This window comes from Rhamphochromis sp. 'chilingali' (genome assembly GCF_963969265.1).
Source record: "Rhamphochromis sp. 'chilingali' genome assembly, chromosome: 19".
NCBI classification, from domain to species: Eukaryota; Metazoa; Chordata; class Actinopteri; order Cichliformes; family Cichlidae; genus Rhamphochromis; species Rhamphochromis sp. 'chilingali'.
The window spans coordinates 14,112,791-14,239,930 of record NC_137946.1 but is presented as its reverse complement, the minus strand read 5'-3'; the positions used below and the strand labels follow the sequence as shown (position 1 = coordinate 14,239,930).

Sequence of the window (127,140 nt, the reverse complement as noted above, 5' to 3'; positions counted from 1 at the left end):
TCTCCATTTCTCATGGATCTTCTCACTCTGCAAAATTGCGTTAAACAAACTGATTAAAAAGTCCATTGCCCTCCTTAACAGCTCAGTTCCTCCACAGGTATGTCAGGAGCACTCTATATTTTCTTGATAGTTGCCTTCAGTTCCTTCTAACTAATCCTCTGCACTCACTGATTCACTAACTGTCCTCTATCCGACCTCCTCTCTCTCTCATTTTCTTCATTCGTGAGCTCCTCAAAGAATTCCTTCCACCTTCCCAGCACACTCTCTTCCCTTGTTAGTACATTTCCATCTCTATCCTTACCCTGACCTGCTTCAAATCTTTTGCAGTCCAATCTTTCTGCCTGTCCAGTTGATAAAGCCTTTTTTTCCCTTTACTTGAGTGTCCAGCCTCATGTACAACTCACCTTAAGCCTTTGGATTTGCCACCTCTCTATTAGACAGGAGGAACTTCCCAGTACTGTTTACTTTCTTCATCTCCCTGACTATCCCACTTTTTCTTTGCCAGCCTCTTTCCATGAATACTTTCCAGTATTTCCTCATCCCATCACCAAGTCTCCTTGTTCTCTGCCCAAGGACACACCAAACCCCTCCTTGACAACTATGTACACTTTTATATGTTACCCTATGTTCCTCACTCTTCCATAAATGTGTATTCACCACAATCATTTCATCAGTTTTTTCACAGTCCAAAACCATCTGTCCTTCCACATTTCTCTCCTGAACACCATAGTAACCCATCACATCCTCATCACCTCTGTTTACTTGACCTACATATGTCCTCTGAAGTCTATCAATCACCAGTGGTGACCGGACTTCATCCAGCTTACGCCATAGTTCTTTTTCCTACTTTAACTGACACCCAACATGTGAGTCATACACAATCACAACATTCAGCTTCACACCTTCAATTTCTAGCTTCAGATTCTGCCCGACACTCTCTTCACCTCAGCCTGCCACAAGCCACTATGTAGTCCCCGGCCCAGATAAAGGCGGAGGGTTACATCAAGAAAGGCATCCATGCCAAATCAAACATGCAGATCACCGTTTCACCTGTAACCTAACTGACTCTGAGACCAGGCCATTACTTCATATGGTGTAGGTAACTTGCTCAGCAAAGGCACCATTAATGCTAAATGACGCTTGAATGATGAAGTTTTGGAGCAACGTTTTCCAAAAACACCTTTCTTGCTTCACTAACGCAAAATTAAACCCCATTCTTCATGTATTCCTTTGTAAAGGACACCAAATACTGAAACTTTAAGCCCTGCCTTTCTGAAGCCCAGACTTGTCACCCACTGAAATCCTGCTGCACAGTGTGAAATGAAGGACCAAGACAGTTGAGCAGCTATCAGGCAAGAATGGGAAAACAGTTTGCCTTCAAATCTACAGCAATAGGTCTCCTCAGTTCCCAAACACATGCAGAGTGTTATTTTAAAAAGAAAAGGTGATGCAACACAGTGGTAAACATGCCCCTATCACAACGTTTTTGAAACATGCATTAAATTGAAACTGAGCACTTTTTTAAGCAATTCGTTTTCTCATTTTCAATTAATATTGGCAATTCGCAGTTAAGTACAAATTATATGAAAATACTTACATTTTGTTTATAATTGACTATTTTGGAGGAAACTCGGTTATGTTATGTAACTTTTCTTTGATGCATCTGACTTCACTGCTTTTCTTTGACTGTGGAACAGAGAACTACATAACCCGAAGGAATAATTACATTAATCACACTCACCATGTCACCCTCATGAAGTTTTAACATCTGATGTAATTATTATTTTTTCAACTTGGGAGGTTTGGCATTGCAAGTAATTATAGAAAGTGGCAAAAGAGAGGAGAAAGGAATACTGGGCTGGATCTCTGATGCCTCGCGGAAGCTGCATTTGATCTGCTCTAGCACCACGATACCAGATCCTTAGAAACCCACTGAGCTAGGCAGAGACTCGTGATACGGTCAATTAATGTTACAATACTCTAAATGTCAAAAGTGTAAAATCCAAAACATAGTGTCTCATTTTTTATTTCGCTTGTGTCAGAAAGCAGAGGTACTCTAAAGGACAATTCTTGAGTCAGCTCTTGATTAAATAGATCTATGGATCAATTTTTCATCCTAAAACCTCTTTTTCAAATGACTAGAGGCAATTACTTCAGAGTTTGTCAAAGGTCTCCTCTCTCTTCCCTCTCTCTGTCTCTCGCTCCTTTGCTTTCTCTTTGCTTGCATCACTCACATCTGCCTTTGTAGAGTGCATAAGTAAAAAGACGGCACTAATAAAAGAGCAGCCATCCAGAGCTGACTGATTGAATTAATAAGCAACATAATCATGGCTGATCTGTAAAGTTATCTACAAGCCAAAGCATTAGGGGAGTTCGGTGTAGCACACTGGAGTGCGTCTGGCTGCCTGTCACATCTCTGCATCTGCTTTCTGCTGCTGTCAATCGTACCCTCGCCTAATTGCTTGAGATAGAGGATTGCAAATGGTCTTAAAGAGCTCCCTCTCTATTTAATTTGCATCCAATAAAAAGTTTGAGATGCCTGGCTTGTTTATGCCTGTCTGCTTTGAATGTTTACTTCTGTGGAATCAAAATAAACAACAATTTCGAGTACCATAGATTTCTGAAGCCGAGTTGCTCTTGCAGTTATTGTTTGAGAAGGTTTACTTTTGGCTGTCATCAAACGGCAGAATTCCGTATTTGACGACTGGCTCGCGTCGCCATTAGAGAAGCTTTTTGTCCATGTGTCATTTGCGTGGCATCTGAAGCATCCAAGCCAGGAGAATAGTGTGCTTCATCAGTGATTTGAATTCAAATTCATGGCTTCGAGGCTCTGAGTTAACAGTGGCTTAAAAGACAGAACATCAGTCAGCTAGCCTTTATCGTAATGTCGTTGGAATGCTTCAGACAAAATCGCTCTCATTGTGAGCGGACTTCAGTGATCCCTTTAGTGATGCATGGCCATGAGGCTGGCATTTGTGGCTTGGAGTAAAATACAGCTGCTGAATGAAGTGCTATGGGAATTGATATTCCCCTAGCGATGGCTTTAGTGAGTGTCAATTACATCATATTATTAATTACATTCCCATGAGCCTCGGCTGTACTTTGTGTTTGGTGGGAGCTAGGAAAAGCTGCTAACACTCTCAAATAAGGTGACGAAGAAAGCAACATAAAACGATAAACAGCTCCATATTAGGGTTCCCATTTGAGCACATTAGTATCTTGACAGTAGTGTTAAAACATGACTGTGTTCAAGTGCAGCTTATCCACTGTTTAAAGGTAATTTTATACAGTCTATGGAGACGCAGGCTGTAGGATGCTACTGTAGAAAATGCTTTTTGAGAATTTGAAGGCAGAAACCTCATTATTTTAGCATAATTGAGAGTGAGTGAGGTTATAATGTTCAAGGACAGAGCCACATTCAGAACAACCAATATAGGCTAGTACTTGGTAGTTATTTTACACTGATAAATAAAACAAGCCTGTGCATGTGCCCCGTATAGGCACGTGTTTGATCCAATGACGTTATGATTATTGCGCAGCGTGGTCCCTCAAAAAGTTAAAAATGTGCTGTGTTTTTGCTTTATATGCAAAGACAGTGTTTATATAGAAGCATGCAGATGCATGCCTTTTATGAACAATGCCATAGTAAAGGTTTGGCTAACTTGACAGAAAGGATCCGAACATTTTTTTTTGTCTAAATGATAAGCTCCTCCTTGCTTAAGAGTTGCTATGGCAGTAGAAAGGCTGAAGATAAACCGAGATCCAGTGCTGACATCATGTCTCTCTCTTTGATTACGCCTACACAGAAATACCATTAAACTGCTTCACACCATTGACCACACATTTGACATGGTAAGAAATTCTGCACACTCATTAATGCTTACACCCCTGGCTGTACCTCAGGCTGTGACCATGTTAATAATTTCTGTGTAGATCTATATATTTACAAGATTCCTGCATCACAGTTAGGAATGTTTGAAAGTTTGAATTGGATTATGGATTAGCATGTTTCTCGTGTGGGTGCTCAACACCTTAGAAAACAGGATTCAAGACTGTCCTAAACAGTAATAAATTCAAATAATAAGATTTTGACGGTTTCCAAACCCATGTGCAAGGGCTAGCACCTCAAAATAACCATGCCCATAAATTCAGAGAGACTCATTATTACCACTCACAGTATAAAAGATTCTGAAAAGCTTCTGGGTCTGGAAACTGATGGTGCGTTCCTGAATAAGTTGGACGTTGGAATTTCTGAGCTCCCAGCCAGAATTTTAATCTAGACTACCACCTTTAATTCTAATTTCCTAGTCAGAAAGCCAGAGCTGCCTCAGCAACCGTAAGCTAACAATCAAAAGATGGTTGAAGTGAATATAAACAGCTGTAAAACTTTTAATTTCCCCTGCCACTGTTGTATATTTGTAAATATGCAAAAATGGAGCACTTTAAAACTGACCAAGTTATATCCATGATAAGTTCTACCTTGCTATGAACTAAAACCAACCCTGTTCTTCATGCTTTCTCTAGAAAATGCTAATGCTAACCTCAATCAGTTTAGATATCTGGAAATGCCTTTAACCAGGGGTGTCAAATGTGTGAGCTATGAGAACTTTTATGTGTACATTTATCAATTTTACATTTAAAATTGAACTTATTTATCTTATATTAGGATACCTCGGGGATTAAATGTGTAGTTACACTAACAGAAAGTGAAGTTTTAGTCATCTGGCCCACTTAAGATCAATCTGTGTTGCATGTAGCAAATGAGTTTCACATCCCTGCCCTAAACCTTTAAACCTGCATTCTTTTTAAAGTCCACCAGGGAGCGATAGCTTCGGTTGCAACAGGAGTTTCAGTTGTACATGTACAGACATTTATGGGAAGACAGCCCTCTGTGAACGATATCCTGCCAAGCTTATGGTCTCAGTCACTCATTTATAAAATGGACTCACACTGAGACCATTTTATGAATGCTGTGTTGTAATTTTGCTAACCGCTTGCGATCGACAAATCACTAGCCAATGATGGCAGGTTAGTCAGACCATTCCCTCATCTGGTTTGAAAATATCAAGATGCTGAGGGCAAAAACAGGACTTTACAAACCAGGGGGTGACGTCATGGTAACTACATCCCTCTTTTATGCTTTCTTTTACTGACAGCGAGAGAGCTAAATGCTCAAAAGTGCGGTTTAGAGCAGATGCACTCTAAAGAAGTTATGGTCTTGGGTATGTCTAATTGAATCTGCAAGAAACATTTACATAAATGTCCTGCTACCAAAAAAAAAATTAATAAAAAATTGAGAAAGCCAGAAATGTTACTTATGCAACATTTGAAGATCTTGGTTTAGGATTAAAATAAGTGCTTAATTCACTTTAAAGGTCATCATTGTTACATTAAAAAAACAACCCTGTATGAATAGAGCATGCACAGAACAACAGCTGTACGTGACGCCCTGGCTTGAGAAAGTGTTTGTGATTTTTTCTTCCTTTTAATTATTTATATTTTTTCTAAATTACACTGTGACTTTACTTTGATTTTCCATTAGAAGAAAGGCTGAAGATAAACCGAGATCCAGAGCTGACATCATGTCTCTCTCTTAGCATTACGCCTACACAGAAATACCATTAAACTGCTTCACACCATTGGCCACACATTCGACATGGCAAGAAATTCTACACACTCATTAATGCTTACACCCCTGGCTGTACCTCAGGCTGTGATCATATTATTAATTTCTACGAAGAGGGATCTATGTATATCTATCCACAAAATTCCTGTAAATAATTGGTGTTTGTGGTGGAGAGCAGCAGTGTGAAAGAGTCACTGATACCCAGTCTATTAACTTGTTGACACTTTGGGGTCGGTCTGACTCTGGGCTAATGTGGAGTGTGACCGAGCAGAACCATCTTCATTATCCTGGCGTAATGTTTCATTGCTTCAGGCTTGTGCACTGATGGCTAGCCACCCACTCCTGTGCCTGTACCTCTCTTCTACTACTGCCCCATGTAACTGTCTGTTCTGTGAACGGCTGCTTGACATTCAGCGCTTTTTTATGTATATGTAGAGATATATATATATATATATATATATATATATATATATATATATATATATATATATATATATATATATATATATATATATATATATATATATATATATATATAACATAAAAGAAAATCACTGATTTCAAGTTTCTTCTCACCCTTCCATCCATCCATTCATTCTTCCATCCATTCATCCATCTCCTTCTACTTCCATCCTTCTCAGTAGTGTCAGAGCTTTCTTGCATCATCTTTCTTTGGTGTATGTGCGCTCATCTTTCTTCCTCTCATTTTGCTTTGCCTTGAGATGCTGCCATATGTCTGCATCCTCTGGCCTGACTGCGCTTTGTATTATTTGTACATCTTCTTCACAATTTTGCAGGGCTAAATCACAGCTGCTCTCTGTAATTTTCTCTTTCCTCTGACTTATTTTGTCGCCTTTGCACTTTGGGGTTTTCAACTGATTTTAAGGTAACAGACTCGGCCAGCGGGGCGTCTCTTGATAGCTGAAAAGAATTTGTGATTGACAGCTGCTTGAAAATATTATATTTCCATGTCAAAAGAGACAGTTATGCATTCCTCTTATATCGGAAAAGCAGCGCTATAAAGCTCAAAATTGCATGCTATGCTTTTAGTACAATTTCACCATTCGTAGCTGTGTCGGGCTGTCAGAAGAGTACAGCCTTTGAAACATGTCCCAGTTTTACTTTATTTGCATTCTTGATACTTATTGTAAATCACTGCACATCTACACGAGCGGTGCCAATTAAAGTTCAGGGCGTAAACAGCTTTGGAATCATTATGCATTAGAGGAATATCAAGCAATATGATGCTGTCCAGAAGAATCTCTCACTGTCTTTCTACTGTTTCCCAAGACTGTCATTTTGTCACTTGGTCTGTCAGGAGCTCTTAAATCAAACTAACATGATGTATTAAGAAAAAACAGACTCAGAATAAATGATGCAGAAGCAAGGAGTAGAAAGAATACAAAGCAAAAATAAAACAGAACAGTCAGCCAGGTGCAGAAAGTTGATTTAAATACAAAACATGACCTTTACAGTGCATTCACTCTGGCTTTCCTGCTCTAATAAGGTATAAACACCACATCCTAATCTTTGAATGCCTTATTTTTCCTCTTTGTATCACTGAAGTAACTGCTGCAAAAAACAATAGATAAAAGTGTAAAACTCATTTGCTTTTTGTACCAAAAATACACAAAGCAGCAAATCTAAAGGGACCTGAAAATGAAAAGGTAATGCATCACAAACAAGACACAAGGGGGGAGGGAGAATGAATAAAATACTATCTGATTTGTTGCCATTCATTAAATTATGCTGTTTGTGTCTGGAAAGTCTAAATCTATAAAATAAGACAGGTAGTTTTAGTAGTGACAGCATAGCTTTGTAAGTTGAGTGTTTATATTAGAGGCTGTGGATGGACTCCAAACACTGTACTCAATGGACAGATGTATACTTGCATAAGCTGATGACATGAAGACTCCAGCGACACTTAAACAAACAGCTTTTGGCTTGTGGCCTTCATCAGGGTCATTGCTAAATACATAATTTAACTAAATGGGTCATTTAATCATCAGGGTCATTTAACTAAATACAAAAATTTAGTCAAAAACATAGATTTTTGTATTGTTTCTCCCTCTTTTAACGTCCCTGTACTTTAGTTTTATATAAACTTATTTGCATTTGTCAGTGTAATTTTGATTATGTATTTCTTTTAGACCTGCAGGGAAGTTTTCTTTTATTATTTTTCCCCCTTTTAATCTGTAGTGGTTCAGTCCAGAATCTATTTGGGCTGTAGCTTAACCAATTAACCAATTAGCCAGTACCACCTCGTTAAATGTTAATTGGTCAGTTTGTTTATTTGTGAAGGTGTGACTGGTCCTGTTTTTTATTTAAACAAAAACTGTGTTGCTGGAGTCTTCACGTCATCAGATCTTTGTCCTCTCCATGCATTTTGGAAGTAGGTGAAGTTGTGCCAGAAAAATGTGTTGCTATACATGTATAAGCTCCCAAAAGACTTTGTAAAAAATCTGTTTTAAATAGACATGCTAAATCAAAGCTGATTCTAAAAAACGATGCATCTTTAATAGTTTAAATTGCAAGAATTCAAGAAGCTTTTCGTGTGGTTGTGGTTGAGATTTGATTGACAAGCTGTTGATTTAAATTCAAAAGCACTCCCATTTTGGAAACTGAAAACCAACTATTTCAATGTGGACTGAATTGACGAAATGGAAACAGACTAATACTTACATTTAGTTGAAGACTCAAAATGCTTTTGCAAGTGTCATTCACTCAATCATATAACATTTTTATCTTTGTCTAAGTGCTTTCTAACATTTGGATACATCCTGAGCAACTTGGGGTCCAGTATCTTGCCCACGGGTACTTTGGCCTGCAGACTGACAGAGGCAGAAACTTACTTTACTAAAATGTTGTATTTCAATAGAACAGTTTTGCTCGTAAGATTCAGAAAAAAAAAGATATAGAGGAACTCTTACTCATTATTAAGGCATGCAGCTGGAGAAGCTGTGTCAACACATCCACTCACTCCCAGTGAGTGTGACCTGATAAAGACCATCCTCGTGCTTTCTGCTGTAATTGGAGGAGGCTAAAGTCCATTCTCTCCTAAGGTCAGCCTTGCTAAACCTGCAGGGGAAAAAGTTCAGCTGGATGACAATGGAGACAAAAATGCAGGCTGCCTACCAACTTAACTTATTAATCTTGCAACTCAACCACTGTTAATGTTGCTGATCTACAAAGGGAAGCTTGTCAATTCACGTTTGATAATGCAGGCCAGCAAAAAACAAACAGTTACTGTAGCTGCCATGTGGTTGATGCTAAACTAGCAACTATTACAGCTGCAATGTAGTAAAAGAACTCCGTTCCATCAAACATTATCACTGAAACTGTCATTATAAAAGTACTCTAATGAGAGAGAGTCTGACTGAAAAAAACAAAAGAAAAATTAACGCTCAAAAATTAAAATAAAAAAATATGCACCAGAGTGATAAATGACTGGTAAGACAGGAGACAGAATACTTGCAGACCAAAACAAAAATACATGTCAGGAGACATTTGGGGTAGTGGATAGCACAATCACTAACACACAGACTCCAGTAATTTCAGAGAATCCTTTGTTTTTCAAGTCACCTCTGTTTTTGTTTTTGTTTTTCCTTTTTCCATCGCTCTTTATTTAGGGTAAGGCACTAAAGTCAGAGTTCAAACACAGGCATTCACCCACCATAACACACGTTAAAGGGCAGTATTTCCCACAGATATTTCTTTATTACTTTGGCTGAATGCACAGCAACAGTCATGTCCCTGAACTCTGTCAGACTGTCTTTAAAATGTGAAGGCTATAATGTATTGACCAAGCATCAGTCTGTGATGATTTGAGAGTGTGAACGGGGTGTATAAACATTAAAAAGAGTAAACTGTGTGTTCCATGGGTGTCAACAACTCTATTCAATCTGCCAGCTGCAAATAAAGGGAGAATAAAAGCAACAGGGTATGTAATACAAAAGGACCTGACACACAGCGTTGCAGCATAGATGAATGTTTTTTTTACAGTGTTTCTTTGCCACTTTGTGTTTGCACAGCTTTCCAGCTGCCTCCTCCAGCTCAGCACACCACACAGCTCAATCGTCAGGTCCTGGCATTCTATTCAAATAAGGGAGGCATGATTACATGCTGGAAATATGGAAATCTGCAGAGTCGGTGTCAGCCTCAACTGACACCACACCTTGAACCCCGACCCCAACCCAGAAGCGGGAGAATGTTTGGATGCGATGGAGCCACTGGAGTGGGGCATGGTCCGAACAGAGGGTGAATGGACGTTCCAGGAAGTACAGCAAGTATTATCAAAGAGAGTCAAGTGCTCTCACCAGATGGCCAGGAACTCCTTCTCTACTGTACTGTACCTGGCCTCTCTCAGCTCTAACAAATCCCACTGATATATTTCAGAGGGCAATTGACCCCCGCTTACCTGCTGGGATAAAACAGCCACCTGCCTTCCGTTCAAGATCAGAATGCAGACTGAAGGGGAGGGAGAAGTTAGGAGTGTGGAGCAGCATTTCCCTACAGAGAGCCTTCTTTACCTGCACGAATGCTGCCTGGCACTGCTCTGTCGACTGGACCAGATCTGGGGTGACTTTTCAGGGGAGGTCAGTCAAAGGTCTAGTCAGCTCTGCAACAGTTCTTGAGACAAGAGAATCAGTTGGTAGCCCTTGGTTAAATCCATTGTCATGAAGAAATGACCAGTCCCTAACTGGCCCATGAACCATCGACCTGGGCATGGCATAAAATCGTGGCATCTCTTTCACTTTGTGGTTGTCAGCACAATGTTATAGACCCACCTTTCTTCACCACAAGAACTGTGGGGCTACACCACGCACTGTGGGACTGTTCTGTTACTCCCATCTTCAGCAGTTCCCCCATTTCCTCCTAACTATTTCTCTTTTTTCCCTTTTTTGTCTTCTGTCCAGGAAGCTGGTCGAGTCCTGAATGCACCATCACATCAGGGCGCATTTCAAAATGGTGCTCTATGAGCGAGGTATGACTAGGTAGGTGGGAGGTAACACATGTGCAAAACACTGCTGCAGTCCAGCACCATCCACTCTCTGAACCTGTGTGACATGGTCATCACAATGGAGGGAGATAGGAATGGTGGAATTCGGCACCTCCGGCCCCAACTCATCTCTTTCCTTCACCGAAGAAGTGGCCTAAGCCTCTCCATGCTTTGAGCAGGTTAAGGTGTTAAACTTTTGTGGCTACTCCCCTGTCTGACCGCACCACCTCGTAGAGGCAGCTTTTTAGCACCAACAACTGGATGTGTTCCTTTTCCATTCAAGTGTCACAGATCACTAGATGCAATCTGTCTGTCACCATCGCAAAATGCGAGTAGGTTAGCGCTACATCAGGGCACACCATTTGACCAATGATTTTCATCACCTGGTCAAAGGCTGAGCTTAGAGTATCGTCTTGAGACTGCTCTGGTGGGAAACCTCCCATTGTGTGAACCGCTGGAAACAGTGAGGCCTCCCAGGAAGGCCCACCTATCTAATCCTCCCCAGAGTCACCGTCAGACGACCTCTTTGCCCTTTCACAATGCCCCTGGGCAACGCAGGGTTGGGTGGATCAGGACTTCGTGTAGCCTGAGTCCAACAAAGCTGCGTATACACCCTTGATGCGTTACTGAGACAATGTATGTTGGAGGGTTGACAACACTGTCCCACCCCCATCCGTGGGCATTCCCGGTGGACATGTCCCAGTCGCTCTGCAGCAATGGCCCATGGTGGTGCTGATGGGTCCAGGAGGGGACAGTCCGGTATCGCCCAGCGGATGTCCCCCAAAAAAGTTGAGGGTGTTACGTCCAGGTGGCTGGAAGGCAGCGTGGACCCAAATGCAAGACTCAGTGCTGAGGCAAGAATACCTTTTCACTACTTTTACTTTTACTACTACAATTTACAGTGACATGGTTTGAATTTAGGAGCCCTGGTTTGGTTGTGTGAGTAGCAGAGAGTCTCTGGGGAAAGGGACACTGGTGGGACAGTGATGTTGGTGCGGAGCAACTAGGTCCTCAAACAGCTTCAACTAGCACACCTTAACCCTGCAGACGGTCAAGCTATTGCTGTTGTACCGTTGCTTGTTCCTGATGCACAGCTCCGACACTACTTTTACCACTTTTTTGGTCATGGATCCATCATCCCATGACTGGGTTGCAGCACCTCTTTTGATACAAAAGGACCAACACACAGTGTTGCAATATGGATGAATGTTTATTGACAGTGTTTTTTCTCCAGGGCAACACATCAGTCAGCTCTATTGTCAGGTCACGGCACCCTACTCAAATAGGACAGGCATGATAAGATGATGAAAATCTGCTGTGTTGGTCAGCCTCCCTTGACACCATACCCTGAACCCACTGCTCCACCCCTCCCCTATAGCTAAGCTGCAAACTACACCCTACCATGGAGTATATGTATACATACATACATACATGCAGTTGAATGCACTTGAATCCAAGAGGTAAAGGCTTGCTTGTTAATTTGCTATTATATCTAAACCAGTGATATTAAATTCAAGCATGCACATCAAATATAACATGAACTTTAAAAAAATTATTGCTGTATAATTCATAATCTTAAACTCACTGTTGGAATCGCAGTCTTGAGCTGCCTCATAACTTTTGCACTGTCCACTTCCTGCTGTGACAAAACAAATTTCCCACGTGTGGGACTAATAAAGGTTATCTTATCTTATCTTATCTTATTACTTTGTTTTTTGTTTTTTTATTTACTAGAATGGTCACAGTTTAAACCTTGCGGCTCTCAATCAAAACAACTCAGAAGACCTTAATGGTTTCCTCACAGTGTGAAAAAGACAGAAATAACACCCAGCAGGTTAAGAACGGCTCCCCCAGGGAGCCTCCCCATTTTTCTAATTATTGACTGCCAAATTTCACATGTCATTTAATGTGTTACGACAGTCTCCTCTGTACGTTGAAAGCTTGTTTACCAGCAGAAGAACAAGCTGATCCTCTGATACACTGACAGTAACAATCACTTGTTCATTGCTCTTCAGTTCGACACCCTAAATCAATTTCACGTGTTGTGATTGCCTGAAATGCCAAAAAGGTCTCTGTCATCATGTTTGACATGTCTGCACTGCTGATGACAACAATCAACTGATTTTTTATTTTATTTTAGGTTTTTTTTAATGTAGTTTGTTTAGTAAGACCTTGAGATATTTCCCTATTTGACCTTAAAATGTCAAATCATAGATTGTGTGGCGTGCATGCTTTTATTTTCTCAAACAGCCTTGAACTTCAGCAGTATTTGAACTTTTTTTTCTCTCTCAGCTCAGGTTTGTGGCTGGTCTCCCCGTGCAATGATTCCCTTTGCACGGGCCCCGTAGCTAATCAAAGCCTCTCTTTCTGCTTGGCTGTCATGCACACAAATTCCCAACAGCACATCCTTATTAGCCCTGAGTTTAAAGCGCACCAAAGTCAACTGACAGGCCCTCCAGGCCCCACAAGAGCAATTCTTAAGAAGTGTTTCATTCTGTGTCTGTCAGACACATGTGAATCTGAGTTGATGACTTTGCATCTTGTGTCTGAGCGTTCCTCCTCCCACCTTGGCATACGTATTCATGGTGTAATAATTTTACTGGAGGTGGATGTCAGCTACTTTTTATGGCAGCTATAATAGCTTTGACCCAAGCAAGGTCAAATTTGAGCTGAAGATCAAACAAAAATGTTCACAGACATTTTTGATAAGATCACCACCAAGTGTCCCACTTCTGCCCCGAAACTAGATCCATGTTTCTGTTTTTTGGTGGCAGGTGATAAGCCACTGAGGTGCATGTTTTTTTTTTCTTACCTCAGGGTTTAAGTGAACTGATGGTGCTGTAAATGGATAATCTTCTAAAGAATGAAATGGCTCTCTTGACAGCAGGAACTCCAAACTTTAAAATCCCTGTATGCTGTTGCCATCTCAAGCTGTGGGAGGAAAGCATAACCTGCTGCAAACATCTGCGGGGTGGGGGTGGGGGGGTGGGGGTACTGCTTTTATTTATAATTTTACATTTGAAGAGTAGTCCCTAATTTTTAAGCAGGTGCTCATTAGAATAAGCCACTGAAAGATCCCTGAAAGACTGAAAGCATGAGCTTAAAAACTGTACTTAGGCAGATATACAGTTAGCTTAGACAGAGACGATATTGCATAAAAATCTGAGGAACTAAAGCGTTGTTGTTGTTTTTTAATGCAAACCCTTCATTTCAAGGGCTCAAAAGTAATTGGACAATTTAAATAAAAAAAAAATTTAATGTTCATTTCATTTCAACTTGGTTGGAAACCTTTTACTGGCAATGACAGCCTGAGGTCTTGAACTCATAGATATCACCAGATGCTGGGTTTCTTCCTTTTTAATGCTCTGCCAGGCTTTTACTGCAGCAGCTTTCAGTTGCTGCTTGTTTGAGGGCCTTTGTGTCCGAAGTTTAGTCTTAAGTGAGATGCATGCTCAGTCGGGTTAAGATCAGGTGACTGACTTGGCCATTCAAAATTATTCCACTTCTTTGCTTTAACTTCTGGGTTGCTTTGCCTATATGGTTTGGGTCATTGTCCATCTGTATTATGAAATTCCGCCCTATCAATTTGACTGCATTTAGCTGGATTTGAGCAGAAATTATGTCTCTGAAAAACTCAGAATTCATTCAGCTGCTTCTGTCCTGTGTCACATCATCCATAAAAACTAGTGTCCCAGGGCTACTGGCACCCATGCATGCCCACACTGCCTCCACCGTGCTTTACAGATAATATGGTATGTTTGGATCAGGACTACCAAACTGTAGATTTTGTCACTCCTATGTTGTAGTCATTTCTCAGATGTTTTTTTCTGTTTTTGCTGCTTAAGGATGGCTTGTTTCACCTGAATGGAGAGCTCCTTTGACCGCATGTTGTCTGTTCAAAGCAAAATCTTCCAATTGCAAGCACCACACCTCAAATCAACTCCAGCCCTTTTATCTGCTTAATTGATAATGATATAACAAAGGAATTGTCCACACACGCCCATAAAATTGCCTTTGAGTCAGATGTCCAATTACTTCTGGTCCCTTTAAAAAGAGGGTGGTACATGTTAATGAGCAGAAACTCCTAAATCCTTCATCCAATTTGAATGTGGATGCCCTTAAATAAAAGCTGAGAGTCCACACATTATGTCCATGCTTATTATATAACTATAACTGGAATATGTTTCAGTAAAAAGGTAAAAAAAAAAAAAAAAAAAACTGGGACAGTCTCCAAATATATATGGACATAACTGTATGAAAATATGAAATTCTAAAATCTTGTTGTAATAATTTAAAAACTTATACAAAAAGATTTTGTAGATTTCATAAAAGTTACTTCCAGTTTAAACTTGTAACTTGGCTTGGCCTCAAGGTTTTTTTGGTTTTGCCCTCACAACTCGTCTCAGACTTGTGGATATGTAAGTACTCTCAAAGTTGTGTGAATCCTATCAAGTTCTGTCAGATCATCCTCCTGCTGTGAGCACCTATGTGCTTGCACCAGAGCTCATTCTGTTCTTCGGCGGTGACAAGCCGATGGATTATTCAATACTATAATGAATGAGGTGTCACAAACATTAAGCTCTGCTGTTGGGCAGAATGATTTCTCTCTGTCTGGGTCTGCCTAGCTATACATTGCTCTTATTGATTATGATGAGACTTTCTCCTCCAGTTATTACAATATTGATCTCAGACAAATGCAGAAGAACAGAGTGAATAGACCAGGGAAGTTTCAGAGGCTGAGAAACTAAGAGCAGAGGCAGCAAAAAGAATTGATGGATAGAGCACATACCAGCACACTAAGCTAATTTTGATATTTCATAGAGATCAATCCAAAGCTATTCAATTATTTGTTTGCTTGTTTTATTTTGTTCTGAGGTCTTTATTATGGGAGGCGACACACCAGGATTGGTTACTCTAAAGTTTGGCCTTATCAACAAAACTCTATTGTATTTTATTTTATTCATTTATATGTGTATTTATTTATCTTGTTAGGTATGGAAATCAATTAGTCATTTATTTTATTTTTGTACAAGCTTAATCTCAGATTTTCTCATAAGATCAGCTATTGCTTGTCTGTTTTTGTACTCACTGGCTAAAATAGTTTTTGGAACCATCAAGTACGCCAGCTAATGGTTAGCTAGTACTGTTTTTGTTGTAGCCAGCAACTGTTAGCTACAGCAAAAAAGAGCTTCAAAATTATGGTATGAATCAGCTGAGGAATTTTTATATTTGTAGCTTTTTTTGTTGTTGTTATTGTTGGTGTGATTTCTTTTGATTTCTAGGAAATCAAAAAGAACTAAATGTGTAACTTGAGGACATTTTGTTTTTGGTTACTGGCTAGATGTGTTTGGGTTGGGAGTGTTCTGCTGCATCCTACAGGAAGTGGTTTAGTCCAAACATCAGATCACGTTGTGCCGTATCATTGGTTTGGAATCTAAGCAAGGCTGTCTTCTTCAAAGCTTCTTGGTACAGATGCTCTGGTTCATACCTGAGTACAATGAATATGCTCACATCTGGACAAAGGGGTAGAATGAAACAGACTTCTTCAGTTGAATGGACTAAACAGGACAGGTGTGAAAACACCCTTAAGGTTTTAAGGCTTTTACTCATAAAATTGTGTCAAAAGTTACATGCCTAAAATTTGTGCAAATATTTTGTGCTTTAAAATATTTTTCAGACTAAATTATTCTTAATGCAACAACTCACAAATGTGAACAAACAGATCTGACCAATCAGACCACAGCATTTGGCAACAAGTGCACTCGTAGCTCAAACATGCACCAGTACTGAATATACAATGATATGAAAATAATAAATTAATGCTACTTTGCTCAGTCACAGAGCTAGATGCTGCTCAGCTCTCTGAAAATGTTTCTCTGCCTCCTCAGACGAGATCTCAACTCTGCCAACAATACTTCACAGTGACGTCCTGAAATATGTACGAAAGCAGAATCTCCATTTCTTCCTTTTACTTGTTCAGAACTATCAGAACCACCTCATCATCGCTTGTTGTTGACTTCATATATTTCACTGTGCATTTTTTGAGAATTTTCCTTCTTCTTTAAGTCTGTAAATACCAGGGGTCCCCGATCCCAGTCCGCAAGGGCCGGTGTCCCTGCAGGTTTTAGATCTTACCCTGGGTCAGCACACTTGAATCACATGATTAGTTCATGGCCTCTGGGGAACTTCAAGCCATGTTGAGAAGGTAAGTTATCCGTTTAAATCAGCTGTGATGGAGGACACGTCTAAAACCTGCAGGGACACCGGCCCTCGTGGACTGGGATTGGGGACCCCTGGTATATACATTACACGGCAGGTTCACATCTGAAAAATTTTGAATTAAGTGTCACTTTTTCACAACGCCCTAGGTGACTAACAGCTTTTAGACACAACTTTTTTCAAGGCATCTAAAAGTGTCAAAGACTACAGTTTCTCAAACAGCCGTTTTAGGCTGTTTACCAATGTGAGTCATTCAATCTATCTACACTTAGGTTTTAAAATGACTCATTTTAGAGCAGAAACACACATTTTTACCTCCTGGTAGAAAAAACTGATTGACAATTAATAGATAATTTCCTTCTCTGTGGTGACTGTAGATGGGTGTATTTTATTGTATTACCAACTTGTTTAAATTGTATTAAGGCAAAGTTTGACACAATTACAAGTGATAGACTTCTTCGAGTGAGGAGTGGGTTCTGTTTTATCTAGTTCAGCATTCGGTTATGGTGACATATGCTTGAATGAGTCAGTTGTTCAGTTTCTCTGGCAGCTACATTGTATTTGTCTGTCCAAACACACTCACAGGCAGCTTTAAGAAATCCAACAGAGCAATGGCCTCAACGCTCAACTTGAGTGTTTGTAGCAGCAGTCCACAGATCAGTGGGTGATGTCATGGTGGGTGACTCATGAAGTTCCTGATGCCGTCTGTACATCAGGGTCTACTCTTGTAGATATTTGCTTTTAACCATGGAGCCTTTTGTGCATTAACTTTATTTCTTTGACGTGTGTTTTGACTTTTTTGGTTGCATGTTGAGCTCTGAGCGACATCATATACGGCAAAACCATTTGGGACATTTTTGTTGAAAAGAATCTAAACTTCTGAGTTGGCATTTTACGTGAAATGAAACTGCACATGCTAATACACATTCTTTAACTTCTCATTCTACAAGCTGGGAACTGACACAAGATCGCGTCACCATTGGTTGTATATCACAGGATATAATGCCTGACCTTTTAAAACACTTGACAGTGAGGAGGACATACTCCTCTATTATGTGTCTATTCCATTAGTCTGGTGCAAGCTAGTAAATATAGCTAGTTAATGTTAGCACTGGTTTACAATATTCATGAAATTTCCGCCCCTGTTTAATCAGTGAAACATTCACTGGCTGTCTCTTGTGTATGCACAGTTGTGGAAGTGACAGTATAGCATTTCATACTGAAAATGCAACTAAGTATCATGATGATCACATCGTATTATCTGGCCTTCTGAATATCTTTGATCTCAAGATTATACTCAGACTCAACTCTGCAGGGCTCTCCTGTATTTTTTAATGAATTCCGTGGTTTCGAGTAGTTTTCAGGTCTTTGCTGTGACTGTCCTCAGTGTGTCCCTGACTGTCTCCCTTTACTTTGTCTCTAAACCCAAACTCTACTGTCTCAAGGTCTGGGGAGGATTGCATCACCCTAGTTCATTTCTGTGGCTGTGTGCTCCGTCCATAGAGCTCAGTAAAGCAGAGAGCCAGTCTCTCTCCTAACTCAGCCTCCCCTGGTGTGTGACCTCAATTACAGAGGCAGAGAGATTATGGGTCAGAATTAATACCACTCTTAATCTGTACACTCCTCTCCAACTCCGTCTATCTGCTCTTATCCGCTGTCTTTAGCGTCTTGATTCAATGCCAGTTTAATAAACACAATAGTTTGATCACTCGTTCTTCCATCAAATGTGCACAGACATCAACTTTCTTCCTCTTACTTGATCTGTATGTTGTTGTTTTTTTGTTTTGTTTTATACAATACAGCACTGATTTTGTTGATCCATAATGCTGCGGGGAGAGTACAGACAGGAGAGACCACATTTGTCCCATATTGGCTTCTTTTTGTTGGTTCCCTGTTAAATTTAAAATCAAATCCTCACATACAAAGTGTTGATTAATCAGGCCATATTTCAACTTAAAGACGTCATATTACTCGTATTACTGTATGGCTGCTAGGATATTTAAAACTGAAATGGGAGGCAGAGCCTTCAGCTTTCAGGCCCCTCTTCTCTGAAACCAGACCCCAGTTTGGACTCAGGATACAGACACCCTCTCCTCATATTGATAAAATCTACTTGCATAATAACTAAGCAAAATCTACTTAGTTATTATGCAAAACTATCAAATTTACACATAGTGGAAACATGTTGTAGGCCACAGGACAAAACCATTGCATTTTGGTGCAGATCTATTTCTTTTTTAAAACTGTAATACAGAACTTTGGCTTTGGGAAAGGATGTGCTCTCTGTGTGCCCTTCTAGTTTGTTCCTGCATCAAAGCAGACTCAAGGCAAAGGTATTTGTTTAGTGCTTTTTGTGTGTTTGGTTTTTAGTGAGAATGCTTACACAGAAGCTACTTGTTGGAGAGGTGTAGCATGCCCAAAGGAAGAAGTCTTCTGTTGCGTTTAAGATTATTTTTTTTAAGTCAAAAGAAGATTTACTATTGTTTTTCACAGGGAGCAAAAATCAAGGATTTCAACATTTGTCTCTCTAGACTTTCAGAAATTCTTCTGCACGTTACAAATGTTTATGAAATTTGCCATGAATGCTGAAATTTCATATTTCAAAGTGGAAATGGAATGAAGTAGAAGATGAAAGGTATTTGTTCACAGGTCATTTTAATGAACCTTCACTGATATTAAATAGTTCCCTTGTGATGAGCCTGTGAGCATGTTTTCTTCTGCTGTTTTACTGCAGGCTATTCCACATAATTTGCTGGATTGTATTGATAGTGCAGCAGAAAGGCTGTTAGGAGTGTGATTCAGCATTTATGTTAGTGTTCATGCTTATGTGCGTGTGTGTGTGATCAGGGAAAATCGGGGAGGTGCAATGGGAAGGTAGCTAGAACAAAAATGAAAAACCCACATCTCTGCAAGAAAGGTGGATTTACAGCTTTAAAGCCTGTGGCTGTAGCTTCACCTCTGAGATATCCCATCTCCCCCTTTTTCCTTCCTCTCGTTCACTCCAATTCTTACATCCCTTCATCCCACTTGTAATTCTCCACATTCAGAGACATTTTGCTGTGCTCCTTCCATTCCTTCTATCTCAGCAAACAGGACCAGAGATGAATCCATTAAGTTGCATAATTTACCCTCAAAGCAAAAGTCTCAAAAAGGGCCTCTGCCATTGTGTGTCTTTCAATAGAGAGGAAGCGCTTTTGTGTAAGCCTCACCCGACCAGACTGTAGGCTTTTAAAGTCTGACCACTGGCTCCTATGTACTCAGAAGGTCTAAATCTTCAATGAGGAGTCAGCTGACATCTGCCCTGACATGACTTTTATTAAATGCTGAAAACACAGACATAGAAATGCATTTAAGCTCCACAATGTTTGTGTATCTTTCTTGGCTTCTCGTGGGAAAGTGTCTTGGTTGTGCCTGCGGTTTCTTATTCTGGATCTATGGGCAAGTGTGCCTGTATCTCAGGGAACAAAGAGCTGTCATCAGTCAGCAAAAGTAAGTGCAATGACATCATCAGAGGCACTCTGTGGCTGACATTTACAATCTCGTAACGGTCACGTTTTGTGTGTACATGGAAGGGTAACTGCTTTAGTGTGTTTGCTTTTTCTTCTTTGTGCGTATGCGTGTGATGTTCTTGCACGACTTTAAAAATCACGTTAGGGTTTAAATCTCAAGGTGAAGAGTCGACTATCTCGAAAAACACTTTACAGCCATGCGAGTAGCTCTGTGAGACTCTAATAATGGATAGCTGTGCTTTCAGCTAAATATTAGCAGGCCCACATGCCCCCAGTGGCAATGTGAACATACTGACGCTGAGCAATTATCACTGCTACCATCTTTGCTTCGTGTTTCATGCTCGCTAATTAGAACCTGATACAAAGTAAAGCTGAGGGTGACTAGAAATGCTGTTTACAGATATTTAGTCATAAATCAGTAGAAAGATCTCACTGCTATATTAGGAGGTGATTACAGTTCTTAAGGAATATGAATGTGGAGTTAGGAAGTTGCACTAGAAAACAAAAACATAAGCCTCATGATGACGGAAGAGGAAAATAATGACAAGGTCTTAAGTTTTGTATGTCCCTGCAAAACATTTGTCAATGCAACCACTATGTTGAGGTAATAACTGGATAAATCAAAGCTTAGAATTTGAATTTAGGGGTTAGAAAATAACAAAATTTAGCCTCATGGACACTAATAGTTGATACATTTCAGTCTGGAACAAAGTGATGGACAAAGGATGAAATAGATTCACAGACTACTTTCATCATGCTCAGAGCCACTCGCATAATAATTATATGAGACACTGGTTCAAATGTCATCTCTTTCCCAAGCATATTTCAAAGCACTGTGAACACTCAGGCGCAGTAAATAAAAGTGTGGTGTACTAAAATGTAAAAGCAAAGGTACAACATGTACAAAAAGAAAAAAACAATAACAGTAAACCCACACAAACAAAACCATGAACTTCTTCAGTCTGTTCAGTTTTGAATCAAACTGAAGGCAACTGTTAGGCCTAATGAAAAACATGCTAACTCTTTTTAAAACACTGACTTTATCCTGCGTCAAAATCTTTTGCATCTCGTTAAAAATTGCTGTTTCCTGAAATGAGAATATGTTTTGATAAATTGCAGACTTTGTAAAAGCACTGCAGAATAAAAAATTATGAGAGTGAAATATTATGTTGGTCCACAGAATTAGTGGCTAAAGCACATTATTTCTTTTCAGTGCTTCATCTTTTGGTTTTAAGAGTAAAACACCAGAGTTCTCAGTAATTTAAATAATTTGATCTATGTGAACCAGACCAACAGTAGTTATCGTCTGAGATCTGAGTTATGCTGGCAGCAGCTAGTGGGTGGAGGAGGAATTGTTTTTCCATGATCTGAATCAAAAACAATATGCAGACATGAAAGAAAAGGCACATGATTGACATGATTTGATAGACTGTGATGGTGCAGCGACTCACGTGTACTCAATGACTTAGTTGACAATAATGGCTGATCGTAAGCAGAGTCATGTGCAAAACTATTTCAGCTTTACAAACAGCCAAGACGTGGTTTGTGACACACGTGGCAAGACCACAAACCTTGTCAAACACATAGAAAAGTAAATTGTGGCACAGAACCTGATGATGAGTATATGATGATGCGAACTGAAGAGGACGAGAGGGACAGGTGCTGCTAGGGCAAGACAGCTTGCGGAGTCATTTGGCGCTGTAGGCAGGCGCTATCCATGTACAGAGTGAGAAAAGGTGGTGCTGTTAGCGACGTGTAGCACTGTTTCTGAATTTTTGAAGTGACTTAGGTCTAAGTTAGGTTTTTGTGTTGATGTTTAAACAATGGGAATTCCTTAAAACTACGGAATCCCATTTTTTCAGATTTACAATAATAAATATAGTTATTAAATAAGTAATGAAATAAATGCAAGCTACAGTTTAGCTTGGAGTATTATGTGTGCACCAGGGATCACTCACATCAATGTGAGTTGGCCTAGTTTTAGCCAGGAAAGGTTGTAGAGTAGAGCGTTTAAAGTAGATTATATAGGCTAGGTGTCATTAAAATATACTGCATACTTGCAGTAAAACAGCCATTTTAGGCCTTTTAAAAATAATAATACAACTCAAATGATCATAAATTATATAAATATGCATCTTTAAAATATACCTATAAAGTGTTTCTCAGCTTTATTGTTATTTTCAATTAGTCATATTTGTTTTGATTGAAAAATGCAGTCACTGACTTGTCAGGTTTTTCATTTTTTATATGACAATTCTTCATAATTAAACAATAAGAAGAAGTAGGCTGATGTCTTGTATCCATTTAAAGGTATGGTTTGAAATACAATGTTTTTGATTTTCCAAACACTTTAGGTTTTTGTACAAAGTATTACCCAATCAGTATCATCAATACCAGATCAAAAAGGAAATCAGTGGTATCACAAGTGTCCAGGCTTTAAAACTTTAGGTAAAGAGTCTGATACGACTCAGTGAAGCTCACGTCTGTTCGATGACAGCAATACTGAGATGAGTTTTTGAGGATACCCTCAACAGTTTTGTCTTTAAGTGCTGCTGTTTTTGCTGCTGCTAGTCTCTGTTAGCTGTTAGCCGGTGTTAGCTGCTGTTAGTTAGCCTTAGTGAAACTGTCTTTGAAGTGGATGCAGCATAGTTAGACTCAGACATTTAGTGAAAAAAACTCTCATACTATATGAGAATGTAATCACTATTTATCAGAGGGAAAGTGTGATTTATAGGTCACTCTAGCCTAACATTAGCTGGCATGATTTCTACAGCTATTAACTAGCTATTGTTGCTGTTTAGCCGACTCGCTATCAATTGTCCAGAGACGGGAGGGTTACATGTCTAATCTCCTAATAATAATTAATTTTGACAACATTGGGAATAAATAGGCATATTTCTGAAAATGTTTGTGTTTTAGAGCTTTTACTTCAGTTCAGGAGGTAAGGCTTGAGGTGAGGATGAAGAGGATGGCATTTTATTCAGATGCTGGTTGCGTGAATGGGACCCTTCCTCCCGTGATAAAACATAGGTATGATCAGGGGCATTTTTAGCCCATTTTGGGGGTGCCAAAGCTCCCCCCAAAGATTTCTTACTTTTTTGACAATATTTGGTACATGATATTGTCATATTTTTTTTGTGTGTGATACACTACAAAAAAATATAGAAGGCACACAGTACTTGGTTGAGATGTAATATTTTAACAACAAAAGCATAGATACCCCTCCTCCCAAAATGGTTTGTTCCAGCTCGCCTCTCCCCCACTCTGGCTCTGGTGCCCTTTGTGCCAGACCGATGGTCGCTGAGACGCAGCGGAGTGGAGGTCTAAGTGCCTGGCTTAAAACAGGACATATTTGCTGCATTTAACCTTCAGTTATTGTTTATATAGTTAGGTAGGAGTCAGACCATGTTTCTTTTTAGCTGAAAAACATTACACCAGGTAATCTGCTGAAAACTTGTTTTCCGACGATGTTTGCTACCCTACAATCCGTCCTGCTCTGTAGTAAAATCAGCGACATTTGACCGTCCTGTTGCTCCCATTGAAATTTTTGGAGTGTATTTTTTATGTATCTGTATTATATTATACAGATTTGATGGTTTTGTTACAAACTTCTCAAAAAAGTGTTTTGCTTTTCTTTCACAAATGTGGGGATTAGAAATTTTTTTTAGAATTGAATATTGATTTATTGATTAGCATTCAAATATCTCAGTGAAAACAGAATAAAGATCTACCACAAAGTAAGAAACCGAGACAAGGCTAATCAAAAGGTATTGGGCTGAAGCATATGCTTATTAAATTGTGTTAAAATGTACAAAACAGTGATCTCATGTTTTGAGACGAGGACCCATGCACAGAGAGACTTGATGAATTTAAGAATCTTACGATCTAATAAAGAAATTTGCAGACTTGCACAGAGATGGTAAAATTATGATGACTGATAACGGAGACGAAGACAACAGTCGACAAGGACAGGGAGGAACAGGGGTTTAAATGCACCAAGGAGACAGTCAGAGAGAACTCAGGACAACTGGAGGCATTTAGGGATGCAGGGACTGACAGAGACAGGGAAGAAGTCTCATTGTGACAAGTAAAGTTTATCTTGCCTGGCTGGGCAGCTCTCCTGACCCCCAAAGCTCTGATCCTAGAATCGCCCCTGGGTATGATTCCTCATATGTTGAGTCTGAAGGTACAAACATGAATTAAAATTTGCCTTCACAGCACAAAAAACCTTTCAAGTTCTATTCTCTTCTGCTTCTGCTGTATGTTATATGTGGCCAACGTCTAGCCGCATACATAAAATGCAGCGATGTCCATCAAACTGGTGCCCACTCCTGTCACTTTTAAATGGAATTTTTATGAGAACGCATTTGTTGGAAGATATAATTACACAGTAATTAACAACATTAGCAACATTTTTTCTATTAATGACCTCACAAAATGACTGACTGTACCTTTAAAGTTCTTAAAGCCATTAAATGTCAAAAAAAACCTCTTCATATAGAAATGATGTGTAGACGTAAACAACTAGGCTCAAGCAGTGATCATGAGCAGGCTACAGGGTTTTAGTATGCGCTCTTCACTCTAAATCCTCATCAATAGATTTCTTTTTAATTTCCAGCTTGTTTCAAATTATCAGCTCCCTCTGGAGCAACAGAGCTTTGCATAAGTGTTTTTCAGTACATTACTCATCAGTAAACTCAAATCCTTATTTCATTTTCTCTTGCAGATATTCTAAGATAGCAGTTATTTTGCATCCACGGTAAAACAAAAAACAGATTAAATACCCTGTGTTTTATTGAGTGGGATTGTTAGTACAGCTTTGATTGGTTAAAGTAGAATATAGTTTGTTTAATCGTGCAATATTTTTCATGTGTTGCTAAACAGAGTGTGCACTGTCACTTTCATTCCTGCACTTAATTATGGCTGCGTTATATATTCATCGTCTTCCTCTTGTGCCTTCAGCACCGTGCATCTTGGAGCATGAAGGTTTAACAGTGCAAAGCTCTCACTCATCACCTTTTATGCTTACGCTGACAGGCCTGTGCTGTCCACTGGCCGACTTATTCATTGGCAGTGTTTTATCATTAATGCCACTCTTGTTCTCGAGCCATACATCAGACACTTCATCTTCATTTCCCTCCTCCTCCCCCACTTTTTCTATCTCTCCTGGCCTCCAGCAAGCACATTATGCTTTTACATTGTTATGGAATGGGATAGCCAGTTTGGTATAATGACATTCATTTTCTTGGTACTAAATACAAAAAAAATAAATAAATAAAAAATTAATGAATGCTAGTGGTTAGTACATTAAATAATCATTATAATTATTTTTTGCTGAAGCCCATATCCACAATCACCATTGTAAGTTTAATAGGCTGCTACCAATCAATACTTTGTCTCATTTTTAAGCACAACATTGCTTCTAAAAGTTCTCCTGGTTATCAAGCGGACGCAGGGCTTCACCCCCCACTGTCTTCTCTCTTTGGAGTACTTGTACTGCTGTCGGCCACACTGCGCCTCTTTCCTCCATCTGTTGCCTTGTGTCTCTCACTATGTGCTCTCTCTCTCACAGAAATATCTCCTGCACCACCCCATTAAGCAAAACTCCCTCCGATAGCAGACACTCTGTGTCCTTGCAAACATGATCTGCAATATTGCTATCCCATATTTGTCACAAAATAAACTAAGGCATTATAGTCTCTCTTGGTCCTTTTTACTTTCTCTTCAAACAGAGTCCATTATAAAAGGTCTGTGCTTCTCAATCTTGATATATATCTGTCTGTGATGGAGTACTGTGAGGAAAATAAGGGAAGGTTTTTGTTGCAGCTCTCGCACCTTTTCCATACACCTATTTTTTTTTTCATCTTTGTGTTTATGAAAGGGTCTGTGGGAATTGCTCCTCTGTCTTGCTTCCTCTCATCATTCTGTTCCTCCTAGGTGGTTTTACTTATTCAGCCAGCAGCTGTGTTTTGGCAGAGGCTCATCTACCCTTCGCTGCCTTTCTCTCTCTGCCTGTGTGTTGTTTCCTGGGCTTTTCTATACTCTTATCTATCTTCATACAAACATTTCCACATGGTCAAAGCAACAGGTCAACATGCAAAGCTTAGATTGCCTTTAATAATCCATGATTAACTTGTTTCAATCTTGTATCTGTGCTTTCTTATTGGAGGTCAAGTATCTTTATTCTACCTTATATATATTCTTTAACAACTCTAAAGTGCCAAATGTAGTTAGTCTTCATTCTTGTCTTGGTTTACACTATGTTCCCCCTGTGGAGTGCAGTGATACAGGCTGAATTTGTGAAAATGTTAAGTCTGAGAATATTTGTTTTGTGAAAGTCTGTGTTTTCAAGAAGTGTGATCATGCTCAGTAACTCCGTTTCCAGATAAGCATCCATGGGTCAGCATTCATACTGCCATACTTTAATTACAGCACTGTGTCAAACTATTGAGCCCACCCCTCATTTCTTTACTAACTTAGCACATAAAGTAAGGAGATTTGTGTTTGGTTCATTATTATTTCTTGGCAATAAATCCTACACTGTTATTGATTTCACCTTAAATGGAGCAACATGTGTTAAATTGCGTCACTGGCCACTAACACACCATGTGTGACATTTCGTCACTGGCCATTCATCTCTCTCCCCCTCTCCCCCCCCCCCCCCCCCCCCCCCAAAAAAGAAAGAATAAATAAATAAATAAAGTAAAAATAAAGCATTGTGACAGTTACTGTTACTGACCTGCAATGATGATAAAAAACATATTAGGTTTCACCATTTATATGCTAAAAGATGTGAACTTTATTACTATTTTTACTATAATAATACATAACCTGACTGGTATTCAAAGGGTATAATATCAGAATTTGAATTATATTTTGGTTTTTATGACTAGAAGCGGTGCTAATTTAAAAAATCAAGTCAATGAAAGTAGAAAAATGTTTTAATATATATGAATTTTATAGCATTTTGTAAATGTAAACAGGGGGTGGCCATTTTTGGCCACGAACAAGCTGAGAGGGATTTTTTTTTTGTTTTTCTCTCACTGCACAAAAAAACAAAGATGCATAAAACTCATTGATACTTTTAATTATTGCTATGCATCTAACCTCCATCATGGTTAGAAAATAAATCAGTTTGCATGTATTATTTAGAAAAAAAATGGGGATTCTATGCTTTTATCCCTATGTAAATCATTACAATTATGTGATTTAACTGGTATTTAAAGGGTTAAAATTATGAATTTGATTGAAATTTTGATTTTCATGAACAACCCTGATGCTAATCTAAAAAATCATGTAAAAAAAACTGGACATTTATAGCATTTTGTAAATGTAAACAAGGGGTGGCCACTTTTGGCCACGAACAGTCTGAAAGGGGTTTTTTATGTTTGTCTGCCACTGCAGAAAAAAACAATGTTGCATAAATGTCATTGATGGTGTTAATTATTGCTATGCATCTAACCTTCATTATGGTTAGCAAATAAATCAGATGGCATGTATTATTTAGAAAAAAAACTGGGATTTTATGATTTTCTCTATTTATGAGTTGTTATGATTATGTGCTCTAACTGGTATTTAAAGGGTTAAATTTCAGAATTTTAATGAAATTTTGATTTTGATGAACAGCCCTGATGCTAATCTAAAAAATCATGTAAAAAAAACTGGACATTTTTCTTAATATATAATAATTTTATAGCATTTTGTAAATGTAAACAAGGGGTGGCCACTTTTGGCCACGAACAGTCTGAAAGGGGTTTTTTATGTTTTTCTGCCACTGCACTAAAATAACAATGCATTATAATCAATGTTGATGTGAATCAATTACATGCCCCAGACTCTACTATTAATAATACAAGAAATTTCAGTAGCAATGCAATTATATAAAATTGCGAGATTTGAGGTTGTCGTCCAGCTGGTGCAGTGGACAAACAAACTGGTGTTTAAAGGGTTAAAAAATAAAAAAGTAATAATTATTTTATATTTATGGAAAGAACTGAAGTTACTTAAAAGCTTTATGCAAAAAAAATGGCAAAAAAACAAAAATAATAAAAAATTACAGACCTAATCTGTAGGTGGCCACTTGTGGCCACTAACAAGCTGAAAGGGTGGTGATTTTTAACAGACCCTGAGGGTTAAGCAGCAGAGTTGGATCTGTGGGTTACACCCATGAAAAACTTGCCAAATCGTCAGCTTCTGGTACCACAGGTGCTGACAATCATGCCCCTGATTAACATCACCTGTGAGCATGGACCCTGCTACAGCAGTCAGTTGGTGTTTGTTCCAAGAATGCTGCATTCCACAAAACCAAGTTGCAGCAATATTTGGAGTGAGCCCTAAAGCTAATGTCTAAATTAAAGGCTAAGTTCCACATAAGGAAACAAAGATTTTGTTATAACCAGTCAAATCTGGATTTGTTACTCTGTTTGACCACTGACTTTGAGTCCAGTTCTTATGTAACTTCACATACCTCGGCCTTTTCTCCCTGTTTCCCATCCTTAAGTTTGCTTTCTTGTCAGCCAGCCTTCCACTGAGACCATTCCTGATGTTTCTTCAGTGAAACATCAACCGAAGAGCCAGATGCATCTCTGAGGTCCTGTGTCAGGGCATTGCTGGTCTGTGTTATCTTTGACATTTTTCATCCATTCTACTAAATAAATCAGAACAAATTATGTGTTTATGCAACAGACAGCTAGTAAGCAAGCAAGTGCCCGACTAAAGATAAAAATAAGGGTTTTTTTTAAAAAAGGCCTTCAGCAACCCTGGAGAATTTGTACTCCAAAATGCTTTAAAAAATTACACAACTCTGGCTCCTTGGAAGTCAAATATAAAGAAACAAGGGGCAGTTCATATGTAATAACCATATAGTTTCCCTGTATCAAAATTTGTTAATTAAATACCAATTTCATTGTGATAGTTCTGTAATTTGCCAAATACAAATTACCAGTCATACCTAATATGTAAACTTTCAAATTGCTAAAAATCTCTGTCTGTGTGTGTCTGCAAACGTAACCTCCAGGCTAAAATAGCCCAACTGTGGCATATTTTTTCAACTTATAACACTTTATAACATCTGTATTTTTGAAAAATAACATTTCAATTATACACACAAAACTTGAATTATGCATCATGTTTAATGGTATCAGCACATCACCTAACAACAGGCAAATATAATATAACATTTATATTGTGAGTATTGCAGGCAGCTTAAATGTTGACTCAAATCTACTTTATGTTCACACAAAATAATCAATGGACAGAATGTGTGTAAATTTTACTACAAGGGTTTTAAGGTTTAAGGTCAGACTTAGACAAGTCAGGGGTTATGGTCGCAAGACAAAGTCTCCAAAAACATACTCTGTTATGTGCAGTAGTACATGAATGTGTTTGTGTGTCCTTAATTACAGCGGCCTGACAAGGACACAAAAGAATATAACGATGCATCATCCCTTATCAAATCAAGGTTGTTGTGTGTGAAATGTCACCTGAAATGTCAGATTTGATAGATGTGTTGAGCTCAGATTTTTTTTCCACACACGACCAGATTCACATTAAAGGACTCTGTCACAGTTTTTTCCAACCAAATCTTGTGTTTTAATAGCAGGATTTTTTTTTTGACCTGTATAGAGTTTGTTTAAGCAGCACAATAGACAATTAGCAGTGGCTGTTAGTATATCATTAAATGTAAGTCTTCTGCTTGTTTACCTAGTTTTTTTTAATTTAGGAGCCCAACATAGATTTAAATAATTAATGTCAGGCATTATAAGCCTTATAATCCCCCAGTTTAGGGAACCACAGCCACTAAAAAACAAATGTACAGCTAGTTAAAGCCTTCCTATTGTGGCTTTGTATTGGCAGGGGGGAATAAATCTATACAAAATAACAGAACCGAAAGGTTAATGTGAAAATGTAAAATGCAAAATGAAACTAAACTTGAGAGTGTAAAGATTTAACAGCCAGAGCTACAGAACTGTTTCAGCGTGAAGCAAATGAAACTGAGAAGACACAGCCAGCAGGCAGAGTCGGAGCTCAGACGTGATGGGATATTGTAGGGCAGGTGCAACATGGACAAGAGGGAAAAAGATGTGGTTATGAAACAAATACAGACGGAGGTAGCCAAGTGTCATCAATGCAAGGTTTTAACCAAAGCTCTATCGGAGACTAATCTGTGAGGAAATGAGGAAGAGATGAAAACAAAACAGGTTACTGGGAAGATAATGTCAACAACTGTTAAAATTAGTTGTATATATTTTAATATAGAGCTATCAAAACATCACAGATCATTTGCCAAACCTTCTGCATGCAGCAGCCATCTTCATGCTGACATCACCACAAATTCAATGACCTGTGTTATTGCAGATAGAGACTATATGGCCAATAAAATCATACCAGTCCTTCTCTTAGAAGTGTGCCATTATCACAAAGTCCAGTTCATAGGCATTATCACATAATCCTTCTATGGTAGGTGAAGATGATGTTCACAGAACAAAATCTGCATTTCCAAGTCATCAGGAAGATTCATTTCTCATGATATTTTTGTCTTCTGCAGCAGTATATGTCTGCCTGGCAGACCTGAAGCCGCAGCATTGTCATAGTGGATACTTGGCAGCAGATGTGTATCACTGCAGGGCAATGTTTATATGCCAAGTCACTAAAATGATGGTTACAACTGTCTGTGTGGAAGAAAATGTGTAATCTGTCACATTTTTTAGCATCTACCCATACAGCAGCGCCAATGAGAGATTCTTTGTCAGCATTTGAATATTGTTTGCTGGATTTCATTTTCCAAACAGCAGCAAATAGTGTTTGTCACATAAAAATCAGTGCAAGGGTCTCGGCCATAAATGACAGCTCTACAGGCAGCACTTTCAATTAGGATGTTAAGAAATGATCTGATAGAAAATGTGCGGAACATTTTCTGATGCACTCTTGCATGAAAGGTTGTTTTCCCAGCGTTACTTTTGGAAAACATCACTGAAAATCCGTGTAAAAACAAACCCTTTCTTGCTTCAGTGGAGGGTTTATTAGAGAGTGTTTCTTTTTCTTCTGTTTTTATTTTTTTTGGCTAAACAAGAAAAATATCATGCACACAAAGCCGTGCAAAACCACAAATTGCTGATTTTACACTGTGATTTATGGGAGATTAAAAAATAAGGCAAAACATATCAATAAGTGAGGTGACAGTATCCAGTTGCTGTTGAGTTTGCACCGAGCTATCCAGTTTCTAGCCTTTGTCATAAGTGCAGTTAAGCTTATGGCTCTAGCACACGATCGCAGCATTGATCTTCTCTCCCAAATTGTAGCTGGCTTTTATGTAAAGTTATTTTTTTTGTAAAAAAAAAAAAAAAAAAAAAAAGTATCTTCATAGCAGGTTGACTGTGAAATGCACCCCTTCTGTTACTGTCTTGAGAGACTTTCATATATTTCCGCAGATCTCAAAGATTGATGAATATTAACTGATGATAATTAATAATTAATGATGAACATTCATTCTCAAAATATCATTTTATTTCTGACCTTAAGCCTTTAATCTTTAATCATAACTGTAACCTAATACAAGTCTGAACCCTTAAATAGGTCATCGTGTCTCTCAGTGGGAGGACGTCACCAGCTATGAGACCAAGTTAACATTCAGTATTTGTGTCCCAGTGACATAATGAATAGCACATAAACCCATTGTTGTAAAAGACAACTGTGTAGCACTATACGTGCTAAAAACAGAGACGTGACACGTCAATCTTAAACAACACCCAGCTGAGCTCATCAGCCCCAAATAATCAAACAAGAAGGGCCATAATTAAATAATTTGGACACTATGTGACTGTCATAACAGGCTCAATCCACCACAGCTTTTTTCACTGCAGTAATAAGATAAAGGTCCCTGTAACAACATAGTCGGTCTTGGGAGCAGTGTGGAAAATGAAAAGAACAGAACAGATGAACACATTTTATTGGCAGAGAGGATAGCCTAATGGAAAGTACTGTGCTGAGCTAAAACATTAGATTGGTAGAACTGTAACCGCAGGCATTTTCTCTCTGTTCATCTGAGGTGAAACTATCTGGACCGTCCACAAGTACAAGAGCTTCTCTTCAAAACCCACAGTTTAAAAAAAACATAAAGTTGTGTTTTTCTCTCTTGATGATTTATTTATACATGTGTGTGTATATATTTTAAGCACATTTTCAAATGCATGTCAGAATTTTGAACAATAAAAAAAATCTCAGGAGAACCCGAGGAGCTACAAAGCCTTAATCCTATGACATTCTGCAAATCCCAAGTAGTTTTCTCATATGTAGGTAATGACTAACAACAGACCAGACACCAGCGACGAGCCAGTAAGCAAACCTCAAAGATCCACACCTCTGTATACACTAAACTCATCTGGTCTCGATCCACTAATGCCACTATAACTTGCTCCAATGTTAGTTCAATACCAAATAAGACTTATTTTTAATGGCATCATTATTCGTAATAAACTGGACTTTTTTGCTTCAAGCTGAAATCAAGCTTGATAACAGTGGTAGCACAGAGGTGACTGAAACACCGCCCACTAATTATAGGTTTGAATATTGCACCCATCCAAACAGGAGGGGTGGGGAGATCACCGTTGTTTAGTATATTGCCGAAAGTATTCACTCACCCATCGAAATGATTGAATTCAGGTGCTCCAATCACTTCCATGGCCACAGGTGTATAAAAATAAGCACCTAGGCATGCAGACTGCTTCTACAAACGTTTGTGAAAGAATGTGTGTCTCTCACGAGGTCAGTGAATTCCAGCTTGTTACCATGATAGGATGCCACCTGTGCAACAAGTCCAGGCGTGAAATTTCACGTATTATAACAAAGTGGAAGCGATTGGGAATGACAGCCACTCAGCCATAAAGTGGTAAGTCAGTGGATGCTGAGGTGCTCAGTGTGCAGAGGTCATCGACTTTCTGCAGAGTCAGTTGCTACGAATGTCCAAACTTCATGTGGCCTTCAGATTAGCTTAAGAACAGTGTGAAGAGAGCTTCATGGAGTGCGTTTTCATGGCCAAGCAGCTGCATCCAAGCCATACATCACCAAGTTCAATGCAAAGCATCTGTTGCAGTCATTGTATAGTAGGTCACCACTGGACTCTTGAGCAGTGGAGACGTGTTCTCTGGAGTGATGAATCATGCTTCTCTATCTGGCAGTCTGACTGATGAGAGCGGTACTTGTTTGACCGCACTGTGCCAAGTGCAAAGTTTGTTGGAGCGGGGATTATGGTGTGAGGTTGTTAGTCAAGAGATGGACTTGGCTCCTTAGTTCTAGTGAAAGGAACTCTGCTTCAACACATCAAGACATTTTGGACAATTTCATGCTACCAACTTTATGGGAGCAGCTTGAGGATGCCGCTTCCTGTACCAACATGACAGCACGGCAGTGCACAAAGCAAGATCCATAAAGACATGGATGAGCAAGTTTGGTGTGGAAGAACTTGACTGACCTGCACAGTCTCGATCTTAACCTGCCAGAACACCTTTGGGATGAGTTAGAGCAGAAACTGCGAGCCTCCAACATCAGTGTATGACATCACAAAGGAGCTTCTGGAGGAATGGTAAAAAAATTCCCATAAACACACTCCTAAAACTCGTGGAAAGCCTTCCCAGTAGAGGTGAAACCGTTATACCTGCAAACAATCCCTGTGGAGTAAGAAATCTATCATTCTTGCACAACTCCGTTGTATTTATCATTTTCCTCTCATGATCTAATCGCTGGTTATATAATAATAAACCACACTGATGAAATTAAATGCTGGATGTCTGGAAACCTTTTAGAACTAAATACAGAGAAAACAGAAATGAAGTTTATGCATAAGTTTGATAAGGAAGATCTGTAATCACTCATCTGCCTGTTTCCTGTTAGTCCTTTTTTACATGACTTCCAGTTTCCCACGCTGTCAAAGTTAATACTGACATCATTACTCTAGTCCAATGATTCTCTTGCCCGCCTTCAGTGAGCCAGTCAGCCTCCAACCTGTGTGCTTTAAATCTCAGTGCTGCTCTTTCAGTCTGTCTCCCACCTCCTCTCCGTCTCCACTTCACTCTGGTCACTCAGGACCCATCAAAGCCGTTGTCTCCATCTTCATCACCAACAGCGTCTAGGCTCTGTCCTAAATTCTATCATCGCTGGACTCTATTCTTTCACCAGACAGATTAAATAACGTCTGTATCACAAGAAATCATTTTAAATTCTTACAAACAATCTCTTTTTTTTTTTTTAAATATTTGTTGTTGATTTAAAAGTTCAAAGGCAGGAAAATTGTTCATATTTATCACAATGAGCAAGTTGCAAACCTTGCCTTGATAATCGTTTTAATAAGGCCACCAGAAATGCTTTCAGTCACTTTAAAAAAATATCAAAAGTCAGAAAAATCTTATCTCAAATTGACTCTGAGAAATTGGTCTATTACACACAGGTTAGACTATTTTAAGGATGTATTTGTCAGCAGTCATCAGCAGGATGACTTCAGTTAGTTCAGAATACAACAGCCTTAAATTTCCACAAGGAAATTTGATCATATTTCCCCAGTATTTCACTTCACTGGCTCCCAGTTCAATAGAGAATTAGCTTTAAAATGGTTCTATTAGCTTATAAAGTTCTCAGTATATGTGTGTCATGTCTATAACTCAATTAGACCTCTCAGGTCATCAGGTGGTGATCTTTTAAATGTTCTGACAATTACATCTATGTGTGCTGAAGGTGCTTTCAGCTATTGTGGTCCTGTTCTTTGGAAGAAGCTGCCTGCTCGCCTGAAGTCAATTAGAATTGTGTCTAGATTCAAAAACAAACTCCAAACCTTTTTATTCTCACAGGCTTACACTTAATAACTCTGTGTGTGTGTGTGTGCATGTGTGTGTGTGTTAACTTGTATTTTATTTCTTTGTAAAGTTTGTTTTGTTGTGTTTATTTCCTTAAGGTATACCAACTTAGGTTTTTTTGTTTTTATCTTTTATGTTAAACACATTGAGTTTACGTGTCATGAAATGTGCTATATAAATAAAACTGCCATTACCAAAAGAAAATGAAGAGAATATGCTGCAAAGGGTTGGAATCAGTCTATTCTTTCTTCCTTTTTTTCCAATATAGATTTTACTGCAGATAGTAAAGGTCAAGAGCACTTATTGTTGACTTGCAGATCAATTGAAACTGCTTTAATGTACAATAAATACATGAAATTACTCTGAACGTGTCATTTATTCACTCTCTATATTTCCCTGCTATTGACTGGAAACTCAAATTATTGTCTTCAATTGCGACTTTCGTTTGCTTCAGTACATTTATGTCAGTTTGATTCTCCATCCACCTGATTCTCTAATATCTTAATGACAGAGCATTAATGCTAAACTTTATTAATATAGCAGGTCTTTTCAAGTCTAACCGACAGAAGTACACACAATGATAAACCGCTTTTAATATTATACAACTGTACAGTGCTTTTGCTGTCACTCATGATGCTGATTTGTCTGCAGCAGCTGTATTGGTTTCACCATGTATTATGTGTGTAACGGCTGCATGTTTTTCTAATAGTATACTCTAAGCTTCTATTGCAGAATCAATGCACTGCTGCCAGTTGATTTATGCATGTTAAGGTTTGGTTAAATGCTGCTAATGGCCACTTTTCATGTGAACACACTTGTAGCTAGATTGATAAATCCTGGTTTAATTCATGGAGTTGATAATCACTTTCATGTGATCGTTTATCCTGACTGCCTGTGTTAAGGTAAATGAAACCAGACACTAAAAAATATCCTGAGGAGATTCACATTGCTTCACAGTATAGGGCCCACTTGTCATTTTAGCTAAATGCTCGATTTTTTTTTGGATGGTTAATTTAGACTGCATTTCCTTTTGACAGACTCATCAAATTTTTTGGAAAATCTATCCTGTTTTTCCCTCTTATTTCTTCTTCTTTTAATTGTTACAGTTATTACTGTTGTACTGTATTCAATGGGAGTGGTGGCATGCTTTCATGTTGTTTACATCAAATTCGTACCCTACCATGTTAGTGTTAAAGCAAGAAATAGAGACTCATCAGACTGGTAAACATTTTCCAGTCTTCTATTGTCTTGTGTGAATTGTCTCAGTTTCCTGTTGTTAGCTGACAGGAGTGACATTCTCATCCCGAGAAAAGCTGCTCACTCGATATTTTCACCTTTTCACACCATTCTCCAGAGATGGTTTTGTGGGAAAATCCCAGTCTATCTTCTCACATTGAACGTCACCTAAATTTCCTTTCTTTTCTTCCGCATTCTGACGCTCGGTTTGAACTTCAGCAGGTCGCCTTGACCATATGTTGATTTACTATTAACGTAATGTTGCTAGTTTGTGGCTGGAGGGCACACAAATTGCTCGCAATTGGAAACAGTTGACTGAATCTCAAGTGTTTGTCAGTAGGTGATGAGTAATCATCTCACATAAGCTTCTCTGACAAATCAGGGAGACCTTCCCTCTTTATCACATTCAATCACCATAAACTTTGAGTAGGCCTATTTTCTTTGCAAAATGCCAAAGCACATTACAATCAGGCCTTCATCACATGGAAGAAAATTATTGCCTATTATCATTCAATATTTGCATGAAAGAAAGCTGCTCCAGAAGTACTATTTGTTCAAGTGTGGTGTCTGTTGTTATTTTTGCATAAAGTAATAAGGCCACCGAAGGCGAGTGGAGTTTTTTTCCCGATCTAATTATCGGTAATATCCAACATCACGGGGCATTTGAAAAATTTTTTTAAAAATCCCGAAAACAACATCAGTCAGACTGTACATCATCTAGTCTTTGGCAAGAGAAAAGAACGCTGTGATTTCCTCACATTACTTTTTTTCCTAATTTGCACAAAAAAGAGTGCGACTGCGTGAAGAGCTCTGCACGAGTATCAGCATCTGTGTTGCTCTCTGCGTGCGGCACTCTGGAGTCAGCAGGTGAACCAGCTCTGTAAACTGGTAGGAGGCAGAATGTCAGGTGAGTTGCTCTGGTTTGGAAAATTACCATAATAACAACTCTGAACCTGTTTTGAAGGGAAAATCATGATGAGCAACAGCACAAAAACATGCAGGGAAGGCTTATTGTTTACTCCCCTGTAAACCGTTCAAATTCAGCGAAGCAAAAACCTTCCCAATCAGTGAAGTTTAAGCTAAGTGAAGAGAAAGGAATTTAGGAATAAGAAATCTTGTTGCAAACCAGCAGACTCCAGTCACCTGCAGTCTCTTTGTCGATAGCTCCATATTTAGCACACAGATGTACTGATGTCACGTTTTTCTTCTGAAAGCAAGTATTTCACGAACTGTGAAGCTATTCCTTTAAATAACCTAAAGTGGCAAGAGAGAAAAAGAAACTAAAAACAAAATGACATTCAGCTGCTGCCCTAAGAGCACTATCATTATATGCATCCCAGTGTATCCCCTTGGCAAACATCACTCCAGAAACTCCTTGTTTCTGAGGCCATTTGCACCACATCACAACAAAAAATGTCCATCTCCTACACCAAAGGAGAACCACAATTTTTAAAGCACAGTTCACCCGTAGCTAAAAACAAAAATCCAAAATGTGAGCATGGCTGCAGAAAAAACAGAGCTGAAATTATGGGGGTTGTTTTTGTTTGTTTTACCTTTTCCTTATCAGACATGTACTCATCAGTAAAGTTTTGTTTTATGGTGATTAAAATTTGCAGATATGTGATCCTTCTGGATATGGCTGCTTAATTGTGTAATGCACCAATAGCTATTCTTTTTTTTTTTTTTAATGACCATGTTCAAAATTAACATTCTGTTGGGTTACACAAGCTTTGGGTTAAAAAACCTGTTTCATAATGTGAATTTTTTAAATGGGCTTTCTCTCCTTTATATCAGTGAAAAATGAGAGGCTCCTTCCTAACCAGGACTTTTCCTGGTTAAATAAAGGTTAATAATAATAATAATAATAATCATTGCTTTAACAGCCAGTGATAATGAACTGCATCAGCATTTAGAGTCATTTTTTTTTCAGAACACGTACTACATATTTTGGATAAAATAGCATTTACATCCAGATGCTGGGAGCAAAGGACATGCAAAGGTGTCAGATTTATGCACAAAAATACGTAGAGTCAGTAGGAAAGGAGCAAGTATTTTTGTACTGGAAGCCAATGACTAATCACGTTTGAGCAGGCATTTTCTGCTTGCGAACAAAGAGTAATTGTGGAGAGCAAAACAGTGACTGCATGTGAAGAAATGAAATCTCAAAACCACATCATGGCTCTGAAATGACTTAACTTTTTTATTGCCTTTATCTGCATTTGTAAACAAAGACAGGCAGATGGCTACATCTGGAGGCCCCAAAGCAACAAGTCTGACAGATTAGTCTTCACTTTGACTTCTCAACCGTGGAATAACACAGTAATAACTTCAACCGCCGTGCTCTTATGTTCAAGTGTCTGATAAAGCCACGGCATTGAGCCATCCTGAACAATGGGATTCCAAGCTGCAGCAGCTAAAATGGATTTGGGTTAATGCTGAGTTTGTTTTAACACCTGTGATTTTATTTTATCTTCTCCAACAATAATAGAACACGGCAACTGGACTGTGGCAGCTGTAAACTGACAAAACAGATGAAACCAGGAGACTTCATACATGACAAAGAGAAAATAGCACCATAAACGATAAAAACATTAGGTTTTTTTATTTAAAATGTTCAGAAGAAGGCACGGGCTCTTTTTATGTATCAGGACACAATAATAAAATCATCTAACCCACAACCAAATGTATTTGTAGTACCAACCCCAAGGCTGGAAAATGGGAAGGGCATCCTTTGCAAAATCTTTACCAAATCAAACTTGGAGATAATTAAGAATAAGATTATGTACCAGACTGGTGAGGTTAAAACTGTGTTGCTGTTGATTTAAGACAAAGGAAGAAAAGGAGCATAGAGGTATCTGCACAAACACCTCCACTTTAGTCTGTTCTTATGGGGCTTTTTCAGATGTAATATTGCAAACTGCCATGCTTAGAGAGAATAGGCTTTCTGCTGGCAACCCTTCTAAGACACACTTGTTCAGTCTTCTTCTAATTGCACTGTCATGCACTTCAACATTTAGTTAGCTAACTGAGGCATGTAGAGTCTGAGATGTAGCTCTTGGGTTTTTTGCAGTTTCATGCTCTGACCTTGGGGTGAATTTGCTGGGACAGCTGCTCCTGGGGAGTGTCTTGAATGTTCCCGAATAATCTTGCTCACTGTAGAATGATGGAGTTCAAATTGTTTGGAAATGGCCTTGTAACCCTTCCCAGATTGATGGGCAGCAGCAATTGCTTCTCTAAGATGATGATGCTGCTGCTGCTGATATCTTCCCTCCTTGGCATTGCGTTAACACTTAGCCGAATACTCCAGACCAACAAAACGCCAAAATGTCTGCTCTTATAGAGGTGCTCGCACTTGCTGATGATGTATATAATTAAGTGCATTTGATTAGCAGGACCTGGCTGCTATTTAACTTTAATTCCTATGGCAGCAATAAAGGTATACTTAGTTTTTCACATACTGTTTCTGCATTTTGCCTTACTTCTTGTAAATAATGACATGGTGTAGTGTGACATGCTGTTCATCTTACATTGTACTCACCTGATTTCAAGACTTTTTGATTTTTTTTATTATGTAAAATTTTGGAACTTAAAAAATGGTGTACTGTATAAACAACGCCCCTGTTGTAAGCAGACTTCCAGTGCCTCAGTGACATCTGCAGTGTCCATGATGTGAGCAGAATGCCATCTACTATACACAAGTCGCTACTTTCAAAATTTCCATCTGTTTTCATTCATTAATGTCCCATCAAGTGGAAGAAAACAGACTCATGAGAAAATGCACCACCTTAGCATTTCTACAATAAAGAGCTGCCCTTTCAGTGTTTGTTCACAGCACTGTTTCATGGTTAATATTTGAAGTAAAAGGGAAGTTAGAAGAGTATGAAATCTTAATTGTATTAAAATCCTAACATGCCCAAAGGAAGTGAGCGCTGATATGATGAATCATATCAGCTTCGCACAGTTCCCGTCTGGGAAGTTACAATTTTACCTTGTAGTATTTTACCCTGTAGGCAAAAATCTACAAGGTCAAAATAGGTTTTTGCACCAAATCTCTGTAGTGCCCATATGATAACTGCATAATGTTTCTTCCACACAGGCACTGATAAAAAGTAACTAATTAGATCTGCTCAAGCATGGTATTTAACTACAGTTTGGGGTATCAAATAATTGTGAAGACTTGCTCTTCAGAGTGAGGTTTTACATTAAAAATCAAGTAGTAATTGAGAAAAGCAATATAAACATAATTTTAAAAAATTAAAGCAGTAAGAACCAGTCTTTGAATAAAATATTTAGTTCCACTTGAGAGATTTCCCCTGAAAACATCTAGCTTAATTTAAGTTATTTTTTTAGCTTTTACCCAAAATAAAAGACTAGATGTAAGTCTAATATTTTTAAAAGCTTTGCTTGTTATTCACCATTAAAAAGTCTCTTTCATTTATATTTTGCATGGTGGCCGTCCATAGTAGTGTGGCAACTACTGCAGAAAACTAAATATGTGTTGTTAGGACTAAACACATGTGGAGTAGTAAAACAGCAAAATGCAGAAACATGAAGCTGGTGGTTCTCAAAGTGTGACAGGGAGACACACTAGCCCGGATAGATCTGAAAACGGCGTTTTTGCCTGAAAACGCTCCACACTGAAACAGCCGAAAACGTTACGTTCCAGTACTGCGCATGCGTGAAACGCAAGAAGATGCCACTTATTTACTTTCCAGCTCTTTGAAACGTTGCAGCAAAGATGTTGAGGAAAAGCACAGATTTTTTAAAATGGACTAACAATGAGGCGGAGTTGTTGCTGTGAGTAACACAAAAGTACAAAGTTGCAAAAGCGAGTGAGAATTAAAGAATATGAAGAAAAGCTATCTGAAGCATGTATAGACTGATATTAATCTTTATTAGGGCTGTCAACATTGAGCGCAAACAAAACAACTGCTGTATAATGCCCTCCGCTATCTTTGTTTAATTGGTCACATGACTGCATCATGTGACCAATGACTAACATCATTTTAGAAAGTCTGCGTTTTTTGATGTCCACACTGCAATACGAAGGCATTGTTTTCAAACGTATGCGTTTTCTAGAGCGTTTTGAAAACGCTGTGTTTTCCATGAGCGAAAACACCGTCTCAGTGCGGTCGGGAGACCAAAACCGAGAGAAAACGAATTAGTGTGGACGTAGCCTACAAGGGGTAGTAGTGATTTTTTTTAAAGGGAAAATAAACAGCACTTTGGTGATGCTATTGCACTGACTTCAATTCAACTTGGATCCATTCGCACATGCTTGGAGTGTGAACTTTTTTTTTGTCTTGGCAGACAAAACTTGAGAAACAGTGATGTATCAGAGCATCAGTGCAATTATCTAATAATGTTACATTTAATAATTCACTGGATAATCAGATAGTTTAGAACATTTCGGTAAATCTCAGTGTCCCTTGCAGGTTGTTTTTGTTACTTTCTGGTACTGATGCTTTTCTGTTTGATTTCAGATGACATATAAAATGCTCTGTTTTGAATAAGTGTGTCTGATATTTTTTCCTATAGTTCTCTTAAAGTTATTGAATATCCTTTATCTGTAACTATGCAAACATATATTTCATTTCAAAGGGTTAATTGTTGGGTTGAAGATCTCACATCAGTGAAAAATCACTCACAATGTGCAATGCAACCTTCCACACTGCACTTTTTTGCCTTACACTCAGAATTAAGGACTCAGGGGAACTTTCCATTTCAGTGGAAGAATTCAAAATCAGTCTTCTAATGTCAAACTCTACACATGAATAATTCTGTGCAGTGAAGCTGAAACATTCGAGAGGAACAACATTAATCAAACCACATTTCTGACTGCAGGCCTTAAAGTAAAGAATCTAACGATTTTTTCTTTCTTCATTACTGTTCACAGGGTGATGTACAGTAGTGAACTTGCAGGCTGCGTCACTGGGGTGGTGGAATCACAGGCAATGTGTCACCTTTGCGCACCTCTGATCTGCCAGCTTTTCGGGTAATTCTTGTTTACAGTGCTGACAGGTATCTGACTGTGTGTTTGTGTGCAGAATGAGTCTTGGAAAAAAAAATGCAACAACATCACACAATAGTGGATATGAGAGAGAAGCTAATGGGATAATCTCAGTAGACTTTTTATATTTCTTTGCTGGACATATTATCATATTAATAAAAAAGGACAATTTTTGCTTACTGCTGTAAGGTTTTGGGTTCATGCCTGAGTTATAGATTATTATTAATACATGTTACTTAATATAGGAAGATAAGTGTTGTATATGGGCATAGGATTACCTTCAAATGCATGCACTGATTTACCTAATTAATAACCACATTAACATAACTGCTTATCTTTTATATATTATAAGCACAGCGCTGGGATATTAAGCAGTTCGACAGCCTCCCGGGGCAGAACAGTGGCTCAGCTGTGATTACTGTCACCACACAGTGAGAGGGTCCTGAGTTTGAATCCAAATGGAGCTGCACTGCATGCGGCGTTAAATTCCCATCGTTCCTGCTCTTTCCTCACAGATTGCTGCTCTTTCTACCCTTAAATGCCTCGTGTTTTTCGCAGACAGTCTGAAAACATATGTTTTCTCCATATCATGATATACTTTTGTTTTCCTTGTAGCCACTGGCTTCCATTTTCCATTTTTAAGAGACTATATGGAGGCAGGATTTACTAGAAAAGCTTTAGCAAAACGTTGTTAGCTTCACACTTTCAGTTGAGGGCTGCGATAGTTGGGGGAAAAGTCAGAAACAACTACGCTAGCGTCACACTGATGGCATAACTAAAAATCAAATGATTGACGTCTGTAATCTATAGTGAACACGAGGGCAGACATTGACAGGCCATTAACAGGCTCATTCCATGAAGCACAGTAGCAAACACTCAGTCATAAATAATGTTTAAACAGCTTAATTCCCTTTGGCTACTTCAGCATTGTGGTACTGGAATAAAAATTTGACCAAATAATCTTTTGGTGTTAACAGCAGCATGACCGGTAGCTGTAAAAGGTAAGAAGTGGTGTGGTTTAGAATGTTGACAGTCCTTGAAAACCTCAATGTAATATTTGTTATTACATTATAAAAGATTAATTTATTTCAGCAGTGAGTTTTGAACTCTCCGTGGCTTTTCTTCTGCAGACAGCAGTGTTCAAAAAGAACTTTTAAACTAGACAACAGAACATGTATCTGGTCTTCTAGACTGCTGTGTTTGACGTATGCATGCATACTAAAGGATATTGATTTATTGATAAACTATCCCCAAGTGTAGAGTAGTACAGCTTAAAAGAAAAAAAAACAATACAATAGCAGGATAAATATTATAATCGAGGACGCTCAGCTGCTTTTCTCAGATTTCTTTTTCTTTTTCTTTTTTCAAATCATAGATCGCCTAAAATGAATTAATAAAATAAAAAAAGAAACCTAATTGTATTTGTACTATGCTGCACTCCTGGCTGCAGCTGTCTCACAGCCACTTCCCTACAATAATGCCCGAGGCTCTAAAAATAACAACAGCAACGCTGTGTATGAAATGTTTACCCGTGATGGTTTCTAGTAAATGGGTTAAAATGTGAGAAACCACTCAGAACTTGAGAGCTCCCACTGGTCATAAATAACAAAACGTAGAAGATATTTTTACCTCAGGGGGATTAATAAAGTATAACTTATCTTTGGGGACACTTGGCTGAGTTTGGACATAAACAACAAAGGCCCAGAGCCCTTGTGCTGCACTTTTTTGTAATTAAAGTTTCCATTGCTGCCTAAAAATCATTTCACTGTAGCTTGTTCATGTCACAGCGGCTTCATTTTGTATGTAGACACCCCCAGACCCTGTAATCACCTCTGTCAGTCAGGAGTGAAATGTAAAAATGAGAGTCCTGGCTCAATTTGTCCAGAGTCAATATATAAGCTGGGGGGAAATTAAAGTGACTTATTAGCCTGAACATTTGACTTTCAATTAGAGCTAATTAAGCTACAAATAGTATTTATACAGTCATCAAATAAAAAGCTTTACATATCCTTAGCAGGTTTAAAAATAAAGTAAATATAGCCTGAGATGAAAAAAACATGGCATATTACATCCTGTCATTATTCATTTAACAATATTTTTTCATTTTTAGCCATTCTGTTGTAGATTTGCTGCTGTGCTTGGGATCATCGTCTTGTTTCCTCACAATGTTTTGGCAAATCCTTTAGCTGTAAGACAGACAACCTACTTTGATATACAAAGCACTTTGTGGTCAACTTAATGACTCCGATGTGTCCAGGTCCTGTGGTTGCAAAACAAACCCAAATCATTAACCCTCTACCACCATGCTTGACAGTTGGTATGAGGCGTTTGTGCTTATTTGTTGTGTTTGTGTTTTTATCAAATGTAGCACTGTATTATGGCCACACATCTCCACTTTGGTCGTGCATGTCCAAAGAGTCATTATTCTAGAGGTCTTGCGGTTAGTTGCAACTTTGCAAACCTAAGCTTTTTCTTCTTTCTAGGGTGAAGAGGCTTTCAACACTTCCAAACAAACTGCAGTTGTTCAGTCTTTCTCTAATTGTACTGTCATGAACTTTAGCATTTAACATGCTAACTGAGGCCCTGTTAGGATATGAGCTGCAACCCTTGGTTTCTTTCCAGTTTCTGTGAGGATTGCACAATCTGACCTTAGGGTGAATTTTCTCACTGTACAATAATGAACTTTAAATGATTGGGAAATATCCTCATAACCCATACAAGATTAATGGGCGGCAACAATTGCTTCTTTCCTTATTGGCGTTGTGTTACCACACACGTTAATGCTCCCGAAAACTGCCAAAACTTGCTTTTATAGAGGTGCTCACACTAGCTGATGATCAGTCAAGTGCATTTTATTAGCATCACCTGGCTGCTACTTAGCCTCTTAATTCCTGTGGAAGCAGCAAGGGAATACTTCATTTTCACACAATGCATTTTGGCTTAGGTTTTGTTAAATAAATAATAACATGATTTTGTAGTTCTTATGAGGTTGTAGTTCCCTAATTTGAAGACTTGTTAACGACCAGATTATTTTTTGATGGTTTCACAATAAGTAAAACCTTAGAGCTTTCTCATAATAACTGGATACTTTAACACTCTTTTTTATTTTTATTTTTTCCAACTAATTGATTTAATGTTCGCTTACATTATAAATGACCAAAAAGCCCTTCCACAGCGGTCGTTCCTCGGTCATTCAAAAGCACTTTTTTCAATTTCCAACATGACTTTTATTTTGATTTTTTTTAACAAACTGGAACACTTTATGCTATGTCACAAAATTACACAGTTAATACACACTAAGGTCAGCATTATTCAGCATGTCTGGTATGTTTTTACAAGCATTGAAACAGTACTGTACATAGCCTCACCACATCCATGATATAACATACAAACTGTCTGGGGAATAGTTACAGTTTCTTTAATATCTCAGTTTTATGCATGGAAAGTAAGCTGATGTAAACGTTTACTTTACATAGTTTACAAATATAAACAAACCTGCGGATACACATGTAAACTCACATTAAGTCGTTAAGGCCAGAGTGCACGGGATGCAATTACTGACACTTGTCATTGGATGCTTAAGAGCTCGCTGCGGCTGATTCTGCAGCGTAAACGCTGTGATGGGTGATGTTTCTCTGTCATTAGCGGCACGCCTCCTCCACGGTCTGCTTCATAAATGTGAATCCCTGCTGGTTGTCAAATCAGACTATTACTTCACTTCTTCTGTCCGGTTATGTTCTCTTGACACCAGCTAAGCATGAAGTCATACTTCAAAACTTTGCTCTCAACAAGTACGTGGTCAAGAAACTTGCATGATGTCATTTCGCCCTACAGTCAGTAATAGTCACTGCAGGTGCACTAGCCTTACAACATCCATTCAAAGTCCAACTTTAACTTCCCCAAACTTTGAAATAGGATAGACTGGCACTCAGGGAAACAGAGCTTATATGCTTCCAGCGTCTCCTTTACGCCTTCACACTGTCGAGACATATCCAAAGTTCAGTCTTCATATTAATAAACAACTCCAGCAGATGTTGGTGACGCAGTCTCGAGTCACCCATCAATGCAATTACTCCAATACATATTATTTTCTTAAAAACATGAATTCATAATTACAATGAATTGGTGCTATAGCGGTTTATGACTAGTGAGAAACCATGGAGTGATTTTCTTTGCAGAGCTACTTCTTGGAAACCCATCATCAAAGAGAAGTTCAGAGAAGTTTACCCCTCTTAAAAAGCTTCACTATCCTTCTCTTTACCTACACCCCTGCAGCTGCATAATTTCACAAGAAAATGAGCCATAAGAGGAAAAATCATTAACATCAGCAAAAGATATTTCAGGCAGAGAGAATGGCTCAATGTGCTGCTCAATGATCAGCGCAGCCAGCAGGCTTTACAGCCTCCTGTGTCCGTCTCTATCGCTGCATCTCGCTCTCGCAGCATCTACAGTGCATGATGGTGAAGGCGCACTAAAAACACATCTCCTAAGGATAAAAGAAGTGAGAGGGTATGACAGCAGTAAATTGGCTTTTTCCTCCCCTGAGCCCTACTCTAGACTTCCCCTGCATGCTGAGCAATTTGAATTGTGCTGTAATTGCTTATGTTGCTTTTCTCTCCTCGTCATTTCTACAAAAGAATTTGATCTCATTACTTTTGCCTGTGGTTGAATTCGCAGCCACTCACTGCGGTAGGAATAATACTAAGTGGCGTGTTAACAAAAGAAAGGGAGCAGAGTGACTCGGTGCGCCAAACGCAAAGAACTGTATGCGACGCGACAACGCGTTGGTTTTACATTTCATCACTTTTTTAAATGAAGCCATTGCCAAAAGTGTTTCGTTTTTAGTGGTACAAAGCAGATTAAGTGTGGTGCGGCTTCCTATTAGCTCGTTGCGAAGTGGATTATCTTACTCTACCACAGTACGAAGGAGGGAGAGGAAGAGCCGAAGGGGCAGCAGAGAAACGGATGCGACATGGGTCATGAAAAAGAAATCAAAAGCCATGCTCATGCCTGGTTGCAGTGGAGTAGACTGGTTATGGTTTTTGGGAGCAAGTAAAGTGAATGTGGCCTTGGGCAATGTGCTTCTTGGTAAAAGAGGGGTTTCAGTGTGAAGCAAGCTCTAGATGGAGCATTTGCCCAGAGAAAACCTCTCAATTCACCCATGCTCTCATGTATCTGCTCGTGCTGTTGCCTTCCTTTCATTTGAGACAACTTGAGCACAGACAACATGGATACAGCGGGGCTACAGATATCTTTTAACATCTGAGGAGGCTCAAGAGGAAAAAACAGATAGAAAAAAATGCTGGGATACAAAACTAGAAAAAAGGAAAGAAAAAGTGTTATGAGTATTTACATTTCTTCTTGATGACAGTCCTCTGAGGTCCATTCTGAGTGCTGAGATGGATTTGACAGCAGTAGCGAGTGTAAAATGTAAGTGGAGAATGAGATGGAGGCTTCAGTAGCTCCAACACTTCCAGTCTATGATGAGCGCAGGCAGCAGCAGTAATGGATACACGGGCACTGCTTGGTTAGCTGCTCCCCGCTGGCTCCCTCTAGCACCCGATTCTGTGTCAGAGTCCTTCTCGGAATACGGCGGAATGACGTTGAATTCTTCGCTCGCCTCTTCCTCCTGCTCCTCTTCTTCGCTGTCCTCCATCTGCGGGAAGCACAGGAAGAGCGATTCTTTCAATTAACATGTGTGCTGGAGCATGGAGGAGAGGTCAGGAAGAGAAAGTCTACATTAACCCAGAATCTAAAGCACATGTAAAAATATCCTAAAGGCAAAAAACCTGGAAGCTAAGACATGACTTTTAGGTTAACAAAAGACAGAAAGTACATTTTGTTTGTGCAACTTGAAACTATCTATCTATATGTGTATATATAGATGTGTGTTTTTGTTGTCAGTTCTCAATGGTATTTGTACACTATTTTAAATTTTAAAAAAAGGTCAACCCCCAGGACGGGACCTATAGGATGTCAGAGAAGTGAAACGGGCAGGGCAACAGATACACAGTTATAGGAGGAGCTGAGAAGAGAGAACCACAGACAGGAATGAAAATTAGCAACTAGGAAGCCACGGTGAGGGAACGGCCACTGGTGAGCCACTGTCGCCCTGAGCATAGTGAGTGCTTAAGAGGTAGAACGAGGTCAAAAATGGAAGAAGCAACAAAAAAATCTGCAGTAAGCGACTTGATCATTGTAGCAATCACCTCAGAGCAATCACCTCCCCCAGAGTGGAGACCCATGCCAAAGGACTAACAAGTGCTGCACTAGCTTCCAAAACAACTTCCTTTGCTGTAGCCGGGGAAACTTTTCTTCTTCTGTGGTTGCAAATACTGTTTTATGATTTGGAGTTTTTATATCTACTGAATTGCCTGACAGCTTTATTCTGCTCACCATTTGATTTGGTAAGATTTTATATTTTTATGTCCTGTATTTCCATATTTTTGCTATTACATCCATGAGCTTGAAGTAAATTTGAATGTTTTATCTTTTTTATCGTTAATGTTTTTGGGATGATCCATTTTTTATTGTGAATAAATGATTTTTATCTACTCTTTAAGCTACCACTCTCTTGTCTGCTCCACTCAGTATCAAAAGAAAAAAGGAGATGTGTGGTGCTGATCTGTGGATCCTTACTGAAACCTAATAATAGTTAGAGTACAACTGTTGACAGTTTTCAGTTTGCTGCAATAGAAAAATGGAACACACCAAGACCATCAGACCATAAAAGTAAACTTTAACTTCTACTTTTGCTAATAGGAAGTTGGGAGAATTGCAGTTGTAATATATTTGTCCTTCACATGACGTAAAATGTGCAAGTGTATGGTTCACTGTCTCTCTGTGTTCGCACTGTCCAAGGTAAGTCCTGCCTTTTCCACTATAGCAAGACAGGGCTGTCAGCATATATAAAGATTGGCAGGTGTAGGCTGAATATAATTACTGGTTGAACCGCTGTTTTTATACAAAAACCAAATTCTGTTTTCATCCATATTTTTCAAAGGTTTGTGCAAGTAAATCTTTCCATGTTTGTCATTGGCTGATTGGTCACATGCTGTTAACACTGCCTCTCATTGCTAAATTAGGAAACTGTAGATTGCCTCACTGAGTTAACAAACACCTTCGTGTGACTGCTTAGCCTGATTGTCGATGTTGGAGTTAAACCAGAGGAGGAAAAGATATTTGGGGTATGCAAAAGAACTGACCTTTGCCCTCTTTTGCCTTTCAGCCCCTCCCCACAGCGAGGGAGTCTACACACAGAGTCGAATCTGTAAAGATGATCATTGCTGATACATAGCATATAGCATGTATATAAGGTGCGCTACAACCTGTAAGGCTTTCTACTCAAATTCTATGACCTAAAGTACAAATAGGCAGTTAAACTACGATGAAGCACATAACCCAGCTGTCCTTGACAGATTAGTAACACTCCAAAAATTACAATTTAAATGTAAAAATGAGGATCATAAGAACCCAAGACTTCTAGTAAGCCTGGTCCATTATTAATATTAATGAAATTCTATAAAATCACATTTAGGAGTCCCACCAGTAATCTCCAATTTGTCGTGCAAAAGATTTAAAAAGTCAAAAGCAGCACTTCTCTGAGGTAAATGTGCACATTTTGCCCAACATTTTCTTCGTCCCACTCCTTTTTCAGGCAATTTTTGTTTTTTGTTTTGTGTATTTTATGTTCAATATAGGTATTTGTTGTGCCTGAAAATGAATAAATAAATGAAATGAAATGAACACTTGGGATGAGGGATCTTGCTATTTAGGCTTTTCCAATGTCTTCTGTTTCCTCATGTAATCTGTTTTTGACTGTATTTGTATTTCAGGTCCCCGGGGAGCTATATCAGCTCTGCCCAGGCTTTTGTTTCATCATTTCATTGAAGATAGTTCTTTAAAAGTCTGGCTGTATGTTTGGGGTCGTTGCCTTATGCCGCAGGAAAATTTGGGACAAATGAGATGTCACACCATGGAACTATGTGATGGATAAGAATATAAAACATGAAAATGAAAATTTACACAGTCAGGACAAGTCAGCAGGCAGAAAACTCCCACATTAGCTCAGTATTAGTACATAAATGTATGCTGGGCTTTCTCTGGTCTATGCTTTTGATGTGAAGCAGCGTACAGAAGCAGTGGTTTTCACTTTTTGACCATAGAGCAACATCTACTGATGACCTGGGTGTGATCTTTTTTCAGTAAAATATTAGGTTATTCACAAAATGTTGCTCTCTGTGGATTGTTTAAAGCTATTTGTACAAATAAGAAAGAAGCAGAGCTTAATATTAATAACCCAGATAACATTTTACACAACTTCTCCTTCAAGAGTTCACATTCAACAATCTCTCACTGCTGTATGACTTTCTGTGCTATATATTTTTCCTTTGAGAAAGCCCTGAGTTACAGCGAAGCCTCCATTCAAACACAGCCACAGAGGGTTGTGAGGGCACACTGAATGGAAAGAGACTGAGTCCTCACCTCGGATCCTTACTTTAGTTTGGGTTTTACTTTTGGTCTTGGCATTTCACTGCATTAAAAGTACGGAAGGAAACTTGTAGCACAGTCATCTATCCATTTTTTCATTCAGGTTTTCTCAAATCAGTGCATCGATAAAAGCATCAAAGGAGATGTGGAGTGATGCTGCAGAGTTTCACTTTGGTGTATCCACGAGAATTCATAATCTGACCTTTTTCAGTGAAACTCCAGAAATGAACTGTGCATCTCGATGTCTTCTAAATCTACTAGCGGCGGAGTTTCTGTGCTACGAGGGTGGGTGGCTTGGGATAGGAGGAAAAGAAAATGAGGAATTAGAAGGATTAAACTAGTGAGAGAATGGAGACTATGAAGCAGATGGGTGTGCATACATGAATATTAAAAGTAAGGGCTGAGTCTGCTGCTGCAAACACCTACGGCTAATCCTAGGCCACAATGAGAGGTGTGGATAGGAGAGAGAGGGAGGGAAGTAATCTGAGTTTATACAAGGAGCTCCGGAGCCCGGCACACTGCGATAGTCCCACTTAGGTGTTATCACCTGATACACAGGCGACTGCCTCTTTAGCTGAACTAGTACCACCAGCATATGGCGCAGAGAGCACAGACAACTTACACTGTCGAATTCAGGAAGAGTGTTAATACTGACGTGGACCTTCTCCTGGTAGACGTGTGGGGAGGGCTGAGAAGTTGGCATGGGAGAGTTTTCCACAGGAGGAGGTGCGGAGATTCCCATGGAGCTGATGGCACTGCCTAAAAACAAAAGCAGCAGGGGAAATCTTCTTTAGCTTCACATCATTATTCATCCCTGAAGCATCACCCAAAAAAATTTCTGTGACTTTTCTAAGCATAGTTAGAGCCATTAGCTCTGAAAACACTGTGCAAAACTGTGCATGAGATATGAGCCTCTCTTTTTTGCTTTTTGTTTTTGTGGCACGGTAGTGCACCGTTTAGCACATTCACCTCAAATCATGAAGGTTCTGTTTTCAAACCTGCTACTTTGAGACCTCTGCGTGTAAAGTTCTACCTGTGGCTACTTGAACTTTCTCTGCGTGCTTCAGCCTCTTCCATCAGCCATCGGATGGATTGCTGTGAAATTGGTACATATACCCACATATCCCTTGGCATGAGTTCTGATAACTGAAATTTCCTGACTTTTAATTTAATGCCACCTTTAAGTCAAAACCTTGTACAATATTTCTGTTGGCTCCCTACATATAAAATGGGATGAAAATAATCTAATTTCACATCTCTTCTACACATTCCAAATGTTATTTTAGCTAAATCCCACAGAGAACCTCCTGGCTGCCAAAGACAAGAAAATATCTGCTTTGGTGTGAACAATTATTCCAGAAATTAGCTGGGTCCATGCCACATGTTACCAAGCAGTTCTGATAAATGGTAAATGGCCTGTATTTGTATAGCGCTTTACATATCCAGTCATCCACCCATTCACACACTGATAGTTGAAGGACAGTAAATAAAATACTAAAATATTCAAATTAATATTGCAACTGTTTGTATTTGTGGTGAAGTCATTAGTGGTTGTACAAATACTTGTACGTATATGTAAGTATATTCATGTGAAAGAGAAGGTTTTCACAGGACTGCATGGTATCCTGTGATCCAGGTTGTAGGGATAACTGTAGCAGTAGTAACTTAAAGTAATTGTTTTCTGTATGACTTTGTCAGTCTCTCTTTTTAAAAAAGCGGCTTCCTGCTGGTAACCCCTCCAAACAAGCCACACTCGTTCAGGCTTTTTCTAATAGTGCTGTCATGAACTTTAACATTTAGTATGAGCCCCGTAGAGTAAAAGATGTAGCTCTTTGATTTTGTGCAGTTTCTGTGAGCGCTGCACAGTCTGACCTTCGGGTGAATTTATTGGATGTCCACTCCTGGGAAGATAAACACACACCTGAATGCTCCACACCAGCAAACCACCAAAACCTTTTTTAGAGGTGCTCACATGTGCTGATGAGGAATTAATCAAGATTAGCAACACCCAGGTGCTACTTATCCTGTTAATTCCTATGGAGAAAATGATAGTGTAGTTCGTTTTTCACAGTAATACATAGAGTGCTAAGAAAACTTTCTTTTTCACATGACTCCAGTTATTGCTTAAACACTTTTAAGTCATTTCTTATGCTGCTTTTTGCACTAAAAATATTACCGGTGTAATGTTTTAAATTTATATTTATATAAACATGAATATTTTTTGCTGTGGGATATTCTAGCTTCAACCTGTCAGACATTGGCTACAGGGTGGGATATATAAAATGCACATCCTTGAAACTAGTCATTGTAATATTTGGTATATGCTGCATTTGGTTTCTTTCTTTTGCGTGTTCACTCAGCTACTTTTATCTTAAGCCCAAATAATTGGATGCAGGTGACCAATGACTGCTGTGTATACTAGACATGTATTGACTGATTCTTGGCTGGACAGCACTTAATGTTTGATCATATTTTACTTAAGAGAACGTGTCTGGCCTCTAACAATTATTCTTGCTCTCTTATTAGAGTACAGTACATCAGTAAAAATTGTTTCTACTGTATTGTACTGCAATTTTTTATTTTTATTTTTTTTACTTTTTACAGTTTTCTTTATACTTACACAGCAGCAAAATGAGATACTACCCTTCCAGCCATTCTGATTTGGCAACAGTTCAACAAGAAGCCACATTATATTTATCAGATTTAGTGAAAGGATTTATTGACTCCACAAAGCTTGGAAATCAGATTCACATTTGGCAGCCAGCCACACACCAGGGATGATGTCTCTTGCCACTGATTTATTTATAAGAAAACATTATGGTTCAATGGTTTGCCATTTCAATCATCAATTATGACCCACCTAATTTGAATTCTGTGTTCATGCACATTTAAAATGCTCACTTAGATCAGCATGCCTACATTCGTTTAAATAATACTCTAAAAAGTAACATTTCCTCGGTCATTATGCTGACACAGGGTGATTTGTCAGATACAAGATACTTAGCGTAAAGATGAGCAGTGTGTTTAAATTTTGATTTGTAAGATGCATCAGCTACTTGTGCTTCCATTTAAATTTACAAGAACTCCTTCAAATAACACAAAATGTAGAAAAAAATACTATTAAAAATAAAATCAACATATATTACCAAATCCTCAAATGTGAATGTCAATAAGCGTACAGTAAATGATCAAAAAGGTACACTGTTTCTTCAAGTTGTGTTTTTACAGTCTCCTTAGTTAAGTTTAAACTTCCTGAAACTGAAACTTTGAAACACACCTGACTCTCTGAATGTTCATGCACACTTTTATTTTCTCAGAATGACCAGGACATACTCATGCCACAGCTTTGTTTAGCCTATTCCTGATGGCTGTGAAATGATAATGACACGATGCTTCCATAAGGAGTTGTAGTTGCATAAATACAAACAAAATATGGGTCATTGTAGCCCATTGCAAGGTGGTTGCTAGGCAACATCATGACACTATAATACATAAATGTATAATTCAGTTTTTACAGATATATACAAATGTTATTGTGAAATTAAAATGACAGGATGCTTGCATAAGGTGTTATAGGTGCATAAATGCTAAAAACAGGTCCTTTTAGACCTTTGCTAGCTGGTTACCAGGCAACCTCATGGTGTTACAATATATAATACATAACTGATGTTTTGTGGATATAAATGAAATGTCACTGCTGTGAAGTTAAAATGACATAATGCTTGCATAAGGTGTTATAGGTGTATAAATGCTAAAAACAATATTTTCTTAGCATAGACAGCAATACCCTGTTGCTAGGCGGTTGTCTTGCAACCTCATGGTGTCACAATATATATTACATAACTGAATTTTTGTGGATATAAATGAGATGTTAAAGTTAAAATGACATGAAGCTTACATAAGGTGTTATAGGTGCATAAATGTTAAATACAGGTCATTTTGGGCAGTTGCTAGGTGGTTTTTAGCATGGTGTCATAATATATAATAATTTAAGTTTTGTGGATTTGAATTAGTTATTGCTGTCATAAAGTAAAAATGATGTAATGCTTTTATAAATTTTTATAAATGCATAAATACTAAACACAAGTCATTTTAGCCCATTTCTAGCTGGTTGCTAGATAACATGATGACATCATAATTTCTGAGATAGATAAGAACCTTAAGGTGCCTAAGAGGTTCCTGTGCGCCACGTTTGGACGCTTAACTCCTGATCATGTAGGAGGAGTGGGCAGAGAAAGACAGAGACACAGAGACGGAGATTTTGTGTACTAGAGGAAAATCCCAGATCTTAAATTTTATTTGTCTTGAACTGTTTGGTTCTCACAAACTGTTGTGAGTACTGCTTTTGTTAGAACATTTCTGGTATCAATTTTTTTCCTTTGGATAAAAAGCTGTAAAACTGTGCTGTGCTGCCTTCCCTTCCCAGCCTTATTACATCGTACTCACGCAGACAAATATTGTTGGTGAACATCTGCAGGATGCGCTGACAGCCCTGCCATTCATTCCCACTGCCTTCGCATGTGCACCACTGGGACACCTCTGTACTGCTGTTGCTCACGTAGTTGGGAGTCATGATGGTTCCTGGTTATAGAAAGAAGACCAAAGTCATACTGCAGGCACAACTTTATAAACTTTTAAAATCATATTTCCTTCAGACCAAGAATTTTATTTTCAGCACACACCTCTATGAAAGGTAAGACACAGACTACTAACGGTATTAGATGCCCTGCAGGTATGGTGTCACCAGGTTCCCAGCTCTAGATATTGATAATTTCAGGTACACAAAATTACATTTTGAGTGTGAGGAATGAGTGAAAATAATATTTCCCACATTATTTTGGTGAACTGCTGGAAACACTGTTTTTGAATCTGCTGCCGCTGTTATAAGTGATGCTATAAAGAGTAGCAGCTAAGGACCATTTGTGAACCCCTGTAGATTTATTTTGCATAATGAAAATTACACATACCGAATATCGCTGCTAAACACCTATTGGAGGAAGTTCTGTTTGTCAGATTCTGTCTGGGTTTTTTTTCTGAGCTATACACTCTTTCAGCCTCTTCCACCTCTTTAATTTGTTTTCCTCCGTCTCACCTATGAGTCCAGCATAAGCCTTCAGGCACATGGTTCTGCGTTCTCGCATACAGCCAGAGGCAGAGAGAGGGGAGGGCTGGCAGTTATGCTGGAAATCAGCAAAGCGGGATCTGAAACACAAACGCGCACACATACACACACACAAGAAGAGAAAACAGTTTTTCATGTGTCAGCACAGAGAAACAGAGTGTGCATTTTAAAAGTGTTTTGACAATTTCATTTCGGGATTCAGGGTTGTGCTGAATGGAAACAACAAAAGCAACACAAACAACGACATAGTATAGGAGCTCAACCCACTAGAGAAAGGGATACATGAAAACTGCCTGGTACTTTAGTAAAGCTTCAAAAAAAAAGTAGCTTTCTAGCACTCTGACGCCACCTTCTTTTCTGCAAAAATGCACACACTGTTATTGTCAGTGCTGACAGATAATTTGAAAGGTGTGCAAACCATACATTTTGCAGGTAGATGATGTCTTTTAGGTTTGCAATCAACCCTTTCCACAATGGAGGTGCAGCCCATATGCCGTGTGCATTACTGAAACATAACCCGCTGCTTGTTTCTAGAATGCTGCATAGGTTAGCACGCTAGACAAAGAGACTGCTTGATGCTACCGCAATTAAAAGTAATGAAGCATTGTTGTGCTTCATTACTTTTGTATAAAAATCTGAGTGAGTCTATTGACTCACTGATTTAAAGCTGGAGTTCAAATTTAAAACTTTTGCTGATGACAACTTCTTGAGTTCAAAATTCCCACGACTCTCTCTTATGCACTTTGTGCTGTTTGGCCTTGCAGTTGTTCTTTTACTTAATCTTCTTTTTCAGCTTTCATTCATTCATATAAAAAGTATCGCCAGGCTAATGAAGTTAATGTATTAAATGTGCACAGATACAGTCATTTGCAGCTGCATCATTCAAAGCTTTTATCAATAATCAACAGCAGATCTATAACACTGTACATTAAATGATGTGAGGTGTGTTTTGGTGCCGTTTCCACACTCTGCAGTATAGTAACACATGTCAGCAGGAATGAAACAGGAGAACCTCCGTCGGCGTAACTTTGTGCTGAACATTGGGGGGGGGGGTCAAGATCTCGGTCTAAATAAATAAATAAATCTGGGTAAATTCCCATATGATTAAACATGCAGCTATTTTGCTGGTAATAACTGAAATGAGTAAAGGAAATCAACAGCCTATTTATGCAAGATAATTCATAATTTTATTGGGGGGTTATATTGGTTGGGTCTGATTATTGGGGGGGTCATTACCCCCCCTAACCCCCCTGAAAATTATGCCCCTGAGAACCTCATATCTCTTTGTTCCTCATAATGCTGTATATTGAAAGTGTGAGTGTTGCGTCACCGTCTACTAAGTCTCAAGTAGTTTACTCTATGGACACTTTGTTAGGTACACCTTGCTAGTATTCGGTAGTACCCCCCTTTTCGTCTTCACTGCTGCCTTAATCTTTCATGGCACAGATTCAACAAGGTGCTGTAAGCTTTCCTCAGAGATTTTGGTCCATATTGGCATGAAAGCGTCACACAGTTGCTGCAGATTTGTCAGCTGCGCATCCATGATTTGACTCTTCTGTTCCACCACGGATGGGTCATATAAATACAGTGATGTCATGTTCAAGAAACCAGTTTGAGAACTGAATCAGTTTGAACTGTTGATATAAGTCATGATAGAATCATGCTTTTATTCTGTTAATGTCATGTGAATTTTGCAGCACTGAGACTCATCAGAGCATGCAACATTTTTTCTCTGAGCTGCTTCCGTGTGAATGGCTGATTACATCCTCGTGTTTACAAGCAGGTGAACAAGTGGACCTAACAATGCGTCTGGTGAGTGTTGTTATATCCATTTAAGAACAATAAGTAGACAGCGCTTGAACAAAAACTGCCCTCACAAATCATCCTGATGAGCAGCGATGTAGCTTTGAATTCTGAGTCACTGGAAGTAAACTGGTCCAATCTTTTGCTCCCACTTCTGTATCTGTAAAAAGCTTCCTCAGTGGTTATGGCCCCACAGGACCTGTCACCTGCTTATATTTCCCTACGAGCAGACAAGAAAGGATACGGTACATTCAAGGCGTAAAATATTTATATTCCGAGACTTTAATCTTTGAGTTACAATGCAACAATGTGCTGAAAACCCACAGGTCCTGGCATTAACATTCATATCTACCACCTGCCTGAGCACCATTGCAGACCAAGCACCCCCATGTCAATACCACTCTCTGTTGGCAGCATGACAATATTCCCCAAAAACCACAAAAACTGCTCAGGAAAATCCCAGAATAATACAAAGAGCTGAAATCAACGGCACAGCCTCCAAACCTCCCACATTCAAATTCAAACAAGCATCGAAATTGGGATCTAAAGATGCACCGCATCAAGTCTTACCACAGGCCAGAACAGGACTCAAAGGCACCACGGGACACTTCAAAATATCTTGTGTCCATGCACCAACAGGTCAGAGCTTATTTAGTGGCACAAGTGGACATGGACAACATTAGCTTTTAATTCCACTTTAAGTCCAAAAGCAAGGGTCGTGCAGTGGGTCTGGTATGTTCAGGACATCTTGGATTGTATCATCTGAATGACATGCTAAATCACATCTGGGAAAAGCAGACCTGGTGGATGAATTTTGTCAATCAAAAAAGCATTTACAGCTTCCATTCACTTTACATTTAGTTACATTTATTCCCCTCACTAGTAATCCGGGGGGTGTATCTCATACATATCACCCTTGAAGGACTGCATGTTTGTGCTTTAGGGGAGAGATTATTTAATTAACTCATTCATCAGTGAAGGGGAAATTTTATTTGCAGCAGTTCTGTTGATACTAACAAAATGGGAGATGCTCATCAGAAATGCAGCTCACTGGTGCCACTAGTGTTTAAAAAGACAGCACCGTGTGTTTGATGCATCCATGTTTGAGGACTGTGTCGAATCATTACTTTGTGGTTAACTTTGCAAATATTTCTGACTCATTTTTCAATGCTTTTTCTGTTCTGTGTCCATACGACGAGCCCTTAATGTTCTGCATCAGTCTACTCAAACAGCCATCTTACCTACACAGCTCATCTTTGGAGCAGTAGTTCTGAAGGCTGAGGCAGTTGGGCTTGCCCGCCCTCTCCTCCCCTCTCACATTCTCCTCATAAGAGCATGACGGGACGATGGTTTTCCTCCGGCGCTCCCCACACAGTGTGTCAGAGCAAGGACAGAAGAGCAAAGCGAAGCTGTACTCCTCTGGCACGCGCTCCAGGAAGCGCCGCAGGGCTTTGTGGCATTTCTGGCGGTTACAGCTGTTGTCAGAGACTGTTGCTCGCTTGGTGCAGGCTACAACATATTCTGACCGCAGAGAGCCACATTTCTCGTACAGGCCACAGTCCTGTGCCGCCTTCAAGCACTGGTTTTGACCATCCATAGTATTAGAGGAAGCTGGGGGGAGGGATTTGGGAGGAAAACAGAGCAATGTATACCCAGGAAAATCAAAAATGGCATCTAAATCTAATTTTGGGAGCAAAATCACAAAAACGTTCATCTCTACCTGACATGATGGAGGCCATACGCGACATCTCGATGTTTCTCACCAGGTTTAACTTCAGTTCTTCATATGGAGACACTTCATACTCATCATATGCTAAAAAGGCAGAACAAAGACCACATCTATGACCCAGCTGAGAATTCAGCACATACAGACATTAAATGCAAGCATCAAACCCACCTGCGAATCTCACAGTCCAGTAAACCTTGAGGCAGTGCTCTTCCCTACGAGAGCCACGCTGACACTTGCAAACTTGGAGGGGGCGATAGCGCTGCAAGGAGTTCTGGGCCTCCAGGCACTCCAACCGCGCGTCTGCCCTGAGGGGCGCCACGGCTTCCTCGGCCGCGCAGTACTCCAGCAATCGATAGATGGCCATGCAGGACTGCTCCTGGATGCATCCCTGCTCGGCCACCAAACAGTCTACGGATGCAGATACTGTCACGCTACCTGCAAGAAAGGTTAATGTCGTAAGTGGTGAAAGCTGCATGTTGCCAACATTACTGGGTTTATTGTCCCACCATCCAGTACTAAATAGGCTTTAATTAAGGCAGCAGAGCCAGGTGAGTGCACTCCATAGGCACTCAGCAGGTTATGATAATATCCAAAAAGGAAGATAAAATTGAAACTACACAAGAGCAATAGAGCAAAACCTCAGATCTAATCAAAGAGACTAAGGAGAATAATTTACCAACACTACAGGAGTATGTTATGGCTATAATCATTTTCAAATTATTTCCTCGTCTTCCCAGTGGGCATCGTAGTTGAATTTTCTTCTTCTGGTTTCTTTTTTTCCCCACACAACTTAAAAGTAAATCTTTGACTTTTTTATCAGTTTATTGTTCAGCACAATATTTGCACCAGTGGGAGTTACAGCATGTCCTCTTAAGCTGTTTAGTATGCTTCACCTCAAATTGTAATACGATGGAGCTCATATACTATGAGTTAGCTTCATCTCTCTTAAGAGTTAACCATCTTTGCTTTAAGTGAGCAAAGATGAGAACTTAGCCAAATCTTTAGTAACCACTTCTGTTAGTCATATATTTCCTCAGCTTCTACATTCCCAACAACACCAAAAGGATTTTGCTCTCTAAATTAACATTGCCATACTGTTTGATTAAACTACTTAGTGGAGGATCCTACTGATGTTTTTGATGATTCATCCTATTAACTACCTCTTCATACACCCATGATGTATCCCATTAAACGCAACATTACTACTGCTGACAACTTTCCGAAGCGTAATTTCAAGATTGATTCCCCACCTTGGTTTCTGATTTCGCCGGATGTTCACACAGTTAAAGTTTTGTCTCTTTTATTTTGGGGGTCAAATCAATGTTATTGTCCGTTTAGAAATCTGTCCACACTTTTCTGTTCAAGTGCTTCTTTGAGGGTTTGGGAGTCAGCTTCCTAACTGCATTGCATTCAGACACTAGGAAGAAACTCTAAAAGACAACCGGGCATGTGGTGAGAAAAAAAAATCTGCTAGTTTCCTGGATCAGAAGGGATGCCATTCAACAGCCAGCCCTCAAGTCTTGGATGCGTTTTTGCTCTGCAAATACTTGAACCACCACCAAGAGAGTATTTCCGGAATTGGCCCCTCCTATGTGACAGTAATTGGCCAAAAAGTGAAAGTAGCTTTCTATAAACAAGCATGCATAGAAATATCATTAAAAAAAAGTTTATGAGAGGCAGTGAAAGCAGTGTAAAAATGTATAAGTTTAAATTACATAAAAGATTATACAAACCTGACTATCATCCTCTTACATGTGTCACACTGGTATTTATTAGGCTATGTTCAGATATGTGTACTTGTGAATGTCTTGCGCTGCTGTTGTTATTATTATAAGACACTTAAACAGCTTAGGGCAAATCCTTTTGCAGCAGAGTTCCTTCCATTTGGAACAAGCTTTTACTGATGCCAGACACCGTCTCCACATGTAATGCCAGAGACAAAACCAATTTATTCAGCACTATGCAGCACGTCACTTCCAGTTTTACCTTCACACTGAGACTCAATCTGGATATCACACTCAGACACTGAGTGAATTGAAACATCCACTATCAGGATATTCCCCCAGCTTATGTGCGCATTCATACAGCTGCTCCTGCAAAACATGCTACTTAAGGACGCTAAAGATTTGCATCAGCTGTATATGTATTTGTAGAAACATGCTGAATATCACCAACCACATTTCCTCTACATGTCAGAACAAAAAACACGTGGCTCCATTGTGATTAGGCATGAAGCATATTTTGATTGGCAATGTTCTGCCTCGAATGACTGCGAGTGATAATCATTTCATAATGCTGATTGCTGCTCAGTAAAAAAAAAAAAAACACAATGCAGGAAGGCCAAAGGCAGGCCGAGTGAGGCGAGAGAGAGTAAAAACATTTGTTTAAAAAAAAGAAAAGAAAAAGCAGTCTTCAAAAAAATGTATCTGAAGGAGCATTTCAGGAAATTAATTTTCTCAAATGTGACACATTATTGTCCCCACAAATTACACTTGATATACAGTCATTCGAGACATAAGGAAAATAGCTTGGATAGGCAATATGCACTCACTTTTCCCACTTTAGCTCATTAATTTTCTGTATCCTGTCACTTTGTAAGTGCATGTAATGAATAGGCTGGCAGATATATAAAACTGGGTTGCACATAGAGTAAATCATCATGTTTAAAACGTAATGCATGCCTGCTAACAAATATCTGTACCCATTTCATACACACGTATACTTGTGATTCAGTACATTAACATTTACATCACATAAGCTCGTATGCAAACACACGCGGCATTGTGTTAGATTGGTCACACACTTCGATTAAGCTCCTGCTGACTGGCGGCCCAAAGCGCGGCTGCAATCCAATTCTGCTGCTGCATGTTTTGCAATCTCAGGCGCCACATGAGGTCCACGTCTCACTTTGGCATGAGACATATCATAAACAGAAGCTATGCTTCATCGCCACAGCAGGAAAACTTCCAAAGCGACTGCTGGGACTCCATAGGGTGAGGTGGGGGTGGTGGATAGTAACACACAGGCCAATCAGTCATATTCACGGTTACAGCAAAGGTGATGATTACCTGTCTATCTGTGTATCGTGACGTCTCGATAATCCTACCAAAGTATTACATCCCAGCACTTTTAGCTGCAATTTTAGCAGGCTTTGTATAATCTCCAGTTTATTCATTATTCTTTCTCAGTGTTTGCTCCTTCAGGCTTACATTCGATAAAGACAGACTATCAGCAGTTTTACTTTGTGAGAACCTTTCATGGTGTAAGCTCACACATGCGCATACCAACACACATATACATCAGAGATAACAAAAACCTCTATGGAGTCCAGACCAGCTCTTTTATGCCTCGTCCAGCGTGCAGGTCAGAAGTTCATTTTTAGCATTATTTAACGCTATGCTGATAAAGAAGCACTAGGCTCACATTATGGGGGTTTTTTTTGGGACGACAAATTGCTACAGTAAACTTCTGCATTAAGGGAATTGTTGGTGTAAGCACGGGGTTTATGTTTTTCAGGAAAAAAGAAAAATAGAAAGAAAAGTAAGCGGGAGATTAATTACTGCGATATGGGAGCCATAATGCACTCTATTGATTTCTCACTGGGCTGATTAATAGAATTTGTGAGCTGATGAAGGTTGAAGCCATAAACGTCAAACCATACACCACATACCGACATTCACAGAGGGACCAACTGGGTTGGCAATTTTCTCTTCCGTCCTTTCAAACACATGGGATGGGCTGTAGAGCGTCCAGATTGTTGGGCAGTAATTTGACTTGAGAGGAGACCGTGGCGGGAGAGTGCGACTCTGATGTGAAATCTGCTCAGAGATTGTGACAGAAGGGACTTCTTGGAAGGAAGTCACAGACTCAAGGAGCAAATGGAAGCACAGCAACAAGATGGAGAAAAAGGAGAAACATGCTCACGGCTGCCACAAAGTGTTACTACGTGCACTCATTCACAAGCACACCAGTGGGATTCCTGTCTGACCTGTTCATGCATTTCTGCGTGCACGTAAAAGATTTTACTTGTTGTAACTGGAATTGTTGACAATCAGCAGCTACAGTTTTGTGTCAGGGAAAGTAGAGCTATAATTAAAATGCACTTATTCCACCATAAAAACACAAACACTTACTGCTCTTCTTGACCTTCTAGTGAGTACATTAAATAAATATAGATTAGGATTGGACTTTAAACAAACAAAAAAATAGCAGCTTGAAGATGTCAGCTTGTGTTTAGGTAATTATTAGTAGCAGTTAAACCACATATTCAACCGTGGTTTTATAGCTGCAATGACAACGATGAGGCTAATGTTCAATATCTCTATAGCCCTGTTTTGTTCATTAGCGGCACATTAAAAGGACGACAGTGTTGGCATGCTAGGGCTGACCCACAACCATGCTGGGATATTGTATTTCTATGAAATTAACTCATCAACTGACCACAAGACGTCATGCTAAAAACAAAACAAAACATGGGACTAATAAATGGGAGCGGATACCCCGCAGAACATTATGCTCAAATCATGATGTGTAATTTGAACACTGTTCCCTGCGCAGTGTGGTCAGAGCTGCTTCCTCAGGAAGGACACAGATGGTTGATCAGTGCTGATTAAGGCTTCAGTGGCTCCTTATTGACACAATCGTTTCCACTGAGAATTATGCAAATTCAAACAATCGGCTCAGCCTCCTCTAACATTAAGCCTTCTTTTAACATTAAACATATGCTTAACAGTTTGCACATATTCTCTTTGTTACGAGCAAAGTTTCGCTACTGCCCTGGGCAGCCTCGGTCGAGCAGTTCCTCTTAAAGAAATGGCAAAAGTTGGTTTTCTTTGTCTGTAATGGAAAGCTGACTTATTTAGTATGTGAACTCGTGCTGAGATGACTCTTATTTAACATGCTATTTCAAAGCATATGCATTTCCTTTAGATGTCGCTGGGTATTTGGGACTTATTAGTGCTCAAAGAAAAACATTTCAAAAGAAGCTGAAAACAAAGTTATTATTTATCAAGGAAACACAACAACAACCATACATTAGCCAAGCAACCACAGTACACTGCGTTATCTTTTTCTCCCTCGTCATTGTGCTTACATGCTTTTGTGGCCTCTCTGTTCTGCATTGTAGCTTCTTCCCCTTCAGTCACTTCATGCAGTTCTACCTGCTGCATTTATTTATTCTCTACAACCTATCAAGTCATCAAATTTTTCCACACCTAAAGTGTACAAGCCCCATCTTTTTTCCAGCAGCGCTCACAGCTGTGGCCACATGAGGACAACACTGATTGGTTTAGTAACATGTTACATTGACTTAAAAAAAAAAAAAAAAGTGCAGTCTTCAAAAAATCTGATCATTTGCCAACTTCTTTTCAAAAAGCTGTTTGTGGAACAACTCTTCACACCTCCTTAAATAAAAAACACACCTTGTTTAAATTACCTCGCATGTATGGGCAAACACCTCACCTTTCATTTTGCCTCAGTTTGTGCAACATAACAACACTAGTGCTGAAAACTTCCATACGGAGCCACTTGCTTAACCACTTTTGATGTACCAACCCAAAGAAAGACTCCAGGCCTGGGGGGCCCTCAGTACAGTGGGGCAAAAAAGTATTTAGTCAGCCACCGATTGTGCAAGTTCCCCCACTTAAAATGATGACAGAGGTCAGTAATTTGCACCAGAGGTACACTTCAACTGTGAGAGACAGAATGTGAAAAAAAAATCCATGAATCCACATGGTAGGATTTGTAAAGAATTTATTCGTAAATCAGGGTGGAAAATAAGTATTTGGTCACCTCAAACAAGGAAAATCTCTGGCTCTCACAGACCTGTAACGTCTTCTGTAAGAAGCTTTTCTGTCCCCCACTCGTTACCTGTATGAATGGCACCTGTTTGAACTCATCATCTGTATAAAAGACACCTGTCCACAGCCTCAAACAGTCAGACTCCAAACTCCGCCATGGCCAAGACCAAAGAGCTTTCGAAGGACACCAGGAAAAGTATTGTAGACCTGCACCAGACTGGGAAGAGTGAATCTACAATAGGCAAGCAGCTTGGTGTGAAAAAATCAACTGTGGGAGCAATCATCAGAAAATGGAAGACATACAAGACCACTGATAATCTCCCTCGATCTGGGGCTCCACGCAAGATCTCATCCCGTGGGGTCAAAATGATCATGAGAACGGTGAGCAAAGATCCCAGAACCACACGGGGGGACCTGGTGAATGACCTGCAGAGAGCTGGGACCAAAGTAACAAAGGTCACCATCAGTAACACACTACAACAGCAGGGAATCAAATCCCGCAGTGCCAGACGTGTTCCGCTGCTGAAGCCAGTGCATGTCCAGGCCCGTCTGAAGTTTGCCAGAGAGCACATGGATGATACAGCAGAGGATTGGGAGAATGTCATGTGGTCAGATGAAACCAAAGTAGAACTTTTTGGTATAAACTCAACTCGTCGTATTTGGAGGAAGAAGAATACTGAGTTGCATCCCAAGAACACCATACCTACTGTGAAGCATGGGGGTGGAAACATCATGCTATGGGGCTGTTTTTCTGCCAAGGGGACAGGACGACTGATCCGTGTTAAGGACAGAATGAATGGGGCCATGTATCGTGAGATTTTGAGCCAAAACCTCCTTCCATCAGTGAGAACTTTGGAGATGAAACGAGGCTGGGTCTTCCAACATGACAAGGATCCAAAACACACCGCCCGGGCAACAAAGGAGTGGCTCCGTAAGAAGCATTTGAAAGTCCTGGAGTGGCCTAGCCAGTCTCCAGACCTCAACCCCATAGAAAATCTGTGGCGGGAGTTGAAAGTCCGTGTTGCTCGGCGACAGCCCCAAAACATCACTGCTCTCGAGAAGATCTGCATGGAGGAATGGGCCAAAATACCAGCTACTGTGTGTGCAAACCTGGTAAAGACCTATAGTAAACGTTTGACCTCTGTTATTGCCAACAAAGGTTATGTTACAAAGTATTGAGTTGTATTTTTGTTATTGACCAAATACTTATTTTCCACCCTGATTTACGAATAAATTCTTTACAAATCCTACCATGTGGATTTATGGATTTTTTTTCACATTCTGTCTCTCACAGTTGAAGTGTACCTCTGGTGCAAATTACTGACCTCTGTCATCATTTTAGGTGGGGGGACTTGCACAATCGGTGGCTGACTAAATACTTTTTTGCCCCACTGTAAGTGAGTCAGGAGTAAGCAAAGCAGTATTAGCTGCTCGACAGTGAGTTGTTGAGCAGCAGGTAAAGCTGTCTGAATCCAGAGGCGACAGTTCTGCTGGTGAGGACAAGAATAATCATTTCATGTTCGATATCAACAGCTACCCAGTGCATCTAGTACATGGATAATGTCTCACTTAATGAGCCGTGCCAGCGGATTGTGCAGCCACATCACGCAGGCAGCATCCCTCCGCTGTACACCAGGTAAAACGCATCAGGTGCTGCATCAGCCAGCTAGGGTGTCTGGATCTGTGTGAATATTTCAGGCTTCTGCCTTCTGCTGCCTGATGTAGTTCTAAATTCCAACGTGCCAAGACATTTCTTGGCCAGACACACACACGAGCACTGACAGTTTCCATCGGGCTGTGGATTTTTTGTTTGTGCCATCAAGTGTGTGCGAGCGGCAATCAAGATGCAGTGCACACGTGAACAAACTGACTATTACAGCCAGTCATACATAAGTGACACAATTTAACGTTTAAGAAAGTGGGGCTTTTTTATGCTTTTAGCTTGACAGTGAGAAACCAGGTGTCATTCAGACCTACATTTAATTGCTATCCTTGATGTGATCCTTTTAATTAAAATGACTCCTTTAATGCAAAATGTCAAATAGATGCATATTCAGAGGAATTTCATATTTTTTATCTAAGGAATATTCAATGGGCTTCTTGCCAGTTTAATTTTTGTGTGCTGTCGTCCTAAACAAAACAGAATTACAGGCACAGGGAACATCAAGACAATGCCTGAGCATTCAGAGGGGAAGACAAAGAAATGCCTATGGCACGGAGAGAAGGATAAAGAGGCTGAGAATTGGATAAACCTGCGTGCATGAGGTGAAGTCAAATAGCCAAATAGAAACTCCAGGGAGACTAGTCCACCTAAGAAGTGGGTAACTTTACACAGCCTGAAAATAAGCCCTAATAAATTTGTGACAACCGTGTTATGGCTCAATCACATCCACTAAATGAACTACCAAAATAGCAGTGCTCAATCAGCAGTTGCAGCCTCTACTGGGACTTTAGCGATAATCCTCAGGGGCCTGGCAGCAAAGGGTCAAAGTCGGGTTAAATGTCACTCAACAATAGCCAGCTTTCAGTTTATATAGCTGGCAAACATGCAGTGTTTCCACATTCAAAGTGATTGCATGCATTATTTGTGGGCTTTCTTTCCATTGCACTATTCATTTGAGGAAAGAACCGTGGATTCAACAACATATACAAAAAATAACCCAGAGAATGAGAATCAGATCATATCTTTGACCCAACAGATGATAGATTTTAAAGTCAGCTTTTAAAAGTCGGGACTTTTGTTCAAAGGCGTGAAAATTCTTAATCTATACCTATAGATGTTTTTCTCCTCTTCAGTCTTGGTGACAAACCTTTTGAGAAGGCCACTGTCATCATCTTGTTGGCGCTGCCATTGTTGAGGCCACCGAGTTGCACAAAGTCGGATATATTCCAAGGTAAAAATAACATTGCATGAAATGGAATACAGTTCGTAGGGGCCAGACTATTTAAACAGCAAGTCTGGCCAAACAGCCGTTTTGAAACAAAGTAGCTCCACAACAGATTTGACCAAAACGACATTAACACCGAGACCAGATTCTGCACCGATTACACTTTTTTTTTTAATGACGTTGATTAACAAAATTAAAATCCAATAATTTCTCTTGCAATCAGGTATAATGTCAGAAGTGAACATCAGTGCAGACTAATTTGCATGTGTAATGATTCGTATCTCGATTAATTAGCACTTGAAAGTAGCTGCTTTTCTTGGTGTGATTCCACCTAAGTGCGTGGCAGGTGGGCTTGAAACACTATGATGTTCTGCGTGTCTGAAGGCTCTGACATTCACGAGAAAGCATTCATCATCTAATGATACAAATCTCTAATGGGCAGCCTCACCTGATGTTATCTGAAAATTCCCGGATGCCGAGAAGGATGAACCTCCTGTACTTGGAGCATAATCCAACAATTACACTATTTGCATGCATTTGTGCAGTGAAAAGCAGAGGGTGGGCGGTGGCTGTGTGTCCTGCGGTCTGTGTTACATTAGATCAAGAACAATAGATCAAGATACATGACATGTAAAGAGCCACAAGCTCTGATGTACATGTCACATTTTTCAAAAGAAAGATCAAAATGGATATATCTCTAAACCAGCAACCACAGACCAACAAGCTTTACGCTCCACTGAGATGTCCGACCACATTATTGACTTTAGACAATATAAAGGTCTCTCTTGAGTTGATCTTCACAAAAGACAATGACTGCTCGTGCTGTGACACTAAATGCTCTCTTTTGTTACTTCTATTAAGTTGTGAATGTCAGATTTAATCCTACAGCAAATTCACTTCCATTGCACATTTTATGAAATAAAGGAAGAAAGGTCTATTGTCTCAGACCTGAACACATCATCCACATGTAATATCTGAACTTCTGCTAGATTTTGTATTATTTCGTGGACCTGTGTAGTTTTATTCTGAAGGCTGTCCCAAAAGTTTCTCTTAAACCTGGAATACAATGCAAGACTATTTATGAACCTGCGTCCAGCCAACGTTTATTCTCCTTCTCATGCGTGGACAAAAAGTCTTTCTCCCTTTATGAATTTCAATATCAAGCCAGCTACCGCTCGGGTCACACAGATGTAGGCAATATACAAAAATAATAACAGAACATCAGCAAAACAAATTTAGCTCCGGTGTCTTCGTGTGTATCTCGGCTTGGGGCTTCATACTCTCTAATATGCTGCTATTCGTTCATACATTTGCATGAAAAACACGCACGCACGTACCCGCACACACATGCACTTTCTTATTAAAGTTGCCGGTACTGTCAGAAAATATCTCTTCCAAAAGATCCCAGCTTTGCATTATACACCGCGATATGGCAGTCTAAACGGGTGATTAAAATCTCACTTCAAAATCAGAAAGGTGATGCTTACCATGAGAGAAAACATTGAGCAGAAGTCCAACGATTATCATCCTGCCCGGTGACATTGGATAGTTAGGGATTAGGAAACTCGCACCCGGCTCACTGCAGCTCAGTGACCCGTCTCCTGCCACATCCAGCCTCCCCTGCCGCTGCGCCCTCACGGACTGACTGACTGAGGGTGATCGGATGGTCTAGCAGCCTATACAAAGTTGGCAAAAACTGAACAGGAGCGATTCAAGTTCTCGCGATTTTTGTTGTTCCATTTATTTTTCGGATCCCGGTTATATTGATCTCTGTCGGACGCCAATTCCAAAATCATTTATCCACAAAAGAAGAAAGAGAGAGAGAAGAAAGTTTCTCTGCAGCTGATCGCGACAAAGCTCCCATCAGTCACACACCGTACCGTAACATCCCGAGCGCGAGCTGTGTGGCGTTTGCGCTTCTGCTTCCCTGGCAGCTCCACAGTTGTCCAGCCAGAGTTGAGAGCAGACTGAGACTGCACGGTGCAACTCTTGTTAAAGGCGCAATGTGATTGGCCCAATGCAACGAGCGATTGTGGCCAAAGGGACGTGAAAATGTTTCCAGTGGGAGAACAGCTGGGTCCCAGAAGGAAAATATGGGCATCAACTTTATGGACAACGTGCATCTGTTATTGAGGTTACACGGGGGGAAAAAGTTAGCACCATTACTGTGAATCTACTCAACTCTTCACGTGTTGTGTTTAGTTTTTGATGGTCGGTTGTGTTCAAAGCATAGCTCCAGTGAATGAACATGAATGCTTTCGACCTTGACGCTTATAATAGGCTTTTGTGCCATGCCAGGCTGCATTCAGAGGAAATCTGAGGAAGACGAACCTTTGTTTCCGTTTGGACTATATGTCCACGGTTATAAATCGTTTTGGGGTTTTTGTTTCCTCCACAGCTGCCTTAAATTAAACAGCTCTCATCCTTTCCATCGAGACTGGTCTGCAGTTCAGGCTTTTCCCATTCATATCAGTTTATAGCAGGAGTGGAACTGTGAGATCTTAATTTGTTCCAGTGCTGTGGCTGATCTGTGGGGGGAATGTGGTTATCCACAGAGGAATGAATTCAGAAATACTAAAATAAGACTGCTCACCTGTAACGCTAAGGTGATTTCACTCCCTTGTGTTTGTTATTGCACGATTCCGTCTTTCATTATTTCCTCAACTTCTCTCACTTTCAGTATTTTACAAAGATTTGTAGCATCGTTGAAAAGCTTTCAAGTATAGCATCCACTTTTTTAATAAATTGCTTTCTTCTTCTTTTTACTTTAAGGTGTTTGTTTGTGGTTTCGTGGAGTTCACAAGCCTATATGTTTTTAAAAAATGCTCCACTCAAAAAACATGATTAAATACACCCACAGCTGCCTCTCAATAAAGGCGAACAAAAGCAATTTGAAATTGCAAAGTGCGTGCAATTGACCTGCTGTCCTCACTGTAATTAAAAGCAGAGGGATTAATGGATTAATTTACACATCCTGTTGAAATGTATTCTCAAGTGGCAGCAAGAAATACAAGTGGACAGTGACTGGCGTTAAAATGCACATGCAGACAAACAAGACCAACCACACAGGGCATTTCATAAGGAACTGTAAATATCAGAGGGCAACGCAAGATTTTGAGAAAAAACTAAACATTTTTCCAGGGTGCTTTTAAATTTTGAATAGGCAAATATTTTCTCACAGCAGTACCAAGGGGGTTCATTTAATACGCTGTTAGCCCTTTCACCTTCAGAAGCTGGTCTGTGGTAGGATTTCTTAGAGATGGCTAGACACTGACTGCTGTACATGGCATGACAGCAGCACCTCCCTGTGGTCAACACTGCGCATGAGCCAAGAAACGTGCAGCTCGCAGATCCAAATGCTCAAATACAGTTAAAAATATATGTTGAGTGTTAGTGATGTTATGGTTTTACATAATAATGTCAAAAAATCAATAAAACAAAGTCAACAAGTATATTATTCGATGATCTGTGGTTTGAAAGAAAATCAGTGGCTTTTATAAATAGTCAGACAAGCAGAAAAGCCATTAAGAAAGATAGATAGATAGATAGATAGATAGATAGATAGATAGATAGATAGATAGATAGATAGATAGATAGATAGATAGATAGATAGATAGATAGATAGATAGATAGATAGATAGATAGATAGATAGATAGATAGATAGATAGATAGATAGATAGATAGATAGATAGATAGATAGATAGCCACATAAAACTGAGGCCAAGTCTTCTGCCGCCCTCTGGTGTACATATGTGCTTAAGTCTACTAGATAGATTAAATATCTATTTGCAGCATTGTCACAATGGTGACTCACACACACCTAAAGGTGGCTTTCAGAGGGTAGTTGTGGTACCAGCAGTGCAGGTGCAGAAATGAACAAGCATCGAATATCATCCTAGCTGACTCTGCGTAGTACGTGAAGAATTATCTGCAGGCTGGTGCAGTGATTTAACCGTTTAGTGTAAATATGCAGATCAGGGCAAAACTAGAATGCGAAACCTATGTTAATAGAGTCACACGTAACACTGAAAATGAGTACAGGCTGTGCCATAGTTGTTTCATAACAGGTAATATGCCGTTAATAATTGTAGGGATTACGCATCTATAAGGTCCTTGATAGATGAACCTCACGGTATGATTCACACCAAGAATTGGAAACTGTCTCGTTACCCACGATAGTGATTCTGAGCAGGAAGCCAAAAAGGAACGAGAACACGGTCTGTCTCATTTTGGTTTTCGGTCTAAATTAAGGCACTTCACGTGAATTTAATTATAATTCAGGAATCACTCGCCTGGGGTCGAGACAACTACGTAAAGTGACGACAAGACAAATTGGACAGTTTTATTGGCGGAGCAGCGCGTGACGTGGAGGCTAGTTCTCGTGTAGTATCGCGATCCGATATGTGAAATAAATCCCCGGCGCAGCTACACAATCGGCCATTTTGTCGGTGCAGGCCATCAGCCGCAGAGGGCAGAGGGGCGTATAGTATTTACTAGTTACCTGGAAGACGCATCAAGAACATCGCAATATGAACGATACACTTGTTTCATTCGCCAAGGATTTCTTGGCCGGTGGTATTTCTGCTGCCATCTCCAAAACAGCCGTCGCCCCTATTGAGAGAGTGAAGCTTCTCCTTCAGGTAAAACTCTTTGACTGGCGGAAAGCCGTTAGCCGGCTAGCTTGTGTAATCTTACTCACTGCCATTTAAAAGTATTAATCGAATACTAATTGAGTAGCTTGTACATAAACTAATTGCAGCTTGCTTATTATAATGTTTATCCGGAAACGGTGAAACTATAAAGAGGGACTGCTTCAATAATTTGAGGTCACCACAGGATGGGGAAATGACCTACACGAGCCCGGCTGCTAACGCTAGCTTTATTACACGTTAACCTTAGCCGGCATAGCTAACAAAGGACAAACACGAGAACACTCTGTACGAACAGCCGGCAACTCGTCTGGATTATTTAAAGCGCTGGTATCCCAACTATAGTTACACGGGGATAACATGATTATAGTATTCTCGGTAAAATTTGGCGGCGTATCATTGTGGTGGCCCATGTACCCCCGGATGTTAGGCAGCGTTTAGCACGACTGCTAAGCTAAAGCCCGGGCGGTAGTCAATCACAGCCAGATCAGCAAGTTTTACATCCCTTCTTGTTCAACCCGCACAACGACATTATATTACACCCTTTAGTGACATTTGTGTTATTTGAGGCTTAGTGTCTGTCTGTGTGAGCATGATTAAATTAATAGATGGTTAACCACGTCCGAATTAACTAGTCAGATTACAATTCAACACGGTAGTCATTATCATTAATTACTGATATCTGTTTAAGAATTTCTCTTGTGGTTCCTGCAATTTTTATAGCTTCAAGGTCACAACAAAGGGACCTTGTCGCTGTAAAGTGGTTCCTTAGCTTCCTGATTTTTAACCTCAGTCTGTGTGATTCTCCTTTTCTCTTAATCCAGGTCCAGCATGCCAGTAAGCAGATCACAGCTGATAAGCAGTACAAGGGTATCATGGACTGCGTTGTCCGTATTCCCAAGGAGCAGGGATTCCTTTCCTTCTGGAGAGGTAACCTTGCCAATGTCATCAGATATTTCCCCACCCAGGCCCTCAACTTTGCCTTCAAGGACAAGTACAAGAAGGTCTTCCTTGATGGCGTCGACAAGCGCACGCAGTTCTGGAGGTACTTTGCTGGCAACCTGGCCTCTGGTGGTGCTGCTGGAGCCACCTCCCTCTGTTTCGTGTACCCCCTTGACTTCGCCCGTACCCGTCTGGCAGCTGATGTGGGAAAGGCAGGAGCCGGGAGAGAGTTCTCAGGTCTGGGTGACTGCCTGGTTAAGATCTTCAAGTCTGACGGCTTGAAAGGATTGTACCAGGGCTTCAATGTGTCTGTGCAGGGCATCATTATCTACAGGGCTGCATACTTCGGCATCTATGATACAGCTAAGGGTATGTTTATTTCGCACTGATCATAAAGCGATTCATCTGCATCTATTGGTGTTGTAAATAATTTACCTTTCCTTTTGTGCTTGCAGGAATGCTTCCAGACCCCAAAAACACCCACATTGTGGTGAGCTGGATGATTGCACAGACTGTGACAGCCGTTGCTGGCCTGACTTCATACCCCTTCGATACTGTCCGTAGACGTATGATGATGCAGTCCGGACGTAAAGGAGGTGAGTGTATTTGTAACATGCGTCACCTAGACATGAACCCAGAAGTTACAGTTGATCTGTTCTATATTGAGTTTTATTTCGTAGCTAACTCTTTTTTTTCTTTTTCCCTTCCTCAGCTGAAATCATGTACACCGGGACCATTGATTGCTGGCGCAAGATCGCACGCGATGAGGGTGGTAAGGCTTTCTTCAAGGGAGCCTGGTCCAACGTGCTCAGAGGCATGGGCGGCGCCTTCGTGCTGGTGTTGTACGATGAGCTGAAGAAGGTCCTCTAAATCTTCATTGTCACATCACTGTCCAATTTGGCTAAATGTAATAACTTTCCATTTCTACGGACTCTGCGTTCTGCCTTATTTATGGGAACAAACTTCTCACCAATAGTGAGAGATGGCTGTACGTTGTGCATCTTTGATTTTAAAACGTTCCACACCCTGTTTACCAATGTCATTCCTGTTTAAAAAGAAATATGATACCTCCTCCTGTCATTCACTAGGTTTGTATGGTCCCAACTTGAATAAATTTATTCTGGGGAACAAACTAAACAATTTATGTCTACTGTCTCCAATACTGTTATAGCATGGGATGAACACTCACTTGGATAATGAAATGCACGAAGTGGATTACACCCAATGGCTATATTTACTCATGCTTATCTCTCCCTGAGCCTTTCTGCATTTGACCGTGGCCACTTCTAGGATTGTAGAGTAGAATACTCGAGTGTCACCTCCTTTGTTGTGCCACTCAGATTGTTAGTAGCACAATCTATAGCTTGTATACTGACCTTACTGAGGTTCTGTTTCTAGGTTATCTTTCACAGCACATGTAAATTGACAGTATTGCAGTTTTAGTTATTCAAACAGCTGGAAAATGTAAATCTTAAGAGAAATATATAAAATAGAATATATGTAGTTCAAGATATCCCTCTCATTGGATATTCAGTGTCTGAATAAATATAGCTCTTAAATTTAGAAGAACAGAATGACTACCACGCATCCAAGACACCAACTGAATTCAAATCTATTCTCACATCCATCACAAGTTGCTTTGGCGATGTAAGAAGTTTGGTTTTGCTTTGTCAACCTAAATAGCAAACATGATTATAAGGTGTGGTGCATGTTAAGTGAGCTGCAAATGACTGGCTAGGTGAACACTTGCTTTATTAGTCATATCTGTAGCCAGGCAGAGTGTTATGGGAGAAATACTTCCTACATACTTTCTACATTTTTCATAAGTAATAAAGCCTATATGACATAGTGTAAATTAACATAGGTGTAATTTGATTATATAGATATATAAATTATGAGAGAGAGAGAGTTTAAGGTAAACTTGGCAGGTATGTAAAAAAATGGCATGGCTTTTTTTTCTTTTTTTAAGCCTAATGAAAAGTCAGATTAAAGATAAAGCAGCGATTAAGAGGCCCTTACACACAAGTTTCAATATACAATCTGGTTTCGGTCTACTTAACCCGAGATACTGAATGTGGACAGCAGGGGGCGCCAGTTGCATACAGCGTGAAACTAGATCAGCTCTGCTAAACTGCTCCCACTGAGAGTTTCTTAATGAGGAGTGTCTAAAGCTCAAACAGGCTTTAAATCTTATCAGAATATTATGACAACAAAACAAAGGCTCACCCTGACCCAACCGAGATAAACAATCATCACAAACAGCCAGGCAGTGTTTGCTATGTTGAACTTATTACTTCAATACAGCGAAACCTGCTGCCTGTATAACTCGTTTCAGAAGGTTAAAGAGGTGTTGATGCATTCCAGAGTGATGCTGTGTAACTGTAGCCTGTACTGTAACACTGTAACTTAAATGTTGTTGTTCCTCTATTACATTGTAAAAAAGAAAAAAAAGTAATACACCTTACAATAAAGCACCGAGAGCCTGACAAAGTAAAGGAAGAATATTTGTCCAGTGCATTTAAAATGACAAATGTTAAAGTGTTTATAAAGTTGCTAATAAAGTGGACAGATACAGAACTGTTTGCTCAGTGTCTTACATCAATTTAAATGAAACCCTTTGCATTTTACTTTGCTTTGACGAGAGATTCACCTCTAAATCGTTTGGAAATATGAATTAAAAAACCGGCAAATCACTTTCCTGTTTGTACTGAGAGCGTGGGTGTAGCCATATAAAGAAAGGGAATGATTTGCCAAGGCAGTAGAGCTATGTTTGTCCTACACAAGTTTAATTTGCAGTCATAAACACCAATAACGTATGCATCTGAATAAAATGCATACAGTACACATTATCTTCTTTGCCTTCTCCCTGTCTGCTCTTGCTGGGTAATGTTTTTGCCAAATCACACCTGTCATATTATCCATTCTTTAGACATCTGCTAATCTGTTAATGAGTATTATTGAAGCGCATGGTTGACATTTGTTTTTTCTTTAACTTTGCTTGTGGAAATAAGGAGCACTGTTTACAGCACATAGCTCTAATCTGAATATCAATAAAAGCTCGTATTGATCTTGCTCGGGTTGTTCTCCGTCCACACACACAGTATGTTAATCAGTGTAAAAAGCCCCAGCGCAAACCACGTTTGATATGGCCATATCTGAGAATCATCTGCGGCCTTGCGCAGCCACGTGCTGTACTTTGCAGCAGCTCGGGGGTAAAAACGCACACCTAACAACAGGACACACCTGCTCTTTGGTTCCTGCTGAAATCATCTCTAGCTCTTTCCACATTGGTCGTGCCAGTTTCCTCCCACAGTCTAAACACTTGTGAGTCAAGTGGACTGTACTCTTGAATTGTCTGTAGGTGTGAAGTACGACTGCGACTGTTTATTAATCATTGTTAGATTTGTAACCAACTGACAGCTTGTCCGGGGTGTTCCCTGCCTCCTGCACAGTGCATTCTGGGATACATTCCAGCCTGTTGTTCATTATCTCGTCACTTCCAACTGTGTTTGGAATCAACACGCACCACAACACACCAGGCTAATATTATTTATGAGCTTAATTTTAGCTACGACGGGTAATTTATTCGAATAAATTGACTCCGAGCATTTCATCTATATTTTTATCTGGTTTTAAGGATTAACTGGATGTTAGTACTTTGCGGCAGCGCAGTTGGGAAATGTGAGTCCTATTATTATTATCATTATTATTACTACACAGGCATTCATTGATCCAAAGACAAAAGATAAAAGAGCACAAAAAGAAAACAGCAACAAGACTTTCTGTGAAGTACAGGAAAGTACTAGTTTTTATTCCTTCATAATCAAACTTCACAAACAGCTTGAACTTGTACAATACCTCAGAGAGTGAAAATTACAAAAAAAGTGCTGGTAACATTTACAAAAATCATCCTTACTTAGCAACAATCAGTTTATTCTTCCACACTTTTTTTAGTCTTTTGTATTAAGGCTTAATACTTCTGTATAAAGTATATGCAAGATAAGTCTTCACAGTTTTTCGAAAAAAGTCACAATATTATGTAACATAATGAAGCTTTTACGGCTATTTTCTTTATAATAACAAATACACATCACTGGTAAATATATGTGAAATACAGGGCTTATTGTAAAATGGCAAGTAATGATACTGTTTGCTGAGATAAATTGATTCCACACACTGTTATAGGAAAGTTCTGACATACCCTTGCTATAACTGAAGGAGGAGGAGAAAAAAAATATGATAAGCATAAACACTTGGGAGATCGCCTCCAAACTTTGGCACATCCCATGAAACAATTTCACAAAGAATGAGATTTATTTTTGAAATCATACATATGGAAGAATAGTTAAACTGGCATAAAGTGAAAACATGCTGTGTAGTAAGGTGCTAAAATCAGAGATATTACACTGCCAGCCTTTTTTTTTTTTTCCTTTTTTACCCCACATGGACTGACATGAATAAGGTGCATTTGTAAGACTCAAAAGCATGATGTAGGCCTTTCTTAGATGTCAACGAAATATGCAATAAATACAAGTCTTCAAAAACGACCTAAATGAATTTGACCAATAGTCTCGAGGCGACCTCGTATACTCATGCGTTCCCATGGATTCAGAAAAATGAAAATCTCTTCTGCAGTTGTGTAACTCTAACTGTGGCATGTGAAAGTAAAAGCTGTATTGTATCGGTAAAATGGTATGTGTTATTTGATTTTTTTTTTTTGTGTTGTTTTTTCTGTTTTTGTTTCGTTTTACCTTTAACTGTCGTGAAAAACTGGATGAGTAAGGAGATGGAATTTGAAAACTAAATGCGAAACTAAGCCAAGATATATTCACAAGATCCTCTAAGCTGCACTGGTTTACAGGTCAACAGATGAGAGCTCTAGCCCTAGACTTACCAATTTCACCCTCATGCATACTGTACGGTTAAAGTGACGCAACAAGCTTGCTTAAATAGTCTACATCACAAAAAGCAATTTGGTTTTAGTGCAAACACAATTGGCTGGCTTCAGCTTCTCAATAATAACAAGCTCACCAAGGAGATTACAAGAAGGCACATACTTATGCTTCCTCTAACACGCAACAAATTTAGACAAACCGCAACATCTTTCAACAACACCACAAAGCGGTGAAAACAGGAAAGCTACTACATCCAGATAAAATGGTGACGTTTTGCTCTTTGTGAATTTTTGAAAAATTTACACTTATTTATCAGAAAAATATAGTGACGTTCGGGCCGATCGCTAATGCTGCCGGTAAATGACCCTAATTGAAAATGACGTATGATACATTTTGGTGGCTTCTCTACATAAGCAGCCAATGATGGTGCGTTCATTGACGAAAAGAAGAACAAAAAAAAAAAAAGATGCATTTTGGATTTTCGTTTTTTCATTATTGTTTCGTTTTAAAGCATTTTTTTTTTCTGGAACATCCCAGAAAAATATCACTCAAAGTTTTTAAGGGAAAGGTGTGCACGACGGCGGACAGCTGGGTTTCTCTTTTGGCATTTGTGTTTATTTCTAAACATGTTGGCTTGTGTGATGAAGACGACTGACTCGTGGTGAACGATTCCATCCCTCATAACATCCCTACTCTCACTTCGGATCTGTAAGAGCTGCTTGATTTGTCCAAAACAATCACAGGAGGAAACAACAGTTTTAATGCCCCTCAAATCTGGACACTAATACTCAGGGTACTGCTGGGTAAATTTAACATAAAAAAAAGAAGAAGAAGAAGAAGGAAAAAGGGGCGAGGGGAGAAAAAAAAGAACCCTGCTACAAACAGCAATATATGGATGTCATGTGCATTTAAAAAACCAATTCTGTACCTTTGAATACAAAAAAAACAAAACAAAGTAAAACACGTCAAATATCACCATTTACTCAGCATTCCCATGGTGAGGACAAGCGTCCCATACTATGGTTCAAATATGTGTCGTGTGAATTATATTGCTTTTGATAGAATAAGACCAAAATCAGTCTAGTGCAAATCTCTTATCTGGTTTGAGAAGTGGTGGTAGGTGTAATGAGAGGCAACTGTTAAATCTGCTCTAGAAAGAACATATCGGGTGATTCTGACAACTACTTAGCTGTGAAGTGGTATCCCTTTATGAATTTTCTTTTCCAGAAAAGAAAAACAAATCTGTCACCAGTCTATGCCATAACAACAATTTTGAAGGACATCCCTAATAAATAGTTCCTATTAAATATATATATATATTTTTATATATAACCCATCACCTACTGAATGCAATTAACCAGCACAAAAGGAAATATGGTAACTCCTTCTATCCAAATAACTCCTATTTTGATCGGGAGGATGGCGGCCATGTTACTCACCCTCCCGTGTACAGCGGGGGGAGGGTGTGCTTTGTCTGTCAGCTCACATCGGTGCTAACGGGTGTTGCCTGTGCAGTTATGTCTGTCAAATACATCTCTCAACTTGGAAATGTTGGAAAACTCACTCCAGTCCAGTGTTTGACAAATCATATTATAAAAACATCCTTGCACATACATTTAAAAAAAGAAAAAAGAAAAGAAAAAACTTTATCCCCTATTTCAAAACAGCAGTCAATACATTTCATACAAGCTTGTTTCATAACAACAATAATAACAACATACAAACCAACTTGGAGCATAAATTATCAAAAACAAACTGAACACATTACTGCAGCATATATTTCAGGGTTGCTTAGTTGTGATGTTAACTAACTTTACTACAACAGCTCCACTTCTGCCAAGTTCATAACTATATAAGAGATGTCTTTTTTTTCTTTTTTTATGAAGGGAAATAGTCAAAATCAAAAGCTGACATAGGCAAAAAAAAAAAAAGCCTGACAAAATATACACATATTTATAACCACATCTCAAATTTCAACTCATGTGCATGTTTACAAAAGCATCTAGGTACATGATATGGCAGCAAAAAGCCTGAAAGCACGATGGAAGAAGAAGAAAAATCAAAATCAAACCTAAGCTGCTTTTTAAAAAGGGTGCGTGTAATTTTGGATTTTAAATGTTAATATCTTCGGCCCGGGTTTTGATTTAAAAAAAAAAAAAAAAAAAAAACCCTGCCTGAATTACAGTAATTCAATTTTCTATTTTGAATACACAGGATGAACAAATACAGCAGATTTTACCCAGATTTGGACCTCATAGTTATAAAACTAATTGTTGCCAAATGATTTACATTCGCTATTACAAAAATATACTCTTTTTTTGAATCACTTTGATAAATAATACCTAATCACGTCGCGATGTTGAAATCCATCGTACAGTTTGGTTTGAATTTACTTTTGTTGCGCAGTGACAACCGGCTTTGTTGCCTTTCTTTCAGCGAACATTAAGGTCGATTTGTTAATAGGTGACGAGCACCTAAACTAGATTTGAGTTGCTGAGACTTAAAGTTGTGTATAATTTTTTTTTCCATTTTTTTTTTTTTTTTTTTTGGCTTAATAAACAACTTACAAATATGTGCAAACTTAACATCTTGGTCCATCTCAAGTATAAATGGCTGAATGTACTCTTAAGTTACAATGTCAGATTAGTTACTAGGGACAGCCTTAAATATATTAAACACAATCCAATGTGAAGGTGAAAGTGTACACCGATTTGCTAAATGTGTGTATAGAAGACGTAACCAATGATTATTATGTTTTGCCAGAGGAACAATGCAACATTTACAATCTTATACATGTTTTAACATGCAATAGTTTACATCACAGCTATTGTGTCAGATTCATTTTTATGTTTTGTTGCATTTCTTATTTTTAAAAAAAGAAAATCTATTTTGGTCTACAATAGGCAAATTAACACAACCACAAAACTATAAACAAGTGACATAACGTATACGCATTTTCACAAGCACCCTGCCATGAGATTAAAAACAAAGAAAATCAATCATATTAATATTAATAATAGTAATAATAATAATAACGGTGGCAATCTAGCCCAATTGTAGGAACCCCACACACATTATAAAGAAATATTCATTTTTTCAAAAACTTAAAATTGTCCTAACCTTTTCTTTGGTTTGTTTGTTTGTTTTATTTAACTTCTAATGATTACCATGGCCCCGTTTTGCTAATTACCCCCAACCTGCCCGTTTTATGAAGACACAGTGCTAGTGCTGAAATTTTTCATCTAAGTCTTCAGTGATGGCAGACCACGAGTTGGCCGAGACCACGGCCAACGTCATGGCGAGGAACCTCGACTTTTTCTAATGTCTCTGCACTATTAAAGAGTGACCTACACAGAGAGAGAGGCAGAACGATAGCATAGTGTATATGTTGTCTATAAAACCAGTCCGCACAAGCGTTAGCTGTGGTCAGAGCTTATAAGGGTTTGTGATCTCATGGCAAAGTTTGAAATAAATGTCGAGATGAGATCTAAAAAAAAATTTAAGAAATTAAAAAAAAAAACGAAATGGGATAATTTTTAGGGAAATGTAAATTTTTGCTAAACTTGTGATAAGCAAGTCTGCTACCACACAGGTTTGTAAAAACGATTAAGTGCTGGGAATTCTCCTTAATGTTTGGTTTGAGTTGGAATGTGCTGCTCTGAACAGGAATGCATGTTTTTAGTTGACGCTGCTGCACACCTTTAACCTAATCGTCTCATCCAGCTGAACTAAGCCAAAAAGACTTGAGTGACTGAGAATACAAAGAGGCTCAGCTCTTCAGAGTCCAAGTCCCCTCATCAGTGTGATAAAGAAAAGATACTGAATGCGTGTTATCCAGGGACTCGATAACAAAGTACTCCTCCACTGAAAAAAAAAAAAAAGCTGTGTAGACAGGACTGCATGCTTTATTTGGACTGTTCGATGGTAGTTACCTGAAGATGGTGTTTTATTTCTAAAACAACACATCTGGGGTAGAGTAATAACTGCATGTTCGGAGAATAGTAAATATAATCTAGATATTGTAATAGCTTAGTATAGCTGTGTCTACTTGAAAATCTGAACAGCTGCTTCATTATGTCTGCAAAACCCTTAAATTTCAAACAGAACTGTTTCTGAGGATGTCATAGTGTGACGGTTGAATGACAGGGACTAGCTATATCACATTGCCTATATTTGTGATGCTTCCTTTTAACAGTAAATGTCTATGAAACTAAGTGTATATTTGTTAATCATAGCTGTTTTCTCCTAATTTAATTGAAAACTATGCATTATGGAGGATTCAAAGATTCAAAATAAAGGCAATCACTTTCTTTTGGCATGCTGCATTTAATGTTATAAAAGGTTTTGCATTTAAGAAAAAAAATGAAGATTTTTTTCTTCTTCTTTATATTTGTCTGCTTCCCTCTTACTCTTATAATTTAAAGTCTCCCCTCATCCTCCCCAAATTTGGCACCGTAACTAGGCTGGAGAAGGTTAGAGAGAAAACTGTGGTAATTAGTCCACAGGGGACAAAATAATAAGCCATCACAAAACCTTTTATCTCAGAGCCACTCGGTCCTGAAACTTGATTTGTGGTTTTTCATTCTGCCGTATTTCTCTCTTAGTTTTTGTTCATCCAAGCACCTAAAGACTGCTGTTCAGGGAAGAGCTGTTTATCTGTAGCCAAAACTTTCAATTTGGCATCCCACTTTTTATTTCCAAATTGCGGTGATAAAAACCGGCCAGTCTAATGTTTAATAACCATTTTCTTTTCTCTTTTTTTTTTAACCACATTGCTCGTTGCTTGCCCTTTACGATTCCAAATCCAATAAATAACAAGGCTGTAAGATAAGATAAAACTTTAATGATCATTGTGGGGAAATTGGGCATTGGCTTGCATTTGGACGGGCCTGCCATCAAGGTCAAAGCACGCCTGGTGTGATTTGCGCACAGTGTACTTTGGAGCCAACTAAGAACCTTAAAGCAGCTTTCAGATCCTACAGACTGCAAACCATTTCATTCATGTAGTCTCAGAGGAGGCAACTAGTGGCATTCCCACAGATGTTATTGTAATATGAAAAAACGCAACGGCCATAATGACCAACAAAGAGAATCAAAAATATTCAACGATTCTACTTGTTTTTGTTTTGTTCGTTTAAACTTCACCTCTTCTGGCTGATGTGTGGCTCCCCCTGCTGTTCACAAAATGCCACTGCCCTTTCTCCCCAAACATACAGTACAGTACAGTATATGGCTTGTTTGCAAATGTGAAAAACTGGAAAAAAAAAAGCCTCATCTATGACAGAGAGCAATGTGACAGGAAAACAAAATGGCTATCCAGTATTAGGATTTCATATTTTAATTTCCAACTGCCATCTAAACCAACCAATCAAAGGCGTGCGTGATTGCATTTTAAATCTTTTCATCCTCCAAACTGTATACATGTATGTTTAAAAAATAAAACTAGCTGATGTAGTCTTTACTGTATATGAATAGAACATTTCAGGTATTTAAAGGGTTCTCTTATGCACTCACAACCACCAGGTTTTTAGCAGTAATAGTATAAATAGTCTATTTTTCATTAGTCCACTGTGTATATTCTGTATTTGTGCAACGTAGGAGAGAAAAACTATGAATATTCTGTATAGTTGCTGTATGTACTGATAGGCACTTGATAGGCGTACTCCCTATATCACACAAGGTATTGTATATTCTAGCTGCAATTTTATCAAACTATCTGAAAATGTATTCTTTATCTGTGTGGAGATGGTGATACTTAAAATATATATAGTTTATTTGTAAGAAGTTATCTATTTCATTCTTATGTGTACTGTAGAAGGACGAAAAAAGCAACGAAAAAAATAAAAAAGCTGTTAAGTATTATATGAATGCGTTCATGTGTTTTCTACTTTTGTGACTTTCTTCGCGCCTAAATAAAATAAATCTGGCTTAAAATGTGTGGAGACAGACTTAAAGACAAACAGGAAGACAGACACATGCTTATCAGAATAAAATGAACCTGTTCCTTACTCAGTATCACCCTCACCATTACTATCTTCCATTTCCTTGTTTTCAACTAAATGCAAAGCGTATATGCATATATATATAATACACTGTGAAAAATAACCGACTATTCTTTATTCAGTCGCGCGAAGCTATGTATGTATAAACAACACCACTATGACCACCAGAAAAAAGCAGAAGGAACTCCGAAATAAAGAAGTATAACAATGAATTAAACTTACTGCAAGAAGGACAACAATGTACTGTAGACCCTGTGTCTCTACACTACGATAAACAAAACATAAACAGGAATATATCTGAAACACAATACAAACAGCTGCAGGCTCAAGACTAGTATCTACTTTTCAATATGTTTTGTTCAGGAAAATATGCGTACACTTTGCAAACATAAAGTCTAGTCTAACAACTAGAAGAAGCACGATTGAGATAAGGACTTTTTTTTTCTGGATAATGTTGCAACTTTTCAACAATTTTTGACTTGGGGTTTTTTTTTTGTTTTTTTTTGCAACACTGAGAAAAGAGAATTAAGCACCACCACGAGTATCTGAAGCAGTATAAGGAATATATAACTATGGACAGTGAAGAGCGTGTGATGCCAATGCGACAGGGGACAGAGGGGGAGGAAGCCTGGGTATGCTCTGAGCACGTTATGACACACTGGAGAGAAGGTGCTTCCCCTTCCGAGCCTGGTCTGCTATCAAACACCTTATGATACAAGAAGTCAACTGACGACGGGACGAGTTATTTAGCCCTCATCCAGATAACGTTGAGATTGGCTACTTTTGTTATTCCAAAAGAAGTGATAGAGAGAAACGATTGATAGTGAACTTGTGAAATCAAATATTTGGAGGAGAAAAGAAAAAGAAAACCAACATCGAGCTACTTAACCTACTATTTAGACCAATGATACCACAAAGCTGGTTGTACTCATCTAGCTACAGTCAATAGTGCATTTGATATACGTGTTTACACAAAATATGTAAAAATTTCGGTGCCATGAAGGAATGCTAGATTACTGAATACACACGTTACACTGAAACGATTTCATTAATGTCTCTGCCTTTGCTGTTAAAGAAGTGATGATGTTAGTTTGGCAGTGTTTATTTGGTACTGAACAGACAACAAACACCAACATCATGAGCTGTGCGCCATACGTGTGGCAATACTGTTGGAAAGAGATCTCGGCAGTTGCTTACATATTTCTATTTAGTGCATTGTCTGTTAAGGCATGAGATTACCCTCCACGTGCTGTGTAGAGACAAATATAGCACTAGCATGCAGCAATATTGCCATCCTGGCAACAACAGCTACAAACAGGAACCATGTAGTTTAGGCTTATATGCACACCATAAGAGACGGGCCCAATCAAATGTTAAATAATGTGCTACTTTTACTGAGGACCAACCTCACGGCTTTTCAGTGTATTTCTAAAGTGTGGCCGATTTATTTTTATTTCAGTTTCAGACCAGGAGAATCCAGAATCCCGACATCACCGGGTCTCACATGTTCGTCACTTGACTTCATCTGAAACCGACTCGGCAGTGATGTGAAATCTAGTAGCAATTATATGAAATTTAGCATCAAAAATGCTTGACACAACTTCTCCAATCTGGTACAGTGAAGTCAACAGTACTTGACCTAAGCTTGAGTAAAATCCTCCGAACAACTGTTACAGGTGCCTTATTAGCCCAAAAGGTTTGGAGAGCTGCTTCTCATAGTACCTGCGCTGCATATTGCAAAGGAAGCCCTACAGTTCAGATATTCCACTTATCAACATTTTGATTAGGCTATATACCACACAGACACTCACAGACATACGGACACTAAGGAAGGGACACAACTGTGTACGACTGACGGACAGATATCAAAGAAGCCGCATTCCATCACCTCCCCTACACCTTTAAACCCCACAGAAAAAAGTTGTTCTAGGACACATACCATTTATGTTACACACACACACTTTATAAATGTTTTATTATTAATAATATAATAATAGTTATTATTATTTTTTTACCTCCGCCAACAGCGTCGGACGGGAGTTTGTTTATTATTACTGTTGTTGTTGCACTGTTAATGTTGTTTGGCTTGGATGTTTCTCATAGGAAAATTCTGCTCTTTTACTAAAGAAATGCAGTTGAATAAAACTGTTACAGGGAGCTGACTCCATAGAAGAGTGAATTCAAAGGTTAAAACATAGATGAGCACACATAATGGTACAGGTTTAAATAAAAACAGGTGCTTGCATTAACACGGCACAAGTATATATACTGTAGGTAACTGCAAGCAATAACAAAAGCCAAGAATCGCTGAAGTACTTAATGAAGAAATTGAAACAAAGCTATTCTATTACATGTGAACTCTACAACCAAATGTTAGATTTAAAAAAAAATCCTCTTTTCTAAAACTATAATATCTCTGTTAACAGTAGTGCACTTATTGGTTTAAGCAGTGCAACATATATGCAAGAAAATAATGCAGTCCACTTATCAAGATTTTTTTTAAAAAAGTTGTTGTTTTTTTCCTTTGAAATTGAATAAAAGAAAATCATAGTTCATTTAAGGAAAATGATTAAATATCAAGCACAGGCATTTTAAGAAAATGTGCAAAGTAGCACTTTTTTTTTTAAAATCGACAGCGGGTCTTTTTAAGACCCCCGTATGCAGTTAGTTATTCTTTTAATAATACAACTACGAAAGTGTTTGCTCACATAAATGAGCAAATCCTTCAGATTGCAGTTGCAGGCAGTTGCGTGCGTGCGTCTGTGTGTGTGTGTGTGTCCGAGTGTATGTGTGCGTGTGTCTGTGTGTGTCCTATTTTGGATTAAAAAGCAATAAAAAAAAAAAAAAAAATTGAAATATCAGAAATGAGCCTTAAGTGATGTGATGCAGGGATGACAACTTGCACACACTAGCTTCCAAATCTATTCTGTACATGCTGTTGTCTAGGTTTTAGAAAAATTAGGAATGTATGCTATTGTCTACAAAGTCCATTTGCAACTTGTGGTATACCATGAAACAGTGTGATAGCAATCAGTCAGTGGAGCTACTTGTTTTGCTTTCAGACTGTATTTCCTTTCAAAACACTGCACGCTATTTGAGCCTTCAGGGAGAGCTAGGACATGAAAAGCAATGCATTTAGCTCCCATCTGCTGAAATAGCTTTGCAATATCATTAAACGGGTTATACAGGTGCTCTGTGATCAGGGGTGACGTTTCCTTTAATTTCAAATTTGATTCAAATTAAATGATCCACTCCTAAACAACACTGTTTCAATCAACAACTAGCCTAACCCCTCCCCGATATTCAAATTCAATTATCAAATTAAAACCACATCGGCTACTTAATAACAACAATAGTTGAAGTGACAAATCTTTGTTTTGTTTGGGTTTGTTTTTTTTTTATCTATATCCCATAACAGTCAGGTGCAAGTTGAGGAGCAGCAATTATGAAGGAGAGAGTTTAGTCGCATATTCCAACCTGCCAAAACTATGAGCGTGAAAGGCTAAATAAAAACCGTCAGCAAAAACAATCTTTCTTTTTTTCTTATGTTTTGACATGGAAGAGGTCTAATAGCCTTAACAGTCTTTTGAAGATATTAGTGGCAGTGTATGCAAATGAGTTAAACTCCAAACTTCAGAAAAAAAGAAACAGATTTTTGCTCAAATACTGTCTCATCAACACACCGTAATTTAGTCATCTTTACCATCAGAATGCATGGACAATAATTATAAAGCATGTGAGAAATATCTGCCCCCGTCACCGCTGACGAGGGTGTTACATTTCAGGACAATGATTGAAATTGGTACCTTGACAATGGCTGCATTATAATCCCTTAATACAATAGGAATAAATAAAACCCAGTGTCAAATTAACTACTCTCCTTTTTTTTTATTTCATATAAGAAGGCAATCTTGTGACCATCAGTATTTTTAGAGGGAATATGTAGCCCAACCCCAGGTGTTTTTTTTTTTTCTTATTATTATTGTTGTTGTAAATTATACCACAGTAAGCTTGGACATCTAAAGTTTCCAAACTGGTCAATATGGGTTCACAACTGCCATGATAGATATTTCATGGCAATGTACACACACACACACACATACACACACACACACACACACACACACGGTAACGCACACACACGCACACACTTGGATAAACAGACAGACACATGCAAATGCACGAACGTTCAAACAGGTATATTCATTCAGACATGTCGACACAAAAGGTGTGTTTGTGTGTATGTGTTTCTTTCGTAGGCCTTTCGGTAGTGTTCAACACATAAATCAGTATTTTAGGAAAGCATACATTTAGAGGCCTGTAGTTAGGATCCATCCAGTAGATCAATATCAAACTACTAAGCCTTAAGGCCACCATCTTTTTTTTTCTTTTAGAATAACAGAAAAAAAAAATCTTTTTTTTTTTTGGGAAACTTAATGTGCCAGTGTCTATACTCATTACTCTTCATACCTCAAAATAAGAAAAGGAAAATCTAGTGCCATTTTATTTGTCATTCTTTTTGAAAGAAGTTTATCTAGTTGTACTTATCCATCGGAGACATGCATTCGCATGTGGTCATTGAAGTGCTCCATTTGGTCAAACTTGGCAGGGCAGACGGAGCATACGTAGGTGGTCCCTTCTTGGCAGCTCGCTTCTGCAGCTACACCCACTCCTGTTCCAACCCCAGCCCCTACTCCAGCACCTCCACTTACTGGCATGGCGAGGGCAACCACTCCAGCTCCGGGCTCAGGGACGGCCATAGGCATGGGAATGGAGACAGGACCCGGGGCAACTGCACTCCCTGACAGCCCAGTGATGGCGCTGGCTGTGCTGTGCAGGGCCATGTGCCTCTCCAGCAGGGTCTTGTGTGAGAACTTCTTCTTGCAGATGTAGCACTCATAGGACTTCTCTCCACGGTGCAGCCGCATGTGGACGTTGAGAGAGCTCTTCTGGGTGAAGCGCTTGTTGCAGATGCTGCACTGGTAGGCCCGCACCCCCGTGTGTGTCACCATATGTTTTATTAAGTAATCCTTCAGGGAGAAAGAGCGCCAGCAGATGCTGCATTGATGAGGCTTCTCACCTGGATGTGCATGAAAGACAAAAGCATTAAGGAGGGTGGGGGGAAAAAGGGGGAAGAAAGTTGTGGATTAGGTTAGGAATATGGACAAGATGGGTGTCAAAAAATCACTACTAAACATTTTAAATGATTAAAATCTCACAATGTATCTCCAGACCAGGTGGACGTGCAATTACTGAACGGTGAAAGAAAAATTTATTCAAGGGAAAATTCTTATAACCCTTCTCACCCTTTCTCTGGTTTCTTTCTCTGAGGTTAATTTAGCTCCATCTGTTTATCACATAAACATCCACCTCGATAGGGACATTCACTGAGGTCTGTGTGGCGCGGTCATTTTTAATGAAAGATTTCAGGGTGCGCACGCTGCTGTGGGTAAATCAGCCATTACGAAGGCACGTGTCTGATTTATTAATTACAAAAAAATTGGACCAAATTAGTAGTTGGAAATTGAATCAAGGCTAATTTTGACGCTAAACGCTCCTGAAACACAGCCAGCTGACTCTTAAGCCCTACATAGAAAAAAAAAACATGGCAGGATCAGCTGACTTCAACTTGTACAGCAACATCAGACGCCCAAAGCCACAGGGGTTACTTTTCCAGTACAGGAACACACCTCTGGCTAGAATTATTTAAACCTGCGTTTGCTGTATTGTGATGCTGCTTTCACGTTGCGCTGCACGCTACAGCGCCGTGGGAAAGGTTTAGGTTTCGTCACAGTTGCTCTGATACAACATGCGCAAATTTAAAAAAAAACAAAACACACAAAAAGCGAGAAAACGATACATTTGAAGTATTTTACAAAAATGTAATAACGTTGTAATGACGGCGCAGAAAAGTGGGGCTAAAATGTCAGGACTGCGAAAGCAATATTTTATGCATCTATTTGGCATTTCTGCCACTTTGTCGCGACGTTAAGATCATTTTCCATAATTGTCTCTGCTGACATTATGGGCTGTAAAATATTAACATATCAATAATAACGTAAAATGAACAGGCGGAGAAGGAGACTGATAACACAAGTTGTACCACGCAAGTTAATGAAGTTCTGTGTATCGACTGCTTTTCTGCTGTGCCGAATGAATGAATGTGTTGCCACCTGCTTTCATTTAACGAAGCTAATAAATTCTGCTTTTGCTTTGTCTTTTTTTGTTTATTTCCACTTGACCCGACCCAGGCCCTTGCAGAGGTCAGGTTTCAGGGTCACAACACATGAGCAGCACATACATAACAGGTATTTTACTGTGTTGCCCGGGGGGGCGGTGTACTCGCAGTACAGTGATTCATACCGCTGAAAAGCATTCTCTATGTCTCTGACAGGTTTTTGATTGCAGAAAAATGACACACTACCTCTGCTGCACGTGTTATCATTATCTTTTTAGCTATTTTGAGTGCGCCGCGTCAACGTGCCCTGTGAAGATGTGATATATTACATTTTCTGGGGTACTTTGTAACTCCTGCTTAATAAACAAACAAAAGATGTTATCTTGTGTATGCGTTAGATGTATTCTCATATGGACAGCAGCGGCATGTTATACTAAATCACGCTGGCATCCTTGTGGATTCTGAAAAATATAATTTTTACGAGATTAACAAAGGCGATCCATCATCGGCAGCCACGACTTGTTCAGATCTAGTCCAGGGGGATTAATCGATCGCTGATTTATTTTCCTTCTCAATCTGTCATCACTCTGCTGCTCACAATTATGCGAGTAAAACAGGAAATTTAGTTTCAAATAGCTTTCATATGACAAGTGGTTCTGGCCAAGCGATGGATTGTAATGAATAATAATGGCTATTTGAGTACGCAATTTTAACAAGATCATCTAATTATATACAATATTTTATTCTTTCTTTCTGTGATGATGATTTCTACAGCATGTGATTGATAAGGTTCTAAGTGCTGGAGGAAAGCAGTGCACAGTGAAACGATGTGCTGCGCAAGCACTCTGCTGGCATTGCAAGTTAAACAGAAATGATGGCAAAGATAATAGTCAACCGTGACCTAACGAATGCGATTTGGGCTGTTTTTTCATCAGTTAGTAATTTAGTTAAATTGCTAGGATGGGTACTGGTTTATTATTTATTATGCTGGAAGCAATAAGATGACAGACATGTGTCGACAGGCCTCAGCTTTACACTGGAACTACAATCCACAGTGCAGTGCAACGCTAGAACTTGGCAACTATCTTTGTGCAACAGTGCCTCTCATAAATCTACATACTGATTTATACTGTATGTAAATAGTAAAGATGAACTTTCTAAAGAGTAACTTTGCAAATACCTAAAAGTTCACTTTTTATGGTCGAGATCTCGTTTTTCTGCTTTAATCTAAACTTGACCTACACTTGTTCCTACATTCAAACAGTCATTTCTATGACACCCACATGTTTTGCAGAAAACCGAAGACAGGAAATCAGATATCAATATGTACAGTATTCATTTGGTTGTTTCCCCAGTGTGAACAAACTACAACCTCACATGTGTGGTAACCTTGGATTTTTCCAGCTCTTCCGCACTGGCATATTGCTCCTGCACTAACAAAATTTGTCTGAATAGTTTATGATTAGCGAGCTCGGGTACTGTCACGAAACATCGTAATCAGAATGAATTTCAGATGAAAAAGACTGTGGCGAACCGAAAAGCTTTCAGCATTCACAAGCAGAGGCATTACCTAGAGAAGTGATGAATTATTATTGCTTAACTAAGAAAATTCAACTGATTAAAAATATTTTTCGCTTACCAGTATGGACAAACATGTGTTTGACGTAGTTCTGTTTGGCAGTAAAGGTTTTACTGCAGAGAGTGCATTCATAGGGCTTCTTTTCCCCCTGACCAATTCCTCCTGCAGCCTGTTGCTGCTGAGCTGGCGATTGCGGTACCGAAATAGGGTTGGGGAATGATGGCATTGCAGGGGGCGGCACTGCCACAAACTGGGGTTGCTGCTGGCCAGGAAGGTAAAGGAAAGGCTTGTGGTCTCTAGCCGGCTGTGTAGGAAAGAGTGTGGGCAGGAAGGTGCTTCCAGCAGTGCCCATCACTTGGGAATTGCTGGTCACGGTGAGCGGCATCCTTAGATTGCTGGTGTCTGGCTGGCGCATGTACTGGGACAAAGGGCTGAGTTTGACTGAGTTTTGCAGGGTATGCATCATGCTACTATCACTAGTGCTGTGGGATGTGTCCCCGTCCTCTGTCTTTTGCACTTGCTCTGGGGACGAGTCATTGACCTCTATCTGCACTGGAACTCCTTCCCCGCCACCGTCTCGGCTAAAGCCAGTCAGGTATGGCTGCTGCTCCATTGTATCTGGCTCAGTACTAATGGAGGAGCTCACCCCTGAGTCAAAACTTTCAACCTTGGATTCACTCTCTACACCCTCAATCTGGTCAGTGTCGTCCTGGCAGTCCCCCATAGTTTCATAGCAGCTGTACTCATCATCCTCTTCCTGCTTTACTTTCACGCCTCCTGTTTGTATGCGTACCGGTCGTGGTTGCTTGCGGCAGTGAGTGGACTCAGCTGTGGAGATGAAGCGATCAACCTGCTGAGATCTTTCCTGGATGCGGTTCATCCAGGGTGGATCTTGAGATTGCTGGTCCTTCTGAGTGCTAAGATTCGGATCGTAATTCGTCGACAGAGGGTTAATGTAAAGGGAGCGCTCGCGGGTGCCGTTCTGCAGAGACAGGCCAGGGTAGGAGTACAGAGATGTGTATGCACGATCCACATTTTGCTGTGATGTTGCTTGCATATAACCTGACTCTGCGTCACTGCTGGGCCCAGAGGTGCCAGACTCTGGAGTGCCGCGGGGTGTTTCCTGACCAGAATCTCCCGGTATAACAGGGAACCCCCCTGGACCAGCCAGGCCCACGTTCTGGGACACGATCCGTGTGCACTCATCAATGACGGTCTTAATCTGAAGGATGCTGGCAGCAGTGAGGATCTGCAGAGCCTCTGATTGAGACACTCGCAGAATCCCACTGTACATAAAGTCTATCAGCTTTTGGATGGATTGTACCGAGACCACAGAAGGGATCTCAATGTCGCTGTAGCCCAAGAGCAGCTTGTCCTGAAAGAAGGGGCTTCCAGCAGCCAGCACGCACCGGTGAGCTCGCAGCATACTTCCATGGATCCGAACAGTCACGTCACAGAAGTGCCCACGGTTGCGCTGCTCATTGAGGGTCTCAAGTACAGAATTGCTGAAGTTGTGGAGATTGATGTTATGAATGCGCTCGGTCATCCCCTTGCAACTGATGTCACCTGCAAGCAGGAAGCAACATGCCTGACTGAACACAACACTAAAAGTCCCGGCACTTTTTTTTTCCCACATGTAACAACAAAACATCGTCATTGTTCCCAGCGTCGCTGATAAATTAGGATTAATAAAATCGTGCACAATGGAATACAACAGTTATAACCAAAGGCAATATGATAAGAAGCAATTGCCTTTCTAAACTGTGTGTAAAAATGTCGTCAACCATGACACAGCAATCAGTTTGAATACGAATTCAATACAACTGCCTGTTATAAATAATAAAAATAATACAATTCTTTGGAGAATGTCTAAAACAATAAGACAAATGTGTTCATTCTGAGGGGGGGGGGGGGGTCTTTCAGTTCAGTCTCATAGTATTAGGAGACAATCCAGTAATTCCAGCTTCTGAGCTACATTTTTCTTCCACATCGCCAAACTGAAGGACAATTAAGATGGTTCCCATCTAATTACTCCAAGTTTCTATCAGTGTGTATTTCTGAAATTCCTCCGAACACCATTAGGTGGTGCACTGGGCTTAAAGGACAAACAGGCCTCTTTTGTTAGCCATGTGTTCACTGTGATGGCGCTTCCTAACTATCCTAGGGATCCGCTAAAACGTGACCCGGCTGATCAGTGTGAGAGATAAATGAAAGTGCTTTTCTTCCATGTCCTCAGCTGAAGGAATAAAAATGAGAAAGGTAGTAAGTATACGAATTGTCTGTTTTGTTCTACAACTGCTTTGAAAATGTATTTATTTAGCACAGAAACATACTTAAGTATGATTTCTGCTTTAAAGTACAGCTGCTGACCTTATTTGAAGGATCATTAAACACAACTTGTACTGAAACCAAGAAAATTGCCCTTCAAAACCAAGTGGAATATTATACTGATTTTTTTTTTTTTTTGGTTTTTACACTTCATCTGTCAGTGAATTAATTTATTTAAAAAATAGTGCTAATGAAAATATGAGGCAGAATCGAACAAATTACTGCTGAATACACAGGGGAACGTTTGAAGAAACACTTTATAATTTAAAATGTTATTATATAGCGAGTAGAAGTAAAATTAATGTTGGGGGGTCAAATGATAAAAACTAGATTTTGTTTTAACCAGTGAAGTTGAATTTAGGTAAAAATTACTGCAAGAGGCAGTACAAAAGTGTCAACACAACCCTTTAGTGCTAATTCCCAGCTCAGTGAATGAAACGTTAAGGAAGAATACGTTATTTTAAAAAAATGAAAGGAGTATAGTACTCACAGTTAGATGACGTTTTGTTACGAAGATGCTTGTGTGGCTGGTGATGAAGTGCGGGTCAAGCTTCAGTTTGCTGGTGGAGATGGCTGATCAGAGGCCTGGTGCTAGGCAAGGCTGTCAGTCCTCTCTGTCCAAATCATGTGTTGCTCTGCCACAGTGTTTGGAGGGGGGGGGGGAGACAGAGGGAGAGAGAGTGAGAGTGAGAGAGAGGGAAAAAGACAAAGACAAATCTTAATGCCACATACAGCCTCGTCGATACTGCCACTCCCTTAATGAACCAGGAGCCACATTAGCAGGAGTGTCTGCTGCAACAGATGTGTGAAGAGTTTTTAAAAAGCAAGATGAATGGACGTCGGTGAGTTCACATGACTGAAAACTACAAATCAAGGTTGAAAATAATTTTGGTATTGGCTCCCCCCCCCCCCCCCCCCCCCCCCCCCCCCCCGCACACACAAACACACACACACCCACGCACACAGTTGCCTGAGCTTTTGGGCAATAAAACCACACCCTTCCAAAGAAAAAAATGATCTACTTTTTTTCCTAAGGAGCTTTGTTTTTGTTTGAATATTTTGGAAAAGGTCTCAGTCATATTCACCATCCGTGTGTGTGTGTGTGTGTGTGTGTGTGTGTGTGTGTGTGTGTGTGTGTGTGTGTGTGTGTGTGTGTGTGTGTGTGTGTGTGTGCGCGTGTGCGTATCTGTTCCCCTTGTCATTTTCAAATCCACAAATGAAACGGCACAATGTCTCACACAGATGTAAAGCAACGTTTTCAGCTGTAATAATAGAAAAGAGTCAAATATTAAACACACAAGGCTTTCATTGAAAACACAAGAAAGGCATTCAAAAACATTAAGCATGTGATGAGCTGCTTTGGTGATGCTAAGGAAGTCTGACACAACTGCTCTCACACTGTACAAACACATGCAAATGCATGTATGCAAATGTTTGACCCCAAAAAAGAAGACAAAAAAAAAAATCACAAAATCACATAAAACTCATCAGACTCAAGTCGCACACTCGTGCTATCGTTCAAGAGCAGGGAAACTGGAAAAGGGGGGTTTAAAAAATGCATTGAATCGGTGAAAAAATGCCTCCACCAAACAAATTAGACCCACATTGTTCCAAAGTGCCATCAGGTAATGCAACCAGTGAAGCTTTTAAAGTACCTGGAAATTTTCACGGCATGTTTGGATGTGAATATTTATCATTAATTTGAGGGTGGATGATATTTCTGACACTCAATTTTTTTTTCTTTTGTAAAAGACGTTCAGCAGCAGCCACGCTTGCTACAACAGGAACATGAAGTGCTCTGTAAAATGCCACTAACTACTCTGTGCTGCTGAATGAACAGAACAGGGCCAGGATTTGACCAGACGTGCGCATTAATGTTGGAGCAAATTATTCTTTTACGGCTCTCGAGTACTTTCCAACAGCACACCTACTTTGAGACACTGAAGTAAAGCCTGCCTACAGAAACTATGAGATTTTAAGCAGTGACCTCCCTTTTTTTTTTTTTTTTTTCCTTACACACTCGTGTGGAAGGATCATTGGCTGCATTCGGTTCTGCTCTTCTATGCCAAGGTAACAGACACGCATTAATGTGTAAATGTGGCCCGAAGATGATCATTGTCGTTATAATTGAGCACGCTGAAGCAGAAAATCTGGGCTGAAAAAGTACAGTTAAAGTGTAACTGAGTAGAAATGGCTGAGTTGACGGACTGCTTGGGTCTCGGGCCTCCCTTCGAGGAGCGCCGCACTCTGTGGGACGCTCAGTGCTTGTTTTCCAGACATGTTCGTAACAACTTACAAATTTGATGATTAGATATAGGCATGTAATAACATGTTTAGGAGCAGATGGTGATCACACAATACTCAGATGGATCATGCTTTCAACCAAACGCAAACAGTTGGTTGTTTTTCAGTTTTGATCTGGATAAAAAAAAAAATTATTATAAAATGAACCTCCTACATATGAAATATAACTTTAGCCATTTTCTATTCACTATAAAGTTATGTGAGTGACCTAAAATAACACATACAGATGGTTTACTATAAATATATATATTTATATAAGTCTAAACTGAGCGCTGGCGTAGCTGCTAAGTTAGAAACTATGTATAACTGCGACCTGTTGCGTGTGAATGAACCCCTCCTTAAATAATCCTGACTGACAAAGTCAAAGGAAACCCCCTCATACATATATATATATATATATATATATATATATATATATATATTGTTTCACCACCTAAAAAACAATAGCGAGACCACTGTTTTTTACTAGACCGCACACCCACATGTCAAATTTCTTTATCCATTATAATGTCAAATATTTGACTTTTTTTCCTTTTTCCTGCTGGGGTTAGCTTGACATGCAAATGTTATCCAGGTGCCATGGTTGGGTTTTGTGGCTACTGCTCGACATTGCGCACATATATGTTGCTTCTACCAGTCCAGACATGTAAATCCACCTGCCTAATGGGGAAACTGAGGTGAACGCTGGCAACAAAGGAGTAGGCCAAGGGAAGCGGGCTTCAGTTGCCCAGACTGCCACTCACAACAGTGATTCCATTTTAGCCGTGACACAGTGGGTGAGCAGCAGCCAGCGCCTACCTGCAGTGAATTCTAATCAGCCCAGGGGTCTGTCTCCCTCCCTCCCTCCTGTACCCTGCCTTGGACTAAAGGGGCTGATGATCCTTCAAAATTAATTAGATCCTTGTAGGAGGCGGCCATTTTCTTTCACTTGCTAATACTCCATGGGGAGGAAAAAAATTTAAATCAAACTAAATTCAGCATTCGTACCCCACCTCCCCCATATTGGTTTCTTTCTTTCTGCCTCTACCTGTTTCCTGTTTCATCACGTTGAACCTCTCCCCGTCTTCCCTTCCTACCCGTCTATCTCTCCATCCGTCTATGCCCCCACTCCTCTCTCCTTACAAACCTTCTCCAACACACACACCCCCCCCCCCCCCCCCCCCCCCCCCCCCCACTCTCTGGCTGCCTCCATGCCCCCAGCTCTGTGTCTGCCTCTGTGGAGTTTGCTGTCAATAAATCCCCAGAGGTCAGTTTGTCTGCTGGAAATCAGACACAATGCTTCAGACCGCCAATGCAACGCATGCTCTGCTGCTGCCGCCACAACAAAGACTAGGGAGGGGTGGAGGAGGAGGAGGAAGAAGGGGGCATTTAAAAAAAAAAAGGGAAAAAAAAGGAGGAATTAAGACGGGAAGACGAGGGTTGCAACTTCACCAGGCAGGCTCCAGGTTAATCAGCTGACTGCGTGAGGAGGCGAGCTCGTGGAACACGCTGCACCGAATTGGACATTAGTTAATCAAGGTGGGGTGGGGTGGGGTGTGAGGGTTTTGGGGTGGGTGTGAGGGGGGTTAGAATGGTGAGAATGGGGGATGGGGTTGAGAACAGACATAAGAGGCATGGTTATGAAAGGAGCAGTATCAGCCATTTGAATAATGTACATCTTGAATATGCAAATACTGCTTACAACACACACTACAAGCATACATTCAAGGCCCTTGGTACGATTCAGTGTAGAGACAAAAGGGCCGCGGGGCATGATGAAAAAGCTCATGTCCATGCACGCGCACGTAGCATCTTGATGGATGTGATGCAGATCTGCACTTATCGAGAGTGTTTTTGTGTTACACCTTATTAACAGTAAGTCTGTCTAAAACCTCCGCTGCTTAACAATCACCGTCCGACGTTGTAATTATTAATTTCAATCATCCAAGCACATTAGCATATAAACTGCCAGAAATCAGGCTGTAATAGTACGTTTTGGATATGGGATCTAATGTAATTCTGTTCACAATGTAAATATGTAGCCAGAACACTGGGGTGGGGGGGAATGAAGCAATATTCGTGAGGTAAGTGAAGGGGGCGCGTTTGTTAAAGACAGAGTGCGTTCAGCTCACTTCTTTGACAAAATGGGTGCGCACACGCAACTCGGCGTCATCAGTTAACGCCTCAAACTTAAAAATCAAACGTTAGCCAGTACTATTTTGCCGCTGCACGCTTTGAAAAAAGAAATAAATGAAAAAGTCTGGCCAACGACAGCTGTGTCAGCTAATTAAATCGGAACAATTTGGAGCGCTGCGTTTCTCTCGTTACCTTTGAGCACTTAACAGGTAAGTAATGCGCCCAACTCCCATACACTCCAAGAAAAGCTGCAGAAAAACCACATCCTCAGTCTCAGGATTTAATTGATTTGGCTTTATTGCAGTCACTGAAAATCATCAACAAGCACACGGAGACTGTTGACAAGTTGAGCCAAGATTTTTCACACAACATTTTTTTTTTTCCTTCCAATTTCTACTTCTCCCTGGACTGAAACTGTACGGCGCGACATGTCAGAACCGGTGAAATAGTTTGAATGATTTCGAGTGCAAATCATTGATAATTATAGCGTGTTTAAAATAGACTCGATACGCAACTATTATTATGAAACATGAAACGCCTTTTGAACTTTGAACTGCCATTTCACCTCAAAACGGAGGCGTACCAGAGATCCCTCCTTCAAAACGGTACTTTCGATTTTAAACTCAAGACCAGGAACGGTTTCAAAACATGAAAATATCTAAATTTACAACACTTTTCCTTTCTCAAATTCCTTCCTTCTTGGTCAAAGCATTGTAAAGTAATTACACCACTATAATGTTATAGCCTCTCTTCAGTTGAAATTGCTTCAATGACTGTATTGTGTTCATGCATTTGTGTGCATCATACGCTAACTGCAGCCACTGTTAACTCTTTACGGTCCCCTTAATTTAATCACGCCGCGAATCTTTAGTTCCACTGAAATGTCTCCAGTAGCGCAGCATATTAATGTGTTAACATATTCAGCCCAACAGAAAGCCACTCAATGTGACAGGATGTGCGGCTTTCAAATAAATTCCTCTAGCACATAAATAACAATAAACACTGCAATTCAAGTGGAGGACAGTTAAAGTATTTTTTGACAGGACAGCTTGTTCAACTTCGTCACTTTCTGTCAAAAACACACCCACCGCCACCCGTTATCCATAGCAGATCCATTGTACACTTACAGATGGGAGGATAATCTACTTCTAATATACTTTTTTTTCACACAAAGTCCACACAAACACTTGTGAATTAGTGCTATCAGTATTTTTTTTGTTCATACTGTATTTTATGAAGAGGATGGGGTGGGGAGTGGGGGAGGTGGGAGGTGGGAGGGGGACAAACAGCCACTGCTGGCTTACGGCCATTAAAATTAAAGACGGCAGTCACTTTGGTGATGGAACAGAAAAGAAAAAAAATCTCAGAATTGGCAAATGGCTCTGCTTTTGTTAATGAGCATTTGACCATAAAGAACCATCTGACTACTCATATGATAGTCTCCAAAACACCTCTAACCCCCGAAGCAGATAATGCTAAATTCAAGAGTTATCATTTAGGCACAAGTGTCCAATGCAACTGCCTCTCTACAGCTACTACACACGTCAAGGACATTTTGCCTCTCCAAAAAAGGACCTCACAGGCCATTAAGAGATCTTCACGAACCTACACAGCTGCTCATATAGGACCTCTCTGTCTATTACTAGTGTATCATGATAAAGAGCAGTTAATACATTCAGCTCATCAAGAAATATCAGCGTGTATGCCTCTATTCATATTTCTATTCTCAAAAATTGGACTGTGTAGCTATGAGGAACAGTTTTGTATCTTCAAAGAAAATAAAGCATCTCCTGACTTTCTATCCTTGAGATGTAAACAAGGGGGAAAAAACAGGCGTTTGTGCTGAATTTCGAGGGGACTGTGCGGGACCTTTGTGAAGAAGCGCGCAGCTCTAACACAATAACGAACAAAGCAGGCTCTGAATGTGTTTAGGGTTAAGAGTACACTATGTTTGTCACTATAGTGAGGCCAAACAAAATGAAACCACAGTCTCATCTGTATTTAGAGCTAGAAAAACAGAAAAAAAGATGCTCGCATAAGTTTTATGTAAAGCCGGGTTTCACATGCAGCGCTTTCAAGGTGTCCTGCCTCTCAAAGACAGCACACATACGTGCTGTGGTTAAACAGTAAAGCCTTCTTTCATCAGTCATGGTTAGTGCCTCCACAATGGCACTTTGCTCTGTAAAATTTAAACCTTTAAGTTAACCTGACTAATGATTTAACTGCTAGCAGTGACTTTAAATCACTACTCGACCGTGCGTGCGTGGAATAGTCAGCAACTTCAGAAGTTGTGTACCATGAGGTTTCACAGCAGCTGCACAAGGGTGCACGAGCCAGCGCGGTGATGGTCCAGCACAGAGCTGAACTTTCACAAATGCACAAGGGTGCTTTAAGCAGGTCAGCTGCTCCGCTAGCTGCTTTTGCTTCAAGGGTCAGCAGCCTACCCTCTCTCTCTGGCAAGCACAAGCACAATGTTTGCCGTTTAAAAAAGACATGGTACAAAACTGCTAACATGCTAGCAGGAGAAAAAAGAGAAAAATGGTCATTGCAAAAGAAAAAATAGTTTCATGATGCAACATATTTCTTCAGCCTGTAGCTACGGTTACAAAAATACAAATGGCATTGGGATGAAATAAAACTGACTCATTATTCAGGTGAACTGGTGATATCTTCAATATGATGTCTTCAAACACAGATTTTTCTCATTATGTGAATAAGATGGTAAATCCAGAAGACTTAATGGAAGCATGCTGTCCTTATTTGAAGCCATATGGATGTTAGCAGTGTTTAGTTTATTTTTAGTTTGGCAAGCTGTTGTGTAGTAAATACAGATGATTATATATGTCTCATCAGATCATTTGACATATGACCCATCTAAAAGTGCAATGCTGACGCACTGAAACACTGCCAACCACAACCGTGCCCTAAACACGCTTTGACCAAGCGCTGGTCTGATCCACTGGTCTGCAGGCTGAGCAATGTGATTTAGAGCTAATGACTTAAACAAAAATTGGCACATAGGTAAGGTTTTCTGGTAATCCATCAAGGGGTGGCAATCTAACCACATTATGAAATTTCATCCATACAATAGCGTGTTGCGAGATTAACTTGTTAAGCAAGCCAACTACAGGATTTCACAAGCGCTCAGGGAAAGGCCAAAAACTAAAGATTTCCACTCTTTCGGCCTTGTGTTAATCTCTAGATGTTATTTAGACATTTGAGCTGACTGAAATTTCACAGCAGCACACTCAAAGTACAGATAAGTCATCGGTCCCTCGTGGAAACGGCGCTCGCATAAGGACAATAAGATCATTCATGTAAAGAGGAAATCAGCTCTCGTCGGGCATTTATGATGAGTACATTTTAAGAAACTACTGCCAACACTGTAAGCCACACCCTCTTACTCAGTAAATACACCTTTTGGAGGAAACAAAGGAGTAAATGGAGAAGTTTAAAGAAAAATATGCAAACTTGGACATGTGACAAAACAAAGCTTATGAGCTTCATGGGAATCACATGTAAGGCTTCTACTAACACAGTCCAATTTAGTGTCAAACCTTTGGACAGTCTAATCTCAAAATGGGCCTATGCATTGCCTGGAAAGTCTGTTGTTTGTGCTTGTTGTTTTCCTAGCAATTACATCAGGAAAAACTATGTAAGCAACACCAGTTAGTGTGGTTATACAAGTTCTATAGCATATCAGAGGTTGCATATACATAACAACTTCTTGTGTCCTTGTGTGACTGTGAGGATGACTATATGTTTTTAAAATGATGTCAGATGAGCTGATGGTAGCTGTTTGGCTGTTTTTTTAAAATAGATTTTTACCACCCGATGTGTTAGCTGTTAACACGCTCATTAATTTATGGTCTTTCCATTTCCTGTTTGCTTTGTTGGTGCCCAAAAAAACAAAAACAATGCCATTAGCAGTGAAGTCTTCTCCAAGATCGATCATATTTAAAGTAGGGAAATTGATTTAAAAGGCGTTTAAGTGATGCTGACAATGTTGCGTTTCTTACTGGACTTCCTTATGTTTTTCAAAGACAACAACTGGTGGAGCTGTACAATGCTGTAATTTGTAATTACAGAGCAAACCGCACTTGCTTTGTAACGAATTTCCATTACCTTACATGGCTTGCGTTGTTTGTTGCTGTGCAATGTGTCACCGTCAACACAACAAGATATTTGCGTGTTCACCATTGCTACACTTCCTATTGTTCCTTGTGCATTTTAGTGTAGCCCAGGTTGTCCTCTCTGATCTGTTTTAATGCAAAAAAAAAAAAAAGCAGAGAGACCACAGGGTCACCTCAGCACAAAGCGCCGATAATATCAGCTCCGTTTATGATAATCCTCTGGCCCTTTGGCCTTGCTAATGCTCATGAATTGTTGGTCAGTGTGGTCTTTTGAATGCAGCAGAATTATTATCGTTGATGCTAACAATCTATAGCTCATAAGCCCCAGAGTGTAACCTAAGCTGATCAGCTGTTTCTGGTAATATTACTATAAAGATCGTGCCACAGGCCTGTGAGTATTTTCGGCAGGTCATGAAACAAATGTGCCACTTCTAAGTCATTTGTGGTGCCACGGTTTGATGGAGAGGCTCAGGAATGCATATGCCTTTATTCCTGGTCATGTGACTGTGTTAGGTGAAGTTAACAGGGTACGTACAATAGCTATGTGTGTCTTTGTCTATTTGTGTGACCTTCCTTCCTATAAATGCATGTTGGAACTGAGCCTAAAGAGAAGTGGGAATAAGAAACATGCTTTGTGAATGAATGAATGATTGTTTAGACACTAGCCAGCAGCACAGCTCACTCTAGTGAAAGACTCTAAATTGGATTCATGTTGTTTAATCTGTTCACAGAAAAAAATTTTTAAAAAGAGCTTAAAGTGAGTTTACATAGCAGCTGCCACAAGGTCATGTATGGACGTTTTCACGTGCAGCGTCCCACTGCTGCCACAACCAGCAACCATTGCATTGGATTTCAAGCCGCCCAACTATCTCATGGAGACACATGGACTGCATCTACAATAAAAAAGTAATGCAGGTGTTACGAACGTCACTAGAACGATCCCACTGGGTCACTTGATAAATGTCAAACTTATTGTCAACAAACCTGGCAACTCGGATAAAACTGAACATTTGCCTTGCCATCTGGTTGTCATTGAACAGGATAGGCATGCATTTTCTTTGTCACCTAAACCAACAGTCCTAATAATAATAATAAAAAAAGACAATCTATACTTTACTATTCATTAAAACAAGAAGCTGTTAGACAAATTAACTATTATTTTCAGACTCTTCAAACCTAAACGTGTCTTGATATAGATACAATTCAGGGCAATAAATAACATGGATGGTATAAGAACAGATATGCCTTTTCAAGATGAAAATGCAAGAGAAAAATTCCCTTGTTAAAGATTTTCTTTCAATAAGAAAAATACCTAACAGTGATTTCCTAAGGCTGTATTTAAAAAAAGAAAAGACGAGAAAAAAAAAAACCAACTAATGACTTACTCAATAAAAAAAGAAAGAAAATACAGTTTTAGATTATGTGAAAATACTCTAAGGTTTCAGCAAACGTAATATTTGATAAAACCACAACACAAATACTATTGTGTAAATAAAATAATTCCCCCTTAGTTTACCCAAAGCACAGTGCATACCAATGTACCTCGAGCGAGAGTGTGCACAATCTTAACATTTTGGCTGGTGTGAGTACAGTTTAGTGGAATGAGGCTTAAAAAGTCTCCTCGATGCCAAGAATGAAGCCGGGAACTTACAGCGCTTATATTTATTGTGAAAAGCTGAAAAACTTACAAAGGACACTACTGCTCTTTGCAGTTTTCTCATACTCTCTTTAGATACTCTCCCCTTCAGCTAGGCAGTGAGCTCACCATGACTTGTAGAAAACCATATGGGTAGCAGGGTGAACTGAGGACACACATGCACCTTGGCAAACATACAACTTTGCTATTAGAATCCAGGATACATTTTTCACATCAGTTGAATACCTAGGCCTGCTTGTGTGTTTAAAGAGAAAGAACATTAATTAGGTTTAAATGCTCCTTCCATGCGACCGACAAAATAAATGTTTCTAAGACACGTTATTAAAATGAGTTCTAAAGAAGTTTAAACATCTTCAATAAAGGAAGAAAAAAAAAGAAACTCTTCCGTTGTGAAATTGTTGTGAAATAACTTCTGATCAAGTTCTTACATGAGATTTGGCTCCTGCAGCACAAATATAAAAGCTTTGATAACAACTGCATGAACCAAGAGAGTGTAATGGAAACACATGATCATACCCACCGTGTTTGTAATGTATATACTGTATACATGTGACACAAGGAGACCGCAACTGCGAAAACAAAGCAGCTGGCATTGCACTTTAAATGACAAAATTAAAAAAAAATAAATCTTAAGACTAATAAACATATTTCTTATCGTGTGAGCAGGCTAATATTAATTCTGGTCCTGTACCAAGCTCATGTGTAAACATTAAAATAAAACCTTCTTATCCGACGGCAAGTGTGTGATGAGTTTCTCCCCTGTGGGACGCTCCTTTTAGATTTTGCTTTATTTTGGAGAAAGTAAACATTCAAATCTAAAACCATATACTATGAAGCTATGCAGGAAGTAAGGATAGTAAGCGGGTTTCATGAGACTTTATAAAGTTTTATAGCCAAACAAAAGCTTACTGACGACCGGCTGTAACACTGGCAAATACTTATTCAGGCTCAATTTGTGCTTTCATTACGCATTCCTGTGATACTTGCAGGGAGGGAAGATTCCAAAACAAAAGTCCTTTGAAAACTGAAAAACGCGTCATAAAGTTTTTATGCTGCACGATCTTATAGTCACACCAGGTTCAGCTAAGGTTTAATAAAAGTTCTGATCTAAAAGGGCACATATTAAAAAAAACAAGACAAAAAAACAACTCAATGAATTTTAAAAGAAGGAGAAGAAAAAGTCTGGAGCTGTAAATATTCCTGAAATATTATTTATGGATAATATACCCTGATTGGGTTTCTTTTTAAAAAATAAATAAAAGCCTCTCAGTTGATTCCAAAATATTTTTTATGCTTTCTTCTCCACATCTTCAATAACAAAACACAATTTTCCTCCCTTTAAACAAGTGATTTTGTGTTCAGTCCTTGCTTTATTGCTGGAAGGAAATCCCCATAACACACTGTAACAGTGGTTTTGTGTTGCATTATGCAGCTAACGGGGAAATTCATTCCTTACTGACAAAGGCAACCTGTGCAGATTGTCAATAGGTTTTGTGATTGATTTGTATATTCAGGGATAAAAATAATGTAATATAAAGAGAAGCATGTAATGTGTGGAAAGGGTGATTTGTGGGTAGAAGGATCCAAGCCAGTTAGCCAGGAGGTAGCTAGCCTGCCAACAATTTCTAGTTTGCAAAGCGTAATCCAACGATCCAGCAAGGAAGAACTATCATTATATTTTACTAGGATCAAGGGATACAAGGAAAATAGAAATGGAAAATAATTTAATCACTGATACTTTAGAGGCACCTGAGTTTTTTGGGGGGTTACCATGGCAGCTAGGGACTCAAATGTTGCGTTACAGCTGCAAATGCTGTAAAACAGGAGTCTTACCAATAAACAGAAGGTGAGAAACTTTATTCATTCTTCTTAAACAAAACCAAATCCTGAAGCTTAAAGTCTATTAAAGGCTTAAAGGCTACTCTGTAGTTAATTACAAGACTTATTAACTTTAAGATGTGCACCTGAAAACAGTCTCTGTTGGCAATCACATCAAAGATGAGCCTTACTCCAAAGGGGGGAATATTCATCTAACGAGTATCATACAGGGAGGGGGAAAAAAAAATAAAAAGCTGGGAAAAGATAAACTCTGCCTGAGACAAAAAGGCCAAGCAGTTAACAAGCACTGTGACATTCTGGATGCAATCCACAAAGTGGCTTGTTATATCGATGGATCTCTGCTGCATTCCCAAAATGGCTGCCAAATATGTTCAACTGAGCCAGACAAAGTGCCACAATGGACTCAAGTGCAAGTCTGCTGTCATACGATGGTAAAGACCTGACTTGAAATTTTAGTTATTGATTTTACTTCATCTGTAAAGGCTCGCCATTACCGCGAGGAGGAATTTTATTTGGTTCGTTTCTTTGCCGTTGTATTGCCAGCACATGCCAGAATTTTCAGCCAAATGTAGACTTTCCAAAATAAAATTATAAATACAGAGTACACATGGCAGAACGAGCGAGGTGAATTCCTCTCATGACCAGCGCTACACGCCCTCCCACACCTCTCCAGTCCGTTTCACTACATAGTGTAGCTCCCAAGGCCAAAAAAAACATTTCAGGGCAACTGCACTGCAACAATATGATCCTTTCAAATATTTATAAATATAATCATGTAAGTTCGGGACCACCACGCTTACCTGGTAACAGCCTGGTGAAGATAGCTGAATGGCGTGGGAATACCAACAACCAATGAAGCACTGCGGAGGCTTCAGAAAGATGTCTCTATCTTGTCTTTTTGGGCATCAGTGCCTTATTTCACTTATTTATTTTTTTATTTTTTATTTTTTGGAAATCTGACCTACCATCTGCGTCCATGTACAGTACAAGATGATTGTTTTTTTTTTTCCTGGTTATATGTGTCTTACAAAGAAGCACTTATTACATTAGTACAGCATGGTACCCTTACACATTTTCACTTGAGTAAACCCAAATAATCAGGTGGGAGAAAATGTGTGAAAGCGTGACTAAATCAGTCAAAAACACTTCAAAACTGAATGCTGGGCACACATTGCGCCAGTTTTCTGGTCAATAATAATAAACTGGCAAATGTGAAGAGACGGTGACAAGCTACAGCGGATGAGTGAAGGATGCTGAAGCCAAAAGAAAATTGGGATTGATTGCCGCATGTGGATTAACTGATCACCCCCCACCCCTTCCACACACACACACTCACACACAGCCTCTTTCTTCCATGTGAGTATAGGTGTACAGTTTATCTGCTGGGTTTCCTCACACAATAACCACTTTCCTTGATGTGCAGACGTACTCTTAAATATTCATTAGTCATGGGTGGGTTTGAGCCGTGACACAGAAAGTGGGCAAATGGCGATGGCTCAAACCCTGTGAATATTAATGTGTGTGGAATTTATACATGTAAATACCCGTTCCTGACTTAACTGAGATGAAACCGGGCACCTGATCCACGGACTACAAACACTCCCAAAGCACATAATGGCTTACCCTCGCTCAGCAGCTCCTGTACACCTCTGTGGTGATAAAACAAGAGTTTTTGACATCAAGCCATGGCGAGAGCTCACTTACAGCCAAGACAAGTACCCTCCAATTCATCAAAACAATAAAATGTCCACAAATGCAGGTGCTACGCCTTTTTTTGGGGGGGGGTTACTATAATTTTTGAGTTTCTTTTCAGATGAAGGGCGTTCAATTCAGTGTACACATTGTGACAATATAATTTTTACTTTCTCATTATTTCCTCACCCACATGCAACCTGTCAAATCAGCGTGCTCTAATTCATGGGACAGAATTGCAATTATGCCTGGCTGAAGTCTCACATCAAGGAGAGGGGAGGAGGGTGGGGTGGGTGGGTGTGTGGAGGGGGTGAAGGAAATGTTGCATTTCTCCTACAAACATGCTGCACGCTCAGCTCCGTGTTTTCCAAATGTGTCCATTCAGAAAACAAACGATCCAGTGCTGCCACCAATTACGTAACCGAGCCTATAGACAAGCAAGTCGTTTACGTTGTGGAGGCATATTCTGAATGAAGGCGGGCAGGAGGAAGTGATCACAACAAAAGTGAAAAAAAAAAAAAAAAAAAAAACAGAGGCAAACGCAGAATCGTAAAAAAAAAAAAAAAAAAAGGAAGAGAGAAAGAAAGAAAAAAACCTACACACGCTCTGACACACACACACAGGTGCACATCCACAGATCGAGTCTGCGCTTTAAGGACGTGGACGCGGCGTTTCTCTCGTGCCTGTCAAACCCGGGACCGGTCTCTTGTTTGGGGCTATTCACTGACCAAACCAACACCAACCTGTGACATGACTAATGCGTTGACGCAAAGCTTTATACCTGGGAACAACTCCCGGGCTCCAGCCGGGTGTGTGGCTATTAATCAGACACGGAACGTGCTGTATTATAGAAACCTATCAGCGGCGCTCGCGTTAGACACAAGGACACGCCGTATTACTCTCTTTATCTGACAAAGCCGAGCGCTTTGGGACAACATCTGTTTGCCACACACACACACGCATGCACGCACACACACGCATACACGCACGCTCTCTGCCCCTGTCCATCTCTCAGTCACACGCGCGCGCGTGCACGCGCGCGATCGAGCACGGAGAGAGCAAGACTGACATGTTGCTCGGGATGAACTCTCTGTGGCCCTTTCAGTAAATTCATCCGCGTATATTAATCTATATACACACATATGCACGCATATATATATATATATATATTTAATTTTTTTTAATTGCGCAAACAATACACATATTTTGACTTTAATCAAGAGGCGAAGCGCCGCTGTGCTGCCATGTAACAAGGAAGAGCGAAGGAATCACGAGTTGCCCATTAATATTTTGCAACAAAATGTCTCAAAAGGAACACAGAGAGCCTCTCTTGCAACTTTAATTACACCAGAGCATGGCTTCGTATCTAGGCCAGCCTCACATGGTAAACATTTTTTTTTTAATCTACTGTAGGGTATGAATTTAAAACGTGGGGGGAGGGAGCGATTGCGACAGTTTAAAGTGAGCTTTTATTTTTGGGAGAAACATGGCACCAAAATCCAGACCAAAAGAGTCCCACCAGATCCAGTTCTTATTTATCCCAGAAACTGGACCTGCAGTATTGCTTTACCTACAGACACAATATTAGCCAGCTTCCCCTCGCCTGCTGAGCACATCTGAACGTAACCCCATCTCATAAATGCAACGGCGTAATGATATTAATTCACAAAAAAATGTAGGCTAGACATCTGTCTCAGTGTGAGCCGCTTCGCTCCAAGGATAGATTTCACGCGTGCACAAAAAAACCAAAAAAAAAAAAAACCCCAAAAAAACCAACCACCTCTCCCGGTAAGTTTAACAAACTGAAATGCATTTAAGACAGTTTTCTAGTGAGAGTATATAAGAGCGGTAGGAAGGAGAAGAAGAAGGAAAAAAATGCAATAAGGAAACGTGTTTCCTCTGACTCAAATAACTGACCTAAAAGCCAAATGCGCACGTCGCCTGCCACAGTTGTTCCGGGCTCACAGTGTGTAAAATGTGAGCAGGCAGCCCGCGAGCATCGCTCAGGCTTTCGCTGATTGAGAGAAACAGACCTGTGAACACACTTTGACCGGAGTAGTATTGTTCTCAAGTGTCCCCCCCCCCCCCCCCACCACCACCACAACCACCACCACCTCTCCACTGTCCGGCTCACGGGTAAATCTAAAAGTAAAGGGGGCACAGTCGGAATAATGACAGATGGCAAACTTGCGTCACGCCAGGGCAGCGCGTTTTTTGGTAGTCGAATATAGATGGACAACAAAACCCCCTGGCAGCCAAAACTGAATACCCTCACCCCTACCTACCTACCTACCCTACCACCACCACCCCTTCCTCCTCTAATCTAACGCAAGGGGCTCGTTTCATTAGGCTACATTTCGGACGCTGGCATCACGTTTATTGAACGTTCGTGACCCTCCAAAGAATGAAGTTTCCAATGTTTGCGGAGATTTCTGGGGGGGCTGGTAAAGCCAGCCACAACTACATGGGAAGTGAGTGGCATTTTCATGCATTTCACCCGAAAGTCAGCGAGCATGTTTTAATCCCCGATAGAGGAAATTCCTTGTATTCCCCCCCCTTCTCTCTCTCTCCCGCTCCCTCTCTCTCTAATAATAGCGGCAGAGATGTTGTAAAGACCCATCCCTTTTCCTACTTTTCTCTCAATTTCTTACCTGCACTTCGAAGCTCGTTCACAAGAAGAAAAAAAAAGTGGCGACAGCGTTTCCACGGCGTTCCCCCCCCTGACGAAGCGCGCTGAGTTGATGTCTTTTTTTTCCTTCTTCTTTTAATATGTTCCCTTACTTTGTTTCATTTCTCACTTCCATCTTCTTTTCATCTCATCAATAAACACACGCTGCAGCCTACCTTCATAGAGCAGCTCGGTTCAAGTGTGCCCTCCCATTTTTTAACTATACATCGAGTACTTTGAGGGGTGGTGGTGGAGGAGGAGGAGGAGGGGGGGGGGGAGTGAACGGGCAGGCACGCCTTTTCACTTAAAGCTGCTATTGGAAGAGCAGTGCACTGTCTTGGGTTGGATCAGAAATCCGTCAACATTATTGCGCCCCAATCGCAGGGAGCGCGGTGGGACGGTCAAACCGGCTCCATTATGGCTCTCTGGAAGTGGTAGGAGTTGTAGTAATAGTAGTTGTAGCGGGCTAATAGCGCTCAACCTACTCATTTGCCACTGCCTAAGCAGCAGCACGGCAGTTTATATAAGTGGAAGTCGGGCTGTGAAAGTGAGCGGTGCCTGTAAAAGGATGAGGGTTAAACAGGCTCGCAGTGACGATAAAAAGCAGGCGAATCTCTTCCTGAACCCATAAATCCCCCCACTTCTTCTTTTTTTTAAAAATGTAATTCACTCATTTTTATTACGTGGCTTTCAGCGCCAACAGTTTTAAAATCTCTGCGCTCGCAAATGTGAATGAACTCCGAAATCAATCCCCCACTTTGGGATGAAGAAGGACAGGGGGAATTGTCGGTTACACGTCCATCACGCGTCTGAACTTCTGATTGGACGCTGCCTCTGTCTGTACCGCGAGCCAGCTGCGCCGACGCCTCCCATTGGACGCCGGCGCCGTCGCTCACTTCCAGCGCCAACAAGCTAGATTGTCTGCCGTGTCTTCTACTTTCTACGCATTTCTATTTTCTCATTTATTTATTTTTTAACGTCCCGAGCTGACCTCGGGTTTGCGAGCAGGGGGAAAAAACGGTGTCGGTTCAGCCGGCCAATCAGATTTGGTTGAGCCGCTGCTTTTCCCCTTTTGTTGTTGTTGATTTTTTTGTCATTATCCAGTGCCTTGAGATATATTCTGGCTGCCTTAGAAAAAAAAGAAGTAATGGGTCATGTGGGATCTCCCCCCCCCCCCCCCCCCCAACCTCCCCGCACCCACCGCCTTAATGCCCCCCTCCCTGTCTAGACAGTGACAGGTGTGCGTGTGTGCGCACACTCTTGTCTGTAGTTCACATCGGAATAATGAACCACGTAGAAGGTAGTGTATAACAGATACTTTAAATAAAATATGTATGTGTGTGATTAGGGTGTGCAGTGGACGGAGTGTTCAGTGTAAGCTTCCCTGCTTCTTGAAAGACAAGCTTTTTACTTGACAAAGAGGTCAACTAAGGTTAGCCCCATGTGACAAACCGTCCTGCGTCCCGAGCTGAGCTGCTGGGTGAAAGAGGGATGTTCAAACGAATAAATAAATAAATAAAAACTCTCTTTAAGCAAAGCTGTACTCTTGAACTTTGCGTGCAAAACCCTCCAGCTGTACAGGAGAGACAGAGGTGCTGCTTCAGACAATCGCCATCTCGGAAGCTGGGTAGGCTCCTTACGGATATTGTTGTGCGAGCACCGCGGTGAGCACCCAGGGCACTCTCAGTTGACTGTGCGCGCCATCTGCAGGACTGCGATGTGGATTAATACCGCGGGTTCAACGGAGGACACCCTTCCGTCACTGCTTTGACCTACATTAACCAGGAACAGTGTAGGAACACCACTACCGGCCTTAATGCGATCGGTTGCAATCCGACAACGAATCACGAAAACCAAAAAATGCCTTTAATACTCGTTCAAAATCAGAATGATCACAATCTTAGATCACAAACAGAAAAAAATTGCACATCAGTGCGGTGAACGCCTTTCCCGGAACAGTATTTAGGATACTTCGCGTTATTAACACGATGGCTCAGCCGGCACCACGTGCAGGGAGGATTCACCATCGAGAACATTGTGTTTCTGTGGTAGCTCTTAAGTGCTTTGCATATTTTACCGGACTTGCCTTTATGGCAACGGGTTGTTGACACCATTAGAAATTTAATGAGAAACGTGCTTAGTTTATTTGTAGTTATCTGCCTATTTGTGCTATTAATACAGTATCAGGCATTAAGTGAAGGGACTGAGGGCAAAGCAGTTATTTTGTAAAGCTTGCTAAAACACATGCTTTTAACTTAAAATTTTGTGCAATGCATCTAAAAATGAAATTTAAATTGCAGTACAATTGCATGCCTATTTTCCCTTATTGTGCCGGTTTATTAACAAATTAAGCTATGCTATTTAAAAGTGAATTTAAAAAGAAATCAAGGACGGTGTGAAAAAAATGATTGAAAATATGGCTGATATTAAATGAATACCTCATGACAAGAAAATAGCAAATTTATATATATTATATATATATATTACAATAGTGAAAATCTTTAAAAAAAAATAAATAAATATATAAATACATGAAAATGCAATAAATAAATAAATAAAACTATTTGGTTTGTTAGAGCTTCCCTGAGGATTATGAATAGCCTGGAACTGTTTTTTTTTTTTATTCCCAAACCTCTTAACTTAGCCCTTGTTAATAGCAATATTTAAGAAATTTGACCAATTTTTACAACTAAATAAGATAAATACATCTGCTGAGCCCCTAAATACCTTTGTTCATTTCTAATGAGTCCTCATCAATTTCCAGAGAAAATCCACAGATTTTTTATTTATTTATTTTTTTTTACAAAAGTCTGGAATTAATAAAATAAATGTAAAATAAAAATAAAATATTGTACTACAAATCACTTCTCTATTAGATTTTTGGGATCCTTCTGAATTCTTACAAGTAAAATCCATATCTGGAGGTAAAATAGGAGTATACATGTGTATAATCTCACAATGGCAGGTCAGGGCAAACCTCACACAGCAGCTCTGGTTATTCATTAATTAATTTATTTGTCTCTTGTGCTTCTCCCCATATTCAAATACAAGTTAAGCCTTAGCTTTCACTTCATTTGCACATGACCTCTGAGAGCCTGCTTGGCCTTACATACAGCCGTGTAGTCAGACAATGATGCCACTGCGAGCTTCAACAAACCAGCTTTTGGTAATCAGTTAACCGACAACTGATCCTACAAGTTTGGACTCAGGATGTGCAACTAGAAATATGGCATGGTAGGCTATTATCGCTCTAGAAACACATAGAAACACATCAGTATTTCCCACGCTTCTTTGTGTGCTTTAAGAAACGTTACTGTGCAAGTCCACTCACAAGTCTTGTCCTTGCATCTTTTGCTCTCCCATTAATACATTCCACTAAATGAATGGACCACGGGCTATTCATTTTACAGACAGTCTAGACAACTCATTATGGCTTGTATCTCAACTTACAATGTGCAAACTGATTTTGAATTAGTTGTGGTCCAATTAAAAATGTTATTACCTTCCCAATCCATCCCATTTAAACCCGTCTTAGTAGAAACAGGTTAATGGCTCATCATCTCAGCAATCTTTCTCATTACTTTGTTTACGTCAACTGTAAATTGAACAATCTGCAAGCACTACAAACCACTTTGGTAAAATTCAGTTTTAGTTAGCCATAGATATTTCAAAATGCTAACGCTAACAAAGCACTTAAGTGGCACCAACATTTATGAAAAATTTTCAGCATGGCCCTTCGTCATTCACCACTCACACTCCTTGTGTCCTCAGAATTGCTGTGCCTCAATGCTCTGTGGCATAGATTCAAAAGGGTGTGGTAAACATTCCTCAGAATGTTTCGGTCTATACTGAGGTGATATTATCATGTTGTGGCATTTTTGCTGGTAGCACCTCAGCCATGAAAACTTCCTGCTCTACCGCTTATAGAACCGGTATAGAACAGTAAAGTCATTGTCATGTTCAAAAACAAGTCTGAGCTGTTAAGGCTTTTTAACATGACATATTAGCGAAGATGGATCCACTCTTTCTTGTTGCTTGCGCCAGATTTTGACCCTGCCATATAAATGTCGGTGCAGAAAGCGAGAGACATCGCACAAGATAACATTGGTCCATTCTTCATGTGGCCTGTGGTGAAAGGAGTAGCAAATATAGGCGTTGTCTTCTGCTGCTAGCTCATCTGCTTCACACACACTGCAGCTTTGAGCTTTTCCTGGGCATTACCCTACCCAACACCAAAATGCAAATAAACGGCACAATCAAATTCGAATTAAACTATCTTTAACTTCCCTGTTCCCGACTTCAGTTCAAAGTCTGAGTGATATCCAACTGCGACAATTGACAGAATTTTCACAGCTAGCAGTCATCTTGCATCATGCCACCGTCATGTTCTTAATGGTTTTTCATGAATTTTCCGGAGTTCATGTTTGAAAAAGTCTTGTTGTGCATTCAGAGGTATTCTTAACCTCGGTTGTAATAACTGGTTATTTAAGTTGTTGTTTCTCAATCACCTTCAACCAGTCTGGCCATTCTTCTCTGCCATTTAGCACTTAGCACTTTCTTTTTTGGGCCCCTCCTTGAGTTGGTTGTGTGTGAAAATCATAATAGCTCTGCAATTTGTGAAATAATCAAACCAGCCCAAGTGGCAGCAACAACTATGCCATGTTCAAAGTCACTTAAATAGACGTTCCACCCTATCCCAATGATTGATTTGCACTTGAGCGGATCCTCTTGACCATGTCTACATTCTTAAATCCACCGGCTTTCTGCCACATGAACGGCTGATTAGACATTTGCTTTTGAGGAGCAGCCGAACAGACTGACCGGTGAGTGCACCACGTATATGAACCCTTTTTTCTTCTTACAAGTGCAGCAAAGATTGAAGTCCTTTGTGTGTAATACGGCTGCTGAACCTTTTCAGTGTCGAGCATGAGCTGCTGGTTTAAGCTAGTCAACAAGGTCATGCTGCACCACACCGTCATCTTAGCAGAGTGCCACCACAGAACATCATTGTTCTGTGTCATCATGTGGGAAATCCACATTAGATTTGTTTTATGTCTGGTGTGTAAAGCTACTTGAAAATCTAGATTGTGCCATGGTCCATCTGTGAATGCCAGCCTACCATCCATGCATGGATGTGAGGCCCACTTGAACACTCAGTCACACTTTGTCTCTTAATCAGTAGCATCACTCCAAGTTATTGGGAAATCATATAGTATTTATGAATGTGCGCTGTTCATTGCCGCTGTTGCAATATGATAGAAATGCACTTCATTTCCAGCCATAGTGTGACCTAGTTTGCCCTCTTAATAGTTGCACACTGTACCATCAGATATATTAGACAAATTTCACACAAGTTGTGGTCGTCATTGGCTTTTTCTTTTGCCATTTCCCCATACTTCACAGATTTTCTGCTATAAAAAAAACAGCAGCAAAGACAATCTCTTTTTGTGATGTTTTTCATGTTTCTGGGAGAGAGAACGAATGGCCATTAAAATTAAAATAACTTACAAGCTACCCAAAGCTTGCATCATTTTGTAATGCACAGTAAGTTTGCACTGCAGAAAGCTTCTCGCCTCTTATCTTCAAAACTGGCTGCAGGCAGATTGTTGACAAGTACAGACGATAAAATCTCTTTGTTAGCTGTTCTTCTCTTCTTCTTTTGGTTATTTGGTCTTTGGTCTTAATTTGTCAATTACTGGGCCTAAAATAACTTTTTTCAGTAGTCCAGTATGTCACTGACAACATTAGTATTACATGTCTTACTGAAACTCACAAGATATGATCAGAGATAAGCCAGATGCGACACAAAGTAAGACTCTTCACATCACAACAAGTGTGGGTTTTTTTTTCTTTTCTCACTCCCTTTTGGTCGGGGCTTCTCTCTGATTCTGGCTTGGTGTTACTAGATTCAGCAGAAACTGTAAAACGGCACCTATTCAGGTTGTGCTGCATGTGTGAGGCAAGGCAAATACTGTATCTGTTTGCTCTTTGCAAGCACCAAGTCTTCCATGAGTGACGCAACATTTGAGGTTAAGGATTCCAGAGAGAAGAAAAAACGAAATCAAACAAAAGGGGAAAAAGATGAATGTCTAAAATCAGTAGATTGATCCTCTGGTTTAACCCTTTAACCGGCACGATTTAGCCTCGCTTGCTGGAGTGCCGCTAGCACTGCAGTTGTTCTTCTTTGACAGAACAAGCGGGGAAATATTTGTGCACTCACAACGCATGCATAGACAGTGCTGTGCTACACCATGCTGTTAAGATTTACATGTTTGGATAGAACTGTGGGGATCACTGATGCGGCACAGGCTTTCCAAAACAAGCACTGCTTGTAGAGTATTAGTCATTCCAAAGCAAAAATAATGTAGCAGTAAAGGAAAATCAAACACTATTATCATCCTTCAAATTTCTTCTTACTCTCACCTCGAATCTGCAGGAAACTCCAACGAGAGACAACATATTAAACCTCTGCCTAGTACATGTCTCTTTTTTGCCTCACAAAGGCAATTGAGGTAACATAAATGAGTTACCACAATGCTGTCTTTTCGAGAACACAGTCCAAGTGGTATAAATGATTAATAGGCTTCTTCACTTGCCTTTCAGCTCTCAAGGACCCCTCTCTGTGTCAGCCTTGTAGCTGAGATATAAGAATAACGTGCCACTGGTCTCCACAGATTCTCCCTCAACTCTCTGCTTTGTGATTCATATTTCATCTCACCTCTATTTGCCACAAGCGCAGCAAAGTAGTGACTCAAAAATGTTATGAGATAGTGACGACTTTAGCCCTTCTGTTATGTTGAAAAGTACTTCTCTCCCCTGATTATAACGCACAGGGTGTTTTAAAATGCCCGGAGGCACATCGGCAACTTTACTTGTATGTACCTGAGACAAAATGTCAGGTCAAGCGAGATCAGTTGTTGTGTTAATTTGTTTTCATTCATGGGTGTTAATGGTATGCCATGGGAAATTTCATCACCAGTTGTACATGCATGAATGCACATGCATGAATCTTAACTCGTTTTTGAACCGAAAAGACATTTGAGTTCTCAGTTTTGCCCCTCCAAAATATCACAACAATGTCTGTCTTCCAGCAGTCTCTTTAAAGCTTTCACAGATGAGCTGATTGATGATAAGTGCTCCAATACAGAGCTGCAACTGAGTCCCCGAAGGCCTTGGGAAGCTCCTTAGCTGGACACAACTATTTTTCAAGTGACCAAATTTCAAGTGTTGGCGCGAAAAACGTGTCTGAGCAATTTGGGCTCTTCCTAGGAGGCACGGACATTCATCCTTCAATGACTGCTCCGTCAGAAGCTTGGCCAAGACCTTGAATGACCATACAGGTGACCGACTGGCAGTCAAAGCCATGGCAGGTGGTAGTGGGCACAAGAAGGAATGTCAGAGCTCTCAAAGCCCAGACTCTGACATCCCCCATTTGTCCTGCTGTCAACTGCTGGGGGCTTTGAAAGGGAGACTGTTTTCTATTTCTGCACACAGACAGTCCAAGCATAAAATCTGACTGCAACTTTCACACGGGCATGAGCAGCCAACTGATAAATAAGGGTAAAATAAGAAATAAAATGGGATTTCTTCTGCAGGGTACAGTAAATTGTACTGTTCTTTCTTTCTTTACTGATTTTGGTCCCGCCCACTGACACAATCAGAGCAAACACTTCAAATATCACTGTGTTTTTAGGCTCAAATAGGCACTTCCTCCACCAGGACACTTTTTCAGGGAAAAGCCATTCGCATCACTCTATTCTGATTAATTGCTCTAAAAAGCCATTATAGTGTGATGTGGAGAACCAGCATGCTCAACACAAGGACCCTAAAACTGTAACAGCAAAATCAGATGATTTATTTATTATTTATTTACCTGTTCAAATGTGTGCCATGAGGGCTATTTGTCTTTGTTACTCCAGCCCTTGATAATGTGACACCATATCAGCATTTTAAGTAATTTTTTTCAAAAACATGTGTTTGTTTCTCTCAAATGAGCAGTAGTATACGCTTAAAACATGAAAAGAATAATACTAATATGTAACATCTACTTGAGGTAGTAGTACTACAGAATTTTACCAGCAGAGGGTGTACAACTCCGCGTAATCAGACACCACCACTTTTGAAAATCAAACACAACTGGGTGTTAGGTAACATTTTAATGAGCCTTTAACTGTAATTTATTATCCAGATTGAACAACAATTCTAATATCTATCTATCTATCTATCTATCCTAACTTTGTGGGTATAATTAATGCTTCCGAGCTTCCCACATCAAACCTAAATTCATTTTTTCCCACAAGGCTCTATAATCCCAGTCACTTTCTACTGTCATGTGTACAGTATTTTTCAGCTTAACATCAGGGTTTTACTCCCACCACCAGCTCTGTTACTCAGGCTCATATGCCAAGGGGGGTGAATGTGAGCTATATCATTACATGGTGCAGTGGACAAGTGAATGCATTAGCACCCCTAGAATTCCCCAGCTGCTTATTAATTAACACGCTGTGGGTTGGTGGGAATTATCAGCAAGGAAAGGTTACTGCAAGCTAGCAAGCTACGTTAGTGTTAGTCAGGGAAGTGCCTTATTCGACGTGTGTGTGGTTTTGCTTTATCGGTGTGCCAAATGCCATTTAACCAGGCTGGCCGCTAAGCAGACGGCATGCACTGACAAGTGGAAGTGAGTTGGCTAATCATACAGCAGTGTTGTTGTGAGGTATTTGAAATGTGCTGTGTGTTTACTGAGCTGTCTATCTGCCTTCAAATTGTGAATGCACGTCTAATTGTTTTGTTTGTTATCTGCTGGGCGTATTTCACATCCAGAGGAGCAAAGACCCTGAAACGTATGATAAATGATAAATTCTTTCAGTGATTTTTCAGCCTTATTTTCATGTATTAGTCATGGTGCTGGCATGCGTATAACGCCCACAACAGTGTGCCAATGTTCTCTGTAGCAGCCTGGTTTACTTCCGCCATCCACTGATGTCTCAAGGACTACAGGGACGGTTTGAGTTTCATTTTCATTCCGCCTGGTGGTATCACAGAGCGGTTTTGATGGTCAGACAGCTCCTCTGCCTATCTGCACGAGAGAAAATTATAGGAAATTATATAACGTGCTGTCAAAGTATGTGGATCCACATTTGAGAAAATGCAATAAAGAGGAGATGAGAGCCCTTCTGCCACTCAGTGGCACTATGAGCTGTGCTAAGTAAGCAATGATGATCAAGAGTGTTTCTCTTGAACTACTTAGGCTGAGTAACTAAATCAACAAGATCACAATAAAGTGTTTTCTCACCAACACAACTCAACTTAACACAATGAGGAATTAGAATCACGCACACACGTCCACATCACTTAATTATACATCCTGAAATATGGCAAGCAACGTTAATGAATTAAAGTTTTTTAAAAAATGAGAAAAGTATGGTGAATCACAGCTGACTCCTCACTAAAGTGTGAGGCATGCTGGTACATGTAGGCAGTGTGAGACAGACTGAGCGGTAGAACAAACAATTCTCTGTTAGTATGGCAAATTATAGTGTGCATTTCATTATACTGTACCCTCAGCAGTACAAAGACTATGGTACAGTGTGTCCACATAATTAGCAGCAGTGTTTTCCTTAAATTGTCACTGTTAAAGGCCGTGAAACTCATTTCTACAATAAGCTGACTCTGACCACTGGTGACCTACATGAACACCTCTTCAGCCAAAGTTTTACAAAAGTTTTATTTAATGGTGTTTAATTACTGGTGAGCTTACAGAGGACCTGTTATGCTCATTTCTAACCTTTTCATTAGATCTTTATTGCTGGACTATACTAGAGTAGCTTTGCATCTGTCACATTTCATGTTAATCCTTATTTGTCTTATACCAGACAAATCTTTGCCGAACTTGATGGCATGCTGAAGAGGTAATTCAGCTGTGTTGGAGTACGGCTGCATCAGTAGCTTTTCAGGATTGAGAGTTGGAGACCCCTGATATAGAGAAATAAGGAAAATGCTTACTAGGCTCACTTTAAGGGTATTTGTGCACCAATCAGAATTTAGAAGTATTGCTCAAATTAAATTGATGTTTGATCATCGACATAAACGGTGGACATAGCTATTGTGATGTCTTCCAGTGTTTCCTCTAGGACCGTGTTGGTTTTTAAAAAACTAGATATGATGAGGAGGGTGCGTCTGACCTTGAAACTGCATGCTTTCTAGTTGTCAACTTGTCAATCACAAGTGGTTAGCCAATGAGAATACTTCAGATAATCCTGTATTTTTGAAACAGCATGACTGATGTTTACAAAATAGACATTTTTTTTCTATAAGAACCAAAAATGAATGATTGAGAAACTCACCAGGAAAGTATTTACGAAGCTGTTTTTCCATAAGCTGCTATAAAACAGGAAGTCTTTCTGTAACTACAGCTACTGCCCTCTGGTGGCCGTTAGATCAAATGGAAGTTTAAGGCACTTCTGTCTGTACTGGCTTAATTCTTTTCCATTCTGGAAGCTGTAGTCATGATATTTACTTTCTATGTGTTTGGCAGATGCTGTACGTCTTAACAAAGAAGACTGACTTAAATCTTTAAACTTGGATCTCAAAGACATTATGTGATTCTTTGCAACAGGAAGCACCTTTTTCAAATCATTATTCATTAAGTCTTTTATTTGGCTTTTTCAAAATGTCATAACCAGCAAAAAAACATGAGGTATACTGTGTTTTATAAAGCCACTAGCTTTTGAAAAATATAGTTTGCATAATGAAATTTTTGTAATAAAACCAGGTAGAATTATATCTGCTTCCCGTGAATGCAGAAATATATACTTATGCTTTCATTTTCACCTCTGTTGAAGCTTGAAAGCTGTAAAGTACCTGAACCCTAAAACCTGCTGTCGTGTACCTACTCAGACCATGCAGTAGCAATCTGAGTGTGACAGTTTCCATCAGAAGCAAATGCTGCATACATCAGGAAAATTGTTGAACATCTGCCTTGGGACATGCAAAAATCCCAGAATCCAAACTGCAGCCTGCTTCCCGAGGAAGCACACATTGTACATTGGCGCATTGTACATGTCGACTGGGGTACAGATAGTTTATTTCAGGGAAGTTGCAGTAAAAGTGAGAGCAGACAGGCCCAGCAGTCATAATGATGCCCACAAATAAGCCCAAAAAGTGACACTTCCCCAAGTGAGTCTTGATCCACTTGTAGGTGTCTCCTGTCTTTGACAGCCAGGGTGTCGGTTTTTAAATCAGCTGGATTTTTGGACAGAGAAAAGAAATTTGGCAAGAGAAAATCCAACAATGTTTCAGACTGGAATTTAACTTACACATTATTTAACTGATATTAATGTTTAAAAGAGCCTCTATAGATTTTTCAATGTGAAATATTTGACATTACAATAAGAATATTATTATTCAGGAAAAAAACACTCCACTATATTGCATGAGCAATATCCTTTAGCTTGAATAAAGATGACCCCATGAAAATATTCCATCTCCCTGTGACTAGAAGTAGATCTGGCGAGTGTCCAACGCAGAAGCCCCATGATCTGGATGTTCTGCCTGGGTTTAGCCTGTTTAGATGACCAGTGCTTGTCCTTGGCCTACTTTTTTTGTCAGAGGCACACCATAGATCCAAAAGACTTTAAGCTCAGCAACACAGCAGGATGGAGACGACATATTTATGGGTGAGTGCTTTCTCAAGTCTTGTTAAAAGACTATTATAATGGAGGTTTGTGGATGTACATGAGTGGAAATGCTCTCAGTATTCAAGCTCGTCCATGGGGAGAGGTTTTTTCTCTCTTTGCTACTCCTAGCATGATATATTTTTAACAGCATGTGTAAGTGCGTGTGCCTTTGTGCATGTGTGGGTGTTGCACGGGCAATGAAAGGGTTCTTTTTTTTGGTTTTAAGATATATATTTTCTCCTCATTTACATAATGAGCATGAATATTATGCTGTTTTCTTGTGACTGATTTTTTTCTTCTTCTGTCTGGGCCTACACTTTTCATTATTTGCACCAGAAGAATCAGAACTTTGAGAATGTGAGAGTACTCAAGTTTTTGGCACAGGAAATGTGAGCGTAGAGCTGTTAGCTCACTCAAGAGCAGAATTATATAATCTTGTATACAGGTCAGCCATATTAGGATCATCTTCTGAGAGAAAACGCCTGTAGAGTATGCGGATCATAACTCAATCCAATCCTTTCATATGCATAAAAGCTCATACGCGCCACTTACGACTGAACATGTACATTAATCACTGTCACAGTAAACAGATCACCTCACGCATATGCTGCTGCAGCCTTACATTAATTACTAATGCATTCACATACACACACACACACATGACGTGTTCCCATTTTCCCACTAAAATATTTACACAGACATGTATGAAATGCAGCTGTGTTCACTTCCATACTGGGAACTCACGTTAGATGTATGCATTTTACATAAACGGCCACGTCTCTGTTTACGCGTTCATTGCAGAAGAGGAAGCCGTCAATTCTGTCGGCAATCAGGGCTGGGGACATAACGAGTGCTGACATAGAAATGCGCAGTTAAATGAAAAACACAAACCTAGCATCATCACAGATGTGAGAAGTGCAAATAATTATCTGTGACATTTACAGATGATTTGTAAACCCATTTCTGCTGCCACTTAGTCAGGAATAGTTTAGTAGAACAGAGCACAGGAGTGCGCTTTAATACACAATAACAGAGTACTGCAACACGGAGAAGGAATCACACTAGACTTAATTGTTTTGGGGTTTTTTTTGTTCTTTTTTATTAAACTAAAATTAATATCACTTGATTGATATCCAGGAAATTAATTAAGAGTAAGTTGAGAGGACAGATTCTGACTTTTTTCATTCCCTTAAACCCAGCAGGTATGCTTTCTTTTTCACTTTGTTCTTTAGGGTTTGATTGTTTATTGGGTTTTATCTTTAAATTTCTATTCCATTTCTCTATCAGCCAAGAAGAGATTCTTGAAAAATGTGACTCTATGTGGTTCTGTCCCACTAATACTGGAAACACAAATAAGGAAGATAATTTGATTAACTCAGACTTCAGAAGCTTGATAATTAGGTTGGAATAGAAGTTGATTTCTTCACCAAACATGGCAGATTTTCTTTCTTATCACCTCCCTTTAGTAGATTCACCAGTGGCTATTTTACTTCTCTCGTGTAATTAAAGAATTTCTTTTTTTTAAGAATAAAATGATGGGCAAAAATTGATGATGGTGATGTTTTGAAAAATCCATTTCAGTATCAATCAACTATAATGATATACACTCACCAGTCAGTTCATTAGGTACGCTTTTCTAATATCATGGGTTGTTGTCAGAGCTAACTTAATTCTTCGTGCTGCAAACATTGCTCCGAGATTTTGGTGCATATTGACATGACAGCATCACACAGTTTCTGCAGACTTTTTGGCTGTGCATCTATGATGTTGATCTCTTGTTCCTCCACATCTCAAAGGTGCTCTGTTGGTTTGAGATCTGTTGACTATGACATTTGAGACATTTGAGTACACTGAGCTGAACCAGTTCAAGACAGGATGGATCCATGCTTGCATGTAGTTTAAGCCAAACTCTGACCCTATGTTGCGGTAGATGTTAAGACTCATCAGACCAGGTGAGGTTTTTCCAGTGTTTTGGTGAATCCGTGTGAACTGTAGCATCGGTTTCCTGTTCTTAGCTGACAGGAGTGACACCCAGTGTGGTCTTTTGCTGCTGTAGCCCGTCTGCTTCCAGCTTTGACATGTTGTGCATTCAGAGATCCTCTTCTGCATACCTTGATTGTAGTGAGTGGTTATTTCAGTTACTGTTTTTCTGTGATACCAGCGGTCACTGATCTCTGGCATGTTCACCCAGAGAACTGACTCTCACCGGATATGTTCTCTTTCCTGACCAATATCTGTAAACTCAAGAGACAGGTGTGTAGTAAATCCCAGTAGGTCAACAGTTTCTGAAACCAGTCTGGCACCAACAATCATACCGAGGTGAAAGTCACCTTAATCACCCTTTTCCCATTTTGATACTCAGTATGCCTTGACCTAAACTGTCTACATGTCTAAATGTTGCTGCCATGTGATCAGCCTAGATAACTGTGCTAACAAACAAGATGAACTAGTATACCTAATGATGCCCGATGAGCTTATTTCCCTTTGATGACACATATGTGGCCCCTTTCCAATTTAAAAACAAACATGTATGTGGAAACTTGTATAGTCACCAGCTCTGACACAACACTGACAAACATTCAGAATTTCCTTGAGCTGCACAATAGCAACAGAAGACTGATTGTAACTGTGACAAGTTAGTCCAATTAAATTAGATGAAGTATATTAATCAATATTTCACTAAATAAAATGTGGCAGATTATATTTCCTTATTACACATTGCTATCTTGTGTAAACAACATCTTTCCAAGATGATCTGCAGCACTGTATAATTTTTAAAACAGACAAAAGTAAGAAAAACTGAGTCTTAAAAGATGAAAGAAAAAAAAGCCTTGGGTTATAGTGCTTGAATCTTTAAATGCATTATAAATAGAGTTGTCAGAGGGCATCAAAGGCTAGTGGAAGTGAATAAATGTTATATGATGACAATTGAAATATTACTTCACTGTGCTCGAATCTCTGCTCATTAAACCTCTGTCACACAAAGCTGCCGTGCAACTTGTAATAAGTAAGGTTTGTAGTTCAGTAGTTCATGAGCCAAGAGACGACGATCAGATGTGCGAATGTAAACTAACAGGCGTTTAATAAAGCGCAGAGAGGTAACTCGGGTCATCTGTCTGTCAAAGTACGACTACAAGTGTATTACTAACAGTAGGATGAGGCCATCTGTGAACACAAAGCGTTTCAGTTTGTTTCATTGCCGCTGTACATTTCGATCAAAGCTTCTACTCTCACCTGGGGAATAAACGTGTGTTCATCATTTTGAATTGCTTTACTTCTGCACCATTGCTCCAGCATTGTGGGGGGCTGGAAAGTGGGGATGTGGCTGGGTGAGGGGTGGATTTGTACAATTATAGAACTGATGATGTAAAGACACTAAAGCACACATTCCCCCTTATATAACCCCGAGTGGTACAGTCCACAGTCTTAAAGGCAGAGTGTGCTGAGAGGAGTGCATGCATTCTTTAATCTGTTTTAGTTAAACTAAACAAAAATGCGAACGAGGTGATCAAACAGAGGAGAAATCATATAACAATTCAGACGGAGAAGGGGCTAAAGAAAGTTTCAACGCATTATCATTAATGTGTCTATTTGGGACTATTTAACGTTGAGATATTCCTAAAATCGCAGATTATTACTGTCCTTTGTGCTCCTCTATAACCTGAGTGCATATTTGCACAGCCACGTGGAAATATGCTCAGGTGGGCAAATCCAATGCAGAGTTACTGACTCAGACCTCAGTCCTACAAGGGTGACCATATGACAACAACAAGCCTCCCTATTGCCATGGCAACAACTGCACCATTGCTAAGGCAACAGCTGCAGAGTGCTACAACAAGCAGAAAAAAAAACCTTCATGTGTCTTCAGTTTCTTTCTTTTTTCCATCCGGTTAAAGCAAACTTCGGCTTCATGTGATCCGGTCTTCCCTGAGTCGCTCTCGCGGTGCTTCATGGTTTCTTTTTTTCTGTGATGCATATGTAATTCACACTCTCCTCCTCAACACATTTTCTTTCGGTCTAATTCCTGCTGTCTTCACACACACACACACACACACACACACACACACACACACACACACACACACACACACACACACACACACACACATGCATACACTCACGCACTCACCCACTCTCCCTCTCCTTTTCTCTCTCCTTCACTGTCCCCTCCCTCAGTTCTTCCTCTCCATCCTCGGCTGTTTCGCTGTCTT

The 127,140-nt window shown here is 39.8% G+C and overlaps 3 protein-coding genes across 4 annotated transcripts; 1 reads left to right on the top strand and 2 right to left on the bottom strand.

The window, feature by feature from the left end:
- Positions 1 to 45,663: 45,663 nt before the first annotated feature.
- Positions 45,664 to 70,219, bottom strand: LOC308387561 (GDNF family receptor alpha-4-like). 2 transcript variants are annotated; one of them, XM_080867707.1, is made up of 8 exons: positions 69,760 to 70,219; positions 59,755 to 60,021; positions 59,578 to 59,670; positions 59,099 to 59,468; positions 56,025 to 56,134; positions 55,379 to 55,513; positions 51,555 to 51,691; positions 45,664 to 48,098 (listed from the first exon to the last, which is right to left on the bottom strand). In XM_080867707.1, the coding sequence occupies exons 1-8, from the start codon at positions 69,812 to 69,814 to the stop codon at positions 47,898 to 47,900; spliced, it is 1,368 nt and encodes a 455-aa protein (XP_080723833.1). In that variant the 5' UTR covers positions 69,815 to 70,219; the 3' UTR covers positions 45,664 to 47,897. The 2 variants fall into 2 exon arrangements, with proteins under 2 accessions (XP_080723833.1, XP_080723834.1); XM_080867708.1 differs by having other exon boundaries at positions 51,588 to 51,691.
- Positions 70,220 to 72,706: 2,487 nt separating this feature from the next.
- LOC308387425 (ADP/ATP translocase 2) lies at positions 72,707 to 75,004 on the top strand. Its single transcript, XM_080867454.1, has 4 exons — positions 72,707 to 72,913; positions 73,747 to 74,233; positions 74,320 to 74,460; positions 74,577 to 75,004. The coding sequence occupies exons 1-4, from the start codon at positions 72,803 to 72,805 to the stop codon at positions 74,732 to 74,734; spliced, it is 897 nt and encodes a 298-aa protein (XP_080723580.1). The 5' UTR covers positions 72,707 to 72,802; the 3' UTR covers positions 74,735 to 75,004.
- Positions 75,005 to 77,682: 2,678 nt separating this feature from the next.
- zbtb20 (zinc finger and BTB domain containing 20) lies at positions 77,683 to 111,388 on the bottom strand. Its single transcript, XM_080867302.1, has 4 exons — positions 111,238 to 111,388; positions 95,337 to 95,481; positions 92,579 to 94,084; positions 77,683 to 89,841 (listed from the first exon to the last, which is right to left on the bottom strand). The coding sequence occupies exons 3-4, from the start codon at positions 94,062 to 94,064 to the stop codon at positions 89,306 to 89,308; spliced, it is 2,022 nt and encodes a 673-aa protein (XP_080723428.1). The 5' UTR covers positions 94,065 to 94,084; positions 95,337 to 95,481; positions 111,238 to 111,388; the 3' UTR covers positions 77,683 to 89,305.
- Positions 111,389 to 127,140: the final 15,752 nt, after the last annotated feature.

What these genes read in the sequence shown, in the direction of transcription:
- LOC308387425 (XM_080867454.1), top strand. Translation starts at nt 72,803, where the DNA reads ATGAACGATACACTTGTTTCATTCGCCAAGGATTTCTTGGCCGGTGGT. An exon ending in GAGTGAAGCTTCTCCTTCAG is followed by an intron (nt 72,914 to 73,746) that starts GTAAAACTCTTT and finishes CTCTTAATCCAG; the next exon opens with GTCCAGCATGCCAGTAAGCA. An exon ending in GCAGTCCGGACGTAAAGGAG is followed by an intron (nt 74,461 to 74,576) that starts GTGAGTGTATTT and finishes TCCCTTCCTCAG; the next exon opens with CTGAAATCATGTACACCGGG.
- zbtb20 (XM_080867302.1), bottom strand. Translation starts at nt 94,064, where the DNA reads ATGACCGAGCGCATTCATAACATCAATCTCCACAACTTCAGCAATTCT. An exon ending in ACACATGTTTGTCCATACTG is followed by an intron (nt 89,842 to 92,578) that starts GTAAGCGAAAAA and finishes ATGCACATCCAG; the next exon opens with GTGAGAAGCCTCATCAATGC.
- LOC308387561 (XM_080867707.1), bottom strand. Translation starts at nt 69,814, where the DNA reads ATGTCACCGGGCAGGATGATAATCGTTGGACTTCTGCTCAATGTTTTC. An exon ending in CTGGACTGTGAGATTCGCAG is followed by an intron (nt 59,671 to 59,754) that starts GTGGGTTTGATG and finishes CTGCCTTTTTAG; the next exon opens with CATATGATGAGTATGAAGTG. An exon ending in TCCAAAGATGAGCTGTGTAG is followed by an intron (nt 56,135 to 59,098) that starts GTAAGATGGCTG and finishes TTTGTGTTTCAG; the next exon opens with ATCCCGCTTTGCTGATTTCC.